We start from the raw sequence: 144,179 nt of genomic DNA, 5'->3' as shown, positions 1-144,179 counted from the left end.
TTTATTTCCAATTACATGCCGGTTGTGAAAGCGAAGCAAAAATTGGACTAATAGCCATGAGAAAATGCTGACGTTCTGTTTGGGAAGTAAACCATTCACATAACAAGGTCGTCTGTTTCAGAAAACAGAAAGTGCACATTAGATGTTTGAAATCACCCTTTTTCGTCCCAAAAAAGTTTAAACACGATTTACGTAACAGGCCCCATAAGGGCTTTGCTCTATAATCCCCATGCTGCTCGAGCCAATGTGTTGTGTCGGTGCCCAGCTGGTTTCATGTAATCATGTAATCATCTTTGCTTTTTACATAATTTTTACTCTTGACCATTTTATGCACTAACCTGCTACAAGTCCATAGCAAACATATACAAATATTATTTTGGATTGTCTGGGTAGCCTTGCTCAATTCTCCATAGCCACACGCGAAGACATAGGCCTATACATTAAACAAGAATTCAGAAAAAATAGTTACATTATAGCCTATAGTGTGTTGAAGAAGTTGGCTTCGATTTAATTGATACCTAGGCAGACAAGGCAAGTTTGAATGTAGGCCTATATCAGGTAGTCCAGGCCTATACAGTGATAGCTTATTCCGCCATATGGGGGAGTCATATGGAATGTGTAATCATGGTATAGCCTAAGGCCTATAATATCTGTTTTCGTTTAGCTATTAGATCACCATATGGCGCAAACACTGCATAGACCACACAATAAGAAGGCATTGGCGAGAGGAACTCGTGGTATCACGGTATTTTGTGAGTTCTGCAATGGTCGTTTATAGATTTTCCCACAAAGCCTCAATCAAGTCTGCAAAAATCAGACACGAAAAGCATGCGAGTATAAATAAGTACTTCTCATCATCTCCCAAAATGAAGTGAGCCTATGTAGGCTATACCAGCCATACATTCGCAGACCACACCAGCAAAACGTCCAAGTGGAAAGCCAGCGTGACCTTCCAACTCCGTACCCAAGGCAAACTTACCCTGAATCGCATCGTTCAACATAGCCTAATGAATCATGCGCACTCGCTCACATAGGCTACTCTCTGCATCTCCATGATAACAATAGGCTACAAAAGGCTTACATGTGTTGGGATACTTATTGTGTTAGTCACATTCAACCTTCCCACGAGAGAAGAGACTATCTGTTTTGTGAATATTAGAAATGTACAAGTGTTATTTAACTATCGATTTAATCCACAAATCGTTGTGTCCCTTTCAATTACATAGTTCCCTATTGACTGCGACTATCCCTCTTGCCAGACACCGAACCTATAATGCATTACTCATACACAGAATGAAGAACAAACAGTTACCATATGCATAAAGCCATTGCGCTGGCAACATCGGTCACAAATAGGCCTGTATGTTATTTCATTCCATAACGTTCGACTCTTACCCTCAGAAGAAAAGGGTGGATCTAGTGGGGTTGTCACGCACCTCTCACAACTGCCGACTTGTCTGCATGAGCAGAGCGATGTAAACGAAATGAGCACCTACAGAATAATATCAGCAGATTCTCGAGCTTCGTGGCGACGGTTGATGGTGACGTCGCCTGGGACCATCCATTGGTTTTAAATCAACCGGGTCCCACTGTTTCTTCACAGCTATCGTAGTAGCAATATTTCCCACACAGACAGCCCTGTCCTCCCCCTTGTAAAAGGCAGAGTTGGGGCTGTCCGTTTTCCTAGCCTTCCAACCTGACAATACGACCGTTTCCAAACTGGTTATGGTCTGGATCTCGTATGTCAGAAATCATATACCATTGCCAAGGCCCACCCCTTTGTGACTCAATGCGGTAACATCGTTGTCCCCACCCTCTGATATTAACCAGACAAATCCGTGGAGTGACAATGTGGACCTGTCGCAACATTCCAACTCCCTCCGCACTCCCGTATCGCATCGCATACATACACACGCACACATTTTCTCCCTCCTTTTCTCCCTCTCTCTCTCTCTCTCTCTCTCTCTCTCTCTCTCTCTCTCTCTCTCTCTCTCTCTCTCTCTCTCTCTCTCTCTCTCTCTCTCTCTCTCTCTCTCTCTCTCTCTCTCTCTCTCTCACACACACACACACACACACTTGTCCCTGGCCTATACATATCAATCATCACAAACAAACGTGTAATAGCTTATAGGACTACATACTGAGGTCTATATTTGACCAAAAGTAACCAAAATAGCTTAGAACTACATTCAACTGGGGTATATTCATGTGAACGTTGTGAATTATAACTAAGATATAGGCTTGGATAAATAAATACAACTATTGATGGAGAATAACAAAGGGAAATATATTTTTATGTATGAATTAATATATTTCATAATGGTCCACCAGAAACCATTCACGCATAGCAAACTAGAGCGCGTCCGTTAGGTCATAGGGGTTGGACAGTGCGTTTAAACTGTCAGCCAAGTTCAGACTTCCAAGAATGCGAGTTTGTGGGAGGCAGTCTGGGCTGGCTGCATGATTATCATGATAATCACACATGGGGTTGGGGCTAAGAAACCCCTTGAATAGGCTATTTGTTCAATAAGGGGCGAATCCACCAAACAGTCATTGTAGCTACTGGCTCACCCCTTATTGTTGATTTGAATAAATGAAAAAAAAGATGTCCCTGTCTTCTCAATTTTTGGATGTTTTCCTGGAAACCACCTTATAAATACAGCCACTGTTTCATGTTTTGCCTAAACCGCTCTCGGCCACGGGGCTCCTTTTAAAAGTTCGGGTAATGGGCTATGGATAATACAACACAATGGCCCCGTTTTCTCCCAGCAATGCATGGGAACCCGGATCCATCGCAGTTGACAAGAGACTTTCAGAATCGTGATGAGATGACTCAAGTTCATTATCAAACCGACCCGACCCGCCCCCCGCCCCCTCCCTCCAGTCACACACACACACACACACACACACACACACACACACACACACACACACACACACACACACACACACACACACACACACACACACACACACACACACACACACACACACACACACGCAGGCGCGCGACACACGTTGCCAAGATACCGGCGTGAGAAGCAGACACTTGGCAGGTCGTATGTCACAATCTCAGAGCCTTGCAGACAGCAGCAAACCACATGCAATGTCACACTATTCTTTTATTCCGCGCTACCAGACTAGACCAGTACGTTTAGCGGTACACTGTGAGAAATACATGCAAAAGTATACAACAAAAGACTACTACGCATGCGCTATGAAATAAAGAACAGTTTTAACAAAGTCGACTGAGAAAACTAACGTGGATAGAATCATAAGAAGCACGAGCGACATTAATTATTTTGAAGCAGAGGGCGAGTGTAGACCGCTTATGTTGCGTTTGGATGTTTCATTTGTGCATCTTCAATAATATTTTCAGCGTATATAGTGATTTTAAATATTTCCCACAAGATTTCGTTCAATTTCTAAGATGGATTTTCAAAACCTTTAAAGCCAGTAATGCAATGGCCACCCGTCATTCAGGGCCGAGCCCCACCTGTTTTGAGCCAGAAATGTTTGCCTGTTTTGCATGATATTTTGGCATTAATATGTGTCACATATCCGTTTGCAAACAATGTAAATTATTAGTTAAAAAAAGAAATAATTGCATTAATAAATCTGCATACAAACATGGACTCTTTTTTGCTTTCTTGAGTAAGGCGCCTCCAAAATGCAGGTGTTTAAGCCTCTGTGGTGGTGGGGCAGCCAGTGGAAAATATGGAGTGTAGGGGTTGGTAATGTTCTCTAGTTGCGCAGTGATCGGCTCATTGTTCTGTCACTCATGGGGACACCATGTCACCACCAAATCTAAGGATAGAGCTCGAAAATTCAAGCCCCTTGGGTGCTGCCATAGAGTTACATTAGAAGTGCCCATCCAAGAAGGCTCAAGGTCATTGACCATAGATGAAATGACATCAAATCACATTATATCAACAGTAGCTTTGATTGGACTGATCTTAGCTAGCAGTCATCATCATGAATCAAGTCAACAATCTACTGGCAAATCCTTTTTAATCCTTGTCATATGAAGAGAAATAATGAAGATACATTTGTATCTATAATTTATCTGTGCAAATTGGCCATTGGACATAAACATTACACAACAAGTTGGAAATCACAAATTCAACAATGAGTGGTTTGAAAGGAATCAGTGGCTAACTGCAAGCATTGCAAATAAATCACTATCCTGCTATTCAGTGGAGTGGATGTGTGGTCCAAGTCTGGGTTTAAGGGTCTCTTTTCCAAGTTTAAAATTATAAACATTCAACATTGGCCATGCTGTCAATCCAACAGGATTTCTGCCACTCTCAAAACAACGGTGAACTTGGAACTGGGAAATCTTACTTTAGTGAGTTCAAGACAACTGGTAACACTGGGTAAAAGATCTCCGACAGGGAAAATACGTTTTGAAAGGTCATCCAACTCGGAATTGTAAGTCGGGAACTCGGCCTCTTTCTAGAGCTACGACCTGAAAATCACTGACGTCATCATGATTCAACCTTGTTTTTTGTCAGAGTTACCAGTTGTCTTGAAAGCGCCATACATCCAGAGAATGGCAGACTTTGGTGACAAAGTTTGATGACAAAATTTGCCCATGAAGGACCACCGCGCCGCGCCACCTTCCTGTTCAAGTAAGCACAGCACAACAAGGTGAGTCCAAAAATGTCTTGTATGCTGCTGCATAAATGATGCAATATGCCAGGGAGATATGTAGGTAACAAAGTAATACTGATTGTATGTTGTGTAGTAAGACGTTAGTAGCCCATATGCCTCATGCACCAAATTATTAGGGTCTTTCCCTTTTAAATGTTGTCTACTGTTCTGATTTGGTGGTGCACATGTAGCCTATAACCTGTTTCAGAGAAATGTAATCATTGAATATTGTAAGAGCTTTCATTGTCTGCTTATATGCCCTCTTCATTTATTATATGGTTCTCACTTAGTGTACAGGGAGATCACTGTAAGAATGGCCCATGTTCTGAATTCTGTCGCTGTGAATTTCAAAAGTGCTGAACAAATAGCTGTATTGACTACGTCTGTCCCAGCTCACTCATTAATGTCTCAAACAAAATTATTGATTGTCTCTTATCCACTTGTCGTCCCTTTATGCCATAGTTTGTAGATCTCAAATGTCAATAAAAAACACATTTGTTTAAGCAAGTAATACATATCAGCTATGCTTTTTTTAAAGGCAGTAAATGAGGCTGAGTGAACTGTTTCGCTGCCAGACAAGGTTCTGCTGATAGCCACTGATAGCCAGGTGTAGCAGTGTTAAGGTGTTGAGACCTCTGTTGGGACTCTGCTGTTGGGACAGCTTTATGTAGGCCCTAACAGTTTGTGTGCACCATTTGTCACTGTTAAAGTGCAATTAATGTATTGTTTAGTGTTGTGTTGTGTAGTGTAGTGGCTTTGCTGGCATATATCCCCAATTTTTATTTTTGCCCCACCAAGATTTACATGCTAAAATCGCCACTGCATTGATGTTGCCCATGTTCGCAGTTCATCAACAGAATTTCTATAAATCTAATTGAATTTTGAGGGTAAAAAACACTCTCATAAGGAAAAGGGCCAGGCAGGATGCTATATATACACACATTGCCAAAAGTTGGAAGCACAGAATCATCTAGAATGTCATTGTATGCTGAAGCATTAAGATTTCCCTTCACTGGAACTAAGGAGCCGAGCCTGAACCATGAAAAACAGCCCCAGACAATTATTCTCCATCCACCAAACTTGACAGTGGACACTATGCATTTGGGCAGGTGGCACTCTCCCGGCATCCTCCAAACCCAGATTCGTCCATCTGACTGCCAGATGGCAAAGTGTGATTCATCACTCCAGAGAATGCATTTCGACTGCTCCAGAGTCCAATGACAGCGAGCTGTACACCACTCAAGCAGATGCTAGGCATTGCACATGGTGATTTTAAGCTTGTGTGCGGCAGCTTGGCCATGGAAACTAATTTCATGAAGCTCCCAATGAACAGTTTATGTGCTGAAGTAGTGAGTGTCGGTAGTGAGTGTTGCAACTGAGGACAAACGATTTTTACACGCTAAGTGCTTCAGCACTCGGTGGTCCCGTTCTGTGAGCTTGTGTGGTCTACCACTTCCCTTGTGTGGCCTACCACTTCCCGGCTGAGCCGTTGTTGCTCCTAGACATTTCCACTTCACAATAACAGCACTTACTGTTAATCGGGGCAGCTCTAGCAGGGCAGAAATTTGACGAACCGACTTCTTGGAAAGGTGGCATCCTATGACGGTGCCACGTTGAAAGTCACTGAGCTCTTCAGTTATATATATATATATATATACCAGTTTGACTGGTATACATAGTACCAGTCAGAAGTTTGGGCACACCTACTCATTCATGGGTTTTTCTTTATTAGTACTATTTTCTACATTGTAGAATAATAGTGAAGACATCAGAACTATGAAATAACACATATGGAATCATGTAGTAAGCAAAAAAGTTTTGAGAGAATGCCAAGAGTGTGCAAAGCTGTCATCAAGGCAAAGGGTGGCTACTTTGAAGAATCTCAAATATAAAACATATTTTGATTTGTTTAACACTTTTTTGGTTACTACATGATTCCATACTTGTTATTTCATCTTTTTGATGTCTTCACTATTTTACAATTTAGGCAATATTAAAAATAAAGAAAAACCCTTGAATGAGTAGGTGTGTTCAAACTTTTGACTGGTACTGTATGTGTATATATATATATATATATATATATATATATATATATATAAAATAATCTATATGCAGTTATTTTGTGGGTCCCTGTTCTAAAAATAATTAAACTTGCTGGCATCCTCTTACGCTCCCCCACTCCTGTCTCTATTCTGAGATAGATAGGGTAAAAAAATCAAATAAAAGAACACACACAAAAAACTGTCATGCCAATATTCAAATTTAGGGGCTGTGATTTGAAGGAGAAGGAGAATGAAGGAGAAAGACATTTCAGGACGGTTTTCTACAATTATGCTTTAGCCTTCTGCTGCCCCAGTATCTCTGCTTTAGATATGTCGACTATGAGGATGTGTGTCTTCTCTAACACCCAGGAAGCTCCGATTCCAACTCCAATAGATAGATCTGCAAGCGTTATAATGTCAAAATACGTTCCTTAACACATTGGAGGTACCGAATAGGTGTGTTTTTTTGTAGCTTTATTTTGAATTTTTTTGGAAGTACATACCGGCTGTAATGTGATTAAATGAAGATAGTTACTTGGCGATACTCCATATTTGGTGACTAATGAATGTATTTTGACATTATAATGCTTGCAGAGCTGTCTAATGTGAGTTTGAAATGGAGCTTCCTGGGCCTTAGAGAAGAGATTCGTCATACTCATCAGAGAAGCGACACGTCATAATCATTGTCGACATCTCTAACGCACAGATACTGGAGAAGCCTTCTGCATGGATAGCAGTCAATATCCAAATATGCTGTATATCTTTAGCATGCAGAGGGCTTTAAAAAAATAGTTTGGGGTGTGGATCTGCTGTCCAGGGATGTGTGTTGTTTAGGGTACAGCTCCTAGGTGAGGATCTGCTGTCCAGGGATGTGTGTTGTTTAGGGTACAGCTCCAAGGTGTGGATCTGCTGTCCAGTGATGTATGGTGCTGAAGGAACAGCTCCTATGTGTGGATCTGCTGTCCAGTGATGTGTGGTGCTGAAGGTACAGCTCCTAGGTGTGGATCTGCTGTCCAGGGACCTGTGTTGCTGAGGGTACAGCTCCTAGGTGTGGATCTGCTGTCCAGTGATGTATGGTGCTGAAGGGACAGCTCCAAGGTGTGGTTCTGCTGTCCAGTGATGTGTGGTGCTGAAGGGACAGCTCCTAGGTGTGGATCTGCCGTCCTATGATGTATGGTGCTGAAGGGACAGCTCCTAGGTGTGGATCTGCTGTCCAGGGACCTGTGTTGTTGAGGGTACAGTTCCTAGGTGTGGATCTGCTGTCCAATGATGTATGGTGCTGAAGGGACAGCTCCCAGGTGTGGATCTGCTGTCCAGTGATGTGTGGTGCTGAAGGGACAGCTCCTAGGTGTGGATCTGCTGTCCAGTGATGTATGGTGCTGAAGGGACAGCTCCTATGTGTGGATCTGCTGTCCAGTGATGTATAGTGCTGAAGGGACAGCTCCTAGGTGTGGATCTGCCAGCACCACACATTGGAAAGGGAAAGGAGGATACCTAGTCAGTTGTACAACTGAATGCCTTCAACTGAAATGTGTCTTCCACATTTAACCCAACCCCTTTGGAATTGAATAGTGTGTTGCACTATAATGGTTAGCTGTCTTGACTAAAAGTAGTGCTTAAATCTATGGTTCATTCTGGGGGCTTTAGTTTACAAGTGGGTCGTTCTTGAATTGCAGAAGCATTTGTGTCCCTTGCCTTTGCAACCATGAAAAACACTTTAAAATGACAAATAGTTATGCATTGTACATGTATTCTTTTTTTATATTGAACTGTTTATCAACGATTAAACATAATGCAAGTTATTTATACTGCAACATTTTATGTTTATGCATTGTTTAAAGTAGCTTACTTAGGGTGAACAAATAGGTTTTTTCCCAGTAGTTACCCAGTAGAATTTATTATTTTGAATGCTAGAAAGTAAACTCAATTATTTAATAAATTGTACAGATCAATTATAAAACAAAGAAGGCTATTAAAATATGTTTAAACATATATATATAATACGTGTCCCTCCGTTTTAAGTCATTGGTATTACCGCCTTGAAAATCCCTCATTATGAATATATACAAGGACCTTGAGCATTCCGTCCAGTGGCAAACTGTTATCGGGGAAGGGTCTATATTACATGTATTGGATAGTAACACCCTTTTAGCATGACATAAATTTGAGGATTCTGTTGATAATTTGGTTTGTCTAAATCCAAAGTGTCACATGATGTTACTCAAATTAAATGAAGGGAAAATATATTGTGAGCAAAAATATGAATCATATCACTTCAGTAAATTATTTCTAACAGGTTAATGACCTTAGATTTGAGAATATGTGGCCTCCGTTTTAGAAACTCCTAATTTACCTGAATCATATAATTGGTGTTAGTACTCCTACTGGTGGCACAATGTTATCATAATGGTAAAAATATACATTTAAATGTATTAAAGCTACCATAGTAGTTGATTTAGAATGGGAAGATGTACCCAAACACATTTAAATAAATAAAACATTTATAAAAAGGTCGTTTTTTCTAAAAAAGTGCCATGCCGAAATGCCACCTCAATTCAAGAATGACCCAGGTGTATAGCTTCAAACAGTTTTTCTATCAAGGATTTTGTAAGGGCATTATAAGGATTTATACATGTTTATAACAAGTATTTTTTTTAAAGTAATAATGCACCTGTTGGTTTTGAGTTAGTTTTACAATTGTGAGTTGTTGCACCCCTGTCATATCATTCATAATGAAAACTAAACGACACAGTGGTGTGCATACAGCCATTTCATTACAAGGTAAACTTTAAAAAATAAATAGGTTAGAATGATAGTATAAGATTGATTAATGCTTATGTAACAAACTGAAGTTTCTATTTGCTGAGGCATAGCCAGCATGATAGAAAACCTTTTTACATGTTTTTTTTCTTGTCATCATCATCTTATTCTTGACAAATTCCACAAGATAGTGATGGGAAGGAATGAAGCTATTGATATTGTATACAACTGGACAATTCTCCATTGATTGAGACTCAACTATCACTTGCTCTTGAGTGGTGGTGTGGTCTAAGGCACTGCATCTCAGTCACTACAATCCCGGGTTCCCATAGAGCGGTGCACAATTGGCCTAGTGTCGTCCAGGTTTGGCCTGGGTAGGCCCATCATTGTAAATAAGAATTTGTTCTTAACTGACTTGCCTAGTTAAATAAAAGGTTAAATTAAAAACTAATGTTAATATGTAGGGGGCATCCTAGCTTGACTGAATAACTAGGCCTGTTCTGTTTCTTTCTTCCTCTCTCTCTCTCTCTCTCTCTCTCTCTCTCACACACACACACACACACACACACACACACACACACACACACACACACACACACACACACTCGGAGACACCTGCAGAGTAGCTCTGTTCTATCCATTATGTCATAGACAATTATCCATCCAGATAATAAGGACACGGAATAAATTCCTGTTCAGCATTAAGGCAAGATCCCCATAGCAATTTAAAGAATAGCAGTATAAGAAGGCTGAATTACAGGGTATAGGGCAGGCTATACAGGTCAAAGAAACCGGTCTGAAGGCATCTGATTGAGTTGCCAGCATGAGGCCTTCTTTATTCGAACCGTTTGAACAGGGGAAGAACGGTGTGCATGGAAGGTCGAACTAATAAACTCAGACTAGAGCGCAAGGACAAAGCACTCCTGACTGAGGTTAAAGGTTCCCAACCTTTGGCACGTTCAACTAGCGTTCGGACAAATTTGAGAATCTGTTGCTTTGTTCTCCTGCCCAAATGGCGTCCCGTACTAGGAGATTTGAATTGCCGTCGCTCACTAAGAGACATGATTGAAAGGTGTAAACAGGTGCGGGGTGTCGGCATTACGATTTGAATCCGCTAACTTGAATGGTTATATTTTTTAATGATAACTATAGATATTCGAATGCCTAAATTATTATTATGAAATTGCCTAATAAATGATTTTTTATTTTACTTTATGGCAATTTGAATACATTACATTGAAATCATAATTGAACAGAATCAGCATGTTTTCATGTTTATTAGCACATTTATTTCGAATTAGGTTGCACAGTGCCTTGCATGGTGTTCCCAAGCCCGTGATATTACGCGATGGAAAAGTTTAAAATCTGTAGTTGTAACAGAGTCCGTAACATAGAATACAGCTAGGCTACACAATAACCCAATAAGTTAACGCTGGTTTATTCAATATAGTCCATTTATAATTAATTCCGTTTCAAGTATTTCTTTTGTCAATGGTATTTTACAACCTCATAAGTTACCTATTTGTATCCAGGCTAATAGACTACTAACATTTTTCTGTCAATGTTTCAAAACACAAATACCTTACCCATGTTGAAACCCTTATAAGCCTTTGTATCACTGTAAACCTGACATTACCAACTGTAAGCCTGACATTGCTTAACTTTCTGTCCCTGTCCCAAGTTTCTCGGTACGCTTCTTTATTCGATCTGTTAGATGTTAGTTCAATGCATTTGACTTGTGAACCCCCCCCCCCTAAAAAAAAAATTAAAAAAAATAAAAAATGTAATTGATAGGAACCAAAGGGCTGTTATTGGTATTTAAATATCTACGGTAGCCTTTTTGACCGTCCACCCCCTTGAGAATTGACTTATTGTGAAAATTACGAAATTCCATTCATTCCATTTGAAAACGTAGAAACGGACTAGGTCTATAGCCTATATTCTCCCCAAGAGACCTAGACTGGGTACCAGTCTTTTTAGAAAACATTCCACTCATTGTAGCCTACTCTGTCTCACATACAGTACCAGTCAAAAATTTGGACACACCTACTCATTCCAGGGTTTTTCATTATTTTCTACATTGTAGACTAATAGTGAAGACATCAAAACTATGAAATAACACATATGGAATCATGTAGTAACCAAAATGTGTTGAACAAATCTAAATATATTTTATATTTGAGATTATTCAAAGAAGCCACCCTTTGTCTTTTTGACAGCTTTGCCACACCATTTGCTGGTGTATAAAATTGAGCGCACCGCCATGCAATCTCCATAGACAAACATTGGCAGTAGAATGGCCTTACAGAAGAGCTCAGTGGCTTTAAAAGTGGCGCCTTCATAAGCATTAATCAGTCTTTTGATATCATTCTAACTAATGTTACATTGATTAAGCTACCATATTAGTTTATTTTGAATGGGAAGATGTACCCAAATACATTTAAATAAATAAAACATTTTAAAAAATAAAAAATTCTAAAGTGCCATGCCCAAATGTCACCTCAATTCAAGAATGACCCAGGAATATAGCTTCAAATAGTTTTTCTATCAAGGATTTTGTAAGGCATTATAAAGGTTTATACATGCTTATAACAAGTTTAAAAAAGTCATAATGCACCTGTTGGTTTTGCGTAAAGGGTCCCCCCTACACACAAACGATTTTTAACGTTGTGAGTTGTTGCACCCCTGTCATATCATTCATCATGAAAACTAAATGACACAGTGGGGTTCACACAGTCATTATTTATAAAGGTACGCTTTAAAAACTACAATATGTATTTAATGAATATCAAATGAGATCGGCTAAATGAAGTGTATTACATTTGGTAAAAGATTAGGTCAATTCCTCTGTGACTGTTACACAACTGGTAGGCCACTACAACTGTCACTTCTAATTTTCTTGCACTAATGACTATTTGATGAAGGAACAATTGTGAAACGCCCCGATTGTATACAATTATTACCTGTGGAAAGTGGCGACAGAATAGAGCTAATCGCCATTCTAAATACGATACTGCCATCATGTGGTGTTTTTTGTGTACTTCATGTCCCCATGCTTACCTGATGCTGGGAGTTGACAACGTATAGGATTCTGCTTCCCCTTGCTGTCTCCTAAATTGCACTACACATATTTAGAGTTGAGTTGTTCTCTCTTTCAAAATCAAGAGTCAATGTTTATCTGTTGGTTGTGAAATTGCAATGTGTTGATCTGTAAAGGTATAATCTGAAATATTTACAGCATGTTCAATGGTAATGGCTTAAAAAATGAATTGTGACTGCTGAGGCCAAATACAGTAAAATGACAATATACTGTATGTCATGGTAAAAAAAGGAGTGCAGCAGGGCTTTAATAACAGAGTTGTCAGTGGTTAGTACAGTCCACATCACTAAGGATCGATCATGGTCCACACACACCAACACAGTCGTGAAGAGGACACAACACCTCTTCCTCCCCAGGAGGCTGAAAAGATTGGGCCCTCGGACCCTCAAAAAGTTGCACCATTGAGAGTATCTTGACTGGCTGCATCACTGCTTGGTATGGCAACTGCTTGGCATCCATCCACAAGACGCTACAGAGAGTAGTGCATAGGGCCCAGTACATCACTGGGACCGAGCTCCATCCAGGACCTCTATTCCAGGCGGTGGCAGAGAAAGGCTCTAAACATTGTCAAAGACTCCAGCCACTCAAGTCCTAGACTGTTCTCCCTGCTACCGCACGGCAAGTGGTACCGAAGTCCGGAACCAACAGGACCCTGAACAGTTTCTACCCCCAAGCCATAGTTAGTTAAATCGTTTAACCAAATAGCTACCCAGACTATCTGCATTGACCCTTTTTGCACTAACTTTGTCTCATCACATACGCTGCTGCTACTGTGTGTTATCTGTCACTTTATTCCTAGTTACATGTACATACAGTATCTACCTCAATTACATCGTGAACCCTGCACATCGACTCGGTACTTGTACCCTTTGTATATAGCCAAGTTATCATTACTTATTATGCATCTATTATTACGTGTTTTACTTTTCTTTACTGCTCTATTTTCTTTCTCTCTGCATTGTTGGGAAGGGCCCGTAAGTAAGCATTTCACTGTTAGTCCACACCTGTTGTTTACGAAACATGTGACGGATAAAAAGGGATTGGAGTATTATCCCAATACCTACAGTCTACATCCTATAGTATCTTAACTACTGTATTACAATATTCTGTCATGTCATCTATGTCGTTAGCAGTGAAGCTGGTGGAAGGAGCTATAGGATGGGCTGGAATGGAATATATTCATGTGATTTCCATATGTTTGTGTTTGATACCGTTACATTTATCCCATTCCAGCCATTACAATGAGCCAGTCCTCCTACAGCTCTTCCCACCCGCTTCCACTGGTAGTTAGTAGTACTATCGAAAATTACGTTGAGCCCTGTAATTTTTAAGCCCCCATTACTGTTGCTCTCTTTTCCTCTGTCTGCCTGCCTGTCTGATTTGTCTATATGCCTGTCACTCACTCACACACATACACACACACATCCCCATGTTAGTTAGAGATTGAGCAGGTGTGCGGGTGGCCGCTTTGGTTGGTTTTGTCGCCATGGTGACGGCGTGTTGCCAGGCAGCAAGCGATGGCCCTCGGGAGCAGCGGGTCACTGCACACTAAGGGCTCTCCGCCCACATACACACCTCTCAGCTGTACCACACACACACACACACACACACACACACACACACACACACACACACACACACACACACACACACACACACACACACACACACACACACACACACACACACACACACACACACACACACACACACACACACACACACACACACACACCTCAGAGGAGAGAGGGAAAGAGGGGACAAGGCAGGAATGTTTTAAGAATAAACACTGGACTATTTTGGAGTGAACAGCGATGAGTCCAGATCTGAATCCCGTCAAAAACCTGTTGAGACCTGAAAACAGCAGTTGGTGGAAGGCACCATTCAAACATTGAAGAATTGGAGTAGTTTGCAGGTGAAGCTACTGGGTGCCAATAATTTGGGCCATGCCATTTTATTTAATGTTCTTAATTAACATTAGAAATGTAATTTTTCATAAACAAAATTGGTTCTGCAATGTTGACAATCCAATACCAAGTGTGGAGACCAATTAGTTATTTCAATTTTAACGTATTTTTAAAGAACTAGGGAATTATTTCAGAAGTTCAAGGGTGCAATATCTGTCTGCAGCTGTATGTTCGGTAGAAACAAATGGTGACTTGATGTGAAATGTAAAAGGTAAAGAGCCAGTCGATGCTTTTCAGCACATTGAGACATTTATTCTCTAGCTTTTTCACAGATCAAATCACAGATTGTGTTTACATGGTGATATGATGTTCCCAGTCATAAAACCAATAGATATTACAGGGAATTTGAAACAAATAATCGATTCTACATGTTACATAATGTTTATAAAAGCATTTAAGAAGGGCAATCCACCACCCCACTCTGCATTATCTGGAATTGAGCTAATATTCCTGAACTCCATTACGCTAAAACAAAATAAGATATAATCACTATTAAATCCATTGATTCATCAATTCAGTTATGGAGTTGAATTTTCTGGTCACCCAATACAGTCATGATATCATTTTCCTGTAATAAGTGTACCAAATGTCCATGTTTATTATAAATGTGTAAAGACCTCTGTCCAATCTGGGGGTTACATGTTGACTGATGGGGACCAATCTGTTTGCAATGTATTTCCCCTGTAGCCTACCTAAGCTTCTTACATAAAACATAAAACACATACTAAAATATTCTCCCCTCACCCCAGACTTTTTTTCTCTCTCTCTCCCCCTCACTCACTCACACACATGGTTCCATTGTATTTTCATGACATGTTTTGCTAGGTTATTGTTGATGACTAACAAAAGGCTACGGTCATAAACCAATTTATGGTTCGTAAAGATGGCAATTTGTCCAAGATCATCCATCCTGACAGAAGTTGATTTTCAAATGCTTCATAAAACCTCAAAATACACACACTGTCATGTGTTCTTAAAAACCTGCTTAAACACCAACAAACAATTTGGTCTATAAAAGTTACCTAAATTGTGCAGTAGTTTTTTTGTGTGGATGGGTCCATTTTCACTCTGAATTCACGACTTTTCCATCATACAACAAAAATTGTTTTCTTCTACTGAATTATTTATGACCTTCCTAAGCTGTAGTCTGATTTAGAAGTATGGAAATTCTTGTGGCGTCTTTGAGTCAGACATTCAAGGTGCTTCTTCTCTTGACATCAATGGAAGTGTCGCAGATGGGGATCTGTGAAATCCACGGCTAAAAGCCTGACATGTTGCCCCTTGCGCAGGATTCTTCAGACAGCTACAGACACTTCAGAAGGGTGGTCACGTGTATCCGAGGCGTGGGGCTAATTTGAGTGGTAAGGCTAACCTAAAACATGATCCCAGTTTGATATGCTGCTTGTGTATTCATTCTCATATCAGCTAAAAATAGAAAAACATATTTTGGTCACGGAGACAAATGCACATGGCAGGCTGGCTGCAGCAGGTTCTACCATTTCCCAATAGCCTGGAATCACCAGTTATTACGTTTAAACAAAATACCTTTTTGCGTATATTGTTGTTGTTTGGTTTACTGTTTGAACAGTCACTAATATTATATTTGGTTATCAATGCAAAATAGGCTACTTTGATGAATAGCCTATAGATAAGATCAAGGAACCAAGCCACAACACTATCCCCAAGGCTACCACAATTTTCAGCTAGTACAAAAGTATTTCTTCGATGAGGTTTAACGGCGGTTGGCATCCAATAAAAGTTGCATTACCTCCACCTACTAGGCTGAAGTATAACTCCTTTATACTTTGCTTAAATAAAAAATAAATAAAAAATACCCTACCATCTAACCCTACACTTACTAGAAACTCACCACGCTATTCCACTATTAAATCCATCTAGTCCTTCCTCATCTTCATTGTAAAGGATTTAAACACTGTTTCCCATGCTTGTTCAATTAACCATAAACAATTAATAAACATGCACCTGTGGAACGGTCGTTAGTTAAGATGACAATACCATCAGCCATACTGCTCATTCTATAAGACAGGAATGTCAGTGTTCCGCCATGGCCAGCGAAGAGCCCAGGTCTCAATCCCATTGAGCACGTCTGAGACCTGTTGGATCGGAGGGTGAAGGCTAGGTCTAGGGCCATTCCCCCCAGAAATGTCTGGGAATTTGCTGATGCCTTGGTGGAAGAGTGGGGTAACATCTCACAGCAAGAACCAGCAAATCTGGTGCAGTCCATGAGGAAGAGATGCACTGCGGTACTTAATTCAGCTGGTGGCCACACCAGATACTGACTGCTACTTTTGATTTTGACCCCCCATTGTTCAGGGACACATTATTCCATTTCTGTTAGTCACATGTCTGTGGAACGTGTTCAGTTTGTCTCATTTGTTGTTCATACAAATATTTACACATGTTAAGTTTGCTGAAAATGAACGCAGTTAACAGTGAGAGGACATTTCTTTTTTGCTGAGTTTACTACTCACACCACTCCTCTCTGGAACCTGCCCCCCTCACCCATCTTCCTCTACTTTCTTCACTGCCTCAGCATATGACAACTTCTGCACTACTCTAACCCTGGAAACCTCAACATGCCTCTCTCACATGGGACATTTCTGATCCCAAGCCCCATGGGCACCCCTACAATTAACATGTACTGCTTCTTTCCCCAAGGCTACACATTCCTTTGTCTCATGCCCTTCTGCACACTTCTCACACCTAGGAACCTCCCTCCTACGCACTGCTACCACATGCCCATAAGCTTGACACCTGTAACAAGGTAATATATTCAGCACAAAAGCTTGTATGGGATAACTTATATATCCCAACATCACTTTGTCGGGGAAATACTCAACATCAAAACTCAAAAGAACAGAGAAAGAATCTTCTGTTTCACCACTGATGCCACCCTGTCTACTTCGTAGCAAACGACGAGCATCACAAACCCTGGGAATCTTCCCCTTCAGTTGGTCAACTTTCACATTTATCGCTACCCCAGTAATCACTCCTGTCAATGGTGCCCTTTTCTTGAGAGCAAAACAATTCAAATCTCGTCTCCATTCATTTAACACTGAGCGCCTGCTCCCTCTGATCAGCAGAAACACAAACAATTATCACAAGACCACTGCTGGTTACCCTCACCGATTCCACAGCACCCATCTGTTTTCACCCACCCTGAAACCACCTATCGATCAGCCAAAAGGCAAGGGTCCACTTTAAAAAAAATGTCACTCCTACTGTCACAGACTCATCTTTATCCTGACCATCGGTGCAAGCCTCGGGCTCAGAGAACTTCACCACAACTGCCCCCTCTGATAGTTCGCCCTCACACACTTCCATTTCTCCTCCTGTCTTCAGCTCATTCTGCTTACACTTTTTACCATTCTCCTTTAACAAACCGTCTCCGTTTGTTTAACCGATTCAAGGTCACCCGCTTCCTCCAGCTCTCTCTTCAACCCCCTCTGCCTCTCATTTTCCCTGCATTCCTCCTCCGTTTTCCTAGTATACATCTACTTATGATAACACTGCAATTCTCCTGACATGCATCTTGTTCTTGCCCTCTCAAGGGACGCCATTTTCCCCAGCTATGGATCTTCGGTACGGGAGATGCTGACACTTCGACCACTCAAGCTCACCCAGTACAAAAGTACTTTGAATGCTGGAGCGTATAACAAGGAGATCCCCCTTTTGTGATGAAAAATGACAGTGCAACATTGTGCTACACTCTGAATCTTGTATCTCTCTCGAGAGCTTGTAGTAATGTCAGAGAGGAAGAGAGAGACCCAACTCAGTGGAAAATCTGTCTCCTTCCAGCAGGTGGTGCTCCCCCCCCCCCCTGCTGTTTCGCCCACCAAGCAAGGAGTTTGTATGGAGATCAATGAGTGAAGAATTTGGATTACAAAAAAATGAATGGCTTATTTGCTACATGAGAGTTAATTTAATCGAATAGAAGATTAGTAATGCTTTGCTAAGTAGTTACAAGTGTACTGATAATTAGGACACGTGACATCCAGACAACTTTGAGAAAAAACACTTTATATCAGAGTTGTCTCGAGATGGCTATGCATATTCATAGATTGAGGCTAGTAGCATAGCATCTCTCTCTATTGAATACATGCGGTTGACATCAACAACCGTCATCGAATATTAAAAATAGGATTACAATTATGAGATGCATCCACAAATCCAATGAAAGCATAGGCGGGAGCGAGATAGCCTGTCGTATCGCATTGTGGACAATGACTACAATTGTTAGGGCGGAGAGACATGTATCTTGTCAGTATATCCATAATCTTTGTTGTAACACAAGTTGGACGAAAGCCTGACTGTGGTCCAAACTAGAGGTTGACCTATTAATCGGACTGGCCGATTAATTAGGGCCGATTTCAAGTTTTCATAACAATCGGAAATCGAGCAGCGATTTTTTTTTTTTATACCTTCATTTAACTGCCTAAAGTCAGTTAAGAACACATTCTTATTTTCAATGACGGCCTAGGAACGAATGGTGGGTTAACTGCCTTGTTCAGGGGCAGAACGACAGATTTTCACCTTGTCCACTCCGGGGACCCAATTTTGCAACCTTACAGTTAACAAGTCCAACGCTTTAACCACCTGCCTCTCATTGTACTCCACGAGGAGCCTGCCTGTTACGCGAATGCAGTAGAAGCCACGGTAAGTTGCTAGCTAGCATTAAATTTATCTTATAAAAAACAATCAATCAATCATAATCACTAGTTATAACTACACATGGTTGATGATATTACTAGTTTATCTTGCGTGTCCTGCATTGCATAATCGATGCAACGCTGGGGGATGATTTAACAAAAGCGCATTTGCGAAAAAAGCGCATTTGCGAAAAAAGCACAATCGTTGGACGACTGTACCTAATCATGAACACCAATGCCTTTCTTAAAATCATTACACGGAAGTATATATTTGTAAACCTGCATATTTAGCTAAAAGAAATCCAGGTAAACAGGCAAAATTAACCAGGTGAAATTGTATCATTTCTCTTGCGTTCATTGCACGCAGAGTCAGGGTATACGCAACATTTTGGGTAGCCTGGCTCATTGCGAACTAATTTGCCAGAATTTTACGTAATTATGACATAACATTGAAGGTTGTGCAATGTAACATGAATATTTAGACTTAGGGATGCCACCCGTTAGATTAAATACCGAACGGTTCCGTATTTTACTGAAATAATAAACGTTTTGCTTCCGAAATGAAAGTTTACGGAGTCGACCCTATTAATGACCAAAGGGTCGTTTTTCTGTGTGTTATTATGTTATAATTAAGTCTATGATTAGATAGAGCAGTCTGACTGAGCGATGGTAGGCAGTGGCATGCTTATAAGCATTCATTCAAACAGCACTTTCATGAGTTTTGCCAGCAGTTCTTTGCAAGCACAGCACTGTTTATGACTTCAAGCCTATCAGCCTAATGGCTGGTGTAACCGGTGTGAAATGGCTAGCTAGTTAGCTGGGTGTGCGCTAATAGCGTTTCAAACATCACTCGCTCTGAGACTTGGAGTAGTTATTTCCCTTGCTCTGCAAGGGCCATGGCTTTTGTGAAGCGATGGGTAACGCTGCTTCGAGTGTGGCTGTTGTCAATGTGTTCCTGGTTCGAGCCCAGGTAGGGGTGAGGAGAGGGACGGAATCTATACTGTTACACTGGCAATACCTTAGTGCCTATAAGAACATCCAATAGTCAAAGGTATATGAAATACAAATGGTAGAGAAATAGTCCTATAAATACGATATTAACTACAACCTAAAACCTCTTACCTTTTAATATTAAGTCTCATGTTAAAAGGAACCACCAACTTTCATATGTTCTCAAGTTCTAAGCAAGGAATTCAAACGTTAGCTTTTTTACATGGCACATATTGCACTTTTACTTCTCCAACACTTTGTTTTTACATTATTTAAACCAAATTGAACATGTTTCATTATTTATGAGGCTAAATGGATTTTTATTTATGTATTAAGTTAAAATAAGTGTTCATTCAGTATTGTTGTAATCTGTAATTGTCATTATTACAAATATATAAATAGAAAATTGTCCGATTAATCGGTTTCAGCTTTTTTTTGGTCATCCAATAATCGGTATCGGCATGGAAAAATCATAATCGGTTGACCTCTAGTCCAAACACTTAAAAGACACACCCTCATCCACTTACCCATGCCTTATGCCCTTGGAGAAATCCCTGACGCCATCTTGGAGGGTGGTCCAAATAATTAACCAAGCAAGGGAAGTTTGCAACTTAAGCCCCTCAGCCCTCGTTTTCAGTCGGCTTTTTCGAGTGTACAATTATCTTCACTCCGGGGCCTGAAACACCCCTTAATTCAATTTGCGATGATTGCAGACTTTTCGTAACGGATGTACAAAAACTTAAAAACAACATCAATGGAGAAGTCAACATACAAGTGTAAGTAAAAACGAATGCAAATAAGTTAGATATTTTGCTACTATGTAAAAAGTAAATATGTTATTGTTTGGTTATCTTTTGGAAATTGTAGAAATAAAACATTTCCCTTCTTCAGAATTTCCAGCTAGGCAGGCTAACGTTAGTTAGCTAATTAATTTGCTAGCTATCATACAGTAGAAATATATTAATAATGATGTATTTAATACAAATAGACATGCACTTATAATTGAATGTAGGGCACCATATAAAGCACCCACAAGCTACCGGTGGCTGAAAACACAATCACCATGGGATGAACGAGTGACACATTTCCGGTGAAAGGTGTTATTTTTTATTTTTTTGAAAGGTGGTTAATTTAAAAATAATTTCTTCCTCCCTCGCCCCTTGCCCTGCAAGTGTATACTCGTCAGACGTCATGATATGCCATCAGAAGTGTCCACTTAATTTGAGGGCTGAGGGTGTCACGAATCCCGCCGAAGATGGTGCCTCTTCCTGTTCGGGCGGCGCTCGGCGGTCGTCATCGCCGGCCTAATAGCTGCCATCGATTCCCTTTTTTGTTTGTTAGTTTGGTCTGATTGGGTACACCTGTTTTGAGTTTAGTTTTGTTTGTGGGCTATTTAAGGGCACTAGGCCCGCCGGCTATTGTGTGGGCTTGTTTTCTGTTCATGGTGTTGGATTATTTGTGGATTCGATTTTTCCGGACAGTTTAGTCCTGTTTGTTTGGACTGGTTATTTCATGCGCCCTTGTGTTGGCATGTCCGTTTTCACTGTCTTTGGAATAAAGATCCACGTTCGGAACTAAACCTGCTCTCTGCGCCTGACTCCTCCACCCACTGCTCCTCGTAGCCTTAACAGAGGGGTTGTGTCTTAAATTTTTGGACCATTGCCCCTGTCTCTCATCAGAGATGTTATTTATTTTGGAAGATTGCAAAATATGACCTTTTCATTCAAGACAGGATAAATATATTGTTTCAGCTGATAATAAAACATGTTTTGTTTAGTTACTTTTTCCTCAACTTGTTTCTAACTTTATAGGAAGTCAAGCTAGCTTGTACTGCAGAGCAGAGAGCAGGCTAGCTCAACCTAGTCTCAGAGCATTTTGTATTATTCTGTATGTAAATCTGAGAGACTCCTTTTCGTATGCTATGATACAAATTACCATTTGTACAATTCAGGATGAGATTCGAACTCGCAAATTTGTTTGTGTTTTTGCCTTAAGTAACCAACCATCTTATGTAACATATTGTAATTGAGTGCCCTGTTATATCTAGTCTATGAGACCAGGCTGGCGAGCTAGCTAAAGCTTGGCTAGGTTTAAATTGCCATTTTGGCTAGTCACCTCCACCTAATAATTAGCATAAAAAACATCATTACCATCACAATAAACTTAAACGGGAGGCAGCAGTCATATATAATTAGCTTAACAGGCAATGTGTATTGTTAACATTACTATTGAAATTTCTCACTTATAGGAATGGGTAATTAATTTAAAAAACATTTTAAATAAATGTATTTTATTCATAATACAAAAATCAACTTACATTGCTACATCAAACATGTCTAGCAAACCAAATACAGGTATTAACAATGCTCAAACATACAACATTTTTAAATAAAAATAAAATCCAAAAAAGAAACAATTTAAGTGCAATTTTATTCACTCTGAAAATATCTTATAATGATTCATGAAGTTATTATTTTTGTTATTCACTAGGGTTCGTGTTTTAATAAGAAAATTAAATTCAATCAGAAAAATTGGTAATTTTGGTATTGAATTTTTGTTTGTGTATAAAGTATTTGGCAACAAAAATAAAAAAAATAATTTCAGTGGTTTTGTTATCATTGCAATAGTAACATATTATATATTTTATGTTCAAATTATAGGCAGTGTTCATAATGGTAAATAAGTACTTTGCAAGGTTTTCCCAAAATTCGGACACAAATGTACATTCAAAGCACAAGAGAGACAGATTCTTCCCTTTTTCACAGAAAACGCAGATATCATCAATAGCCACAAATGTGGAAATCATAGAATTAAATGGATATATCTTATGCAAAATGTTGAAGTGCACTTCCTTAACTTTGTTTGGTATACAGTATTTGTAAGGTCTTAACCATGCATTTTTCCAGACAATGTCAGGAATAAGCATGTTCCAGAAAAACTTTCCTCTCGGTGTAAGTTGGTTTTGTGAATGAAGAATTTGTCTAAAATATTTATTACAACAAGATTTCTCAAGTAAGCCCACACCTTCCAATCTGAGTTCTGGATAAACTTTGTGATCATTCCCAAAATTAAGATGACTTTTCATAAGTGTGGAATGGGTAATTTTTTACAAGTTGCTAGCTATCCCATAATGACATCACTGAAAACCATACATTTTCAACTTCTTCTGTGGTTTGTTAACTTCCTGTTCTTAGATGGACTCTGGCTGGACTGAAGACGATGCAAAGTTTGAAAAATGTCAAAGTATGCAGTGTCGGTCTCACAACAGAGTCTTCCACTGCAAGGGGGTGCTGCGTTTCCATTCTGTTATGGACGTCCCCATTGAAATGCACGACATCCGGTGCAACATAACGGAGTGATTATGGTAATGGAAATGAATAAACAACGTGAACGAGATTGATGCTTAAAGGGCAATTCCGCAAATTTTCAACCCCTTATTCATCATCTCCAGCACCAAACCAGTGTCTACCAGAGGAGGCTGGTGGGAGGGGTATAGGAGGACGGGCTCATTGTAATGGCTGGAACAGCGTCAATGTGGTTTCCATATGTTTGACACCATTCCATATATTCCATTCCAGCCATCACAATGAGCCCATCCTCCTATAGCTCTTCCCACCAGCCACCCCTGGTGTCTACATATGTTAAAACAGAGTGTTTCTATGATCTGTGGTTAAAAATATAAGAAGAAAGCTCATGTGGCATCACAGGGTAGGATTAAAAAACAGTGATTTTCAAAACCTGCAACACGTTTCTAGCCCAAGGGAGGGTATTTCCTTGCTCCCCACCTCACTGTGAAGCTCATATTGTTTGAAAATCACTGTTTTTAAAATGTTTTAACTTTTGATGTCGTCGGCTATAACTTTTTTACCGTAATTTAAAAAAATTCTACTAAACTTAGAAATGTGCCGTTTTCAGATATGTTGACACATATTGAAAATTAGGTTGAAAAGTGGGGGTGTTGGCCTTTAAGGTTACTACAAGCGTCACTCCGTTGATCTATGTTCATGTGTGTGTGAAGTGGGATTTTTGGAGCAGGGAACACCTTTTGGTAATATGATACACTCACTGGGGGGCAATAGCAAAGTTTTTCATTTAATTTCGCCTTCTCTTGCTAGTATTAGCTAGCTGGCAGCCTAATTTGGATGCTGGCTTTAACCTGGCTAAAAACATAGCTAGCCCTTTTAGCTTCCCACATCTCCATGTGAAATAATAATTTCTATATCAGCTAAAAATATAATAACATCATGTTTTGGTCATGGAGAAAAAAAGCACATAGCTAGTTGTCTACAGAAGGTTCTACCATTTCACAATAACCTGGAATCACCAATTATTACTTTGAAAAAAAATACATTTTTTTGGTATATCCTTGTTGTTTGGTTTACTGTTTGAAAAGTCACAAATAATATTTGGTTGTTTATCAATGCAAAATAGGTTACTTTGATGAATAGCCAATAGATTAGATCAGGGAACCAAGCAACAACGTTACCTGTATTGCGCGTCTCAATGTTCAGGTTTTTCAAAAGTATGTCGAATATTACAAGGAGCCGCCCCTTTTGTGACGGAAAACAACATTGCAACACTGCGCTATGCTCGGTACGGTCAGTCTCCATAGTGTGTGAATTTAACTTTTAAAGGAACCGACTGTAGTAGATGAAAGTCCACGAGTGAAGTCTGGGGAGGTGCATCTGCGACAGGCTGAAAGTCGGACACAAATGTGTTTTTTTTCAACAGCAAGGCTCAAATCAACATGGTACATGTTGCCATGTTTGTAAAACTGTTTCTTTATAATGCCGAAATAAACATCTACAACACTCATATCATACACTCACAATCCCTGAAATCATGTGTGTACATTGGAGCCTACAATCAATTGACAGTGAGAGAGCCACAAATATCACACTTATTTGTAGGCTATATGTATATCCACGGTACACATAAATCCAGGCAAATTAGTTCCTGTTTCAGTCATGTCTTTGGCCAGTTTGCATGGGTCAAACAAAAACACCCTAATGCAGACATTATACAACCGGTGGGTCTAATCCTGAATGCTGATTGGTTAAAAGCACATTCCAGCCTGTGTCTTTTCCACAAATTACCACCAGCGAAATGTATTATGTTAAAATGCCCATTTACTTACTGCAGCTATCACCTACATTGTGAGAGGCTCTATATAAGTGATAATGCCCGAGAAGCCAGTGTTTGGAGGATATATTGGCATGGGTGTTGTTAGGACTAAGACACATTTGAGACTGAGAAATACTGCAGATTAAGGTTGTGAAGAGCAACTGCAGAAATGTTGGGAGATTCCCAATTGCATACTCCTCATGACCTCACTCCTCTCCTCCTTCTTAAAACCCATTGGAGGAGAAGTTCAGAGGGGCGGGACCTCTGGCTTTCTCATCCAATGTGTTTTAAGAAGGAAGTAAGAAGAGAGGACGCAAGGATTATGCAACTGAGAATCTTCATGACCTTTGATCACATGGTTGTTGTAAAGTTCATGCAGTTGACATGTACGCACAAGTCGGACAATTTTTATCCCCAGAATGCAACACATTTTGAAAGGTGGTGATGACTTGACAAAAGTGACCCGCTTGAACACACCCATACTGTAGGTCCTGAGTTCAATAAGGGGGAAGGTAGGCTACTCACTAAGCAATCAACCATTTTGACATCCTTTACACAAGGTCTTTGGAAATTATGTTCTGTGCAATAACAATCGATTTAGGAGGTGAAAGCAATTGGTTAATCAAGATAATTAGAACACACTACCTGCTGCCTAAATAATAGGCCTACACATGCCTATACTGTTGAAGTGGCACCCTCTTCTGATCATGGAGGAGACTTCACAGAGCTTTTTGTTTTTTACAGTGTCCACATATCCACTTTCTTTTGCTGTCAACTCAAAGACTAGGGGAAGATCTCAATTGCATACTCATTGAGTCCTCTCTCCTGCCTCCTTTTCAAAATTCATTGGAGGAGAAGGTCAGAGGGGAGGGACCTCTGGCTTTCTCATCCAATGGGTTTTGAGAAGGAGAGAGGACATGTTGAGTATACAATTGAGATTCTCCCAACATTCTGTTTGTATACAAATGTCCTAACTGTAAACCACATATTTGTAAAACAGCTAACGGGTCTTCTACATGAACACGAGGAGGTAGGCCATTCGACTATACACACAGTGACATTTTACCTACATGCAAAATCATGCAAAAGGTAAATATCGAAGCGGAGGGATACAAAAACCCTTGTAGAACATGGCCGTCATCACGTCTCCTTCATGCCCTTCCTATTTACAGTAATTTATACTGTGATTGGCTTTGATGCTGGAGTGTCAGCTTTCTATTGGCTTCTTTACAAGTCACTCATGAACGGTGTCAATGACGTAGGTTGTGCACTAGGTACATTGTATCGTTTGGCTGAACGGAATAGTTACATTTTACGGAGAAGGGGAGAGTGGATTTATTTAAATTGAGACCTCGATCATGATTATAGCGCATCGTCTTTTCATTATACCTCTATTTTAAACCAATCCTCTAGCTTTTCACACGATTGTGGATGTAATATTTCAGGGTAAGTGGAATTATACATTTGCTTCCTGCGTTTTCGTTTTTTCCCCTCGTAAGAACAAGAGTGCTTGTATTGTTTTAATCAAACCGTTCTAGACAAGAGGGTAGCCTAATAGGCAGATTTGTGTTGACAACATTATTCACCCCTAAATTGTTAAAAAAAATGTATTAATATAATTGGTGAGCTCAGTAGTCGCAGTCATGGCACTTGGTTGGGTTGTATTTTTTCGTAAGAGTTGAGGCTGGCAAGCAAGGTAGACTAATGGCTGTCGATCGGCTTCGCCAGAGATTGTGAAATGGCCTAAAAGAGCACCTTCGCTTGACGACATATGAACCCTCCATTATGGTGTGAGCCGTGAAAACTCTCGGTTTATAACCGTGGAGGTGCGCGCATGTTGACAACAGGGCCACAACAAAAACAATAGAGCTAGAGCGAGCTGTCACAGCGGATTTGTTGTCTGACTGTCAGTCTCTTGCCATGTTCAAAATAACTTGGAACTCGGGTTCTCCGACTTCAGTGCTTTTATGAAAACGGGGAAAAACGAGCTCCGACTGGGAAAATCGTTTTGAACGGTGCTCCAACTTGGAATTCCAAGTTGACAACTCGGGCATCTTTCTAGAACATTAACTTTCCGACCTGAAGATCACTGACGTCATGATTTGACCTCGCCCCCCGGTGTTCCCAGTTGGCTTGAAAGCGGCATCAGAATGTCTGTCCGTCTTTGACCTGTCTGTCAGTCTGTGCCTACAGTAGTCTGGCTTGCTATTACAATTTTTTTAGACAATTACTTTTAAATAAAAATAATAGGCGGCACACAGTAGACGATATATATCCCCTGGATTTTCATCTTCAATGTAGCTGTTAGTGAGGAAATACTCAGGTAGGCTAGCTATCAAAGGCAAAAACACAGATGTCAGAGCACGCTGATAAAACTTTCAAACCTTTTTTGCGTTTTATAATCACTATACTTCAAATCTTTCTCTGCATTTTAAAATCATTATACCTCTCAAATCTCTCTCTCTCATGTAATTATTGCACCTTGATGTACTGGCTTTGCATGTGATTATTAAAACAAATCACTAATCTGTGATGCTGGGGTTTGGAGATCATGCTGCACTGCACATAGGGGCCTACGTATTTGGATTTGTATACATTCACACATCATACCTTTTTAATAAATCCTATTACATTTTGAATGGGAAACCTATTGTATGAAGCTTCTTATGCAGAGATGGTATTTTGAAGGCCTTGACCACTGTTCAAATATAACAGCTGTTATCTCATGTGGACAATTTGCTCAGATCTCTGTAGCCAAGTGAGCAGTGCCATAGAACAGAGGGTATGGATTCCCTAGCTGTTCGTCCAGCTAAATACTGTACTTATCCTTTAGCTTATGTATAACCTCTTGATGCATCAGCAGACATTAATATTAGATTCCGGGCCTTGAATTAGATTCGTAGTGGAACGTTAATCATTTTAATGTCATGTGACCGGGAAATTGGCAGCTATGTTGTGTGGAGGGTCCCAAGGGATCCGGTTCTTTAGTCTGATTCTAATGCTGCTGCTCGGGTAGAAGTAGGCCAGACACAGCCTTGTGCTTTGGGGCCAGTCTGAAGGACATAATCATGTAGACTCCGATAGTCATTTTATCAATGTTTGAAAATGTACTCGTATAACCCAAGTGATTGTAAGCCTTACTTACAGTATGGCACAGTTTGTTACACAAAACATCACCCAGACTTAAACCAACTTTTGATTTTGTTGAATTCATGGGAAATATATATATAACAATGGAGTACACATTCAAGCTGTTATCAGAAGCCAATGAACTTCCAACCTTCTGAACACATCGTCACAAGCCATTCTAAGAGACAATGTATGCTTGATCAAAAAAATATGGTCAGAGGCGTGGGAAGGATGGTGTGATACAATTGTGGAACCTCCGGGGGGTTGCAGTGGCCAATTGGCTCTCCTTGCTGCACGCCTCTCAAATTTTGTAACAATTCTGAGGGCTCCATATAGCTCTGCATTGACATGATTGGTTGACGGTAGGTGAGGGTGGGAGGTCCTGTATAAACACAAACTTACTTACTTGACAATTCCCTTCACAACAGTTCTGCACTGCTCGGCGATGCACAAGAATTATGAATGCCCTGGCACCCCTTCTGTACTTCTCTCACCCCAGTATTTACGGTATTACCGGATGAGTACACAAAGAGGTTGCCAAATAACTCGCAAAAAAGCCTATTGGGTGTACCAGAATGCCCCCCCCCAAAATATTGCACAAGTAATAGAGAATTTCCATGTCGTTTGCTAGCTAAATATGCTAACGAGCCCAAAGGAAAATAAACAAATTGCAAAGACGGGCAATCCAGCTCATGAAGTTAAACAGGTAGGAACTATCGAATGTCATTTTTGGTGAATTTGGACATTTACAAGCAAATGTGAATGAGAGACATTGTGCAAATGAACAAAACACGACAAAAAGCTCACACAATATGATGCGTTGTCACCTTTATAATTCAGCCACTTAGCAAATTAAGTTAGGGGTCTTCTTAACTAGGCTTGGGTGGTATCCAGACTGGCATACCGAGATATTCAGTAATACTATCACTGCACACAAGGGGCGCGGTTTTCAAACCCAACTGATCCTGCTTAGCTGTCGAGATCAGAAGAGACTGCAGAGCATTTAGCACATTTTATACAATTAACTTAGGAGTTATAAGATATCTAGCTGGCAAACATTTAGTTGTGAATTCCATACTGTAATTAGATCACCTGGCGCATGCTTCACAACAGTGGGTGACTCACAAGGCTCCAGTCTCTCGTCGTTGTGTGCTTGTAAACGAACACTGCGTGACTGGGGACTACTGGTAAGCTTGATAATGAAAAATTGTGACAGGGTGAAATGAAGAACGCAGTGTTCTTTATCTGCTAACATATTGCACAAGTTGACTGCAGGTATTTACTTATACAATTTTTCTTTTGGTAGTTACTTTTGAAAAAAATCTACAAAGAAATAGTTCAACGGTATTGAGAATCCATCCCAGCATTTTCCAAATACCCCAGTATATGGTATATACAGTGCATTCAGAATGTATTCAGAACCCTGGACTTTTTCCACATTTTGTTACGTTACAGGATTATTCTAAAATTAATAAATTGTCCCCCCCCCCCTGCCAATTTTGTAAAAGCAAATCACATTTACGTAATTATTCAGACCTTTTCCTCAGTTCTATGTTTAAGCACCTTTGGCAGCAATTACAGTCTTGAGTCTTCTTGGGTATGACACTACAAGCTTGTCACATCTGTATTTGGTTAGTTTCTTACATTCTTCTATGCAGATCCTCAAGCTCTGCCAGGTTGGATGGGAAGCATTGCTGTACAGTTATTTTCAGGTTTTCCAGAGATGTTCGATCAGGTTTAAGTCTGAGCTCTAGCTGGGCCACTCGAGGACATTGAGATTTGTCCCGAAGCCTCTCCTGCGTTGGTTGTGTGCTTAGGGTCATTGTCCTGTTGGAAGGTGAACCTTCACCCTAGTCTGAGGTCCTGAGCGCTCTGGAGCAGGTTTTCATCAAGGATCTCTCTGTTCTTTTCTCCATTCATCCTTCCCTCGATCCTGACTAGTCTCCCAGTCCCTGACACTGAAAAGGATCCCCACAGCGTGATGCTGTCACCACCATGCTTCATCGTAGGGATGGTGCCAGGTTTCTTCCAGACTTGGCATTCAGGCCAAAGAGTTCAATCTTAGTTTTATCAGACCAGAGAATATTTTTTTTCTCATGGTCTGAGAGTCCTTTAGGTTTCTTTTGGCAAACTCCAAGCTGGCTGTTGTGCCTTTTACTGAGGAGTGGCTTCCATCTGGCCACTCTACCATAAAGGCCTGATCATTGGAGTGCTGCAGAAATGGTTGTCCTTCTGGAAGGTTCTCCCATCTCCACAGAGGAACTCTGGAGCTCTGTCAGTGACCATCGGGTTCTTGGTCACCTCCCTGACCAAGGCCCTTCTCCCCCGATTGCTTAGTTTGGACGGGTGGCCAGCTTTAGGAAGAGTCTTGTTGGTTTCAAATAGATTTATTTTAAGAATGATGGAGGCCACTGTGTTTCTGGAGGCCTTCAATGATGCAGAAATGTTTTTGTACCCTTCCCCAGATATGTGCCTCGACACAATCCTGTCTTGGCGCTCTACGGACAATTCTTTTGACCTCGTGGCTTGGTTTTTGCCCCGACAACCACTGTCAACTGTGCGACCTTTATATAGACAGGTGTGTGCCTCTCCAAATCATGTCCAATCAATTGAATTTACCACAGGTGGACTCCAATCAAGTTGTAGAACCATATCAAGGATGATCAATGGAAACAGGATGCACCTGAGCTCAATTTTGAGTATCATAGCAAAGGGTCTGAATACTTATGTAAATAAGGTATTTCTGTTTTTATTTTTAATACATTTACAAAAATGTATAACTTGTTTTCACTTTGTCATTATAGGGTTGTGTGTGTAAACTGAATCTGTATATTTAATGCCTTTTTAGAATAAGACTAACAATGTAGAATAAGTCAAGGGGTCTGAATACTTTCCGAATGCGATGTATGGTATATCGCCCATGCCCAGTTTTAATGCATTATGCTACATTTTTCACGCATGAAAATTATTCTTGCTGTTTTTTTGTAAAGGCAGATGTAAAATGCTTCTTATTGACATATCTGCCTGGCATAAGATTAAGTGTGTGCTTCAGTTGCTCTTCTAAACTCTGAGAATTCACGAACGGGTGTTCAGCAAACACTACTCTGACGGATGGGTGTCTATTGGTAAAAATTCAAGATGAACTTAAAGCAAAACATTAGGAAATGTAGCTGGCTACGTTCTTTCTATGATGGGCCTAAACATTAGAAATATGTTGGCCATGCATCGTTTTTGCAAAAAAATACCTTTCTTTTTCATTGTAAGCTCCCTTGTGTGGCTGCCAGCCAAATAGCGTTGGACTTCTGTCATTTGATGAATACAAGCTATTTTCTGCCAAATGTGTTGCACTCCATGTATTTTCTGTGTAGGAAAATTAGAGTTGCACGTCCCTTATCACTCTATTGAAGCAAAAAATCACTGACTTTCAATATACAACGCAACCCCTGTCAATGCACAGCTGGAATCACCTTCCGGTTTCTCCTGTTGTGCCATTTACAAACAAACACTTGACTGGCTCAACTGTTTTGGGGAACTGAGTAAACTTCATAATGTAAAATAAGAACGCAATCTGCTTTATCTCCTAATGCATTGAACAAGTTGACTGGGATTTATGCTTACCTAAAAAGTAGCTGCAAATATTAAAATGTATAGAAAAACATGTAAAGTAGTATTTATGGTATTGTAAATCCATCCTGTGGCTATTTCCAAATACCCTGATGTAAGGTATACCGCCCAAGCCTATTAGAGAACATGCTGTCACAGACGGCCATTTCACTAGTCAAGTATACTAAACAAAAATATAAACGCAACATGTAAAGTGTTGGTCCCATGTTTCATGAGCTGAAAAAAAGAAGCTTATTTCTCTGAAATTTGTTTATATCCCTGTTCGTGAGCATTTCTCCTTTGCCAAGATAATCAATCCACTTGACAGATGTGGCATATCAAGAAGCTGATTAATGATCATGCTGTTTACAAAGGTGCACCTTGTACTGGGGATAATTAAAGGCCACTCTAAAATGTGCAGTATTGTTACACAGCACAATGCCACTGATGTCTCAAGTTTTGAGGGAGTGTGCATGCTGACTGCAGGAATATCTACCAGAGCTTTTGCCAGAGAATTTAATTTTCATTTCTCTACCATAAGCTGCCTCCAACGTCGTTTTAGAGAAATTGGCAATACGTTCAACCAGCCTCACAACTGCAGACCACGTGTAACCATGCCAGCCCATGACCTCCAAATATGGCTTCTTCACCTGCAGGATCGTCTGAGATGAGCCACCTGGACAGCTGATGAAACTGTGGGTTTGCACAATCGAAGAATTTCTGCACAAACGGTCAGAAACCATCTCAGGGAAGCTCATCTGAGTGCTCGTCGTCCTCAACAGGGTCTTGACCTGACTGCAGTTTGGTGTTGTAACTGACTTCAGTGGTCAAAGGCTCACCACTGACATGCTGGAGAAGTGTGCTCTTCATGGATGAATCCCAGTTTCAACTGTACTGGGCAGATGGCAGGCAGCGCGTATGGTGTTGTGTGGGCGAGCAGTTTGCTGACGTCAACGTTGTGAAGAGTGCCCCATGGTGGGGTTATGGTATGGGCAACCATAAGCTATGGACAACACACATGCATTTTATCAATGGCAATTTGAATGCACCAAGATATTGTGACGAGATCCTGAGGCCCATTATTGTGCCATTTAATCACCGCATGTTTCAGCATGATAATGCATGGCTCGATGTCGCAAGGATCTGTAGACAATTCCTGGAACCTGAAAATGTTCCAGTTCATTCATGGCCTGCATACTCTCCAGACATGTTACCCATTGAGCATGTTTAGGATGCTCTGGATCAACGAGTATGATGCCGTGTTCCAGTTTCCGCTAATATCCAGCAACTTCGCACAGACATTGAAGAGGAGTGGGACAACATGCCACAATCAACAGCCTGATCAACTCTATGCAAAGGAGCTGTCACGCTGCATGAGGAAAATGGTGGTCACACCAGATACTGACAGGTTTTCTGATCCACGCCCCTACCTTAAAAAAAAAAGTATCTGTGACCAATTTTTTTTTTTGTCTTTATTCCCAGGCATGTGAAATCCATAGATGAGAGCTGAATGAATTCATTTCAATCGCCCGATTTACCTTGTGTAAACTACTCTGCAACAATTTCAAAAATGTTGCATTTATATTTTTGTTCATTGTGTTTTTACGTCTGTTAAACACCTCCCCACCAACCTTTAATCATGTTGGTCAAAATGTTGATTTCCTCTGGACACATTTGTATTTCTGTTCACCACATATACAACAGGAGCAGGAACAGTAGCTCCCACAAGTTACACTACTGATTTGAGATAAAGGCTGGCTGGCCTGGCTTGTTTGCATTTTAAAGTTGGCCACAGTAGTAAAACAGTTCCTCTTCTTTAATTTGTCTGGTTGAACTGGAGGTACAGGGGCTTTGAGGATATTTGTCTTTATGCAACAGGAAGAAGATTAGTATTTTGGGGAAAGCTGCTGGGAACAACGGATGCTACACCTCTCAACTTTGTTGGTTCTTGTATCGTTAAGAAGGTAGATTCTACACATGTTGCCGTTTTTAAAGCACTTCCTGTGATTCTACGTATTCTACCATGGAGCTGAGAGGACATTTTGCAGGATAAAATATTTTGCTGCATTTCTATGCATTTTGCCATGGCTGATTTGTGTTCTGTTCTGTTTGTTTGAACAAAAGAACACTGTTAAATACATTAAACATTTTCCATGACTGTAGCTTTTATTTGGGTGATTTGCTAGTTTGTTATATTTTTTATATATAGGGTCATTATCTTTTCTACTTACTTTATATCTGGTTTAGTCGTTTACACAAGGTTTTTCCATCCCGAAAAGTTATAAAATGTGCACTGTTTGGACCCGCCCATGGATTTCAATGTTAGACAAATCCCTGTGTAACACTGTTCACCATGCACTCTTCTCGTCACTCGTTGACACACCAGGAACTCACACCTGTCACGGTTTGCCATGTTCAGCTTGTGTTCGACCTGACTGCTCTTAGTAGCAGTAAACCTGGCTGCAACGTGTCAGTTTGACAGGACCTGTGAACGCTCTTTCCTCAGCAAGAGTTTGCCTTTACATTGCAATGTGACCGGACTCAAATGGTGATTCATTGTAAAGAGACTCCATGTAGCCCTGGAGTGTGATTTCTGCCGCATGAGGAGATCATCTCCATCAATAGAAAAGGTCAAAGGAGCGGGAGGTGACAAGGAAAATGCCCGAGATTTCAAGAGGGTCATCATGAAATGAATATGAGGAGAGGTTACAGAGGAAAAACCAACAGGCCGAGGTGGGATAAGTCTGAGTGATCAAGAAGGGGTTAACTGTGTCTAAGAATAGCAACCATCAGGCCTCTACCTCTGTGCAGCTCTCTGCATGGAACCCAGCAAATTCTTTGCAAACCACTGAACCGAGACTCAAGACAAAAAGGACAGAACTGAGATCTACTCAACCTATCCTCCGTTGCAAAACATTGAGGAATCCCTCCTCCATTAGCTGGAGTCAGATAACCGATGAGTATTATAAGCCCCCCCCCTCCCCATCTTCCTCCTTTTCACGGCATGATGGCCCTGGCCTTCAGTCTAAGACTTTGCCCACATTTCATTGACCAATGTGTAATCTGCTAAAAGGTCACTGCCACTAATTACTGTACACCACTCCAAAGCCGACAGATGCCTAGCCTGGCTTGATTGCGCACTCTCTCTTAATCAGAGGACATTTTCACAGGGTGCGAAAGCACCCAGTTGACGTTTCAAGGAGACATCCAGGCAGGTCGATTGAACCAAGGTGACGGTAGGTCTGCCCTAGACAGATAATGAGGCGGTCTCTGTAAGGTCTCAGCAACTCGGTTCAGTCTATTTCAGACCAGCCAGCCTGCCTGAGCCTGTCCAAAGTGTCTGAGTCTGGGCTTTAGTTGAAAGCTACGTCTCTCCTTTAGCTCTTTGGGGTTCCTATAATGTCACTGACAGAGTGAGCTGGTTCTGCTCTGGCTCGGTGTGAGTCGAGCGACAGCCTCATTATCTTGGCATCTAATCAGTCCTCCAGCCAGCTCCTAATTGAGCCATCAGCGCCTTCGGGGGGAGGAAGAGGGAGGATGGACATGTCAATTACAGTAATGAGAGAGGGTAGCCATGCCGAGTGCCGCACGGGGAGAACAGGGCTGGCCACAATCCTTATTGTAGTTCATTCTATGGCTAATCAAATGTGTCAGCAATGTCAAGAAATTGTTAGGTTGCCGTTCACTGCGGGAGAGTCTGGGTGCTGACGGTGCTGCAAAAAGTGGTTGGGGGAAGAAAAAAAAATCCCCCACAATTTACACTGGAACTAACTAGTTCTGTATTAGTGGACCAATTAAAAATAATAATAATAAATACAGAAAAAAAGCAGTCCTATAGCTAGGGTTGAAAAGTTTCCGGTAAATTTCTGGGAATTATTTTGGTTAAACTATCCCCAACCCTCTGCATGCACAGTGCATTCTTCCATCACATGTACAGCTGATTCTCAAGATCTTGCACAGTAATGAGATCCTATTGAGCCCACACTACTACACTGTCTGAGCCAAGGACTACATACTTTCTGGTAAGTTTTGATAACAATACTGGGTGGGGTGAATATATTTCATTACGACAATTTTTTTTTGTTAACTAGTAAATAGTAGCCTACAGCAAAGTGTGTTAAAATCATTTCTAACTTGTAAACATTTCTGCTAGTTTTTGCTACCATGTGGGTTTTTAGCTTGCTTGATCCTAAGTGAGGAGTGTTAATTCACCTGTCTGCATACATGTTTCATTTTAAAACATGTATCTTACTAAGGAGTGGTTTAATCTAACTGCTATTTATCTGTACATGGAATTGTATTCGGTTTTTATTTAACCATTTTTGTCCCCCTAATCTTTTAAAAGAAAATGCCATGGGCAAAATCTTATGTGCGGAGACATTTCACTGCAGCTAATGTAGAAGGAAAAGCTGTGTACTTTTGGAAATACTGTGCCAAATCATATGTGAAGAATGCAACAAAGATGCAGAATAATCTGGCCAAGTGCATAAAGTTCCCTCAGCGCTCACAACAAGCAACTCCTGACAAAAGTCCCTCAACTTCTATTCGAGGTCAGATGTTTTTTTGACTCAATGGAGGAAGGTAGTCAAAGAAATGCTGATTAATGTCTTGCACGAGCTGTGTATGCAACTGGTTCACCTCTGATGCTCACATGCAATGTGTATTGGAAGAGATTTCTGAATGTTCTTTGCCCAGCATACACCCCACCATCCAGATATGCTTTATCTACTAATTTGCTAGATACAGAGTTCAAGTGAAGGTCAAGCAAATTATAGAGAAAGCAGACTGTATTGCAATCATCTCTGATGCGTGGTCGAATGTTTGTGGGCAAGGAATAATTAATTACATCATCTCCACCCCTCAACCAGTATTCTACAAGAGCATAGACACACCGGTCTCTACATTGCAGATGAGCTGAAGGCAGTCATCAATGACCTTGGACCACAGACTTTATTTGCACTGCTGACAGAATGCTGCGACCATGAAGGCTGCTTGGTCTAAAGTGGAGGAGTCCTACCCTCACATCACACCCATTGGCTGTGCTGCTCATGCATTGAATCTGCTCCTGAAGGACGTTGTGGCACTGAAAACAATGGATACACTCTACAAGAGCCAAGGAAATGTTTAGGTATGTGAAGGGTCATCAAGTTATAGCTGCAATCTACCTCACCAAGCAAAGCGAGAAGAAATGGAGCACCACATTGAAGCTGTCCAGCAACACCCATTGGGGTAGTGTTGTCAAAATGTATGACAGTCTCCTGGAAGGGAAGGAGTCTCTCCAAGAAATGGCTATATCAGTCTGCTGATATGGACAGCCCCATCAAGAGGATCCTCCTGGATGATGTATTTTGGGAGAGAGTGGTAAGCAGCCTGAAACTCCTGAAACCTATAGCAATAGCCATTGCACGGATTGAGGGAGACTGCCATTCTGTCTGATGTTCACTATGCTTGCAGATTTAAGAGAAGACATCTATACTGCCCTGCCCACTTCACTGTTGCTCCAAGCAGAGGAAACTGCAGTTCTGAAATACATCAAAAAGCTTGAAGACAGCTGCCTAAAGCCCATACACGCATCAGAGTACATGTTGTACCCTGGTATGCTTGCAAGCGCATCCTGTCTGGTGCAGAGATCAACAAGGCCTATGGTGTCATCACTACCATGTCTCACCACCTTGGCTTGGATGAAGGCAAGGTTCTTGGCAGTTTGGCGAAGTACACTTCCAAGCAAGGGCTTTGGGATGGAGATGCAGTATGGCAGTCTTGCCAACATAGCTCATCAGCCACCTGGTGGAAGGGACTTTGTGGAGGCATATCATTTATTTTCTCTCAACCAGCTACAATTTGTCACTGTCTTGATTTTGGACAATTGGATAGAGAATTTTTCTGTGTGGGGGAATTTGGGTTCCAAACTTTTTGTAGATAATCCAAATAATATTTTTTTATTTTAAAGAGTTTTCTCCTATGGTAGACTTGTGGTTTGGCACATCCACAATGTAATCACTGACCTCTCCAGCTGCTGTTTACAATTGTTCTGTAGAGAAAGGGGCAAGTTCAAAGAGGCTCAATTCATTCATTTCTTTCCTGGAAGAAAATATTACAAATCTGGAATAGTGAGTGAAAAGACATTGGAATCAAGGACTGATCTCATTTTCAGGAGGGGGTAGAAAGCAAGTCGTAATGTCCTGGATTACCATGAATATGGTGATTTAGCTTTTTATGTACTATTTTCTTGCCAAATATAGACAGTCACTTGCATGCAGTTTCATTGTGCCATAGGGTTCTATCCAGATTAAGCACTCTTGACGCATATATAATGTTGTTTGATAATGGAAATGATCACAGGGAATGAACCCTTGGGTGGTCTTGGAGTTCAAGTTCCTGTCATGGCCAGTGACGTCAGTCTACATAGGCAAAGCCCTGCTCTAACCCAGTCTTAAGTGGTACTTGCCATCATATAAACATACGATTTACGTTTGTTTTCAGTCGTGCTATTGGAATGGAGAGCTTTGGTGGCTTTGTCATTTCTGATATGCGGTTTGGGCGAATTAGGTCATGTTTAATTCACCGTTAATTTGTTGTGTTCACATGAATGTATTTTGCCCTGCATTTACAACTTAAGGCTATTTGCCTGTATTGCTTACTCATGGAACTTTTGCATGAACTCTTGAAATGGCAATCGTTTGCGAGCCGGATTGTGCGATTCCAAGCTCAAATATTTTTAGGTATCTCAAGATTGTTCTGGCAATTCTAACATGGAAACTTCATTAGGAGGAAGAATGTTTGACATGCTTTTTACATTTGTATCACACATTTTTATTTATCATGATGAAAGTGGCCATTTTAGGCCCTTTTTAGACCTATACATTGTTCCTGTAAGACCCTGATCTAAAATCCAGACAACATCTTGGTGTCATTATACTCCTTTAGTGTGCTCTGAAATATGGAGTATGTCTTGATTCTGAAATAAACATGTTCACATTCATTTATTCAACATAATCCTTCTCACCCCCCTCCCCCCCCCCCTTAATGATTTAGATGCACTATTGTAAAGTGGCTGTTCCACTGGATGTCAGAAGGTGAATTCACCAATTTGTAAGTCGCTCTGGATAAGAGCGTCTGCTAAATGACTTAAATGTAAATGTAAATATTCATACCTTCAAACTACCATTTTTGATGTAGTTAATTTTTAAGACGTTGTTTGGAACAAATACATTTCCAGAGTGGGCTCTCTGCTAATGTAGGGCTGGGAATTGCCAGGGACCTCACAATACGATATTATCACGATCATTTGGTGCCGAAATGCGATTTGATCTTCCAAACATATTTTGCTTACCATATGTCTGCTACAGAGGGACCAGAGCGAGCAATGAGAAACCAAGTTTTGGAAATAAAAGTGCTGAAAACAAATTAGCTCCATATTTAAAAGGAAGATGGCAAATACCGATTCAACCACAAAGCCAGAGAGGTTTTCCAATGCCTTGCAAAGAAGGGCACCTATTGGTAGATGGGTAAAACATTTTAAAAAGCAGACATCGAATAACCTTTTTTGAGCATGGTGAAGTTATTGAATTACTCTTTGGATGGTGTATCAATACAGGGATTTCACCATGAGGCCACATTAAATCAGTGATAGGAAAAAACTGAGGATGCTTCAACATTGAAGTTACTCCACAATACTAACCTAAATTACCTTGAAAAGAAGAAACATATTCCAAAACATGCTTCCTGTTTGTAACAAGGCACAAAAGTAAAACTGCAACGAAATTAACTTGATGTCCTGACTAGAAAGCGTTATGTTTAGGGCAAACACGTCTGAGTACCACTCTTCATATATTCAAGCATGGCGGTGGCTGCATCATGTTATGGGCATGCTTGTCATCGGCATGGACTACTGATTTTTTTTAAAAAATATTTTAAATATTTTTTTTAGGATAAAACAGGACAGGCAAAATCCTAGACAAAAACCTGGTTTAGTCTGAACAGAAAGTGTGCTAACAACTGCTCCAGCATGTGAACTTGTGAATATGAAGGTGGGCGGCACAGACACATATGTACTAAAGGACACAGGTGGGTTCTGACTGAGGCAGGGGTTACTATGGTCTGCACGAATTTACCTGGTTTCCTTTTTGTCATTTTGTTATAGTGCAATTTACCTCCACATTGATCCTGGTGACCCCTTGTGTATGCAGGATTTCCCTCCAGCTGGTATTAATTTTAATCAATGCACTTAGCATCTAGTGAAGCTGCAATACTGTACAATGCATGGAATGAGATTGGAATAGAGATGCTTTCCCTTATGCTTCTGATCCCAACGTAGGGAGGGCAGTAGGCTATAGCCTGAGTTTGTTTCAAAACCACTCATGAATTCATAGAAGCCAAAACTCTGAAAATGTGTGGTTGGTACAAACAAGTGCTAAATAACAAGAGGTTCTTGTTAATTGAACACAGTTTTACAAAGCGCTTATAAGGCTCTCTTGAGATGTGGGACTACTTACACCATTGTCTCATTTCCAGGAGAGTCATATGAGAGGAATATGAGGATATAATTCATTTTTGTGGCCTCTTCATGAAAATGTATGCTGAACGGAAGTGAAACCCTGCTGAGTTAGACAGCATATTGTGTGGACTATGGTTTAAAAAATAGGACCAATGACTTTGTCAGGAAGTGGCTGATGTTCGAGGGTATGGCTAATTCCGGGCACGTGTAAATTCACTAGGCGAATAAAGGCGCTTCTGATATCTATTAGTCATTCAGTCCCATGTACAGTATCCAACTCTGAAATCACTTCAGAATGTTCTGGAACTGTGAATGTGTCCACTACCGCTGTGATATTGCTTAACGCCCCAAGGAATAAGGTTTGAGTTGACTCCAAATAACAAAATTGCCCATGTTGCTTCTTATCTTGTCATCTAACTTCAGCTTATGAAACATCGTGCTACATGCTAATATGCTACATGCTAGCCCTAGCCACATACTTCTCCTCTAACACGCTCACCTTGAAGTACAAACAACCCCCCCCCCCAGGGGAGAAATGTGTCTTGTGTGAACACCGGTATTTTTAGATGCCTGTCGTAATCCTTCCGTCTCTCCCTCTGATGTCCTTGTGCATGGGAATTCCCCCTCCTGGGCAGCTAGCTCTTAGCACGACACCCTGTTGTTGTCATAGACTAGCCTCTATGAATAGGTGAGGGCTTTCGCTAATCGGTTGGAAGCGCCAGCGGCGGTTAGCATGCCTTTCCTCAGTGTGGGGTTGTGGGATCACATCTGACCAGGGAGGAATGACAATAGCAGGGTGACGTCGGAGCCTTTCTGTCGTTGAGCTGCGGGGTGTGTGTGTGTGTTTACACTGTCTGATGAAGAAGCATAATAGCTGTTGGCTCGGTGTGAAGGGGTGTGTGTACTCAGACAGGTCAGACAGTGTTACCTGGGCTATTGTCCTTGAGCCACACGTTTTGAACAAAAACATGTTTTTCCCTCGCATAACTCTGTCCACAGTACTGACGGATATGTTCACAGTAAAGTTGCAGTATTCAGAGCAAATCTTCTTTGCTGAATAAATCCAATTAATACATTAATAGCTTGGTTAGCTTTTTCCCCCTCACAGTGTAGCGTAGACAACAGATTCTGCTGCGTTCTGGTCACATAGTCAACAACAGTCTCTTCTATGAAAACACATTATAATGGCTGTGTGTACATGAGGAATGTAGACATAACTCTCTCTCTCTCTCTCCCTTCAAGGAGTGACATCGTCCTCACCACAGCAACGGTCGAGAAACTGGTGACCTTTGACCTGAGCGAACAATGAACTCAAGGCAACTCTCAACCAGCTCTACCAACGGCAGACCCTCTGCCCTGTCACCCTAGACCTGGGCAGAGGAGTGTGTGTGTGCGCGACTGTACGTGGTGTTTATGAGTCTGCCCGTACTCTAGAAAGAGCTAATAGGCTACACTCCCTCTCTCCTCGTCTGAGAGGAGGCACCTCTGACCCTTGACCCTGATTGACTGACCCCAACCAACCACCAGGAAGCATGGGGAGGAAAAAGATTCAGATCCAACGGATCACCGACGAGAGGAACAGACAGGTGAGACAGATGAGTGGCCGTGTCTTCATAGTCTGGACCAGGGTGTTATTCAAGGGCCTTGAATATAGTCGACTCCTTATAAGATGGGCGAGAAAGATGTGTGGCCTTACCTTTTTTCAGTATTCAAAGAGACATCCTTCCTCCCAATCCAGTCATATCCAGGCGGGCCGATGTACAGTTGAAGTCGGAAGTTTGCGTACACTTAGGTGCATACACTTAGTCATTAAAACTTGTTTTTCAACCACTCCACAAATTTCTTGTTAACAAACTAGAGTTTTGGCAAGTCGGTTAGGACAACTACTTTGCGCAAGATACAAGTAATTTTTCCAACAATTGTTTAGACTGATTATTTCACTTATAATTCACTATCACAATTCCAGTGGGTCAGAAGTTTACATACACTAAGTTCATTGTGCCTTTTTTAAACAGCTTGGAAAATTCCAGAAAATGATTTCATGCCTTTAGAAGCTTCTGATAGTCTAATTGACATCATTTGAGTCAATTCGAGGTGTACCTCTGGATGTATTTCAAGGCCTACCTTCAAATTCAGTGCCTCTTTGCATGACATCATGGGAAAATCAAAAGAAATCAGCCAAGACCTCAGAAAAAAATTGTAGACCTCCACAAGTCTGGTTCATCCTTGGGAGCAATTTCCAAACGCCTGAAGGTACCACGTTCATCTGTACAAACAATAGTACACAAACACCATGGGACCATGCAGCCGTCACACCGCTCAGGAGGAGACGCGTTCTGTCTCCTAGAGATGAACGTACTTTGGTGGGAGAAGTGCAACTCAATCCCAGAACAACATCAAAGGACCATGTGAAGATGCTGGAGGAAACCGATACAAAAATATCTATATCCACAGTAAAACGAGTCTATATCGACATAACCTGAAAGGCCGCTCATCAAGGAAGAAGCCACTGCTCCAAAACCGCCAGACTACGGTTTGCAACTGCACATGGGGACAAAGATCATACTTTTTGGAGAAATGTCTGATGAAACAAAAATGGAACTGTTTGGCCATAATGACCTTCATAATGTTTGGCGAAAAAGGGGGAGGCTTGCAAGTCGAAGAACACCATCCCAACTGTGAATCACTGGGGTGGCAGGATCATGTTGTGGGGATGCTTTGCTGCAAGAGGGACTGGTGTACTTCACAAAATGGATAGCATCATGAGGGGGGGAATTTGTGGATATATTGAAGCAACATCAAGATATCAGTCAGGCAGATCAAGCTTGGTTGCAAATTGGTCTTCCAAATGAACAATGACCCCAAGCATACTTCCAAAGTTGTGGCAATATGGCTTAAGAACCACAAAGTCAAGGTATTGGCGTGGCCATCACAAAGCCCTGACCTCAATCCTATAGAAAATTTGTGTGCAGAACTGGAAAAAGCGTGTGTGACCAAGGAGGCCTACAAACCTGACTCAGTTACACCAGGTCTGTCAGGAGGAATGGGCCAACATTCTTATAGTGGGAAGCTTGTGGAAGGCTACCCAAGGCGTTTGACCCAAGTTAAACAATTTAAAGGCAATGCTACCAAATACTAATTAGGAGTATGTAATCATCTGATCCACTGGGAATGTGATGAAAGAAATAAAAGCTGAAATGAATCATTCTCTTATTATTCTGACATTTCACATTATTAAAATAAAGTGGTGATCCTAAAGGACCTAAGACAGGGAATTTTTACTAGGAATAAATGTCAGGAATTGTGAAACTGAGTTTAAATGTATTTGGCTAAGGTGTATGTAAACTTCTAACTTCAACTGTATGTGTTAGACCTCCAAGGCCAATTTGACACCATGGGCCAGATTCACTGAATGTTTGTACTGGTGCAAACTATACACCTGTTGAAATAAATGTACCAAATAAGGTCAAACATAACTAAGCTTTTCTTCCTTCTCTTCATCTAATGGTTTACAGTTTGAGCTTTTTATCCTCCTAAAAATAACAGGTGCAAATGTATATATTTCCCTGTATTAATGTACTAGTGTTCGTGTCACTGCCCATTACTGAACATCGTATCAGTGTTGTAGTGTAATGTTACTGTTTTCTGGGTTTGTACAGTATAGTGTGTGCAGAGTGTATCCTTTAGTTTGTTTGAGGGTGTGCGTTTGACTTGAATGGAGCTCTCACGCACCCGTGGCCCTTTCTGAGAGTGCATAGTGTTTCAGGCCGAGCAGGCACAGAGTTCAAACCGACATGGAGTCAATCAGATCACACACAGCCCTGCAGACAGCTGCTCCAGATAAATCAGAATGTCCACAGCAGCTGCAGACCAGTGGACACAGTCATATCAGGGACAGAAGTTACTGATCTGTGCGCGTGTGTGTGTTTTCAAAGGGTGAATGTGTGTGTGGGGGGGTAGGTGTGTGTTGAGAAAGGTGAGTGTTTGCATACGTGTATGTTTGAAAGGGTAAAAGTGTGGGATTGTGACTGGGTGTGTCTGTGCTACGGTCTTGGGAAATCTGTTTCTGCCCGCTTCTTGTTCGCTCACCACCCTCCTATTTGTCTGTTGCGATATTTGATTAGATTAATTTATTAGTCCATGAATGGTTAAATATTAAAATAATCTTCCTGGTTGTACATTGCAAAATGCAGAAAATACACAGAGTACATACAAAACATATTAGCATTGCACTTAAGGTACAATGCTATGGTCGGTTTACGATGTTGACTATTCGGTGACAATGTACCTCATTCACTATTCCTACTACAATAACAACTGTGATTGCCTCGGGTCATTCAGAAATGTACACACAACATACAGGATACATTGAAATCAAATCCATAATTGCTGACCAAAGGTTACGTATCACTACAGTAGCATTTCGTAACAGCATATTACAAAACCATAACCCCAGTAGATGTTACACCCTTCCTTGTCCTCTATTGCTCTTCCGTGTGCGCACTTGCATGTGTGTTTTTGACGTAAAAGTGGGAAGATTCTCTATATCTAGGGGGGGGGGGGGGTATTCTGAAGGAAGGATATTGAAGTCCCTTATCAGTTTTCTCATCAAAGCATCTCATTTGCATGTTCAGGGCTCTGAGCAACATGGGGAAGGAGAGTTGGGGAAAGAGAGAAGGGTAAAGAGATGGAAGCTGAAGAGAATGGGGTTAGTTGCATGTGGGTCATGTTCATGAGGCGCAAAACTGAAGAAAACACTGAAATGGAAGGAGATGTTTTTCGTGGCACAATGTTTTGAAGCATTTTGCTACAGTTGTGCCCTAATGAAAATGTCACTGAAGAACCAGAGTGGCACTAATTCACTCCATTGCAGATAAAGGAAGCCCACTCTGCCGGTTCACTCAGATTTTTAACACTGTCGGCACTTGTTAATTACTTAAATTGACACTTTCTACAGACACAACAACTCAAACTCATTTTCACTTTCCTCAACCTCTGCAATCTCTTCCCACCTCCCTCCATTATGTTATGTAAATCCCTTTGTGACAATGCTGATGGGGGGGAAAAAAGTGCTTGTATAAATAAATCGAATTGATTTATTCTATATCCCCTCCCAATGCAGGTGACGTTCACCAAGAGAAAGTTTGGCCTGATGAAGAAGGCGTACGAGCTGAGTGTGCTGTGTGACTGTGAGATCGCCCTCATCATCTTCAACCACTCCAACAAACTGTTCCAGTACGCCAGCACCGACATGGACAAGGTGCTGCTCAAGTACACAGAGTACAACGAACCCCACGAGAGCCGGACCAACGCCGACATCATTGAGGTAAAGCAAACAGAAAGGGCTATCATCCTCTGACCATACCACTTTAGCTTGAGACTGCCTGGAATGCCAAGTGGGCAGGGTTTGCACTTTTTGTGACACTTCGATTGGTTCCACTGCGCCAGCCAAGCTCAATCTGCTCAGAACAATGAACCTTATTGCAACCAAAGTGTCGTCGCTTCTTTGTGGAATGAGAATGTTGTCTCAGAACTGATCTGATCAGTGTGTCTTCTTGCCAAGTCCGGAGGTCTGAAACTCTCTCCATTTTTGAGGAAGTGCATCGGATGCTTAGCATTGTCACAGATCATTTTGTACTGTATCCCCAACTACTGTTGTCATTTAGCAATGACAATGATCATATAAATTTGGCTATACAGCACAACCGATCTGGAACCAGGCTATCGCACAAATGTACCTTGAAATTGTCCTCCCTCAGACGCATAATTCAACAATACAGCTCGACTGTACTTGTTCCAATTCAGCCAGATGGACCTTCAGCTCCCATCCTTAGTTCTCATAACCCACCACTCTTTTTTTCCATCCTGTCTTCACAGACGTTGCGAAAGAAAGGCTTCAATGGTTGCGAAAGTCCCGAGCCGGACGGAGAGGACTCCATAGACCAGAGCCCCCTGAACGACGACAAATACCGCAAGACCACTGAAGACCTAGACATCCTCTTCAAGCGCTACGGTGTTAGTGTAAGCATCTCCCCTTTTCCTCACCATCTCCCCCAATCTAAAACATCTTGCCCTTAGCTAGCCACTATCCCTTAGTCTGGGTGAAGGCACTGGGATAGGTCAAATAAGTGCAATGAATGGTGGTACTCAGAGGTTTGCGAAACACTGAACTATATGGTGGAAGCTCCACTTCACCTACAGCAGTTTGATGCTGCTATTCTTCCATTGTCTTCCACTGAGCCAATGTTGAAAAGTGCTAACTATCAAATTTCTTTCAGTCTGCGGTCCCGCCCCCCACATTTTCCATGCCCGTCACCGTCCAGGCTTCGAATCAGAACACATTGCAATTCAGTAACCCTGGCAACGCCATGGTGACCACCTCCTACGTGACGTCGCCGTCTGACAACCACCACCTGTCGCCCCAGCAACCGGCGCTCCAGAGGAACACAGTGTCTCCTGGGTTGCCACAGCGACCAGCCAGTGCAGGTGAGTGAAAGAGCGGGACGGCCTTCTACTGTGGCATCTGTGGGAAATGAGGTCATCTTTCCTCTCCACACAAACTCTGTGCTCTGCCATAGCCAGTGTCCTGTTCATTAGGACATGCAACGGAAAACGCTAAAAAGAATGTTTTGCAACAGAAAATGAATGAGCGTTTCTTAAGTCCAGGTAGTCCCTCCCTGTTTCAGTCCATTTGCTGCCAAATGAACAAGACCCTGGTTCCAATCAATGAGTTGTTACAATTCAATGAATTGGAAACCTGTTTCAAATCCATGTTGTTCTGAAGCGATGAATCTAGACGACCTGGGATCAAACACGCGTGTATTTGATTATTTAAATATTTACCTTCTATGTAATTGAGTATTTTCTCATAATGTGGCCAAAATCATCTATTTCTATTGGAATCATTTGAAAGTATTTTGCAATTTTATAAATAGCCTAGTATTTGAAAATATTTGAAAATACTTTTTTTCCAAATATATTATTTCAAACACTCTGAGGACCTGGGTTCAAATGCATGGGAATATGTATTTGTATTTGAGTATTTCCAAATACATTCCAATATTCTACTACTTGTATTTTCAAACAATATACATCTGAATACTTGTGTGTGAAAGTAATAGAAAAACATTTTAATTCAGTCTCCGCTAGGAGTGTTCATATTGTTCTTGCTAAGCCAGTGTTTATCATTTCAACAGGTGCTATGCTCGGTGGCGACCTGAACAATTCAAATGGAGGATGCCCAAGTCCAGTCCGTGAGTAACCTTATGACAGACTACTCTACAATAGCACTTCTACTGACAGAACAAACTGACTGTCAATGAGCGTAGTAAAGAAATGGATGTACTCATTGAAAAAGGGCTAATTTAATCCAATATTTTAGGTGCTAGACAGAAAAATGTCTGCACTATGATTTGCTCCCACAGAGACTTATTGAGATGCTCAAATGACAACTTTTCCAAATATCTCAATAAATATCAGCATATTAGAGATGTGGATGTTGCTTTTTTTTCAAGAAAAGGGCCTGCTAAAAGAATGTGAAAAAGTAAGGGAAAGTGAAAAACATATTTTATGCTTGTCACATTGCCAAGAGCAATCATATACACCATCCAGGGTCCAGTCCTTAGTAGTTCCTCTCCATCTCTTCCTCTATCTTCTCTGCCATTACTGTCCCAGTATTACTGAGACTGCCCCGGATCATCTTGGAATGTCTCCATTGACGTCAGCTGGTGTCCCGAGCACTTGCCTGGATAGACCCCAGAGCAATGTGGGAGCCAGGCGGAGAGGGAGACCCAGAAGTTTCAGGTGTCAACCCTCCCTTGGGGAAAAATCAAATCTAGCCCCGGGCTTTTGGCAAGAGGGGAGGCCTGGTGTTAAGGTTTGAAGCAAGCAATTCAGGGATAGCTGAGATTATGGTGTAAAGACAACTTGTTATGTGTCATTGTATGGCATGACGACATGTTTTTCTGTGTACTTTCTGCCGTGGAATGTACACATTTTCTCACAGCTCATCAGCAATGCAAGCTGACTATGGGCACTTTTTTTTTCATTCAAAACATTGTTTGTCATTGAGTTGCGAGTTGGGAGCACATCAGGGGTGTCTGTTGTCCCCCAATCAGTGGTGTAGTGTTATTTTTATTTTTTAGGTGTGGGAGCGAAAAGTATGATGGCATAATTTCTCAAAGTTTGTACTGACAGATGGAGCCTATTGAATATCATTATAGAACATTCTATCATTATAGAATATGCAGAAAATGCATCCTCAATGTCTGCCTAAGCTTATTGTCTGAAGATTTGTTTGTGTTTTACCCCATCTTTCTCTCCCCAATTTCAATCTTGTCTAATCGCTGCAACTCCCAACAGACTCGGGAGGCGAAGGTTGAGTCATGGGTACTCTGAAACATGACCCGCCAAACCACTCTTCTTAACACCCAGCCGCATGAGCCAAGTAATGCGCAATGTGCCAAGTAAAGCCCCCCCCCCCCGCAGCCAAACCTCCCCTAAGCCGGACGACGCTGGGCCAATTGCGCGCTGCCCTGTGGGACTCCCGATCACGGCCGGTTGTGATACAGCCTGGTTCGAAATGTTCTATTTTTAATACAAATAGGAAATCATCACTGGCAATCATAAACGATAATTCTTCACGTTTTTACCAGTGAAATGTCTAAACTGCATCTGCATGCCAATCATTTGATTTTAATCAGTTTCATGGGAATATGCATTTGATCTTCTTGAATGACTGTTTCGTGAGCAAATTGGAGTAGATGGTGTTAACAGACCACAAGCTTTTCTACCTAGTGGCGCGTGCTGTTCAGTTTTGGGCGCATTACAATTTTTTGGGGGACTATTCAGCTTCAGTGAGCTAACCATCCTAAAAGCTCATAAAATATGATTAAGACGGTGTTTTTGGTGTAATATAGGCTTACTATGCTATTATATTTGGTTTTACTATGTAAAATACTAATTAATCATTAGGCGTATGTGATCTTGCAAGACATACTCTTGGACAGTAGGGCGAGTTCGTTAATTGCGTCGTAGGCAACCTGAGCCCCAGGTCCACAAACCGTTTTGAGGACAGACATTTTAGCAATCCCTTGGAGAGTTTTCTGTCTGGTCTGGCAGCACTACAACCCTGCCCCATTAACATTTCCCCTGTCATAGTGGAGGCGTTTCTTATCATTGTGGAAGAAATACATTTTCCCCTGGCGTTTTCTTGGTGTATTCCAACACAAAATCTTTTAAAATCCTGCATCGTTCCGATTATCGCATTGCACAAAAAAAAGACCTGTCCCAAGAAGGCAGCCTCCCTCCCTCATATAATTTCCTCTGTGACCATGGATAGTTGAAGGATAGATTAAAACATGGCTCTGTGCTGTATGTCATATAAGCTCCTTTGAGATCAGTGATGATGAAATAAAGGACTTTTAGCCTGAGGTTTCATCTTCTAAATACACTAAGCAAATCCTGCTGTGCCTAGGTGTTGATTTACCTGCATGGGTTTGTCATTTATCTCGCTTCCTTCCTTTTCCCCTTCCAGCTAACGGATACATCAGTGCCAGGGCCTCCCCGGGCCTCCTCTCTGTCTCCAATGGCAACAGCCTGGGGAAAGTAGTTCCGGCCAAGTCCCCGCCCCCGCCTCAGAGCCCACAGATGGTCAACAGCCGCAAGCCAGACCTCCGGGTAATCACCTCTCAGGGTGGGAAGAGCCTAATGCAGATGGTGAGCTCAACCAAGCTGAACCACTAACCAAGTTCAATCAGAACCAGGCCATACCAGGTCTAACTGGGGTCAACCAGGCTTTACCAGACTAAATGGGACATGTCTGTGTTTTGTTGACTTTAATTGCATGAAAATAGTCATTGATGCGGGTTGTGACTATTCCCCTTCCACAAACTCTTTGACACTTATTATGCACATGGTCATCTGTTTCGTAGCAAGAGTGAAATCTAGTATGGACTTTGGAGTTGTTTTTTTTTCTAGTTAAAGATTTTTATTTTAGATTTGTGCCTCCACCAGATTGCCGAAACACAACCTGTGCAATCTAGAGTAAGCAAAGGTTATAAAAAAATATATCATACACTATAATATCAGTAAAATACACTGATTGTACAAAACATTAGGGACACCTTCCTAATATTGAGTTGCACCACCTTCTGCCCTCAGAACAGCCTCAATTTACCGGGGCAAGGACTCTACAAGGTGTCGAAAGCGTTCCACAGGGATGCTGGCCCATGTTGACTTCAATGATTCCCACTGTTGAGTCAAGTTGGCTGGAGGTCCTTTGGGAGGTGGACCATTCTTGATACACACGGGAAACTGTTAAGTGTGAAATCCCCAGCAGCGTTGCAGCTCTTGACACACTCAAACCGGTGCGCCTGCCACACACTACCATACCCCGGCACTTAAATCTTTTGTCTTGCCCATTCACCCCCTGAATGACAAACATAACACGATCCATGTCTCAATTGTTTTAAAGCTTAAACATCCTTCTTTAACCTGTCTCCTCCCCTTCATCTACACTGATTTTGAAATGGATTTAACAAGTGACATTGATAAGGGGTCATAACTTTCACCTGGTCAGTCTGTCATGGAAAGAGCAGGTGTTCCTAATGTTTTGTGCACTCAGTGTAGTCTCGTTGACAAACCGGACCTTCTCCTCTCTGTTCACGGTCTTCTGTCCAGCATGACCCTTAGTCAACAGTCGGTCGAGACTAGAGATTCATGTGTTTGGGTTCAGAGAAAGGTCAGTGGCGTAATTATTTCCGCTCCCGCCCCTTTGCAGACAGATGATGAGCTGGAGATGGTGAGCGAGGTGAATTTGTTTTTTGTTTTCCTCCTGTCACTCGCATGTGTCGATGACTGTTGACCTTCCCCCTACATTCACAAGTGTGCAATGCAACGCTCATGAGTGTGTCATTTTAAAGGCCAAAGTATAGTCTCTTTGGCTATGGCTCAATGGCATGTGGTGGTATGGTCATGAGTTTTATAGTCGCCACCGGACTGCATGTGGTTTTAGGGGTCGTAGTTGTGTGACTCCAAGCATGACTGCATATAGTCCTACAACTATGATCAGTTGCTGTATTTAAGGTGAAAAATAAAGATTCCCTCAAGCTACGCTAGCATCTCAGTGGGAATGTTAGCAACTTTGGGCCAACGTTTGCCACACACTTCGCTTGGATCATCTTCATCGTTTTGTCAGCCCATTTTCTTCCATCAACGCTGGCACTGTTGGGCGGCATGATGGGTGTCATTTCACTTGACAGTTTGTTGCCACCACCAACTTGCAGCACGTTCCCTGTCCAGCTGGAAACTGCATGGGGTTACCCAAACAATGAATGGCATGCATTTTTAAAGGGATAATTCACTTTTTGAAGTAAGCTTATTTTAAAATGTGAACTATTCCTTTAAGGCTCGCTCGCGTTCACCTGGCAATGCCACCACCACTATTGTGTGTGTGATGCATGACGTCAAGTCTCCCGACAACACCTCCACCTAATACGAGATACATTTTGAAAGGCTTAGCTTGTCATGAATCCAACCATATCAACATTCGATCATGTCAGAAGTTCAATTCATTGAATACACAGGTTTAAATTCTTTGTTTATTTGGTCTAACATTTTCCCTCATTTCCTTTCTTCCCAGAATGCCCAGCGTTTGGCCGGCGCACAAGTTGCCCAGGCGCTCACCACGCCAGTGGTCTCCGTGACAACGCCCAGCCTCCTGGCGCAGGGGTTGCCCTTCTCCGCCATGCCGACAGCTTACAACACAGGTTACCTGAAGCATGAGCAGATTGCTACAAAGGCTTATACACTGAACAAAAATATAAACGCAACATGTAAAGTGTTAGTCCCATGTTTTATGAGCTGAAATAAAAGATCCCAGAAATGTTTCATACGCACAAAAAGCTTATTTCTCTAAAATGTTTTTTACATCCCTGTTAGTGAGCATTTCTCCTTTGCCAAGATAATCCATCCACCTGACAGGTGTGGCATATCAAGAAGCTGATTAAACATGATCATTACACAGGTGCACCTTGTGCTGGAGATAATAAAAGGCCACTCTAAAATGTGCAGTTTTGTCACACCGCACAATGCCACAGATGTCTCAAGTTTTGAGGGAGTGTGCATTTGGCATGCTGACTGCAGGAATGTTCACCAGTGCTGTTGCCAGATAATTCAATGTTAATTTCTCTACCATAAGCTGCCTCAAGTTGTTTTAGAGAATTTGGCAGAATGTTCAACCGGCATACCACGCCATATGGCGTCGTGTGGGTGAGCAGTTTGCTGATGTCATCGTTGTGAACAGGTTGCCTCGGTGGGGTTATGGTACGGGCAGGCATCTGGACAACGAACACAATAGCATTTTATCGATGGCAATATGAATGTACAGAGATACCATGACGAGAACCTCTATACACAATTCCTGGAAGCTGAAAATGTCCCAGTACTTCCATGGCCTGCATACTTACCAGACATGCCACCCGTTTAGAAGGTTTGGGATGCTCTGGATCAAAGTGTGTTCCAGTTTCCGCTAATGTCCAGCAACTTCGGCACAGCCATTAAAGGGTGGGACAACGTTCCACAGGCCACAATCTATAGCCTGATCAACTTTATGCAAAGGAGCTGTGTCGCGCTGCATGAGGCAAATGGTGGTCACACCAAATACTGACTGGTTTTCTGATCCACGCCCCTACCTTTTTTTAAAGGGTATCTGTGACCAAGTGATGCATATCTGTATTCCCAGTCATGTAAAATCCATATAGTAGGGCCTAATAATTTATTTATATTGACTGATCCTCTGAAATGGTTGTATGTTGCGTTTCATATTCTTGTCCAATAGACATGCTTGCATTGTGTATATATTGCACAGACACTAGTTCAGGATTGCACAACTCTGGCCTCCGAGTTCTGCAGTCCTTCTGGTTTTCATTTCTCCCCGACACCAAAATCAGTAGTTTCAGAGTGGCGGAGTAACAGTGAGTAACAAACCGCTGCAAAAAGCACCATAGCTGCACTAGTGTGTACAGAGTTCCTATATAGATTTGATTAATTTCTACATTACATATGAAAGGAAGTGAACGTGGCTGAACCATTTTTCCCTCTTGTCTTTCGCCTCCCTCAGAATACCAGCTGACGAGCGCTGACATCACCGCTCTCCACGCCCTGGCGTCACCAGGCGGCCTGCTGCAAGGCAACGTGTCGTGGCAACAGCAACCGTCTTTGTCCCAGCAGCAACAGCAGCAGCAACAGCAACAACTTAGTCTGGCGTCGCTTAGCAACTTGGTGTAAGTCCATCCTTGCATTGCCACGTCACAAAGCAACCATGAAGCCCTCCTCCATTCTCTACAAACCAATTGATGACTGTCGAGCTGTCCATCAAAACACTATGCGACTGGCCATTCCTGTCATGTAGCATAGTGTCCCCATGTCATTTGTAGCTGCAAACAATTCACATCCTTTAGATGGGGTCTGTGAATTGGTGTCACCGACATATGCCACCCCAGATCCTTTTCTTCTTGAAGCACCATCGTTTTTTTAGGGATGTGACTTAATACAGGATTTGTTTTAAAGTTTATATACTGATAAAATACTTAATTATCTTAGGTCAGATGCCAGGTATTTTCCTCACACAGGGCACAAATAAGGAAGGTCGTATTATGCTGTGTTGTGGCTCCACACTCGGCTTTACGATGGCAGCACACAGGATAGCGTAGTTGCTTAGAACCTCCAAAGCTACAAGAGAAAAGTCACCGTTTTTTCCCAAACAGCAAAGGTCAATGGTCAAAATGGATCCCACTGCTAGCACCAATACCTCCCCCCAGCCAAGCCAAATCCTCCAGTGGTCAATTGACCCACATAGAGGCAAAATGGCCACCATGCACACACACACACTCAGCCTCAGTAGCCTGTGTGACTGAGTGAGTGTGTTCTCTCCTTTTGTCCACAGCATGTGGGGCATGGACAAACAGAGCGGGGACCTGTCTAGCCAGATCTCCAGTCTGGCGGCCAATCTGAGGTGAATGTCTTTGCCGAGGTGTCCCTTCGGGTGGATGGGGACGCTATTCCATGTTTTCCTTCCTTAAGAACACAGACCCCTTTTTCAGAACAATTTGATTTTGGACAATGCCAAATACATTTACAAACGCTAGCAAAGTATTTTATTATAAAGGGAGAGTTGTCTTTTCCAGATGGTGACACATATTAGCATTAACCACAGGGGGGGCACAAAGACTTGCATTAACATTGAATCAGGCAACGGTCTGTCTAGAGACCACTTATGAAAACCATTAAATATTATTTACCGCTCCTGAAAATGTGGTCACAGCTCTTATTTTTTTGAATGCTTCTTCTATATTGGACGAAATGGGATTGGGCACAACTTTAATCTATTTATGATCTATCTATCCCTAACATATACATATTTCCATTCATGTATTATTATGTCCATCTATTTTTGTTTGCAATTGCTGTATCGATGGATCGGTAGATTGATGAATACTAATATACCCCTTCACGTACACCTTTCACATGCATAGCTACATACTCTGTCATTTTTCTTTTGCAAGTGTCTCCAATGTTTCTTTCTCCCCACAGCGCCTCGCAGTCCAACCTCCTCTTGGGTAGAGATGAGTGGTTGGGCCGGTACTGTATTCCTCCGTACTGTCATGTCTGTGCGCTTTTGGCTGCCCCGGCATGTCAATTCTGTGGTGGTGATTTACACTTGACCAAAGTTCCCAGGTTTTTCAGAAAATTCCGGAACCGGGAATCCTCCAACTGGGATTTTTGAAAAATCCCGTTTCTGGATTGTTTTTCCTGAGCCGCCATGATCTCTTGTCAAATCACCTCTTCATACACAGACAATTTCATGCTTTTCTAATGCTGTTGGCCTGTTTTTGTATGGATTTTGGGAGCTTGAGGGTTCCTTTTACTTGTCAATTGCTTGGAATGGATTTGATCATCAATTCAAATGGTGTTGCTGCTACTACTATGCCTTGTTGGTGCTCTGTCTTGTGATTAGGGGTTCCCCCCGAAACGTCACATGAGAAACCTGTCACTGTTTGTATTGCAATATATTGTAATTGTCAAGTGAAACTCACCCATCCTGTTTTCTTTCTCATAATTTCCATCTCTGTGCTTAATCTTTGTCCATCTTTCCCCTCCCCTCTCCTGCACTTCTCTCCCTCTGACGCTCAGGCCGGTGGGGCACATACCTCAGGGCACCATGCTGACTGTCAACACCAACTCCAACATGAGGATCAAGTCTGAGCCCATCTCGCCTGGCCGAGACCGCCGCTCCCCGTGCCCCCCGCCGTCTTCATCCGGGGGGGGCGTCCAGGCGGCCGCGCCCCCGCCACAATACCCTGGTTCCCTGCTGTGCTTGGAGCCCCCAACCGGCCGTTCCCCCGCCGACAGCCTCAGCAGCAACGGCAGCTCCTACGAGGGCAATGACCACGACGACCCTGCGGCAGGTGGCGGAGGAGGAGGCATCGGCGGAAGTGCAGCGGGCAACATGGGCAACCCTGGCCGCTCCCTGCCCCCCGAATTCAGCCCCTCGGTGGAGCTCCTGCGGGCCCAGAATGAGGCGGAGCAGGAGGGAGCCAACATAAAACGCATGAGACTCGATGCGTGGGTCACATAGAGGCCATGGCGCCAACATCATCGACCCCTGAAGCACCACAAACACAGAACCCCACCACCCCCCCCCCACCACCACCACCACCTCCCGCCATTTTCCACCCCCACTTCGCTGCCTCCATCCAAAGAATTTGCCTCCACCTACCCAGCTCCCCAGGACTCAAAGCAGAGACAGATATGTATGGGCTTGTGCTCCACCTGAGGGGAGGATGGTATAGTGTGCTGTTGGATTTTGTATTGGGCAGCGCATTGAATATGGGGGCTCAAAAAATCTCGATGCTGTCCCGCTCAAATTGAGTTTGTGTGTTTTGTGGGAATTGACACTTGCCCTATCAGGATGATAAGAAGATAATGGATGGATTTAAAATAGAACATATTCTCCTAAATGTTTTGACTGCTCATTGCTGTTTATACCAGGCGTAAAAGTGAATCTAGAGACGTTAGTCGTCACATATTTTAATTTGAGCACGACTGTATCGTTAACAGTACGATGGAAGGCTTTTGCTGTGTTTGCTTGACACAAGTGCTACTTTTCACCGTGGGACTTTCTGTCCCGTTGACTCTTCAGTTCTGTTGTTCGATATAATTAGCACTGTCTGCTTCAGAAAGCACCCCTTCAAAATGCACTTTGGGAATGACTGTTTTGACGAGCGCTGCTTGCAAAGATTGCTGGCTCAGCTTCATCAGTGGCACTGAGCGACGAGACCCCAGACGGGCAAACAGGATGTCCGGTCGGTCCGGGATACACAGGAATGGATCCCACCGCTGCCACCAATTTCCAACACCCCAGCCAAAGCCTCAGGTGGCACTCTGTGGTCAACTGGCACTGTCAGCCAAGGCCAAATCGAGCATCTTGCCAGAGTGCCGATATCAACCTCTTTTTCCTAAATGCCAAATGCCTCGGACGCAGTACAGGGACACTGAAGAATATTGTTCAGTTATTATGACTGACCACCTCCACGAAACAGTAAAAAAAAACACTCAGACTTTGATTCTGCTCTCAATATCTCTATGCTCAGATGTACTTTGTGTCGTCACCTGTGTTTCCTTTCTGATTTTGAAGGAATTGTTGCGATCTTTGTTGCACCGGAATTTCGGCTAGATGCTGAGATGCGTGTCACAGGACTTCTAAAGGCTCGTTCTACTAGTAGAAGACCCCGATGCAATGCATATTTAAAGTTTGTTTTGGACTTCTGGTTGCTCTCTTTAAGGAAGTATTTGGTCTTGGCATTTTGGACACATTCATAAAGGTTAGAACTGTTGAACTGTAGTTTTGGGGAATTAAGAGTAAGACTTTGTATACAATTATTATACAAAAGCGTTTTGATGTTCCCTTAGCTTTCTGCAGCTCTTTGCAATGTTTCAAAAGAGCTGTTTCAGCAGAATGGACAAATACATATTCTATATTTCTATAGCTTCAGTTGGCAGCAAAGCAGTAGGCTTTTCAATACAGATGTGTGTTCATATGAATATATTTGCATAGACTTCGCTAGGTATCCCTAAAACAAGCAATGTGTTCATTCTCAGTGGATCTGTTTGCATATGAGTGTGATTGTGATATGTTTCGAGCTACGATGCAGGAGTCCTGCCGCAGTAGCCGAGAAGTTTGTTTCAGTAACCTATATAATGCTCGTGTTGATGGTGTGCACTTTCTGTCTCTCTTGAGGCCTGCTTGGCTGCGGCGTCAACATGCCCTTTGGCCTCACGCTCTGAACCCAATCCCCAATAATCAAAGTCAAGCGATAGACCACTAACAAATTATAGAAATAAAATGGATTGTACAATTAAACTAGTACAATTGCATTGAATCATGGTATTTTGTCTTTAAAGGATCAGACTTCGTAAACTACAGTATACGCTGTCAGGCTGAGCGAAAACGAATGCTACTTTATTTGAAGTAATTTGCCGATTTTTGAAGCCACATTTTAATCATTCATATGAAATCACGTTTCCATAAGCTTCACCCTCTGCCGTGAGCTACGTCCTAATGGAGTTGTCCTATTTAACACAATGTAAGAAGGCGGTGTTGATTTCTATAAATGTATCTACTGTACATTATGCAACACAGATTTAGTTTCATTGCCTGCTCAGTGTATCCCAGGGTTCAGTGCGTATGGCTGGCACCAGTGACCTTTCTTGTGGGGAGCAACATTGCAGATAGAAATGTAATGTCTAGAACGGACATCCATGCCCAATTCAAAGTTTTTTTTTTTTTCTTCTACACTCTACATTTCTATCTGAACTTTTGTGTAGTCGCACACCTCCGTCTGAGGGAGCGGTCCCTCTGGTTTGAGACATTTTGACACCACACTGATTTGGTTTTAACACCCTGACACTTGCAGGCCACTCATGTACAAAAGGTTCTCTGTCCAATCTAGCAATGTAGTCTGAAGACAATCTATAATGTTAAATGAAAAACCTGCACCCTTTTTTTTTTCTTGTGTGAAACGTTTTCTAGATCTTACTATTTTTCAAGTGTTTATTTGTGCTGGTGACGGCTCCATTGTCTTTTATTAATATTCTATTATTATGGAGCTTATATTTTTCTGGTATTTTGTGTAGGATATTCAACCTTTTATTTAATCGACCTTATATACATGATATGTGAAACTGGCTTCCTTTCTTGAAACTTGCTAGAATTGCACGATCAGTTATTGTGACATAGCAAATGCAATGAAGGAAAATACCAGTTAAATGCTGCAATATTGATTAAGATATGAACATTTATTTATGTGGGGGGGTGAAACTGAAATGAGCAATTAACCGAATTCGAAAATGTAAATGCGTGGGATTATACAAAACATATGTTACATACATTAAAAAAGAAATCACAATGCATCACAAATTAGTAAGAGAACCTCATAAATTGTAGCATAAGAAAAACAAATGATAGCTAATATATTGTGCTCGGTTAGTCTGCTTTGGGTTTTTGTTGTAAAGGTTATTTTTGTTTTTGAGAACGATATACATTTTGTGTATATTTTCATATACAATGTATGCACTGATGTTATTAAAATTCTATACCGCTTTTACAAAAGTGTTTGTTGTACCAAAGTATCCAAGTCCCTTAACCTTATCCTTTTTGCGTATGTTTTACCGTATTTTATATATTAAATAGACAAATTGAGTGAAAAAGTGATCTTGTCTTCTTTTGAACTGACTGTCAATCCCCATCTCATCCCTTGGCTTCATGATGTCATGATACAACTCGGGAATACTAGGTGCTTTATAAGAAACATAATTTCATTAAGACAGTGCCAACCATATTGAACGACAATGTCCAAAAGGAATACAACAATATCAGCTGGCTGCCATTTTACAAACAATGTACTGATTTGTTCATTGCTTTTATGGTATTGTACAGACATAAAGCACATATTGCGTGTAGGCATTAAATTACACTTCAGTCCCATCCATTGGGAGTATTAAATGCTGTAACAAATTTGGAAATGAAATGTAATCATTGCAGTTGAAACAATTATAGCTGCTGTGACAACCCTCCCACTGTCTGCTGTATTCTTTCTAGTTTTCCTTATTAGGATGTCGGGAGACACGGAGGTTCGTCAGCGAAATGGGACACACCTGGGCCCGGGATAAATACCTCTTCCCCATTCATTGAGACTCTCTCCATGCAGACACACTGATTTTGGTTGTAGCATTTTTGTGGCCATTTTGTTTGCTTTGGCACCATTCAACACCCCTCATTATCATATCTATGCGTGCAACCACTCACACTATTGTATTTTGTTATTCCTTGTCTCCCTTGTTATGGGCTTCCAGCCTGTTTGACACCGCATTTTTTTTTAAATGTCTTTAAAAAAAGTCAAATCTGCACTACGTTTATACTTCAGCAAAGTTGCACTCAAGTCTTCATAAATTTCAATAACTTGAAGACCCCGTGATTGGGATTCCCAGCCTCAAGTCATTGTATTTCACCATCAACCACTGCAAATGCTATCCAATGTTTCAGATGAAATCCAAGCTGATGAACATGATTGATTCTTCCCCCCTTACTCCTTCCAAATCAACACCATGACAGTTGTGTAGAGCTGAATGGGTATCAACAACATTTCAAACAAACCTCAGTAGGGCAAAACATTGGGGAATGTGTGTTATATTGTGAACACACTTGCATCTCTGATATCTAGAGTAAGGAATACATTTCTATCTGCAAGGTTGCACAATGTTTGCCTACTGAGCATGGCCCTGGTCTATCAGAAAGCAAAGTGGACATATTCCCATGTCATTTATCCTTATATCTTTCAGATCTACACAAGTGTCTAGGGACTGGGGGTCCATCTAGGCTTCAGGATATCTACTCCTCTTCCTCCTTAGCCCCACCAACTCTGCCGGGGGGGTGGGGCAGTGGTGGGCGGGGCCACATCAAAGACAGCCCCTTCACTGAGTGACGAGCACACAAAGTAGAGGTTGGCACCCAGCATGACCAGTATGGGCAGGAAGGAGAGGCCGAAGCCCAACCCCCTCACACTGCTGCCTAGGGGGACACACACCCAGTAGATCAGCCAATTGGGTCACACGAACCCAGTAGTTCAGCCTATAGAAGAAGAGACATGGGGCAAGTTAATTTTGCATGGCCCAGGTGGGTGGAGATTTCACTTAAGGACCAATGGAATGGTCTAAAACTCTGCCCAACCAGGGCACCGGCCATGTTAAACGAACTCGCCCATATTCAGTGAATATTAGTAACCGCTGTCATATTGCCCCAGTCTAAACTAAAGGTAGACTATGTAGTAATTTGAAGATACTTCCTGCTAACAGAAAACATCAAAATTCCAGTCTGACAAAATTAATTCAAATCTCCAAAAGGTGATGCAGAACAATAAACGAATACCAGATAACTCTATGGGTCAGAGAACATGGAGATAATATACAGAGAACGTATCAAGTGTTTACAAACATGATATAAAAAAAGGTCAGAAAATATAAGGATAACAATGTTGACTGAAAGTATGGATCAGCGATAAGGGAATGCTACTACCCATCTGCACAACACAACCCATTCTGCACCCACAAAGCAGTATTACCTATCCCTCCACAAAAGCCATGGCCCCTGTTGAGAAAGGGGAACAATGGCCACGTTTTAGGCTGACTACACTAGAGACGTATGCCCAATCTCAAGACAGCTGATTATCTAGTGATGCCACGTCGGCTACATCTCTGCTACCTGCAGAGTGAATGCACATAATCACACACACAAATAAACATACAGTGTAGAATGCACTGTCACCACTGAGGCAGAGTAGTGAACATACATGTCACACACCTGCCGAAGGCAAAGACGATGGTGAGCAGGGGCACAATCTTGAGCAGGTCCTGGCTGATGTAGGTGGCCATAATGGCCAGTTGCAGGACGTAGAGCAGGAAGATGGAGAGCGAGTCAACCACATAGTGCCGGTGCACCGCCATCTCCCGGCTCTCCTCCCCCACCATGCCCTCGTAGAGGGGCGTTAAGGTGCCGTAGTGCAGCTGCGCCACCCCCTGCACCAGCACACCTGGGAGAGGAGAGGAGGGAAGGGGGACAGTGCAAGGGATGGGGATAGAGGTAGGGGGAGAGGACGATTGTTTCCCCTCCCAGAGGATGAATAAGACAAAAAAAAAGTGAGGAACAGCAAAGCAATGCATACATGAGAGTTCAATTTTCTTTATTAAAACATTAGCATTGCAAGAGCAAGAAGTAACACACATTATGAGTCTATTAAATGGCTAATAGGCAACAACGTCATATCGCAGCCCAACCCTAATAGTCCACAGTCTTACCTAGAATGATGGGTATGACAGCAAAGAAGGAGCAGCGTAGTGTGTACACCAGCCTGAGAGGGGCGCTGTCCAGTGGCAGGGCATCAAAGGGCAAGAGGGCATAGCCACCCCACATGAGTAGAGGGAATAGAACAGATGCAGCACCAATGCCCAGGCCAAGTTTCAGAACATCCCAGCAACACATATCTAAATAAGAGGAATCTGGGTTCAATTAATTACAGCCAAATATGGGGAAAATTGCTTTAAAAAAAAAGTAGTATTATAATAAAAACTAATTAAGACTTAAAAGGAAAAAAAAGGGGTGTGCTGTGGGATTATTTTAAATACTCTGATGAGGTAGGGTTTCAGATGTTTTCAGAAGATGGGCAGGGAACAGGGAATCTGCGGTCCTAGCTTCAGGGGGAACGGGTCAGATAAAAAAAAATGTATGTAAAAATAAAAGAGAGCCGTCATACAAAGAACAGCATACAAACAAATGGATAGCATACGATCATAGATTAATTTGACTATACAAGTTTACACACAATTACAATGGCAAAGTCACAATAATCACAAGAATGGCTTCAGATCAAAGTCTGAAAATGTATGTACCATAAATGATTAGTTTTTTTAAATCAACATAATGACAAATATTTGTTTCATAGTAATGCACTTCAAGCCCTGAACTGATTGACATAAATGGTTTTGATCCGGCACTGGTACATACGTGTGAAGTTGTCCCGCTCCTCTGTCCATTGTGGGTAGTAGTATACTGGTGGGACTGTATGTGTCAGGGGCTCTAAGAAAGAACTCTTCTCAGTGTCCATTTCCTCATAGTAGTTATTTTCGGGTGGGAACTCCTCCCATTTGCTAGATGGACGCACTATCACTGTCGGAGTGAAGACCTGCATAGCCTTTTCTGGCATCCAATTCACTGGGCTTTCCTCCTCATCTTCAAGCGAACCATCCCTTTCCTCATCTTGGCCTCCCTCCACCTCCTCATCCATCCATCTCTCTCCCTCCGGCATGCTTTCTCTCCATGTTGCCTTTCGCTCACTCTCTGGCTGTCTCCTGTCCCTCCAGAAGCTCTTGGCTCCCTATCTCCCTCTCCTCCCCTTCAGTTCCCTCGCTCTCAGACGGTACACTTCCTTTCTCTCCCTCTCGCACCATCTCTTGGTCTCCCGGCCATGGCAAAGTGCTAGGCTGAAAGGCAGCTGAGCTGGTTGCCTCCTTCTCCTCCTTTTCTTCTTCCATCCTCCTGTGCTCTAGGCCCTGTTGTTTCAATCCAGGTGTTTTGAGGTCCTGCAGCAGTAGACCCACTGGTTGTAGAAGGCCCTCCACCTCAGTCTTCATCTGGCTCTGGGTTTAAAGTCAGCTCTGACATCACTGTTTCTCTGCCGGTCTCGGTCTGTATGATATTCATGTCGAGGGGCTATGTGTTGTGAGTGCAATTATTGGCCCGTCTGTCTGTCTGCAAAGTGACTATTTACAATTGTGTTTCAACATTTTAAATGATATTCCATAAAACAAGTTGGTACAAAACATTCTCATAAGGGCAAGTCCCACTGATTCACCTGAAAGGCAAGAGCAATAAAACTATGTATTACCATGTGATTACAAATCAATCTATTTGATAAGCTAATGAGCTGTCAGTGAGCATTGAACTTTAATCTTTTAAATGGAAGGAGAAAGTTAACTTTTCCTGTGGAAAGTGGGAATGATCAACATTCTTATATACAGTTGGTAAAGGTAAAGAAAGAAGTATTCGCCTACTTTATATCAATTTGTAATACACTGCAGAAACAGAGAGCTTACAGAGAAGGAATGTTGTGGTAAAAATTTGCTTTGCGAGTCTGGTCTAACGATACTGGACCAAATCCATAGTGAAAACACCAAGACATAAGGAACTTTGAACCCTGTAGCCTAATTGTAGTTAGACTGACTTACCTGATGTCTAAGCTCCTGCTGTTCCATGAGATTCAAATATGATGTTTTAATCGTGTAGATAAGTTAACTTGTCCTTGTGTTTGTCAAACTCGGTCGTAAAGTGAAACTTAAGTAGCGGTGGGTTGTTTCACAGTTGTGTCAAGGTAAAGCACTGCGGGACATTTGTGTAGTTGCAAAGGCAGTATCATGTGACAACTGTCCACGATTACGTTTTCTACAATGCCATAGAGAAAAATAGTATTTATTTTTGTAGGCACTAACTCCGCCATGGTTTATCCCAAAACCCAATTGTTTTCCCATATGTATGGCTGAACCAACCATAAGTAATTTATTTCCGGGTTTTTGGACTACAATCTGGCTGGCTCAAAACCACAGATATAACTTTGCGATAGAGAGGGTTTGTTAAACAAACGTTTGTCTATATATCATGTTGGTAATCTTTAGAAATTATTTTATTCATTTTAATCGGTAAAGATGCACCCTCTCGTCGTAAATATTGGCTACCCATAATATTTTATTTTCATAAATCGCAGGTAGGCCAACATTAGACAGTCTACTGTACCGGGTCTTTGTCTACAATCAACAGGCCAATAAAGAGGCTGCTTTCTCACCTTGCTCCTATCAGAGCGCTGTGCGCTGCACGTGTGCCTCCTTGGCGCAGTGAAACCGAACCCTATCACTTTTTGAAAAACGTTTTAAAGAGCCAATCATATTTGTTCGTGTATTTCTTATTAACCAATAGTAGACGCCAAGGCCTCCATCCAGGGTGGGCTCCCTCTGAACGATGCACACACGGTTAGAGTGATCCATTACTCTGTTGTCATGTTCCTGCCATGATGGAGTGTCATATTTCTTATTCCAAAAGAATATTCTGAAATTAACAGATTTATGCATATGTGATATTTTTTGTAATAATTTATAGACGTCACGATGGGTAGCCTGTGTAGAGAAATCGTCACTCTTCAACTCGGGCACTATTCAAACTTCGTTGGCACACATTGGTGGAATTTACAGGTTGATACGCGCTAAAGTTAGCGGTTTCTGCATATAACATATGCATGTGTTCTAAAAGTTGTAGTGGGCAAGCTAGCTATCTAGCTACTAGTTTAGTTAAGAACTGGTGCAGTACGTGGCTAAGTTAGTTGGTTAGCTAGCCACTACTATTCTGACATAACTAGCTAATGTTACTGTAGTTAGCTAGCATGACCCTAGTTATCGTACATTCAAACTGAAATAGCCAGGCTAACAATGCGGAGAAGAGTGGTGTTTTGGTGCACAGAGGGTGAGAGGTGCAGCAAAAGGGAGTGAGGCTAGGGTATGGCCCTCATTTTACTGCAACAACCATCGACAAAAATTGCACAGCCAGCTAACGTTATACCGCTAGGGCAAAAGTAACTAGATAAAATAATCCATGTATTGCAGCTAGCTAGGTAACAACGAGGAAGAAACACAGGAGTCAATTATGAAACTCAGAAAAAATACATGCTTTAAAGTTAGAGATAGCTAGCCTGCTAACTATGTCTTTGCTGTGAGGGTGTAGGCAGAGATGGTTTATTTATGGTGTAGGGACCTTTTGTTTTAGTGTGGTCTGTTTGTCTGTCTTCATTACATTGTCAATTGGTGCTCAGTGCACCTCCCTTTGCAGCATGGAAGGTGACACATTGAATTACCATTTGTCTTTGTATGAGTTGACACAGTATACATAACATATGATTTGCCTTAAAATATTTGCTATGTATGTTGTAAATCTTGTGGTGACAGTGCATCTTATGCCACTATTAAGATACATTTTCTTCTCTCTCCCTCCCTGTCCTTCTGTTTGTATTGCATCAGGATGCCTCGCTGACCTATGACCCAGATGCACCCCCAGGCGAGCTCCAGAATGATGTTCTCTTCAGAGAGGGGCAAACCTTTGGGGGTCATATTACCTACACCCCCCGCCTGATCGCCATGGACCTCAAAGGTAACCAACCCTTGGTAACCTGCAGTGCGTCATTCATAAGGGCACCATGTTGCTGAAATGTTCTGAAGCACTTAACCGCTTCCTTGAAATTTCACACAGATGTTTTGCTGAATGTCACTTAGAGGTCACAGATTGAGTAAACATGACATGTTGAAGGTTTTACAGAGTTTACCACAATTACAGTGTACATCTTTAGGTTTGACGGTGACAAATGGACAATGCATGTCATTGGAGTAAGGATAGCTGCTGTGGCTACAGGGGTAGATATAGATTGAACAACCAGGTTGGCTATATTTAAATACTGAATCACCATCCTCTTGTGTCCATTGCCATTATATAGGTAGCCTTCAGACACTGAGACAGGAGGGGAGCCTCTATGAGACTGGGAAGGATCCCACTGCTATCACATGGTAAGTGTGTGTGCGTGCATTTGTTTGTCTGTGTGTTTCCCCCAAACCTTGTTCATGTTTATGACGTAAATTACTTCTCTTTGCAGGGAGGGCAATGTAATAGTGCACAAAGAGAGCCTGCCAACAAAGAACTCCTTCCTTCTAGACCTGGACAAGCTAGACGTGAGTATGACACAAACACCAAGTATATTACTTCTCCCTTTAAACCCAAAGAATGAAGGCTTTTTAAATAGTCCAAAAACAACTTCTAGCCTTTAACCCTTTAAGCCGGGTGTACACTAATCGATTTTTGGCCCCCGATTTGGCTGTCCCATACAAGTTTTTGAGATCGGAGACAAAATCCCCATGTTGCCTATTTGGAGTGCACAGCAATCACCGACGCTCATTTAACGTGAGCGTGTCAGAGATGCTACCAATCCCATCTGTGAGCAGTCCCAGACGTTGTGATATTTTCAAAAGTTAGATTTTTATCAGCACAAAATCTGAAATGCTCTTGTAATGTAAGATGTGCAACGTCAAGTTTTGAGAAGGGTGAGCAGCAATAGCCAATGAGAGCTCGCTAGTGAGATGGCAACGTTATTTTGCATCACCCAGAATGTGTAGACTCGCGCAGGAGCAATGAGTACTACTAGTATGCCTTTGTACTTGGCTTTAACCAAAGCAAATGTGCCAAATCGTTACAGCTCTGAAGTTCACAAGCAATGTTTTTCAATTCAACATGTTGTCTAGAAATGTCAACTCTGTATGGCAAGCGTGAATATCTGACTGAAAACGTTTGAGGCTGCTTTGAGCCACAGCTCGTTCTAGCTACACAATCTAATCACATCATTGTTTTTTCGCAAGACAGTATGGTGGTATGGAGAATCTTCATGACCAAGTGAAGAATCTTGTAGTGTGTGACAACCCATCTGTGCCAGATCGTTGAGTGTGTGCACCACTACGCTGGCAAGACAAAAACATACAGGAAATACAGTAATTTAATGTGAGAGGCTCAACGACATTAGGATTTTGAAAGTTGTGTAGTGTACACCCGGCATTAGCCCGATTACATGTCTGAAGGAACCAGATAAGTGTAAGCAATATTGCCAAAACTCGCTGAAGCCTGTTGAAAGGCTAGGTAGAGCCGTCACCATATTACTTACACCTGCCCAATACTTGCAGTTATTCATTCACCAAAGGTTTTGGGTCCAGGGCAAGGAAATTGGAGTTGTTCTTGGACCAGGCATAACTCGTGTTCGAAAAGGCTCTCATTCAAGTGTCTTGTTATGACAGTTGTTTTTATGTCCAGAAGGGGGAGATATTGGCTGAGGTTGATTTTGACCCAACTCCAGTGCCTCACTGTTCAGGTAAGGTCTTCTTTTTAACTTCGTAGGGCTGAAATCCCGTTACCGGGATCGATATGACAACAGCCAGTGAAAGTGCATGGCGCCAAATTCAAAACAACAGAAATCTCATAATTAAAATTCCTCAAACATACAAGTATCTTATACCATTTTAAAGATAATCTTGTTGTAAATCCCACCACAGTGTCCAATTTCAAATAGGCTTTACAGCGAAAGCACCACAAACGATTATGTTAGGTCAGAGCCAAGTCACAAAAACACACACAGCCATTTTTCCAGCCAAAGAGTGTAGTCACAAAAATCAGAAATGGAGAGAGAATTAATCACTAACCTTTGATCTTCATCAGATGACACTCATAGGACTTCATGTTACACAATACATGTATGTTTTGTTCGATAAAGTTCATATTTAGATAAAGAAATCTCAGTATACATTGGCACGTTATGTTCAGTAGTTCCAAAAACATCCAGTGATTTTGCAGAGAGCCACATCAATTTACAGAAATACTCATTATAAATGTTGATGAAAATACAAGTGTTATGCATGGAGTTAAAAATATACTTCTCCTTTATACAACCGCTGTGTCAGATTTCAAAAAAGCTTTGCGGAAAAAGCAAACCATGCAATAATCTGAGTACAGAGCTCAGATAACAAATGCATATATCTGCCATGTTGGAGTCAACAGAAGTCAGAAATAACATTAGAAATATTCACTTACCTTTGATCTTCATCAGAATGCACTCCCAGGAATCCCAGTTCCACAATAAATGTTTGATTTGTTCGATAATGTCCAAATAGCTACTTTTTACTTTTGTTCGCGCGTTTGGTAAACAAATTCAAATTCACGAAGCGTGTTCACTAGTTGCAGACGAAATGTCAAAAAGTTCCGTTACAGTCCATAGAAACATGTCAAACGATGTATAGAATAAATCTATAGCATGTTTTTAACATAAAACTTCAATAATGTTCCAACCGGAGAATTCTTTTGTCTTCAGAAAAGCAAAGGAACGGTCGCTACCTCTCATGTGAATGCGTGTGACTGAGCTCGTGGCTGCTGGCAGACATCTGACTCATTCCCCTCTCATTCGGCCCCACTTCACAGTAGAAGCCTCAAACAAGTTTCTAAAGATGGTTGACAGCTAGTGGAAGCGTTAGGAAGTGCAACATGACCAATATCCCACTGTGTCTTCGATAAGGGCTGAGTTGAAAATGGACCAACCTCAGATTTACCACTTCCTGGTGGACTCACATACATCATTCAAACAGTTTTAGAAACTTCAGTGTTTTCTATCCAATACTACTAATAGTATGCATATATTAGCAACTGGGACTGAGGAGCAAGCAGTTTACTCTGGGCACCTTATTCATCCAAGCTACTCAATACTGCCCCCAGCCATAAGAAGTTTTAAAGTATATTTTCCAAGATGAAATTTAATCAATATTTAACATGATTTATAAGTTAGCAAACTTTTGTGTGTGTGAACCTGTATGACCAGAAATGGGCTAAAAGAGGATTAGACCGAGAAACAAGAAGCTCTCGGTCACTCACACACTTCCTTTTCATCGATCCGTGTTTCCCGAGTAGGGACTTTAGCCATGGAGACGGTGAACAGCCGCTTGGAGCGCGCTCAGAAGGGCTATCGACTGGAGGGCAGTGTGAGGGTATGGTCGGACTTCTTGAGGATCCACCTGCACCCCCGCACAATCTCTGTCATCCACGAGTACAACCATGATGGGTGAGAGCATCACCATAGGCACATGCAGTCAAATAGTAACAGCCAAAGATGCAGTTCTCCGTATCTCATTCCCAACCCAAAAAATGAAATCTTTACCCCGGGTTCGTATCCTATATCCAACCCCACCCCCCTCTTTATTTTACTGTCTTTTGTATTCTTTACATATTTTAAACCAAATAGTTTGTTTTAATAAAAGTCAAGTTGAAGATGACAAGAACTGGTTAACTATGATGGACCCTTGACCAACCAAAAACCTCAACTGGAAACTGAAAAGTGGGATAAAAGAGGGCATGAAGCCCTGAGCTGTCCCTACCAGTTCCAAAGTTTGGTTGTTGAACAGATATGAACCTGAAAAATGATTAAGGTTACACACTGCAGTACATTACAGTCCTATTATGTGGCTAGGTCGACTCCCAATTATTTCACACGGAGCGCGTTTCCCACACGCTACAGCAGAACTATCTTGGATTTCTCAGGAACATGACTTTGTTTTGGCATTGTGTTCAACAGGGAGGCCCACCGCCTGGAAACGTTTGGCCAGGGGGAGGCTCTGCTTCAGGGCTCAGTGCTGGAGGATCTGGAGGACAGACTACACTTCTTCATAGAGGAATGTGACTACCTGCAGGTAACTAACTGACTGGTGATCCTCTACTGTGACTCTCCAATAGGGGTTATCACAAACCCTGGTCCTGGAAAACTACATGTCTCGAATATAAAACAAATATCCATATATCCATCCAAACATACTTTGTTCATTCTAAAGGCCCCATTCTGTACAATCACTCCTCGAATGGCTGAGTTAATCTGTTTGTCATCTCTCCTTTCTCTTTCTCCTGCTCTTCATTCTGCCATCCCTCTCCCTCCCTCCCAGGGGTTCCAGGTGCTCTGTGACCTGGCTGATGGCTTCTCTGGCCTGGGTTCAAAGGTCACCGAGATGCTGCAGGACTCCTATGGGGGACGGGGCATCCTTACCTGGGGGCTCGCACCTGTTAGTCACCCAGACACAGTGAGTGACAAGAGGGAGGTTTTTGGCAGTGTGTTTTCAGGCAGTTCATCAGTAAGCACTGTTTTATTCAACAGTGTCATGTTCATTAGGGCATTCAATGGACAATTAGCATTTCTTATTGGCCAAGTCCAGATAGTCCCTCCCTGTTTGTCAGTTTTCTTCCGTTTGGTGCCTAATGAGCATGACCCAGGTGTTCTTGCCATGTAATTCTTTGCCATGGGTTTTATTCGCTGTAAAATTGCAGATATAAATGTATTTCATTCAGCTGAGATCAGTGATTTTGTTTTTATTTCACAATTTGCTACTGATTTAACGACTAATCTGGTTTTGTCCGAATCTCATAGTAATTGTGTTTCATGCACAGCTACTGTGTTGTGAATAAAGTCCTATGACATTGTTCTTCTGTTGCTTTCCTCAGACCCCGATGAAGGAGCTCTACCACCTGTTGAACTACTCCTTAGGCATGGTCCACATGGCCAATAACAGCTCGTTCTTCTGCCCTTTGACCCTGAAGGGCGGGCTGGGCAGACGGCCCGCCCAACCCCCCTCCTTCCCCCACCTCAACTACGACGTGAGTCAGACAGACGCCACCCTCTTTTTCCATCTATCATCTGTCTATTCCCACATTTTGGTAGTCATTTATTAATTATTTCGCTGAAAATATATAGACTAGATTGAGCTGTAGTGTAAATGATTGAAATTGCTCTCCCCCACCGTTGCTTGAGAGGATGCTAAACAGTTGTTTTTAGCAAGCCAACCCTAAGATGTCCTACAACCCCAGAAATGAATGTGTGTGTGTGTTTCTCTGTCTATTCCAATCACTCTGTCTTTTCGGTCTCCTCCAGCCCTCACTGTGGTACCACTCCAGCTCTGTGCTGGCTCTGGCCCTGGACTCCCTTACTGTCCCTTACAGGCTGAGGCACAACAGCACCCCCATGTGGGAGTTTGCAGACGCACTGGCAGTGTCCGGGAGAAAGGTGAGAGCTGGGTGCTTTCTTTGAATCCTTTACCGCTGAGTTTAAAATCAAGCTATTTACATTGCTAACCCTACTGCTATCTCTTATGTCAGATTTTTCTTTCCTTCCCAATGAGACTAACCTGGTTAAATAAATAACCTGTGAAAGGTCTGAAAGGTTTAGACAGGTATGACTAAAATAACAGCTCAAGCTAGACTGCAGCTCTGGTTGGCTTCAGTTATCACCCTCAAATAACATTTAGAAGGGCATGTCCAGGGCACAAGATAAACATTATGTCTTCCCCACAGCCTACTATACATTTATCAGATTTACAGTGTGTGTGAGACCAGGGTCATATTGATTAGTGGTCACACAACAAACAAAAAAAACATTTGAAAACATTTCTTGTTGGCCAAGTCTGTGTAGTTCCTCCCTGTTTCAGTCTGTTTTCTTCTGTTTGGTGCCTGATGACGGCCCGCCCAATTTTTTTAAATTTTTTACTTTAGTCTATTTGGTAAGTATTTTCTTAACTCTTCTTGAACTGCACTGTTGGTTAAGGGCTTGTAAGTAAGCATTTCACGGTAAGGTCTACACTTGCTGTATTCGGCGCATGTGACAAATAAAGTTTGATTTGATTTTTGATTTGATTTAATGAACATGGCCAAGATGTGTTTTTCTTCAGGTGGTGGCTGCGTACGGCGCCCTCCCCTTTCCAATGATGCAGGGGTGCTCTCTCCCCGACGCCCTAGGTGACTGCACGGATGTGTTGCCGTGGAAACCCCTATCGGCTTGCCCTGAGCTGGGCGATGGCCACTGCTTCGGCCAATCAGTGACCCTCAAGGGTTTAGAGGGGCAGAGTCTGGTCAGGTGAGACAAAACATGGCTGTTATGTTTAGAGGTCGACCGATTAATCGGAATTGCCGATTTCAAGTTTTCATAACAATCGGAAATCTGTATTTTTGGACGCCAATTTGGCCGATTTTAAACGTTGCTCTGGTAGTATTAATGTGCATTGCTGTAACGTTGTGGTCCCATCTGCAGCCAGCTGAGACCAGGGATGCAGCCGCCCACCCAGCTGCATAGCCTTGACTGTGGGGAAGAGGTGCTAGCCTCCTACATCAATGCTCACTACCCCGCTACGCCTTTGTGAGTGTCATTCTTGCATACACAATAGCACCCTTTTTCTCTCACACACACTTACACTCATGCACTGACAATGTCACACACTCACATAGGCAGGCTTCGAGACATGGCCACATACACATGGACGGATTCAACACACACACACGACTGTAGTAGTTTGATAGACCACACCAAACCAATCCTGCTGTTTAAATAATGAAAATCACAATTGACCATTTCCTCATTCTCCCTGTGCAGTTCGGTCCAGCTTGTATCCAGCCCCAGTAAGCTGACCCCGCCCTTCCCACAGATATTCAGCCAATCCTTGGGTCCACAGGGCTTTCTGCAGAGTCAAGCCCCTCCCCCCAAAAGTGAGTAAATCTAATCCTAATGTTTCTCTGACATTTCTGGTCCAGTTATCTAACTGCGCTTTCTTTCTCACTTTCAAGTTATTTTCAAAGTTTGTCTGTTTGTCTCTCTCTGACTCAGTCTGTTTCTGTTATCAGGTTTTATTAGTCTAATGATCAGGATACACATGGTTATACACCATCCAATGAAATGCTTGCTTGCAGGTTCCTTCTCGGCAATGCAACAACAATAATAAAATATAAGAATACGAACATAAAGTAAATGGCTCAGTAGAATATATCATTTTTGAAGAAGTATAATATAGGACGGCATGATTTTTGTTTTGTATCTGGGAAGGGGGCAAGTGTTTTTAAATTGTGCAGTATTAATAAATATTAATAGTAAAAGCCATTTCATGTGGCTACACAAGTGATTGTATATGCATATTCTACCCTTCCTCGCTCACTCCCTGTCACTTCACTTCAGAACCCTGCCTCACAATCCCTAAATAAGTCTCTTCTATTTTCATGCCTCCCTATGCTTGTATCCAACAGTCTCTCTCATTATTGTCAGTTCTATACCTCTCACCTTATCTCCCTCTTCCACAGAGCGGTCCTGTGCGGTCTCCTCCCTCCCCGTGCTCACCTCCCTGCAGTCTTCTCCGGCCCTGGGCCCGTGGCTGTCGGAGCTTCACCGCGGTGCCAGCACCCTGGACCCCCGCCGCATCGCCCCCAGCTTCCTCTCCCAGGGGCCTGAGCTGACCGACTTCCAGGAGTCCCTGGAGCAACTCCACCTCCTGGCCCGCTGTTACCGCAACGATAGTGGAGGCATGATGTGCTCCTCCTCGGAAGAGGACGACAATGATTGATTGACTGACAACTGCTGAACCGCAAGAGTCATTTTCTCTTTTCTGTTTCCCGCATTGTTAGCCCAGAATGATTTTTGCGCACTCCATACCATCTGAATAGATGGGTCTCAATTGACATTGACTAGTATTGACAAACCCACCCATCCACATTGTATATTCTTGTCTGTGGATCTGATCGCATTCATAAAGACACAGTGATACTTGATAAGGATTGTGAATTCTGGTTGGAAAGAATGCTGTTTATTTTTTATTTTTTTACCATTTATTTAACCAGGTGGGCCAGTTGAGAACAAGTTCTCATTTACAACTGATGGCGACAGAGAACGGTTATGGTAAAAGATTGAGGTTTTAACTGACAAAAGATATTTGGACTGTGAAACTCAGTCATTAAATCAAGGAGAGACTAAATAAGAGGATAGAAGGAAAGGTCCATGAAGGAAGAATGTTGGTTGGTGATATGTTGGAACTGCTAGTGAAGTTAATTTGCCACATGCACAGGATACAAAAGGTGTAAAACCGTACTGTCTAATTCTAACCTTGCGAGCTATTTGACAACAATGCAGTGATGATAATAATATAGAATACATTTTTTTTAAACACAAGAGCTACGATGTGAGTTAAAGAAACGAGAGAACGCAAGTACTGTATATATGTGTATCTGCAAATAAATGTGCTTTATACAACTGTCCAGTTACTGTCAATAGTTTCCCAAATGAAGATAACATACGTCATGGTAGATTTCTGCTAGAATCTGTGGCAGGGAGGAAATTAAAGGTGCAGTAATCTTTTATATCGTTTTTCTGTCCTTGCCACTGGATGGCAACATTGAAGCTATGGCCAAAAAATTAGTGGAACGCTAAGAAAAAGCTGTTATCTTTATCAAGCCCTTGCAACAAGGAGATGGATTACATTACGCATCCATTTCTATCAAATGTTCAAATTATTTAAACTTTTTACACAAGTTAAAATCACTGAAAAATGATAAAATATACAAAAATTGCATGGCTGGCCCCTAGGCACAAATATGGTAGATGTTTTGCCTACAGCTTGAAATGATCTTCTCAGTGTGTCTATTTGTGAGAATCAGGTTGGCTGTAGCCTTTGACAAATACAGAATTATGCCAACACACCCACAGCTTATTAAGCGGAAGCTGACCAGAGGCTGTTAACCCACAATTTCCCCTATCATTCTATGACAAGAAGTCAAAAGAACATAACAAACTTGAGGTTTTCAGAAACAGAGAATTAGATGTCTGAAGTCTGTGTCTTCCAGATAGCTCTTGGATATCTTATTCTTTCGCGGCTGGACTCTGGGCCGTGCTGCATGCAAGCTAGGCACCTTCCTGCTCTACCTCAGCCTATATGCTAACGTGCTAACGGTTACTCTATTCGGTGTCCATCGCCTCCTCCAGGTCCTCTACCCGCAGATGTGGAACAGGCTGGGGCGCAAGGGGGAGGCGGTGCTGCTCCTGGCCTTGTGGGGGCTCGCCTGTGCCCTGACTGCCCCCGCAGTTGCCACCCTTTTAGGGTTTGTGATTCCGTTCTCTGTGCTGGTCACGTCCTACTGCCGCCACCACCGGCGGGTGAACCAGACGGCGCTGTTCAGCAGTGCCAAGATGACGCGGCTGGTCACCAGTGTGGTGGTCACCTTCTTCATCCTCTGGATCCCTGTGCACATTGTCAATGTGGTGGACATCGCCGGCATTGTGCTGCAGACTTCCTGGCCAGAGGCATCGGCAGCGCTGCTGAGACACAGAAGCACGGCAGCGCGTGTCGTCCGGAGCTTTACGTTTTTAACAGCTGCCTGGACCCCTTCCTGTACGCCTTCGCCTTGCGGAGGATTCGTGAGCAGCCCAAGTCGTCGTCGAGGAGCGAAAGCAGGATGCAGGTCACAAATATCTAATGTATGAAGCTCTGCTTTGCTGGTGTGACTAAAGGCATGTGACTGGAATGCCAACCCCTAATTCTAACCCTCAGCCTACACATAATCAAACCCCTCACCCTAAACTTAACAAGTCAGGGTACTCTCAAAAATAAATAGATTTTTTTAGGGGTTCTTGACTTTTGATTTTAGAGCAGCCAAATAAGATGCCCATTGCCCCTGCTATTTTGTCCTCAACAAAACCTACATCTTCTACTTTCTAGGTATCCATAGGTTAGCCTAGATTTGTTATTTCGGGGATCTAACGCCCTTCAAGCTTGACCTCCATTGGTCAAAGCCTAAATTGTATTGCTTCTGTCAGCTTTCCCATGAATAAATTGGTTAGACTTAGTTAGAATTGTCTATGGACACTGTTACTGTACTTATCTCTCAATGTATTCTGCAAAAATTGAACTTTGTGAACATACTGGGACCACTAAGGAAACAGCTGTAAGAAATGCTTGATTTTGCAGGAAATGTTGAACAACATTCAGAAAGGTGTAGACTTTTTGGGAAAATCACCCTTTTCAGAACACAAATGCATGAATGTTGACCCTGTCCAAACCCAATTACCCAACTATTCATCACCGACTCAACAACTTTACCCCATACCCCACCTCATATTGATTCCATTCAAGTGTAACGGTTGTCGTCGTGAGAAAGAGACCAAGGTGCAGCGTGGTAAGTATTCATTGTAATTTAATAAAGAATGAATACAGAAACAAAACACGACAAACAGACAGTGCTGAACGGTGCAACAAAACACAACAGAAAATAAACACCCACAAGTCAAAAGTTAAACCAGGCTACCTAAGTATGATTCTCTATCAGGGACAACGATTGACAGCTGCCTCTGATTGAGAACCATACCAGGCCGAACACAGAAATCCCAAAACATAGAAAAAGGAACATAGACAACCCACCCAATTCACGCCCTGACCATACTAAACCAAAGACATAATAAAAGAACTAAGGTCAGAACGTGACGTCAAGAAGTACGACACATACAGTTGACGTTGGAAGTTTAAATACACCTTAAGACAAATACATTTCAACTCAGTTTCCACAATTCCTGACATTTAATCCTAGTAAAAATTCCCTGTTTTAGGTCAGTTAGGATCACCACTTTATTTTAAGAATGTGAAATGTGAAAATAATAGTAGAGAGTGATTTATTTCAGCTTTAATTTATTTAATCACAATCCTAGTGTGTCAGAAGTTTACATACACTCAGTTAGCATTGCCTTTTAATTGTTTAACTTGGTTCAAACGTTTTGGGTTGCCTTCCACAAGCTTCCCACAATAAATTGGGTGAATTTTGGCCCATTCCTCCTGACAGAGCTGGTGTAAATGAGTCAGGTTTGTAGGCCTCCTTGCTCGCACACACATTTTTCAGTTCTGCCCATAAATGTTCTATAGGAATGAGGTCAGGGCTTCGTGATGGCCACTCCAATACATTGACTTTGTTGTACTTAAGCCATTTTGCCACAACTTTGGAAGTATGCTTGGGGTCATTGTCCATTTGGAAGACCCATTTGCGACCAAGCTTTTACTTCCTGACTGATGTCTTGGGATGTTGCTGTTGGTGTTCTTTGGCTCTCACCCTTTTTCCTCCAAACATAACAATGGTCATTAGGGCCAAACAATTATGTTTGTGTTTCATCAGACCATTGGACATTTCTACAAAAAGTATGATCTTTGTCCCCATGTGTAGTTGCAAACCGTACTCTGGATTTTTAATGGCGGTTTTGGAGCAGTGGCTTCTTCCTTGCTGAGCGGCCTTTCAGGTTATGTCGATACAGGACTCGTTTTACTGTGGATATAGATACTTTTTTTTACCTGTTTCCTCCAGCATCTTCGCAAGGTCCTTTACTTTTGTTTTGGGATTGATTTGCACTTTTCGCACCAAAGTACGTTCATCTCTTGGAGACAGAACGTGTCTCCTTCCTGAGCGGTACGACGTCTGCGTGGTCCCATGGTGTTTATACTTGCGTACTATTGTTTGTACAGATGAACATGGTACCTTCAGGGGTTTGGAAATTGCTCCCAAGGAGGAACCAGACTTGTGGAGGTCTACAATTTGTGGAGGTCTTGGCTGATATCTTTTGATTTTCCCATGATGTCAAGAAAAGAAGCACTGAGTTTGAAGGTAGGCCTTGAAATGCATCCACAGGTACACCTCCAACACTGCCTTTCAGAAGCTTCTAATGCCATGACATCATTTTCTGGAATTGTCCAAGCTGTTTAAAGGCACAGTCACCTAAGTGTTTGGAAACATATCACCCACTGGAATTGTGATACAGTGAATTATAAGTGAAATAATCTGTCTGTGAACAGTTGTTGGAAAAAATACCTGTGTCATGCACAAAGTAGTTGTCTTAACTGACTATAACAACTATAGTTTGTAAACAAGAAATTTGTAGAGTGGTTGAAAAGTAAAGTTTATTAACTCCAACCTAAGTGTACGTAAACCTCCGACTTCAACCCTATATATATTTATATATATACATAATAATATATGTCATTTAGCAGACACTTCTATGTTAAGCGACTTAAGAGTCATGTGTGTGTCAAAGGTCCTTTTTGGATTTGTGTTGAGCAGGTAGAGTAAGGTACATACCAAACACAAACCCTATAGGAGGGACCTGACTGAGGGGAGGAGGGACCCTATAGCGTCTGCCTGAGGGGAGGAGGGACCCTTTAGAGTCTGTCTGAGGGGAGGAGGTACCCTATAGTGTCTGTCTGAGGGGAGGAGGGACCATTTAGCGTCTGTCTGAGGGGAGGAGGGACCAGCCAGAGGGGAGGGAGGACCCTATTGTGTCTGTCTGAGGAGGGACCCTATAGTGTCTGTCTGAGGGGAGGAAGGACCCTATAGTGTCTGTCTGAGGGGAGGAGGGACCCTATAGTGTCTGTCTCAGGGGAGGTGGGACCCTATAGTGTCTGTCTGAGGGGAGGAGGGACCCTATAGTGCCTGTCTGAGGGGAGGAGGGACCCTATAGTGTCTGTCTCAGGGGAGGTGGGACCCTATAGTGTCTGTCTGAGGGGAGGAGGGACCCTATAGTGCCTGTCTGAGGGGAGGAGGGACCATATAGTGTCTGTGTGAGGGGAGGAGGGACCCTACAGTGCCTGTCTGAGGGGAGGAGGGACCTGCCAGTGGGGAGGAGGGACCCAATAGTGTCTGTCTGAGGGGAGAAGGGACCCTATAGAGTCTGTCTGAGGTGAGGAGGGCCCTTATAGTGTCTGTCTGAGGGGAGGAGGGACTCTATAGAGTCTGTCTGAGGGGAGGAGGGACCTGCCAGTGGGGAGGAGGGACCCTATAGTGTCTGTCTGAGGGGAGGAAGGACCCTATAGTGTCTGTCTGAGGGGAGGAGGGACCCTATAGTGTCTGTCTCAGGGGAGGTGGGACCCTATAGTGTCTGTCTGAGGGGAGGAGGGACCCTATAGTGCCTGTCTGAGGGGAGGAGGGACCATATAGTGTCTGTGTGAGGGGAGGAGGGACCCTACAGTGCCTGTCTGAGGGGAGGAGGGACCTGCCAGTGGGGAGGAGGGACCCAATAGTGTCTGTCTGAGGGGAGAAGGGACCCTATAGAGTCTGTCTGAGGTGAGGAGGGCCCTTATAGTGTCTGTCTGAGGGGAGGAGGGACTCTATAGAGTCTGTCTGAGGGGAGGAGGGACCTGCCAGTGGGGAGGAGGGACCCTATAGAGTCTGTTTGAGGGGAGGAGGGACCCTTTAGTGTCTGTTTGAGGGGAGAAGGGACCGAATAGTGACTGTCTGAGGGGAGGAGGGACCTTATAGTTTTTGTCTGAGTGGGGGAGGGACCCATTAGAGTATGTCTGAGGGTAGGAGGAACCCTATAGAGAGTGTCTGAGGGGAGGAGGGACCCTAGAAAAGGCAATGGGAGGGGTCTGAAATTATTTTCTGATCTTGTCTGATAATTGTCTATTCAAAAACAGTCTTCAGTGAGTGATGTTGCCTCACACCCAAGACCTTCAGGGCAATTTGATCATTTGCAAACCAGACTGTGATGCCGTATCACAGGATTCTCTCTGTGACCTCATGGAAGAACAAGAGCATTTTTTCTGGTCAACTCCAAATTCCCTTAGTCTACTAAGGAAATAGAGGCGTTGTTGGACTCTGAAGCAGACCCTGTTTACTTTGACCTTCCAGCTCGGCACCCAGGTACTTATATGATCTAACCTGTGCTATGTTGGCATTGTGGACAACCATAGACACGTGGTCACCGACTGATTTGGGGTCAAACACCATTTCCTCAATCTTAGAAGAATTGTAGTTTTTCTAGCCTTATTTTGCCACTAAATGGAAGCATTAAACTAAGGCAATTACAGTCAAAGAGAGCCAACAACCCAAAGATGGATTAAATGCATTACACATCCATTTACAGTGGGGCAAAAAAGTATTTAGTCAGCCACCAATTGTGCAAGTTCTCCCACTCGAAAAGATGAGAGAGGCCTGTAATTTTCATCATAGGTACACTTCAACTATGACAGACAAAATGAGGGAAAAAAATCCAGAAAATCACATTATAGAATTTTTAATTAATTTATTTGCAAATTATGGTGGAAAATAAGTATTTGGTCACCTACAAACAAGCAAGATTTCTGGCTCTCACAGACCTGTAACTTCTTCTTTAAGAGGCCTCTCTGTCCTCCATTCGTTAGCTGTATTAATGGCACCTGTTTGAACTTGTTATCAGTATTAAAAGACACCTGTCCACAACCTCAAACAGTCACACTCCAAACTCCACTATGGCCAAGACCAAAGAGCTGTCAAAGGACACCAGAAACAAAATTGTAGACCTGCAGCAGGCTGGGAATACTGAATCTGCAGTAGGTAAGCAACCAAATCAACTGTGGGAGCAATTATTAGGAAATGGAAGACATACAAGACCACTGATAATCTCCCTCGATCTGGGGCTCCATGCAAGATCTCACCCCGTGGGGTCAAAATGATCACAAGAACGGTGAGCAAAAATCCCAGAACCACACGGGGGGACCTAGTGAATGACCTGCAGAGAGCTGGGACCAAAGTAACAAAGCCTACCATCAGTAACACACTACGCCGCCAGGGACTCAAATCCTGCAGTGCCAGACGTGTCCCCCTGCTTAAGCCAGTACATGTCCAGACCCGTCTGAAGTTTGCTAGAGAGCATTTGGATGATCCAGAAGAAGATTGGGAGAATGTCATATGGTCAGATGAAACCAAAATATAACTTTTTAAAAACTCAACTCGTCGTGTTTGGAGGACAAAGAATGCTGCGTTGCATCCAAAGAACACCATACCTACTGTGAAGCACGGGGGTGGAAACATCATGCTTTGGGGCTGTTTTTCTGCAAAGGGACCAGGACGACTGATCCGTGTAAAGGAAAGAATGAATGGGGCCATGTATCGTGAGATTTTGAGTGAAAACCTCCTTCCATCAGCAAGGGCATTGAAGATGAAACGTGGCTGGGTCTTTCAGCATGACAATGATCCCAAACACACCGCCCGGACAATGAAGGAGTGGCTTTGTTAGAAGCATTTCAAGGTCCTGGAGTAGCCTAGCCAGTCTCCAGATCTCAACCACATAGAAAATCTTTGGAGGGAGTTGAAAGTCCGTGTTGCCCAGCAACAGCCCCAAAACATCACTGCTCTAGAGGAGATCTGCATGGAGGAATGGGCCAAAATACCAGCAAGTGTGTGAAACCCTTGTGAAGACTTACAGAAAACATTTGACCTCTGTCATTGTCCAACAAAGGGTATATAACAAAGTATTGAGATAAACTTTTGTTATTGACTAAATACTTATTTTCCACCATAATTTGCAAATAAATTCATTAAAAATCCTACAATGTGATTTTCTGGATTTTTTTTTCTCCCAATTTTGTCTGTCATAGTTGAAATGTACCTATGATGAAAATTACAGGCCTCTCTCATCTTTTTAAGTGGGAGAACTTGCACAATTGGTGGCTGACTAAATAGTTTTTTGCCCCACTCTGTGTCTGTCAAAAGTTCAAATCATTAAAACTTTTTGCACAAGATAGAACCACATAAAAAAATATGAATTATTAAATGTGGAAAAAACATATAAAAACCTTGTGGCTTCCCCCTAGACACACCTACAATCTACTTTATATGTTTTGCCTAGGGCTTAAACTATCTTCTCAGTGTCATGTGTCTATTGATGAGAATCAGGTTGAGTGTAGCCTTAATGACAAAATTGGAAGTTTCTAAATGTTAACCTCAAACACAAATATCTCTCCCTCTGACTCATACTCACACACACACACACACACACACACACACACACACACACACACACACACACACACACACACACACACACACACACACACACACACACACACACACACACACACACACACACACACACACAGAGAGAGAGAGAGAGCTTTGTCAGGAGGAAGCTGACCAGAGGCAGTTAACCCACATCAGTTTCCTTATTATCACTCTATGACAAGAGGTCAAGAGAAGAAAACAAACTTGTGAGGATTTGAAGAAGGAGAAACTAAAGAATTAGATGTCTAAAGTCTACTGTCTTCCAGATAGCTCTTAGATCTCTTATTCTTTCACGGACCACGGTGAACATGAACTCCTCCAGCAACTCCAGCTTGGACTCCACCTCCCGGGATTCGGGCCGCCTGATTGCGAGCACCGTCCTGGGGCTGTGCTGTGCGCTGGGCCTCCCTGGTAACATAGCTGTCCTGGTGGTCATCCTGCGCCGCACGTCCCGACGCCCAAACTTCACCCTGTGCCTCATGCTGAACCTGGCTTCCTCCGACATCCTGTGCCTTGCCACGGTGCCCGTGTGGATCTATACTCTCCAGCAAGGCTGGACTCTGGGCCGTGTTGCATGCAAGTTAGCCACCTTCCTGCTCTACCTCAGCCTGTATGCTAACGTGCTAACGGTTACTCTACTCGGTGTCCAGCGCTACCTCCAGGTCCTCTACCCGCAGATGTGGAACAGGCTGGGGCACAAGGGGGAGGTAGTGCTGCTCCTGGCCCTGTGGGGGCTCGCCTCTGCCCTGACTGCCCCCGCAGTTGCCACTCGCGATGTGCGCGATGGCGAGCTCAAGTGCCAGCGACACACGGGCTCCGCTGCTGAAAGAGTTGCTGTCCTCGTCTTGGAGATCCTTTTAGGGTTTGTGATTCCGTTCTCTGTGCTGGTCACGTCCTACTGCCGCCTCCACCGGCGGGTGAACCAGACGGCGCTGTTCAGCAGTGCAAAGATGACGCGGCTGGTGACCAGTGTGGTGGTCGCCTTCTTCATCCTCTGGATCCCTGTGCACATTGTCAATGTGGTGGACATCGCCGGCATTGTGCTGCAGACTTCCTGGCCAGAGGCATCGGCAGCGCTGCTGAGACACAGAAGCACGGCAGCGCGTGTCGTCCGGAGCTTTACGTTTTTTAACAGCTGCCTGGACCCCTTCCTGTACGCCTTCGCCTCGCGGAGGATTCGTGAGCAGCCCAAGTTGTCGTCGAGGAGCGAAAGCAGGATGCAGGTCACAAATATCTGATGTATGAAGCTGTGCTTTGCTGGTGTGACTAAAGGCATATGACTGGCATGCCAACCCCTAATTCTAACCCTCAGCCTAACATTAACAAGTCAGGGTACTCTCAAAAATAAATTGCTTTTTTAAGGGGTTCTTGACTTTGATTTTAGAGCAGCCAAATAAGAGTCCCATTGCCCCTGCAATTTTGCCCTCAACAAAACCTACATTTTGGTTTGCTGACTGTATAGGCTGTACTTTCTAGGTATCCATAGGTTAGCCTAGATTTGTTATTTCGGAGATCTAACGCCCTTCAAGCTTGACCTCCATTGGTCAAAGCCTAAATTGTATTGCTTCTGTCAGCTTTCCCATGAATAAATACATATATATGGTTACCATGAGTAAGTTTCTCTTATAGTGCATGTACTTCTGCTTTGGTTCAGAGGAGCTTCAACTTACCATAGTGTTTTGGAATATTTCGTCATACTTGTGAAGTTTCCTCAATGTATGTCAAAATCAGGTATTTGAGCAGTGAGCACAATGGAAAAACACACTAGATCCATGCAACAACATTTCTGCCTAAATAGATCAATAAAAGCATGCAATACCCCACTCTGATGCCCAATATGGGTTTAACCATTTTAGTTTCAGTCTGACCCGCAACGAGAAGTGAGCCTACTTGCCAAACACTGCCCCCAAAAATAATTCTGAACCAAATGAAGGTAGAACTTGCCATATGTCAGATGTATCAACACATTGGTAAACAGACAAACAACTTTATCTGCACCCAAAGGAACATGCCTTTAGGTTCAAAATGAGAAATAAAGCTTGAGATTGACATACTGTAGTTTAAAACATTTTATGAAACTATAAACAGTTTTTGGGGGGTTATGATGAGGTGGTAAAAATCATGAGCTGACGCACCCCCAGCATTTATTGTAGAGGTGCTGACTAACTGTATAAAAAGAAAGAGAGAAAGTAGAACACTCTACATAGATATGAGTCACACACCCTGCATATGCTCCCAACAATTTAATGGATATATATAGTGTAACTTTCTCTTTATGCAGTTCTGGTGAACTTGCATATTTTCAGATGTAAGTGGTATATTTATAAGTACAAAACTCAAAATTCCTAACACATGTAATGCCCTCTATCTCATGTTCAGAACTTTTGATTGTGAATTCATTGGTGTTTCACAGAACTTTCACAGTTGAGTCATTCAAGCAAAATCAAATCTAACTTGCTTTTCTTTTTGAAGTGGTGAATAGAAAGAATAGCAGATGGTAAATATCATTTTCAAATTATAGTTGAGGGTAAATCTCATTTTCAAATTATAGTGTGCAGAGGGTCCCTGGTTCGAGCCCATGTTGGGGCGAGGAGAGGGACGGAAGCTATACTGTTACACATGTTCAGAGATACAGTGCCTTCGGAAAGTATTCACACCCGTTGACTTTTTACACTGTTTTTATCCAGCCTGAATTTAAAATAGATTAAATTAAGATTTTGTGTCACTGGCCTACACACAAACTCCTGTGATATGTCAAAGTCAAATAATGTTAGAAGAAATTTTTACAAATTAATAAAACGTGAAAGCTGAATTGTCTTGATTCAATAAGTATTCAACCCTTTTGTTAAGGCAATCCTAAATAAGTTCAGGATAAATCATGTAGTTATTGAAGTTATTAATTACACATTGGATGGTGCATCAATACACCGAGTCGTTACAAAGATACAAGCGTCCTTCCAAACTCAGTTGCCGGAGAGGAAGGAATTTCACCATGAGGCCAATGGTGACTTTAAAACAGTTACAGAGTTTAATGGCTGTGATAGGAGAAATCAGGAGGATGGATCAACAATAGTGTAGTTACTCCACAATACTAATCTAATTGACAGAGTGAAAAGAAGGAAGCCTGTACAGAATACAAATATTTCATAACATGCATCCTGTTTGCCACAAGGCACAAAAATAATACCGCAAGAAATGTGGCAATTAATTCTTTGTCCTGAATACGAAGCAAACCTAATACAACACATTACTGAGTACCACTCTCCACATTTTCAAACATAGTGGTAACTGCTTCATGTTATGGGTATGCTTGTAATCGTTATGAACTACGGAGTTTTTCAGGATAAAAAAAAGGGAATGGAGCCAAGCACAGGCAAAATCCTATAGGAAAACCTGGTTCAGTCTGCTTTCCACCAGACATTGGGTAACAAATTCACCTTTCAGCAGGACTATAACCTAAAATGAGGCAAATCTACACTGGACTTGCTTACCAAGTACGCAGTAAATGTTCCGGAGTGGCCGAGTTACAGTTTTGACTTAAAAAATCTATGGCAAAACCTAAACATTTTTATCTATCAATGATCTGCAACCAATTTGACAGAGCTTGAATAATTTTCAAAAGAGTAATGGGGAAATGGTGCACAATCCAAGTGTGGAAAGCTCTTAGAGACTTACCCAGAAAGGCTCACAGCTGTAATCACTGCCGAAGGTGGTTCTACAAAGTATTGACTCAGGGGTGTGAGCTGTTTCTATTTTTCGTTTTCAATACATTTGCAAAAGTTTTTCAAAACATGTTTTCACTTGGTCATTATGGAGTATTGTGTGTAGATGGGTGAGGAAACAATGTTTTTAATGCATTTTGAATTCAGGCTGTAACATGTGGCAATGTGGCATTATTCAAGGGGTATGAATACTTTCTGAAGGCACTGTATGCCAGTCTTATAGTTGCATTATCCTTATACAGTACATACTGTACGTAGGACAAATCATCACAAACAGGGGTATTGTAAAGCAGTTGGCTACTGGAAATCTGTAGCACGTTGTTGTGTACCATTTATTATATGTTGGTGATCAAATGATTGTATCTTTTTAATAAGGTACAAAACAGGTTCCCATGGACAGAAAAGAAGAAGACCGAAGAAGACAAACAGTTCCCATTCCACCCCCGAATCACAGGACTTCCCCAACCCAAAGTTAGTTTGGTGGTTCACAATAGTGGCGCAGTAGAGTCATGTTGTACGCCTTTTTTGCCCCATGCAACATTGTGCAAAATTGTTGTGGTATATGGCCAATATACCACGGCTCAGGGCTGTTCGTAAGCACAACACAACTCGGAGTGCCTGGATACAGCCCTTAGCCGTGGTATATTGGCCCTATACCACAACCCCCGAGGTTACTATTATAATGTCACACCCTGACCATAGTTTACTTTGTATGTTTCTATGTTTTGGTTGGTCAGGGTGTGATCTGAGTGGGCATTCTATGTTGGATGTCTTGTTTGTCTATTTCTATGTCTGGCCTGATATGGTTCTCAATCAGAGGCAGGTGTTAGTCATTGTCTCTGATTGGGAACCATATTTAGGTAGCCTGGGTTTCACTGTGTGTTTGTGGGTGATTGTTCCGGTCTCTGTGTTTTGCACCAGATAGGGCTGCTTTCGGTTTTCGTACGTTTGTTATTTTGTTAGTTTATCGTGTATAGTTTCTTTATTAAAATAAAATGAATAACAACCACGCTGCATTTTGGTCCGCTCCTCCTTACCACAACGAAAGTCGTGACAGAATGTTGGAGGAAATTATAGTTGAAATGATTAATTATGTATACATTTCTTTTAGAACCATTAAGTTTTAATACTATTATGTTATGGTATGAAATGTGTGGGTTCTTGGTTAAACTAGGACCAAAAATGTAGGTAAAACAAATTAGTTGTCTGTACCTTGCGGGAAAGGGAGAAGGAGGGCAGATATCCTTTCAGACAGATAAGAATGTTTGTTTTATGTTCCATTAGTGGAGAATAAATGATATCGTTTAGACAGATTGGAATGTTTGTTTTATGAGGGGAGTAGAAGATGGTCTCCAGACCTGAAAACACTGCGCTATTGTGTGGATCGGAGAGAGTGTGAGAAACTGATGAAGTCATTTTATGTTCTCTCCTTAAAATGTAATGTTCTTTGTATTTTGGGTCAGTACTCATCAAGAATAAATGCTGAACCTGTTTTTAAGACTGGTCTCGATCTATTTCATGCAATAATAGTAAACTTACAACTTATTATGAAATAGAGTGTGATTTTGGTTTTGGCTACAAACACAGAATCACCCACTACAATAGGACCAAGCGGCGTGGTAACAGGCAGGAGCAACTAAGGGAGGAATGGACATGGGAGGACGAATTGTTTGGAGAAGGACCCTGGGATCAGCCTGGAGAATATCGCCGCCCCAAAGAAGAACTGGAGGCGGCGAGAGCTGAGAGGCGCTGGTATGAGGAGAAGCAACAGCGGCAGCAGGAGCAACAATATCGGGACTACACTACTTGAGAGGAAATAGACAGGTGGGCGGTCGACCCAGGGAGAGTGCCGGAGCCCGCCTGGGATTCACTGGAGCAGTGCGAAGAGGGTTATAGGAGAATGGAGATGGCGAAGCAAGCACGGCGGCGCGGAAGGAAGCCCGAGAGTCAGCCCCAAAAATTTCTTGGGGGGGTGGCTCACAGGGAGTAGGGCTATGCCAGGTAGGAGACCTGCGCAAACTTCCTGTGCTTACCGGGGGGCTAAAGAGACCGGGCAGGCACCGTGTTATGCTGTGGAGCGCACGGTGTCTCCAGTGCGGGTGCATAGCCCGGTGCGGTACATACCAGCTCCTCGTATTGGCCGGGCTAGAGTGGGCATCGAGCCAAGTAAGGTTGGGCAGGCTCGGTGCTCAAGAGCTCCAGTGCGCCTGCACAGTCCGGTCTATCCAGTGCCACCTCCACACATCAGTCCTGCAGCTCTCTGCACCAGGCTTCCTGTGCCTGTCCTCGGCCCAGTACCACCAGTGCCAGCACCACACATCGGGCCTCCAGTGCGCCTCACCTCTCCAGCGCTACCGGAGCCTTTCTCCTCTCCTGCGCTGTCGGAGTCTCCCGCCTGTTCAGCGCTGCCCAAGCCTTCCTCCTCTCCTGCGCTGCCGGAGCCTCTCGCCTCTCCAGTGCTGCCGGAGTCTTTCTCCTCTCCTGCGCTGCCGGAGTCTCCCGCCTGTTCAGCGCAGCCAGAGCCTTCCTCCTCTACAGCGCTGCTGGAGTCTCACGCCTGTTTAACGCAGCCAGAGCTGCCAGCCAGCAAGGGGCTGCCAGTCTGCAAGGAGCAGCCAGTCTGCAAGGAGCTGCCAGTCTGCAAGGAGCTGCCAGAGCTGCCAGTCTGCATGGAGCAGCCAGAGCTGCCAGTCTGCAAGAAGCCACCAGAGCTGTCAGTCTGCAAGAAGCCGCCAGAGCTGCCAGTCTGTATGGAGCAGCCAGAGCCGCCAGTCAGCATGGAGCAGCCAGAGCCGCCAGTAAGCATGGAGCAGCCAGAGCTGCCAGTCAGCATGGAGCAGCCAGAGCCGTCAGTCTGCCAGGATCTGCCAGTCAGCCAGACTCTTCCAGATCTGCCAGTCAGCCAGACTCTTCCAGATCCGCCAGTCAGCCAGACTCTTCCAGATCCGCCAGTCAGCCAGACTCTTCCAGATCAGCCAGTCAGCCAGACTCTTCCAGATCTGCCAGTCAACCAGACTCTTCTAGATCTGCCAGTCAACCAGACTCTTCCAGATCCGCCAGTCAGCCAGACTCTTCCAGATCCGCCAGTCAACCAGACTCTTCCAGATCTGCCAGTCAACCAGACTCTTCCAGATCTGCCAGTCAACCAGACTCTTCCAGATCTGCCAGTCAGCCAGACTCTTCCAGATCCGCCAGTCAGCCAGGATCTGCCGGAACCGTCAGTCAGCCAGACTCTTCCAGATCCGCCAGTCAGCCAGACTCTTCTAGATCCGCCAGTCTGCCAGACTCTTCCAGATCCGCCAGTCAGCCAGACTCTTCCAGATCCGCCAGTCAGCCAGGATCTGCCAGAGCCTTCCTCCTCTCCTGTGCTGCCGGAGTCTCCCGCCTGTCTGGCGCTTCTGCCGGAGTCTCCCGCCTGTCCGGCGCTGCTGCCGGAGTCTCCCGCCTGTCCGGCGCTGCTGCCGGAGTCTCCCGCCTGTCCGGCGCTGCTGCCGGAGTCTCCCGCCTGTCCGGCGCTGCTGCCGGAGTCTCCCGCCTGTCCGGCGCTGCTGCCGGAGTCTCCCGCCTGTCCGGCGTTGCTGCCGGAGTCTCCCGCCTGTCCGGCGCTGCTGCCGGAGTCTGAAGAGCACCTCTGTCCCAAGCTGCCCCCCTGTCCCAAGCTTCCCCATGTCCCGTGTTATTAAGTAGGGTTGCCGTGGCTAGGAGGTCACGGAAGCGGACAAGGTGGGGGAAGACTACGGTGAAGTGGGGGCCACGTCCAGCACCAGAGCCGCCACCGCGGACAAATGCCCACCCAGACCCTCCCAGATAGGTTCAGGTTTTGCGGCCGGTGTCCGCACCTTGGGGGGGGGGGGTACTGTCACACCCTGACCATAGTTTACTTTGTATGTTTCTATGTTTTGGTTGGTCAGGGTGTGATCTGAGTGGGCATTCTATGTTGGATGTCTTGTTTGTCTATTTCTATGTCTGGCCTGATATAGTTCTCAATCAGAGGCCGGTGTTAGTCATTGTCTCTGATTGGGAACCATATTTAGGTAGCCTGGGTTTCACTGTGTGTTTGTGGGTGATTGTTCCTGTCTCTGTGTTTTGCACCAGATAGGGCTGTTTTCGGGTTTTCACGCGTTTGTTATTTTGTTAGTTTATCGTGTATAGTTTCTTTATTAAAATAAAATGAATAACAACCACGCTGCATTTTGGTCCGCTCCTCCTTCCCACAACGAAAGTCGTGACAGAATGTTGGAGGAAATTATAGTTGAAACGATTAATTATGTATACATTTCTATATATATATGACATATAAACTATATGACATATAAACTGGTAAACAACGTAATGAGAGCAAATTGATGTAGTATTTACAGCCACATTGATATACAGTTTGGTTTTACCTTCCAACAAAATTTGATGTAAAATTTCTCCATTTATGAGGTGAAAATATAGAAATATACAGTGTTTAGCAGTTATATTATTTTTTTTATATTATTTTGGTTCGATATTTATAATTTTTGAGCAGTTGGATTAATTAAGTGATAGTTAATTGCATTGTTAACAAATTACAAGGAAATCATATCAGAAGTAAGTGAATATTTCATTTTGAACAGCAGATACAAATCAGCTGGGCTAGACAATCTGGACCCTCTCTTTCTAAAATTATCCACCGCAATTGTTGCAACCCCTATTACCAGTTTGTTCAACCTCTGTTTTGTATCGTCCAAAATCATTATAGATTGGAAAGCTGCCGCGGTCATTCCCCTCTTCAAAGGGGGTGACACTCTAGACCCAAACTGTTATAGACCTATATCCATCCTACCCTGCCTTTCTAAAGTCTTCAAAAGCCAAGTTAACAAACAGATCACCGACCATTTCGAATCCCACCTTACCTTCTCCGCTGTGCAATCTGGTTTCCGAGCTGGTCATGGGTGCACCTCAGCCACGCTCAAAGGTTCTAAACGATATCATAACCGCCATCGATAAAAGACAATACTGTGCAGCCGCCTTCATTGACCTGGCCAAGGCTTTAGACTCTGTCAATCATTGTATTCTTATCGGCAGACTCAATAGCCTTGGTTTCTTGAATGACTGCCTCGCCTGGTTAACCAACCGGTTCGCAGACAGACTTCGGTGCGTCAAATCGGAGGGTCTGTTGTCCGGACCTCTGGCAGTCTCTATGGGGGTACCACAGGGTTCAATTCTCGGACCGACACTTTTCTCTGTATATATCAACGATGTCGCTCTTGCTGCGGGTGATTCCCTGATCCACTTCTATGCAGACGACACCATTCTGTGTACATATGGCCCTTCTTTGGACACTGTGTTAACTAACCTCCAAATGAGCTTCAATGCCATACAAAACTCCTTCCATGGCCTCCAACTGCTCTTCAACGCTAGTAAAACCAAATGCATGCTTTTCAACCATTCGCTGCCCGCACCTGCCGACTAGCATCACTACTCTGGACGGTTCTTTCCTAGAATACATGGACAACTACAAATACCTAGGTGTCTGGCTAGACTGTAAACTCTCCTTCCAGACTCACATCAAACATCTCCAATTCAAAATCAAATCTAGAATCGGCTTTCTATTTCTCAACAAAGCCTCCATTCACGCCACCAAACTTACCCTAGTAAAACTGACTATCCTACCGATCCTCAACTTCGGCGATGTCATCTACAAAATAGCTTCCAATACTCTACTCAGCAAACTGGATGCAGTCTATCACAGTGCCACCCGTTTTGTTACCAAAGCCCCTTATACCACCCACCACTGCTACCTGTATTCTCTAGTCGGCTGACCCTCGCTACATATTCGTCGCCAAACCCACTGGCTCCAGGTCATCTATATGTCTATGCTAGGTAAAGCTCCTCCTTATCTCAGCTCACTAGTCACGATAACAACACCCACACGTAGCACGCGCTCCATCAGGTACTGTATATCTCACTGGTCATCCCCAAAGCCAACACCTCCTTTGGCCGCCTATCCTTCCAGTTCTCTGCTGCCAGTGACTGGAACAAATTGCAAAAATCGCTGAAGCTGGAGACTTACATTTCCCTCATTAACTTTAAACATCAGCTATCTGAGCAGCAAACTGATCGCTGCAGCTGTACATAGTCCATCTGTAAATAGCCACCCAATATACCTTCCTCATCCCCATATTGTTTTTATTTACTTTTCTGCTCTTTTGCACCAGTTTCACTACTTGCACATTATCATCTGCTCTTCATGGTCTGCTCATCTATCACTCCAGTGTTAATCTGCTAAATGGTAATTACTTTGTTTCTATGGCCTACATATTGCCTTACCTCCTCACACTATTTGCACACACTGTAAAAATACTTAATTTTTTTTATATTATGTTATTGACTGTATGCTTGTTTATTCCATGTTTAACCCCTTGTTGTTGTTTGTGTCGCACTGCTTTGCTTTATCTTTGCCAGGTCGCAGTTGTAAATGAGAACTTGTTCTTAACTAGCTTACCTGGTTAAATAAAGGTGAAAAAAAGATAATTTGATTAGATATGCATCCAAATTGAAAGAGTGATTTGTAATTTTGATTGTTGTACTCAGTCAGTTGGAAATGTGCTTAGAGTTTTGAAACATGAGCCATTTTGATTATCTGTTTTGGTTTTTATGGCGGCTTTGGAGCAGTGGCTTATTCCTTGCTGAGCGGCCTTTCAGGTTATGTCGATATAGGACTCGTTTTACCGTGGCTATAGATACTTTTGTACGTGTTTCCTCCAGCATCTTCACAAGGTTCTTTGCTTTTGTTCTGGATTTGATTTGCACTTTTCGCACCAAAGTACATTAATCTCTAGGAGACAGAATGCATCTCCTTCCTGAGCGGTATGACGGCTGCGTGGTCCCATGGTGTTTATACTTGCGTACTATTGTTTGTACAGATGAACGTGGTCCCTTCAGGCGTTTGGAAATTGCTCCCAAGGATGAACCAGACTTGTGGAGGTCTACCATTTTTTCTGAGGTCTTGGTTGATTTCTTTTGAGTTTCCCATGTTGTCAAGCAAAGAAGCACTGAGTTTGATGGTAGGCCTTGAAATACATCCACAGGTACACCTCCAATTGACTCAAATGATGTCAATTAGCCTATCAGAAGCTTCTAAAGCCATGACATCATTATCTGGAATTTTCCAAGCTGTTTAAAGGTACAGTCAACTTAGTGGTATGTAAACTTCTGACCCACTGAAATTGTGATACAGTGAGTTATACGTAAGTGAAATAATCTGTCTGTAAACAATTGATGAACAAATTTCTTGTGTCATGCAAAAAGGATGTCTTAACCGACTTGCCAAAACTTGTTTGTTAACAAGAACTTTGTTGGGTGGTTGAAAAACTAATTTTAATGATTCCAACCTAAGTGTATGTAAACTTCCGACTTCAACTGTATCTGTCACAAATACATTTGTTTTACATATAGAAAACCATGAAGACCTGAGTGAAGTCCCCTATTTGAACATTATGTAAAGTCCAGTGTAATTATCTGCTTCCCCAGCCAGTTCAGTTCTCTGGTCAAACACACAGCTGCCCCAGTCCCAGAAGATTGAGGCTGAGAGATTGTGAGCTGTGGTGGGGTTGAAACTCAGATTTGCATGGGCAGGGAACTGCCACACTCCCAGAATAGAGCAGCACCATAGCCAGATGTTCAGCTGTCCCCAGAGAGTTTCAGTGAGTTTTTAGCACATGGCTTCAGTATTGGAAATATCATGAATACTTGTGGCTTTATAACCAATGGCTTCAGTATTAGAAATATCTTGAAGACTAGTGAGGTTATAGCACATGGCTTCAGTATTAGACATATCATGAAGACTAGTGGCTTTATAACCAATGGCTTCAGTATTAGAAATATCATGGAGACTAGTGAGGTTATAGCACATGGCTTCAGTATTAGAAATATCATGAAGACTAGTGGCTTTATAACCAATGGCTTCGGTTTTAGAAATATCATGAAGACTCGTGAGGTTATAGCACATGGCTTCAGTATTAGAAATATCATGAAGACTAGAGGCTTTATAACCAATGGGTTCAGTATTAGAAATATCATGAAGACCAGTGAGTGTATAGCACATGGGTTCAGTATTAGTAATATCATGAAGATCAGTGATTTTATAGATAATGGATTCAGTATTAGAAATATCATGAAGACCAGTGAGTTTATAGCACATGGGTTCAGTATTAGAAATATCATGAAGACCAGTGAGTTTATAGCACATGGGTTCAGTATTAGTAATATCATGAAGATCAGTGATTTTATAGATAATGGATTCAGTATTAGTAATATCATGAAGACCAGATATTTTATAGATAATGGCTTCAGTATTAGAAATATCATGAAGACCAGTGAATTTATAGCTAATGGATTCAGTATTAGGAATATCATGAAGATCAGTGAGTTTATAGCACATGGCTTCAGTATTAGTAATATCATGAAGATCAGTGATTTTATAGATAATGGCTTCAGTATTAGAAATATCATGAAGACCAGTGAATTTATAGCTAATGGATTCAGTATTAGGAATATCATGAAGATCAGTGAGTTTATAGCACATGGCTTCAGTATTAGTAATATCATGAAGATCAGTGAGTTTATAGCACATGGCTTCAGTATTAGTAATATCATGAAGACCAGTGAGTTTATAGCTAATTGTCACTACCGTCATATAAATAATTGGACCAAGGAGCCGCGTGAGAAGAGTTCCACATTTTATTAATAGTGAAACTTATCAAAACAAAGTGTCACACTCTGACCATGATTTGCAATGTTTGTTTCTATGTTTTGTTTGGTCAGGGTGTGATATGAGTGGGCATTCTATGTTGTATGTCTAGTTGGTCTATTTCTATGTGTTTTGGCCTGATATGGTTCTCAATCAGTGGCAGGTGTTTGTCGTTGTCTCTGATTGGGAACCATATTTAGGTAGCCTGTTTTGTATTGTGGTTCGTGGGTTATTGTCTATGTTATGTTGCACGTTAGCACAGTGTTTTGGTAGCAGTCACGGTCGTCTTGTTAGTTAGTTAGTTTGTTTGTTAGTATACTTCGTGTTTTTTTCGTCTTTCATTAAAATCATGCATTCACACCACGCTGCGCTTTGGTCTACTGAATACGACGATCGTGACACAAAGATATAATGATGTGAAGTACGTAGAGCACATAGGCACTACTACAAAACAATATCTATCCCACATCGCAGGTGGGAAAAGGAACACACTAAGCATGATCCCCAATTAGAGGCAACGATTATCTCCTGCCTCCAATTGGGAACCATACACATACACCAACATAGTATATTTCTATCTAGAAACCCCCCTTGTCATGACCTGACCTAAAACACCATGTAGGTCAGAGTTCACCAGGTCAGAGTCCACCGTCCTCCCCTGCTACTGCTCCCATCCACCTTCCAGCTCAGCTTCCAGTCTGAGGGGAAGACCTTGTTTGCCAGGCACATGAGAGTGGCCTTTCCCTGCTGCAGCTCCACACTGGAGGGGGGCAGGACTATCATGGTGGGACAAACGTCACCTAGCAGGCAGGTGGGAAGTTAGAGAGAGGGGAGCTGTCAGTCAATCACCAGACTGATAATAATGATGCAGCAGTTTTACATCTTAGCTTTTAACTAAGATGTTTTGTTTTCAATAGGTTTCTGTCCCTCAAACACACAGCTTCTCAGTCTTTCTGTCACTCTTTCACTTATCTTTGAGTAGCTACTGAAGCATCTTATAACTGTATGAGATTACTGAAATACCATTCGACTATCTTCAAAACTTTTACTATTTAAAATGAAAATATTTCAGCACTCCTCTCCCTTTTTGTAATGGGATAAAATCCTAGGAATCAAACTGCATTTCATTATTCATTATTATTGATATTTTAAAGAAAATTCCACAGAATATATGACCTATTCCTAAATGATGATCTGTTTAAAATAATGCTGAGGAAGTCAATTCCAGTTGACTGTAACCATGTCAAAAAATAATACTACATTTAAAGTTTATGCAGAAATCACTCCTCCATTTCCTGGTTGCTAAAATTCTAATAGTTCACCTAACTTCAGTTTATGTGACAAAACAAGCAAGTATAGTGGAAGAGCATGGCTCTCCAACCCTGTTCCTGTTGAACTACTGTCCTGTACGTTTTCACTCCAACCCTGTTCCTGTAGAGTTACTGTCCTGTAGGTTCACTCAAACCCTGTTCTTGTAGAGCTACTGTCCTGTTGGTTTTCACTCCAACCCTGTTCCTGTTGAACTACTGTCCTGTAGGTTTTCACTCCAACCCAACAGGGTTGGAGTGAAAACCTACAGGACAGTAGCTCTACAAGAACAGGGTTGGAGTGAAAACCTACAGGAGGGCAGCTCTACAGGAACAGGGTTAGTGAGCCCTGGTGTAACCAAAAGTATATTATTATGAACAGCAGAATTAGTAAGATAGCAGCACTTTGCAAAAGAAAGCAAATATAAAATAAAAGTGCAAAAATAGATAGGTAGTATAACTATTTGTTATATTTCTAAAGATTTAAGAAAATAAGAAATTAGATGTAGATTAACTTCAAATCAAATCAAATGTTATTTGTCACATACACATGGTTAGCAGATGTTAATGCGAGTGTAGCGAAATGCTTGTGCTTCTAGTTCCGAAAATGCAGTAATAACCAACAAGTAAGCTAGCTAACAATTCCAAAACTACTAACTTATAGACACAAGTGTAAAGGGATAAAGAATATGTACATAAAGATATATGAATGAGTGATGGTACAGAGCGGCATAGGCAAGATACAGTAGATGGTATTGAGTACAGTATATACATGTGAGATGAGTATGTAAACAAAGTGGCATAGTTAAAGTGGCTAGTGATACATGTATTACATAAAGATGATAGATGATATACTTCCAACATCCAGTCTAGTCTAGTGCCTCCAACAAAAGTGTACCACGGTGATACAAACTCATGCAACGGCCATGCAAAAACCTTTGAAACTATAAAGACACGGCTCTCGCTCTTTGTAAACCTACATTTATCCAAACCACTCTCAAATTTCAACAATACCACCATTATTCGAAATTAATACACACTTTATAAGCACCTTGTTTGATATACCATTTTGAATAGGCATTTTAATTTAACTCAATTAACTTCTAAGGTTAATGAATGCAACACAAATTATTTTAAAAATAAATACACATTTCTACTTTCTATTTAAGGTAGTTGTAATAGTGTTAAGAAATTGAATTGGTATTTTGATAACAGAAGTCAAGATCGAGAATTGAATACTACTTACACTCAGTTTGGTCCCTCCACCGAAAGACCACCACAGTGACAGTCTGATTGACTCGCAGTACAAAAATCTCCAGACACGCACATAGGGGAATGTTATTAACACAACATGGAACTGATCAATGAATCTTATTTTGTCACTGATGCCCCCTACTGGTATACTCTTGAACTCCAGGAGATTGGACACATTCATGTTCCCTGTTCACCATTAAACATTCAACAGTATGAAAACTGCCGTGCGCTATTTTGATAATATCTAATCATATTTTAACAAGTAATCATGAAAAGAGCTTGATACAGCAATAAAGGAATGTGTCAGTATAAATACGTTGGTGTAATGACTTTCAGACAACACATGGAGGAGGATTTTAGAACATTTCTATAGAAAGACACTTTGCATTGGCATCACATGCTTCAGTGCTCTGGGAGTGTTTATAGCCCTGTGAGTTGAACACTTCATGTGAGAGCTGTATTTCATTTAAACAGAACCCAAGGCAACCATGGCTTTCATCACCATCTTCATCTGGACTCTTGTCTGTCACGCACAAGGTGAGAGACATTTTGAACATTTTCAGAATGCAAGCCTCGCGTTGTACAGTGGGGCAAAAAAGTATTTAGTCAGCCACCAATTGTGCAAGTTCACCCACTTAAAAAGATGAGAGAGGCCTGTAATTTTCACCATAGGTACACTTCAACTATGACAGACAAAACGAGGAAAAAAATCCAGAAAATCACATTGTAGGATTTTTAAATAATTTATTTGCAAATGATGGTGTAAAATAGGTATTTGGTCAAAAACAAAAGTTTCTCAATACTTTGTTATAAACTCTTTGTTGGCAATGACAGAGGTCAAACGTTTTCTGTAAGTCTTCAACAGGTTTTCACACACTGTTGCTGGTATTTTGACCCATTCCTCCATGCAGATCTCCTCTAGAGCAGTGATGTTTTGGGGCTGTTGCTGGGCAACACAGACTTTCAACTCCCTCCAAAGATTTTCTATGGGGTTGAGATCTGGAGACTGGCTAGGCTACTCCAGGACCTTGAAATGCTTCTTACGAAACAACACTTTCGTTGCCCGGGCGGTGTGTTTGGGATCATTGTCATACTGAAAGACCCAGCCACGTTTCATCTTCAATGCCCTTGCTGATGGAAGGAGGTTTTCACTCAAAATCTCACAATACATGGCCCCATTCATTCTTTCCTTTACACGGATCAGTCGTCCTGGTCCCTTTGCAGAAAAACAGCCCCAAAGCATGATGTTTCCACCCCCATGCTTCACAGTAGGTATGGTGTTCTTTGGATGCAACTCAGCATTCTTTGTCCTCCAAACACGACGAGTTGAGTTTTTACCAAAAAGTTATATTTTGGTTTCATCTGACCATATGACATTCTCCCAATCTTCTTCTGGATCATCCAAATGCTCTCTAACAAACTTCAGACGGGCCTGGAAATGTACTGGCTTAAGCAGGGGGACACATCTGGCACTGCAGGATTTGAGTCCCTGGCGGCGTAGTGTGTTACTGATGGTAGGCTTTGTTACTTTGGTCCCAGCTCTCTGCAGGTCATTCACTAGGTCCCCCCGTGTGGTTCTGGGATTTTTGCTCACCGTTCTTGTGATCATTTTGACCCCACAGGTGTGAGAACTTGCATGGAGCCCCAGATCGAGGGAGATTATCAATGGTCTTGTATGTCTTCCATTTCCTAATAATTGCTCCCACAGTTGATTTCTTCAAACCAAGCTGCTTACCTATTGCAGATTCAGTATTCCCAGCCTGCTGCAGGTCTACAATTTTGTTTCTGGTGTCCTTTGACAGCTCTTTGGTCTTGGCCATAGTTTGAGGTTGTGGACAGGTGTCTTTTATACTGATAACAAGTTCAAACAGGTGCCATTAATACAGGTAACGAGTGGAGGACAGAGGAGCCTCTTAAAGAAGAAGTTACAGGTCTGTGAGAGCCAGAAATCTTGCTTGTTTGTATCTTCCACCATAATTTGCAAATAAATTCATTAAAAATCCTACAATGTGATTTTCTGGATTTTTTCCCTCATTTTGTCTGTCATAGTTGAAGTGTACCTATGATGAAAATTACAGGCCTCTCTCATCTTTTTAAGTGGGAGAACTTGCCCAATTGGTGGCTGACAAAATACTTTTTCTCCCCACTGTAAATGTGGAATTACGAATATAATCTTCCAAATATTTTACCTTCCTATATGTGATATTTTCCTTCTTTCTCTCTGCAGGGTCTTGGGGCCAGTGTGTACTGACTCAGTCTGCAGCTCAATCAGTCCAGCTGGGTCAAATTGTCTCTATTGACTGTAGCACCAGTAGTAAAGTTACTCAGTACTCTGGCTCACAGTATTACCTCTCCTGGTACCATCAGACGTCTGGAGAAGCTCCTAAACTCCTGATCTATTACACATCAGACAGGTTCACAGGAGTTTCCACCAGGTTCAGTGGAAGTGGGAGAGGAAATGGTTTTGACTTCACTCTGACCATCAGTGATGTCCAGGCTGAGCATACAGGAGTTTACTACTGTCAGAGTTACCACAGGTGTCAGGAGGAATGGGCCAAAATTGACCCAAGTTATTGTGGAAAGCTTGTGGTAGGGTACCAGAGAGAATACAGTAGACGGCACACGTCAAATGTGTGATTTATGACCCTATGTCATGGGTCACGTGTGTATGCCCATATGCCCATATATGGGTATCCTGTCAGGACATGCTGGTGGGAAGTTATCACGTGCTCTAGGGAGTATTCTCTCTGGTAGCCTACCAAAAGCTTCCCACAATAAGTTGGGTGAATTTTGTTCCATTCCTCCTGACAGAGCTGGTGTAATTAAGTCAGGTTTTTAGTCCTCCTTGCTCGCATACACTTTTTCCGTTCTGCCCATATATCTTCTATGGGATTGAGGTCAGTGCTTTGTGATGGCCACTGCAATACCTTGACCTAGTTGGCCTGAAGCCATTTTGACACAAATTTGGAAGTATGCTTGGGGTCATTGTCCATTTGGAAGTCCCACTTGCGACCAAGCTTTAACTTTCTGACTGATGTCTTAAGATGTTGCTGTTATATGGGCACACCCTAGAACACGTAATAACTTCTCGCCAGGATGTCCTGCCAGGATGCCCATATATGGGCATACACACGGGACCCATGACATGGGGTCATAAATAGCACGTTTGACGTGTGCCGTCTACTGTACTCTCCCTGCTACCCAACACGTTTGACCCAAGTTAAATAATTTAAAGGCAATGCTACCAAATACTAATTGAGTGTATGTAAACTTCTGACCCACTGGGAATGTGATGAAAGTAATAAAAGCTGAAATAAATGATTCTCTCTACTATTATTCTGACATTTCCCATTCTTAAAATAAAGTGGTGATCCTAACTGACCTAAGATAGGGCATTTTTACAAGGATTAAATGTCAGGAATTGTGAAAAACTGAGTTTAAATGTATTTGGCTAGGTTTATGTAAACTTCAACTGTATGTATTGCTGTTCCAGTAGCAGCTGGAGGAGAGCAGCAGCAGCAGCACAGACTGAAGAGAGACATGTTAATGATGTGTTATTGCTAGTGTTTCCCAGTATCACCAGAGCGGGCCCTCCTCCACAGAGGAACCACCAAGAGATGATGTCATTCTCTATGGACTTAACATCATCTCTGACTCTACATTCTCAGGTTCATCATTTGAATGAGAGATAACATTTATAGTGAAGCTAAATGTTAGTTGTATTTAGTGGAAGGGGTTTCTTGCAGGTTGGCTTCAGATCTATAGATATGATGTAATACTGACTACTAATGGCCCATAGTGTTAACATGACTGTGTGTGAGGAGGTTTGTGTTTATAATGGAAGCACTAGTTGCACTGTCTGTCTATAGGCTTTTCATTGTATATTTACTGTACAAGATAGAGACCATAGTGGTGCTGTATTATACTATAGTGGGGCAATATCTGATACAATACTCCTGTGGTCGCAGTGTATAATGAATGGTAGGTTCACAGACAACAGTTCTATGTCTCGTTTTGATTTACATTTGTGGCACCTTAATTGGGGAGGACTGGCTCATAGTGACGACTGGAACGGAATGAATGGAATTGTACTGAACTCATCAAACATATGGTTTCTATGTGTTTGATACCCTTCCATTCAATCCATTTCAGCCATTAATCTGAGCCGTAATCCCCTCAGCAGCCTCCTGTGACCTACAGTGATATTAATACTGAAGACTTGTGCTATAAACTTAATGGTCTTCATGATATTACTAGTACTGAATCCATTAACTATAATCTCACTGGTCTTCATGATATTACTAGTACTGAATCCATTAACTATAATCTCACTGGTCTTCATGATATTACTAGTACTGAATCCATTAACTATAATCTCACTGGTCTTCATGATATTACTAGTACTGAATCCATTAACTATAATCTCACTGGTCTTCATGATATTACTAGTACTGAATCCATTAACTATAAACTTAATGGTCTTCATGATATTACTAATACTGAATCCATTAACTATAATCTCACTGGTCTTCATGATATTACTAGTACTGAATCCATTAACTATAAACTTAATGGTCTTCATGATATTACTAGTACTGAATCCATTAACTATAATCTCACTGGTCTTCATGATATTACTAGTACTGAATCCATTAACTATAATCTCACTGGTCTTCATGATATTACTAATACTGAATCCATTAACTATAATCTCACTGGTCTTCATGATATTACTAATACTGAATCCATGATCTATATAATCACTGGTCTTCATGATATTACTAATACTGAATCCATGATCTATACAATCACTGGTCTTCATGATATTACTAATACTGAATCCATTATCTATAATCTCACTGGTCTTCATGATATTACTAGTACTGAATCCATTAACTATAATCTCACTGGTCTTCATGATATTACTAATACTGAATCCATTATCTATAAAATCACTGGTCTTCATGATAATACTAATACTGAATCCATGATCTATAAACCCACTGGTCTTCGTGATATTACAAATATTGAATCCATTATCTATAAAATCACCAGTCTTCATGATATTACTAGTACTGAATCCATTATCTATAAACCCACTGGTCTTCATGATATTACTAATACTGAATCCATTATCTTTAAAATCACTGGTCTTCATGATATTACTAATACTGAATCCATTATCTATAAAATCACTGGTCTTCATGATATTACTAATACTGAATCCATTATCTATAAAATCACTGGTCTTCATGATATTACTAATACTGAATCCATTACCTATAAAATCACTGGTCTTCATGATATTACTAATACTGAATCCATTATCTATAATCTCACTGGCCTTCATGATATTACTAATACTGAATCCATGATCTATACAATCACTGGTCTTCATGATATTACTAATACTGAATCCATTATCTATAAAATCACCGGTCTTCATGATAATACTAATACTGAATCCATTATCTATAAAATCACTGGTCTTCATGAGCTGTGTTTTTGACTTAGAGAACTGAACATGGACTGGGGAAGCAGCTATTACACTGGACTTTGCATAATGTTCAAATAGGGGACTTCAATCTAAGATCTTTTTAATTTCTATATGTAAACTAAATGTATTTGTGACAGATATGTACAGTATAATCGCAATATCAAAATAGTACTTCTTGAATGGAATCAATATGACTGTATTCACTCTTTAGGGTTGGAGGGGTATAGAAGTTGAGTAGGTGATGAATAGTTGGGTTTGGACAGGGTAAACAATCATATTTGTGTACTGAAATGGGTGCTTTTCATAATATGAAGTTCAATAAAACGTTTAAAAAAAAATCTAAACCTTTTCTGAATGTTGTTCAACATTTCCTGCAAATCAAGCATTTCTTACCGTTCTGTTTCCTTAGTGGTCCCAGTGTCTTTACACAAATGTCAATTTTTGCAGAATACATTGAGAGATATGTACAGTAACATTGTCCATAGACAAGTCTAACCAACTCCATTATTGTATTGTATTGTCATATTTTGATGAAATGGTGTTTAGGATACTTTAGAATACAGGAGATTCCGTTGCTCTGCTGCTGTTGAGTCAGAGCAGTTCCTCTATAGCTGAGGGAGGATTTTGTACGACGCTCTTACACAGTAAAACCCGTTGTACCTCTGACAGTAGTAATCTCCAGCATCTTCAGCCTGGACTCCACTGACTGTCAGAGTGTAATGAGAACCAGATACACTCCCACTGAAACTCTGTCGCCCTCCTCTGACCACAGTGTGTCATGGCAGTTTGGGTGATAAAGTGGGTGTTTTATTTTATGGTGTTTTTAAATCAACTATTTGGTACAGTTTCACAACTGTAAGCATAAAAACCCGAAACAGATCATCAAAATGGCTCATGTTTCAAAACTCTAAGCACATTTCCAACTGATTGTGTCACGGCTTTCGTTGTGGGAAGGAGGAGCGGACCAAAATGCAGCGTAGTTGTGATTCATTTTATTTAATAAGGAAACTATACACGATTAAACTAACAAAATAACAAACGTACGAAAACCGAAAAGAGCCCTATCTGGTGCAAAACACAGAGACAGGAACAATTACCCACAAACACACAGTGAAACCCAGGCTACCTAAATATGGTTCCCAATCAGAGACAATGACTAACACCTGCCTCTGATTGAGAACCATATCAGGCCAGACATAGAAATAGACAAACAAGACTTCCAACATAGAATGCCCACTCAGATCACACCCTGACCAACCAAAACATAGAAACATTCAAATAAACTATGGTGTGACAGTACCCCCCCCCTCCCTAAGGTGCGGATTCCGGCCGCAAAACCTGAACCTATCGGGGAGGGTCTGGGTGGGCATCTGTCCGCGGTGGCGGCTCCGGTGCTGGACGTGGCCCCCACTTCACCGTAGTCCACCCCCCCCCCCCCCCTTGTCCGCTTCTGTGACCTCCTGGCCACGGCAACCCCACTAAATAACACGGGACAGAGGGGCAGCTTGGGACAGAGGGGCAGCTCGGGACAGAGGGGCAGCTCGGGACAGAGGGGCTCCTCAGACTCCGGCAACAGCGCCGGACAGGCGGGAGACTCCGGCAGCAGAGGAGAGGAGGAAGGCTCTGGCAGATCCTGGCTGACTGGCGGATCTGGAAGAGTCTGGCTGACTGGCAGATCTGGAAGAGTCTGGCGGATCTGGAAGAGTCTGGTTGACTGGCAGACCTGGAAGAGTCTGGTTGACTGGCAGACCTGGAAGAGTCTGGTTGACTGGCAGACCTGGAAGAGTCTGGTTGACTGGCAGACCTGGAAGAGTCTGGTTGACTGGCAGACCTGGAAGAGTCTGGTTGACTGGCAGACCTGGAAGAGTCTGGTTGATCCATGCAGACTGACAGCTCTGGCTGCTCCATGCAGACTGGCAGCTCTGGCTGCGCTAAATGGGCAGGAGACTCCGGCAACGCTGTAGAGGCGGAAGGCTCTGGCTGCGCTGAACAGGCGGGAGACTCCGGCAGCGCAGGAGAGGAGGAAGGCTCCGGCAGCGCTGGAGAGGCGAGGCGCACTGTAGGCCTGATGCGTGGTGCTGGCACTGGTGGTACTGGGCCGAGGACACGCACAGGAAGCCTGGTGCGGGGAGCTGCCACCGGAGGGCTGGGGTGTGGAGGTGGTACTGGGTAGACCGGACCGTGCAGGCGCACTGGAGCTCTTGAACACCGAGCCTGCCCAACCTTACCTGGTTGAATACTCCCGGTCGCTCTGCCAGTGCGGCAAGGTGGAATAGCCCGCACTGGGCTATGCAGGCGAACCGGGGACACCGAGCGTAAGGCTGGTGCCATGTAAGCCGGCCCAAGGAGACGCACTGGGGACCAGATGCGTAGAGCCGGCTTCATGGCATTTGGCTCGACGCTCAATCTAGCCCGGCCGATACGTGGAGCTGGAATAGAACGCACCGGGCTATGCACCCGCACTGGAGACACCGTGCGCACCACAGCATAACACGGTGCCTGTCCGGTCTCTCTAGCCCCCCGGTAACCACAGGAAGTTGGCGCAGGTCTCCTACCTAGCATCGCCATATTCCCTGTGAGCCCACCCCCAAGAAATTTTTGGGGCTGACGCTCAGGCTTCCATCCGCGTTGCCGCGCTGCCTCCTCATACTAGCGCCTCTCAGCTCTCACCGGCTCCAGTTCTTCCTTGGGGCGGCGATATTCTCCAGGCTGATCCTAGGGTCCTTCTCCGAATAATTCCTCCTCCCATGTCAATTCCTCCTTTAGTTGCTCCTTGGGGCGGCTACACTCCCCTGGTTTAGCCCAGGGTCCTCTCCCGTCGAGCATTTCCTCCCAAGTCCAAAAGTCCTTTTTTCGCTGCTCCTGCTGCTGCCTTTGCTGTTTCCCGTTACCACGCCGCTTGGTCCTGTTGTGGTGGGTGATTCTGTCACGGCTTTCGTTGTGGGAAGGAGGAGCGGACCAAAATGCAGCATAGTTGTGATTCATTTTATTTAATAAGGAAACTATACACGATTACACTAACAAAATAACAAACGTACGAAAACGAGCCCTATCTGGTGCAAAACACAGAGACAGGAACAATCACCCACAAACACACAGTGAAACCCAGGCTACCTAAATATGGTTCCCAATCAGAGACAATGACTAACACCTGCCTCTGATTGAGAACCATATCAGGCCAGACATAGAAATAGACAAACAAGACATCCAACATAGAATGCCCACTCAGATCACACCCTGACCATCCAAAACATAGAAACATACAAATAAACTATGGTCAGGGTGTGACAGTTTGAGTACAACAAACAAAGTCACAAATCACTCTCAATTTAGGTGCATATCCAATCAAAGTATCTGCTGTTCAAAATGAAATATTCACTTACTTCTTTTATTATTTCCTTGTATTTGGCTAACAATGCAATCAACTATCATGTAATTAATCAAACTACTCAAAAATGATAACTACCGAACCAAAATAATGTATTGCCTGGTTAACATATAACTGTTAACCACTGTACATTTCTGAATTTTTATCTCATAAATGTAACAATTTGACATCAATTTAAGTTTGAAGGGAAAACCAAACTATAGATGTGGCTGTAAATACTACATCATCATTCTCCATCAACCATTTTAATTGAACTAATTACATTGGTAACCAGTTTATAATAGCAACCTCGGGGGTTTGTGGTATATGGCCAATATACCACGGCTAAGGCCTGTATCCAGGCACTCAGAGTTGAGTTGTACATAAGAACAGCATTTACTGCTTAAGTATAGTGTACAATGTACTGTTGAAACACCTGGGTTGTATAGAACAATATATTCCTGTCATTATCTGAATTTCATTGATACACTGCAAGCTGATGAATTTCAAGCAGAGAGACAGGCGATACTGTATCAGTAGAGAAGCTGATTTTGAACATTGTTGCATGGGGCAGAAATGGCGTACAACATGACTCTGTAAAAAGACCGCTATTGTGAACCACTAATCTAACTTTGGGTTGGGGAAGTCCTGTGGTTCGGGGGTGGAATGGGAACCGTTTGTCTTGTTCGGTCTCATCACTTGTTTTTCTGTCCATGGGAACCTGTTTTGTACCTTATTAAAAAGATACAATCATTTGATCACCAACAGATAATAAATGGTACACAACAACGTGCTACAGTTTTACAGTAGCCAACTGCTTTACAATACCCCTGTTTGTGATGATTTGTCCTATGTACAGTATGTACTGTATAAGGATAATACAACTATAAGACTGACATACAGTGCCTTCAGAAAGTATTCATACCCCTTGAATTATGCCACATTTTGTTGTGTTACAGGCTGAATTCAAAATGCATTAAAAATACTGTATCCTCACCCATCTACACACAATATTCATAATGACCAAGTGAAAACATGTTTTTGGAAAACTTTTGCAAATGTATTGAAAAAGAAATATAGAAATAGCTCATTTACGTAAGTATTCTCACCCCTGAGTCAATACTTTGTAGAACCACTTTTGCAGTGATTACAACTGTGAGTCTTTCTGGGTAAGTCTCTAAGAGCTTTCCACACTTGGACTGTGCAACATTTCCCCATTTATCTTATGAAAATTCTTCAATCTCTGTCAAATTGGTTGTTGATCATTGATAAATAATCAAATGTATTTTTTGCCGTAGATTTTTACAGTCAAAACTGTAACTCGGCCAATCCGGAACATTCACTGTCTTCCTGGTAAGCAACTCCAGTTTCCTGATTTTAGGTTAAAGTCCTGCTGAAAGGTGAATTTGTTTCCTAATGTCGGGTGGAAAGCAGACTGAACCAGGTTTTTTCATTCATTCATTTATTATTTATCCTGAAAAACTCCCTAGTCCATAATGATTACAAGCATACCCATTACATGAAGCAGTTACCACTATATTTGAAAATATGGAGAGTTGTACTCAGTAATGTGTTGTATTAGATTTGCCCCAAACATAACACTTCGTATTAAGGACAGAAATTCATTGCCTCATTTTTCGCAGTATTATTTTGGTGCCTTGTTGCAAACAGAATGCATGTTTTGAAATATTTGTATTCTGTACAGACTTCCTTCTTTTCACTCTGTCAATTAGATTAGTATTGTGGAGTAACTACAATGTTGTTGATCCATCCTCCGATTTATCCTATCACAGCAATTAAACTCTGTAACTGTTTTAAAATCATCTTTGGCCTCACGGTGAAATCGCTGAGCGGTTTCCTTTCTCTCCGGCATCTGAGTTCGGAAGGACACTTGTATCTTTGTAGTGACTGGGTGTACTGATACAACATCCAATGTGTAATTAATACATTCAATAACTTCATTTTTTATCCTGAACTTATTGACTCAAGACAATTCAGCTTTCACTTTTTCTTAATTGTATTTCTTAGAACATTTCTTAGAACATTATTCGACTTTGACATTATGGGAGATTGTGTGTAGGCATGAGACACAAAATCTTAATATAATCTATTTTAAAATCAGGCTGGAATTTTTGGGGGAAAAGTCAAGGGATGTGAATACTTTCTGAAGGCACTGTATTTCTGAACATGCTCACAACCTGCCGTTGGATTCAAATTATTTAAAACATTGTGCACGTCAAGTTATGGTCAAATACTGTGTGGAAAATGATATTTACCCTCTACTATAATTTGAAAATGATATTTACCATCTACTATTCTTTCTATTCAGCACTTTAAAATAATAGCAAGTTAGATTTGATGTAGCTTGCATGACTCAACAGTGAAAGACCTGTGAAACCCCAATGAATTCACAATCAAAGTTCTGAACATAAGATAGAGGGCATTACAAGTGTTAGGAATTTCAAGTTTTGTATTAAGAGTTTTGAAAATATACCACTTACATCTGATAATCTGCAAGTTCACCAGAACCGTATAAAGAGAAAGTTACACTCTATATATCCATAAAATTGTTGGGAGCATATGCAGGATGTGTGACGCATATCTATGTAGAGTGTACTACTTTCTCTCTGTCTATTTATACAGCTACAGAAAATGCTGGGTGTGCGTCAGCTCATGATTGTTACCACCTGATCATAACCCCTAAAAAACTGTTTATAGTTTCAAAATATGTTTTAAACTACAGTATGTCAATCTCAAGCTTTTTTTTCCTCATTTTGAACCTAAAGGCATGTTCCTTTGGGTGCAGATAAAGTTGTTTGTCTGTTTACCAAATGTGTTGATAGATCTGACATATGGCAAGTTCTACCTTCATTTGGTTCAGAATTATTTTTTGGGGCAGTGTTGGCAAGTAGGCTCACTTCTCGTTGCGGGTCAGACTGAAACTAAAATGGTTAAACCCCATATTGGGCATCAGAGTTGGGTAAGGTTTGAAATGCATGCTTTTATTGATCTATTTAGGCATAAATGTTGTTGCATAGATCTAGTGTGTTTTTCCATTGTGCTCACTGCTCAAATACCTGATTTTGACATACATTGAGGAAACTTCACAAGTATGACGAAATATTTCAAAACACTATGGTAAGTTGAAGCTCCTCTGAACCAAAGCAGAAGTACATGCACTATAAGAGAAACTTACACATGGTAACCAAATATATGTATTTATTCATGGGAAAGCTGACAGAAGCAATACAATTTAGGCTTTGACCAATGGAGGTCAAGCTTGAAGGGCGTTAGATCCCCGAAATAACAAATAAAGGCTAACCTATGGATACCTAGAAAGTCCAGCCTATACAGTCAGCAAACCAAAATGTAGGTTTTATTGGGGACAAAACAGCAGGAGCAATGGGCTCTCTTAATCGGCTGCTCTAAAAACACCTAAAAAAGCTATTTATTTTTGAGAGTACCCTGACTTGTTAAGGTTTGGGTGAGGGGTTTGATTATAGGTAGGCCGAGGGTTAGAATTAGGGGTTGGCATGCCAGTCATATGCCTTTAGTCACACCAGCAGAGCAGAGCTTTAAACATCAGACATGTGTGACCTGCATCCTGATTTCGCTCCTCGACGACGACTTGGGCTGCTCACGGATCCTCCGCGAGGCGAAGGCGTACAGGAAGGGGTCCAGGCAGCAGTTAAAAAACAAAAAGCACCGGGCGACACGCGCTGCCGCGTTTCTTTGGCACTGCAGAGCAATTGACGACTCCTGAAGAGAAGCCCGCAGCACAATGCAGGCGATATCTACCACATTGACAATGTGCACAGGGATCCAGAGGATGAAGAAGGCGACCACCACACTGGTGACCAGCCACGTCATCTTGGCACTGCTGAACAGCGCCGTCTGGTTCACCCGCCGGTGGAGGCGGCAGTAGGAGGTGACCAGCACAGAGAACGGGACCACAAACCCTAAAAGGGTCTGCAGGAGAAGCATAGTAACTCTTTCAGCATCGGAGCCCTTGTGTTGCTGGCAATGGAGCCCGCCATCAACCACATCGCGAGTGACAACAGTGGGGGCAGTCAGAGCACAGGCGAGCCCCCACAGGGCCAGGAGCAGCACCGCCTCCCCCTTGCGCCCCAGCCTGTTCCACATCTGCGGGTAGAGGACCTGGAGGAGGCGATGGACACCGAGTAGAGTAACCGTTAGCACGTTAGAACACAGGCTGAGGTAGAGCAGGAAGGTGGCTAACTTGCATACGGCATGGTCCAGAGTCCAGTCGTACAGGATATTGTAGATCCACACAGGAACCATGGCCAGGCACAGGATGTCAGAGGAAGCCAGGTTGAGCATGAGACACAGGGTGAAGTTGAGGCGTCGGGACGAGCGGCGCAGGATGACCACCAGGACACCTATGTTACCAGGGAGGCCTAGAACACAGCACAGCCCCAGGATGATGCTCGATATCAGGCGGCCCGAATTCCAGCTAGCCGGAATCAAAGTGGAGTCCAAGCTGGAGTTGTTGGAGGAGGTCATGTTCACAATGGTCCTGAAAAATATGAGATCTAAGAGCTATCTGGAAGACAGTAGACTTTAGACATTTAATTATTTGTTTATCGTTCTTCAAATCCTCACAAGTTTGTTATCTTCTCTTGAACTCTTGTAACAGAGTGATAATAAGGAAACTGATGTGGGTTAACTGCCTCTGGTCAGCTTCCTCCTGACAAAGCTGTGTGTTTGTAAGTGTGAGCTTGTGTCTGAGCCTTGGTGTGAGTGTGAGTGAGTGAGAGAGAGAGAGGGGGAGAGAGATTTGTGTTTGAGGGTAACAGTTCGACACTCCCAATTTTGTCATTAAGGCTACACTCAACCTGATTCTCATCAATAGACACATGCCACTGAGAAGATAGTTTGAAGCTAAAGACAAAACATATAAAGTAGATTGTAGCTGTTGTCCAGGGTCAAGCCACACAGTTTTTATATATTTTTCCCACATTTAATAATTCATATTTTTTATGTGATTTTATCTTGTGCAAAAAGTTTTAATGATTTGAACTTTTGACAGATAAATGGATGTGTAATGCATTTAATCCATATCTGTGTTGTTGGCTCTCTTTGAATGTATGGCCTTAGTTTAATGCTTCCATTTTGTGGCAAAATAAGGCTAGAAAAACTACAATTCTTCCCTGCAACAGATTCTAGCATAAATCTACCATGACTGCTATCTTATATCTTAATTTGGGAAGCTATTGACAAAAACTGCACATTTGTATAAAGCACATACATATATATATATATATATGTATATATATATATATATATATATATATACATATATATATATATACATATATATATATAGATTTATCGATATACTTGCATTATCGTGTTTCTTTAACACACATCTTCGACATTGTGCATTTTTTTTGTTTATTATATTTTAATTATTATTATATATATATATATATATATATATATATATATATATATATACTATATATATATATATATATATATATATATTAGTAGTAGTATTAGCATCATTGTTGGGAAACGGCTCTCAAGGTAAGAATTTCACTGTACTATTTAACACGTGTTGTATCCTGTGCACGTGGTGAAATAACTTTAAACCCTGAAGGAAAGTGCAGCAGTGGACTCTGACTGAGGGAGGTTTTTGTGCTGCTCTAAGTCACTGTGTGAACACAGGACCACTGTGGTGACTCTGACAGTAGTAAACTCCTGTATACTCAGCCTGGACATCACTGATGGTCAGAGTGAAGTCAACACCATTTCCTCTCCCACTGCCACTGAACCAGGTGGAAACTCCTGTGAACCTGTCTGATGTGTAATAGATCAGGAGTTTAGGAGCTTCTCCAGACGTCTGATGGTACCAGGCCAGGTAATACTGTGAGCCAGAGTACTGAGTGATTTGACCAGGCTGGACTGATTGAGCTGCAGACTGAGTCGATACATACTGGCCCCAAGACCCTGCAGAGAGATAAAAGGGAACATCACATATAGGAAGGTAACATAGTCGGAAGATTATAACCGTAATTCCACATTTACAACATGATGCTTGCATACTGAAAATGTTCAAAATGTCTCTCACCTTGTGCGTAACAGACCAGAGTCCAGATGAAGATGGGGATGAAAGTCATGGTTGCCCTGTGTTGTGTTTAAATGAAATACAGCTCTCACATGAAGTGTTCAACTCACAGGGCTATAAACACTTCCAGAGCACTGAAGCATGTGATGCCAATGCAAAGTGTCTCTGTATGGAAATGTTCCTCCTGGTCAAATCACTTCACTGTCATTAAGAAAAGTTCTGAAATCCTGCTCCATGTGTTGTCTGAAAGTCATTACAAAAACGTATTTATACTGACACATTCTTTCATTGCTGTATCAAGCTCTTTTCATGATTACTTGTTACAATATGATTAGATATTATCAACATAGTGCACAGCAGTTCCATACTGTTGAAAGTTTATTGCGGAACGGGGAACGTGAATGTGACCAATCTCCTGGAGTTCCAGAGTATACCAGTAGGGGGCATCAGTGACAACGCAAGATTCATTGATCAGTTCCATGTTGTGTTATTAACGTTCACCTCTGTGTCTGGAGGTTTTTGTACTGCGAGTCAATCAGACTCTATCACTGTGGTGGACTTTTGGTGAAGGGACTAAACTGAGTGTTTAGTAGTATTCAATTCTCGATCTTGACCTCTGTTATCAAAATCCCAATTCATTTTCTTAACACTATTACAAATCTCTCAAAAAGAAAGTAGAAATGTGTTTTTATTTTTGGAGAATTTGTTTTACATTTTGAAGTAAAGTGAGTTAAATTTGAATGCCTATTCAAGATGTAATATATCAAACAAGGTGCTTTTACAGTGTGTATATTTTCAAACAATAGGGTTATTGTTGAAATCTGAGAGTGGTTTGACTAAATTTATCTTGACAAAGAGATAGAGCCTTGTCTCTACAGTTTCAAGGGTTGTTGTATGGCCGTTGCATGAGTTTGTATCACTGTGGTACACTTTTTGTGGAGGCACTAGACTGGATGTTGGAAGTAAGTTTATATACGTGTAATTTCTCATTTAAATAAATGCTCAGTTTTGCTGTCTATTTGCTATATTGCGATCTTATTTATTTATTTTTGTAATATTTGCTACTTTTTCTAAGTGAGCTATCATACACAGTCTTGCTGTTCATGTAAATGTACTTTTTGGTTTCAACTTGTGATAGAATGTCTTGTAAATTACATTATGACTTTATTGTTTTTGTTATAATAATCTTGAAAACATAAAAAAAAGGTTATGTGTCTTTTAAATTAACCTGCAATAGGCTATGTAACTTGTTTGGATGACCAAATTCACATAGAAATATGAGTTCTAGATGTTTCATTATCATTGAAAGCATGTCTATGAAGCGTAGATTATTCAATGTGTAATTTCTATGCTTCCCATTCTTACATTTTGTTTTTGCTTTACTTTAGGTTTTGCACACCTGATCAAACAGGTGAAAATATAATATTTCCTGTTATGGAAAATATATTTCACAGCGAAAACCTACAGGACAGTAGCTCTACAGGAACAGGGTTGAAGTGGAAACCTACAGGACAGTAGCTCTGCAGGAACAGGGTTGAAGTGGAAACCTACAGGACAGTAGCTCTACAGGAAAAGGGTCGGAGTGAAAACCTACAGGACAGTAGTTCAACAGGAACAGGGTTGGTGTGGAAACCTACAGGACAGTAGCTCTACAGGAACAGGGTCGGAGTGAAAACCTACAGGACAGTAGCTCAACAGGAACAGGGTTGGTGTGGAAACCTACAGGGCAGTAGCTCTATAGGAACAGGGTTGGAGTGGAAACCTACAGGACAGTAGCTCTACAGGAACATGGTTGGAGTGAGAACCTACAGGACAGTAGCTCAACAAGAACAGGGTTGGAGTGAAAACCTACAGGACAGTAGCTCTACAGGAACAGGGTTGGAGTGAGAACCTACAGGACAGTAGCGCAACAGGAACAGGGTTGAAGCCATGCTCTTACACTATACTTCTTTGTTTTATCACATAAACAGAAGTTTGGTGAACTATTAGAATTTTAGCAACCAGGAAATGGTGTAGTGATTTCTGCATAATGCATCTTTAAATGTAATATTATATTGACATGGTTACAGTCAACTGGAATTTAATCACTCAGCATTATTTTAAACAGATTGTCATTTAAGAATTGGTCCTACATTCTGTGGAATTTTCTTTAAAATAATACAAATAATGAATTATGAAATGCAGTTTGATTCCTAGGATTTTATCCCATTACAAAAAGGGAGAGGTATGCTGAAATATTTTAATTTTACATAGTTGTAAGGGATGCGTAACTGGTGGCAGTGAAGTCAGACACTGGAGAGCAAAACTATGTAATAGCCAGAGCAGTTAAATGTCAAAACCAACGGCCGGCATCAAGAAATAACCAACTTGGCTACAAAACCCGACGTGCACCAATAACGATGCGCACAAGCACTTACAGAAACAATTCCACACAAAGACATGGGGGGAACAGAGGGTTAAATACACAAGACTTACTGAGGGAAATGAAAACCAAGTGTGTCGAAAAAAACAAGACAAAACAAATGAAAAATGAAAAGTGGAACGACGATGGCTAGAAGACAGGTGACACCGAACACCGAACGCCGCCCGACCAAGGAGAGGAACCAACTTCTGTGGAAGTCGTGACAGTAACCCCCCCCACCCTTGATGCACGGTTCGAAGACGACCCGGAGGGCAAGGTGCAGGGCGATCCGGACGGAGACGGTGGAACTCCCGCAACATTGAAGGGTCCAACACGTCCTCCACCGGAACCCAGCATATCTCCTCCAGACCGTACCCCTCCCAGTCCCAGAGGTACTGAAGGCCCCTCGCCCAACGCCTCGAATCCAAAATGGAACAAACGGAGTACACAGAGGGCGGAGGAACGTCCCGCACCTGAGATTCCTGAAACGGTCCAACCACCACCGGCTTCTCATGAGGGATGTTTATTGTACTATATTTGCTCAATTTATGTGACTGTTTCGTGCATAGTGAAGTTATTAATTACACTTTGGATGGTGTGTCAGCAAACCCAGTGACTACAAAGATACAATAATTCTTCCTAACTCAGTTACCGGAGAGAAAGGAAACCGGTCAGGGATTTCACCATGAGGCCAATGGTGACTTTAAAACAGTTACAGAGTTTAATGGCTGTGATAGGAGAAATCAGAGGTTGGATAAACAACATTGTAGTTACTCCACAATACTAATCTAATTAACAGAGTGAAAAGAAGGAAGCATGTACAGAATAAAACTATTTAAAAACATGCAACCTGTTTGCAACAAGGCACCAAAATAATACTGCAACAAATGAGGCAAGGGATTTTTTTGTCCTTAATATGAAGTGTGATGTTTGGGGAAAATCCAGTACAACACGTTCCTAGGAACCTTTCCAAATTTTCAAGTATAGCGGTAACTGATTCATGTAATGGGTATGGTTGTAATCGTTAAGGACTGGAGAGATGTCAGGATAAATAATAAATGGAATGGAGCCAAGCACATGCAGGATCCTATAGAAAAACCTCTTTCAGTCTGCTTTCCATCAGACATTGGGAAACAAATTCACTATTCATTATGAATATTGTTTGACCTCTGTCATTGCCAACAAAGGGTATATAACAAAGTATTGAGATAAACTTTTGTTATTTACCAAATACTTATTTTCCACCATAATTTGCAAATAAATTCATTAAAAATCCCACAATGTGATTTTCTGGATTTTTTTTCTCTCATTTTGTCTGTCATAGTTGAAGTGTACCTATGATGAAAATTACAGGCCTCTCTCATCTTTTTAAGTGGGAGGACTTGCACAATTGGTGGCTGACTAAATACCTTTTTGCCTCACTGTATGTCAGTCTTATAGTTGTATTATCCTTATACAGTACATACTGTACGTAGGACAAATCATCACAAACAGGGGTATTGTAAAGCAGTTGGCTACTGTAAAACTGTAGCACGTTGTTGTATACCGTTTATTATATGTTGGTGATCAAATGATTGTATCTTTTTAATAAGGTACAAAACAGGTTCCTATGGACAGAAAAACAAGTGATGAGACCGAACAAGACAAACAGTTCCCATTCCACCCCCGAACCACGGGACTTCCCCAACCCAAAGTTAGATTAGTGGTTCACAATAGCGGTCTTTTTACAGAGTCATGTTGTACGCCATTTCTGCGGGAAGCCTGCAGCACAATGCCGACAATGTCCATCACATTGACAAAAAAGTTCTGAACATAAGATAGAGGCCATTACAAGTGTTATCAAATGTTGAAAATATACCACTTACATCTGAAAATGTGCAAGTTCCCCAGAACCGTATAAAAAGAAAGTTACACTATATATACCCATTAAATTGTTGGGAGCATATGTAGGGTGTGTGACTCATATCTATGTAGAGTGTACTACTTTCTCTCTTTCTTTTTATACAGTTAGTCAGCACCTCTACAATAAATGCTGGGTGTGCGTCAGCTCATGATTTTTACCACCTGATCATAACCCCCCAAAAACTGTTTATAGTTTCAAAATATGTTTTAAACTACAGTATGTCAATCTTATGGACTTGGATCTACACTGGGGATTGAAGATAGCTGGCAGAGGGAGGCCTGACAGTCATATAATTCAGCATCAGACATTTGTGACCTGAATCCTGTTTTCGCCCCTCTACGACGACTTGGGCTGCTCACGGATCCTCCGCGAGGCGAAGGCGTACAAGAAGGGATCCAGGCAGCTGGAACGTAAAGCTCCGGAAGACACGCGCTGCGGACGCCTCTGGCCGGAAAGCCCGCAGCACAATTGGCGGCAATGTCATTCACATTGACAAAAAAGTTCTGAACATAAGATAGAGGGCATTACAAGTGTTATCAAATGTTGAAAATATACCACTTACATCTGAAAATCTGCAAGTTCCCCAGAACTGTATAAAAATAAAGTTACAGTCTATATACCCATTAAATTGTTGGGAGCATATGCAGGATGTGTGACGCATATCTATGTAGAGTGTACTACTTTCTCTCTCTTTTAATTGTGCATTCATTGGGGGTTCACAAGTCTTTCACTCCTGAGTTATTGAGGCAAAATTTACGTTTTCCGTGACATACAATGAAAACATTTCGTTTCGTCACCAATACATCAGATAGCGATACTCACCATTTCGTCATTTGAACTACTATTAATCAAATAGCAAAAAAACCTAAATGCTTTTCTTTTTGAAGTGCTGAATAGAAATTATAGTAGAGGGTAAATATAATTTTCAAATTATAGTAGAGGGTAAATATAATTTTCAAATTATAGTAGAGGGTAAATATCATTTTCAAATTGTAGTAGAGGGTAAATATTATTTTCAAATTATAGTAGATGGTAAATATCATTTTCAAATTGTAGTAGAGGGTAAATATCATTTTCAAATTGTAGTAGAGGGTAAATATCATTTTCCACAGAGTATTTGACCATGACTTGACATGTACAATGTTTTACATAATATGTATTCAATGGCAGGTTGTGACATGTTGAGAAATACAGAGCCTTCAGAAAGTATTCACACCGCCCTTGCTGTCTCTGCCTGGCCGGCTCCCCTCTTTCCACTGGGATTCTCTGCCTCTAACCCTATTACAGGGACTGAGTCACTGGCTTGCTGGGGCTCTCTCATGCCGTCCCTGGAAGGCGTGCGTCACCTGAGTGGGTTGATTCACTGATGTGGTCATCCTGTCTGGGTTGGCGCCCCCCCCCCCTTGGGTTGTGCCATGGCGGAGATCTTTGTGGGCTATACTCAGCCTTGTCTCAGGATGGTAAGTTGGTGGTTGAAGATATCCCTCTAGTGGTGTGGGGGCTGTGCTTTGGCAAAGTGGGTGGGGTTATATCCTTCCTGTTTGGCCCTGTCCGGGGGTGTCCTCGGATGGGGCCACAGTGTCTCCTGACCCCTCCTGTCTCAGCCTCCAGTATTTATGCTGCAGTAGTTTATGTGTTGGGGGGCTGGGGTCAGTTTGTTATCTGGAGTACTTCTCCTGTCCAATTCAGTGTCCTGTGTGAATCTAAGTGTGCATTCTCTAATTCTCTCCTTCTCTCTCTCTTTCTCTCTCTCGGAGGACCTGAGCCCTCGGACCATGCCCCAGGACTACCTGACATGATGACTCCTTGCTGTCCCCAGTCCACCTGGCCGTGCTGCTGCTCCAGTTTCAACTGTTCTGCCTTATTATTATTCGACCATGCTGGTCATTTATGAACATTTGAACATCTTGGCCATGTTCTGTTATAATCTCCACCCGGCACAGCCGGAAGAGGACTGGCCACCCCACATATGCTCTCTCTAATTCTCTTTCTTTCTCTCTCTCGGAGGACCTGAGCCCTAGGACCATGCTCCAGGACTACCTGACATGATGACTCCTTGCTGTCCCCAGTCCCCCTGGCCATGCTGCTGCTCCAGTTTAAACTGTTCTGACTTATTATTATTCGACCATGCTGGTCATTTATGAACATTTGAGCATCTTGGCCATGTTCTGTTATAATCTCCACCCGGCACAGCCAGAAGAGGACTGGCCACCCCACATAGCCTGGTTCCTCTCTAGGTTTCTTCCTAGGTTTCAACACATTACTGAGAAGCTCTCTCCATGTTTTCAAACATAGTGGTAACTGCTTCATGTTATGGGTATCCTTGTAATCATTAAGGATTTGGTAGTTTTTCAGGATAAAAAATAAATGGAATAGAGCCAAGCACAGGCAAAATCCTATAGGAAAACCTGGTTCAGTCTGCTTTCCACCAGACATTGGGAAACAAATTCACCTTTCAGCAGGACTTTAACCTAAAATTAGGCAAATCTACACGGGAGTTGCTTATCAAGAAGACAGTGAATGTTCTGGAGAGGCCGAGTTACAGTTTTGACTTAAAAAAACTGTAACTTTGACAAAACGTTTTTATTTATCAATGATCAACAACAAATTTGACAGAGCTTGAAGAATTTTCAAAAAAGTAATGGGAAATGTTGCACAATCCAAGTCTGGAAAGCTCTTAGAGATTTACCCAGAAAGACTCACAGCTGTAATCACTGCCAAAGGTGGTTCTACAAAGTATTGACTCAGGGGTGGGAATACTTATGTAAATGAGCTATTTCTATATTTCATTTTCAAAACATTTGCAAAAGTTTTCCAAAACATATTTTCACTTGGTCATAATGGGGTATTGTGTGTAGATGGGTGAGGATACAATATTTTTAATGCATTTTGAATTCAGGCTGTAACACAACAAAATGTGGCATAATTCAAGGGGTATGAATACTTTCTGAAGGCACTGTATGTCAGTCTTATCGTTGTATTATCCTTATATTGTACATACTGTACGTAGGACAAATCATCACAAACAGGGGTATTGTAAAGCAGTTGGCTACTGTAAAACTGTAGCAAGTTGTTGTATACCATTTATTATATGTTGGTGATCAAATTATTGTATCTTTTTTATAAGGTACAAAACAGGTTCCCATGGACAGAAAAACAAGTGATGAGACCGAACAAGACAAACGGTTCCCATTCCACCCCCGAACCACAGGACTTTCCCAACCCAAAGTTAGATTAGTGGTTCACAATAGCAGTCTTTTTACAGAGTCATGTTGTACGCCATTTCTGCCCCATGCAACAATGTTCAAAATCAGCTTCTCTACTGATACAGTATCGCCTGTCTCTCTGCTGGAAATTCATCAGCTTGCAGTGTATCAATGAAATTCAGATAATGACTGGAATATATTGTTATATACAACCCAGGCATTTCAACAGTACATTGTACACTATAATTAAGCAATAAGGCACGAGGGTGTGTGGTATATGCCCAATATTACACGGCTAAGGGCTGTTCTTACGTACAACGCAGGTTGCAAGTTCAAACCCCCGAGCCGACAAGGTACAAATAGTGGAGTTTGGAGTGTGACTGTTTGAGGTTGTGGACAGGTGTCTTTTATACTGATAACAAGTTCAATCAGGTGCCATTAATACAGGTAACGAGTGGAGGACAGACGAGCCTCTTAAAGAAGAAGTTACAGGTCTGTGAGAGCCAGAAATCTTGCTTGTTTGTAGGTGACCAAATACTTATTTTCCACCATAATTTGCAAATAAATTCATAAAAAATCCTACAATGTGATTTTCTGGATTTTTTTTTCTCATTTTGTCTGTCATAGTTGAAGTGTACCTATGATGAAATGTACAGGCCTCTCTCATCTTTTTAAGTGGGAGAACTAGCACAATTGGTGGCTGACTAAATACTTTTTTGCCCCACTGTATATATATAATAATATATAACATTTAATAAACTAAAAAACACACAATGTCGAAGATGTGTGTTAAAGAAACATGATTATGCAAGTATGTATATATCTTTGTGTATCTCCAAATAAATGTGCTTTTTACAAATGTGTAGTTTTTGTCAATAGCTTCCCAAATGAAGAAAACAGAAGATAGCAGTCATGGTAGATTTATGCTAGAATCTGTTGCAGGGAAGAATTGTAGTTTTTCTAGCCTTATTTTGCCACTAAATGGAAGCATTAAACTAAGGCCATACATTCAAAGAGAGCCAACAACACAGATATGGATTAAATGCATTACACATCCATTTATCTGTCAATAGTTCAAATCATTTTACACAAGATAAAATCACATAAAAAACATGAATTATTAAATGTGGGGATAATATATAAAAACTGTGTGGCTTGACCCTGGACAACAGCTACAATCTACTTTATATGTTTTGTCTATAGTTTAAAACTATCTTCTAGGAGTCATGTGTCGATTGATGAGAATCAGGTTGAGTGAAGCCTTAATGACAAAATTGGAAGAATCTAATTGTTAACCTCAAACACAAATCTCTCTTTCACTCACTCACTCACTCACTCACTCACTCACTCACTCACTCACTCACTCACTCACTCACTCACTCACTCACTCACTCACTCAGACTCAGTCTCACATGCACACACACACACACACAGCTTTGTCAGGAGGAAGCTGACCAGAGGCAGTTAACCCACATCAGTTTCCTTATTATCACTCTATGACAAGAGGTCAAGAGAAGAAAACAAACTTGTGAGGATTTGAAGAACGATAAACTAAAGAATTAGATGTCTAAAGTCTACTGTCTTCCAGACAGCTCTTAGATCTCATATTCTTTCACGGACCACGGTGAACATGAACTCCTCCAGCAACTCCAGCTTCAACTCCACTTGGATTCCGGGTGGCGTGGTTTCGGGCCACCTGATATTGAGCATCATCATGGGGCTGTGCTGTGTTCTAGGCCTCCCTGGTAACATAGCTGTCCTGGTGGTCATCCTGCGCCGCTCGTCCCGACGCCTCAACTTCACCCTGTGCCTCATGCTCAACTTGGCTTCCTCTGACATCCTGTGCATGGCCATGGTTCCTGTGTTGATCTACAATATCCTGTACAACTGGACTCTGGGCCGTGCTGCATGCAAATTAGCCACCTTCCTGCTCTACTTCAGCCAGTGTTGTAACGTGCTAACGGTTACACTACTCGGTGTCCATCGCTACCTCCAGGTGCTCTACCCGCAGATGTGGAACAGGCTTGGGCGCAAGGGGGAGGCGGTGCTGTTCCTGGCACTTTGGGGGCTCGCCGGTGCTCTGACTGCCCCCGCCGTTGCCACTCGCGATGTGGTTGATGGCTGGCCCCATTGCCAGCGACACACTGGCTCCGATGCTGAAAGATTTGCTGTCCTCGTCTTGGAGACAGTTTTATGTTTCGTGGTCCCGTTCTCTGTGCTTGTCACGACCTACTGCCGCCTCCACTGGCGGGTTAACCAGACGGTGCTGTTCAGCAGTGCCAAAATGACGTGGCTGGTCATCAGTGTGGTGGTCGCCTTCTTCATCCTCTGGATCCCTGTGAACATTGTCAAAGTGTTAGCTATCGCCTGCATTGTGCTGCAGACATCCCATCCAGAGGTGTCAGATGCGCTGTGGAGCCACGGAAACAAGCTAGTGCATGTCGCCCTGTGCTTTATGGTTATTAACTGCTGCCTGGACCCCTTCTTGTACGCCTTTGCCTCGCGGAGGATCCGTGAGCAGCCCAAGTCGTCGTCGAGGGGCAAAAACAGGATGCAGGTCACAAATATCTGATGTTTGAAGCTGTGCTCTGCTGGTGTGACTAAAGTCATATGACTGGCATGCCAACCCCTAATTCTAACCCTCGGCCTACCCATAATCAAACCCCCCACCCTAACCTTAACAAATCAGGGTACTCTCAAAAAGGAATATATTTTTTAGGTGTTTTTAGAGCAGCCAAATATGAGTCCCATTGCCCCTGCTATTTTGTCCCCAATAAAACCTACATTTTGGGTTGCTGACTGTATAGGCTGTACTTTCTAGGTATCCATAGGTTAGCCTAGATTTGTTATATTGTTGGTCTCTCGCCCTTCAAGCTTGACCTCCATTGGTCAAAGCCTAAATTGTATTGCTTCTGTCAGCTTTCCCATGAATAAATACATATATTTGGTTACCATGAGTAAGTTTCTCTTATAGTGCATGTACTTCTGCTTTGGTTCAGAGGAGCTTCAACTTACCAGTGTGTTGGAATATTGTCTATTTGTGAAGTTGCCTCAATGCATGTCAAAATCAGGTATTTTAGCAGTGAGCACAATGGAAAAACACACTAGATCCATGCAACAACATTTCTGCCTAAGTAGATCAATAAAAGCATGCATTTCAAACCTTACCCCACTCTGATGCCCAATATGGGTTTAACCATTTTAGTTTCAGTCTAAACCCGCAACAAGAAGTGAGCCTACTTGCCAACACTGCCAATTTTCTTTATTCTGAACCAAATGAAGGTAGAACTTGCCATATGTCAGATGTATCAACACATTTGGTAAACAGACAAACAACTTTATCTGCACCCAAAGGAACATGCCTTTAGGTTCAAAATGAGGAAAATAAAGCTTGAGATTGACATACTGTAGTTTAAAACATATTTTGAAACTATAAACATTTTTTGGGGGGGTTATGATCAGGTGGTAAAAATCATGAGCTGACGCACACCCAGCATTTATTGTAGAGGTGCTGACTAACTGTATAAATAGACAGAGAGAAAGTAGAACACTCTACATAGATATGCGTCACACATCCTACATATGCTCCCAACAATTTAATGAGTGTATAGAGTGTAACTTTCTCTTTATGCGGTTCTGGGGAACTTGCAGATTATCAGATGTAAGTGGTATATTTTCAAAACTCTAAGTACAAAACTTGACATTCTTAATACTTGTAATGCCCTCTATCTTATGTTCAGAACTTTGATTGTGAATTCTTTGGGGTTTCACAGGTCTTTCACTGTTGAGTCATTCAAATCTAACTTGCTTTTCGTTTTGAAGTGCTGAATAAAAAGAATAGTAGATGGTAAATATAATATTCAAATTAGAGTAGAGGGTTAATATCATTTTCCACACAGTATTTGACCATAACTTGACATACACAATGTTTTAAATAATTTGAATCCAACGGCAGGTTGTGAGCATGTTCAGAAATACAGTGCCTTCAGAAAGTATTCACACCCCTTGACTTTTCCCTAAAAAAATCCAGTCTGAATATAAAATAGATTCAATTAAAGATTTTGTGTCACGAACCTACACACAATCTCCCGTAATGTCGAAGTTGTCACGACTTCCACCGAAGTCGGCTCCTCTCCTTGTTCGGGCGGCGTTTGGCGAATGACGTCACCGGCTTCCAGCCATCGCCGCTCCATTTTTCATAATTCCATTTGTCTTGTCTGGGTTTCATACCCACCTGGTTGTTCATTTATCTAATTGTATTTAACCCTCTGTTTCCCATCATGTTTTGTGTGTAATTGTTTTCATGTCATACGATGACCTTCAGCGCTTTACTTTATTGTTCCGTGTTTTTGAGCGCGTTTGTTTTGTTGTGCTCCCGGTTTGGAACTTTAAGAAAGTGCGCTTTATTTATCATACTCTGCTCTCCTGCACCTGACTTCACCTTTATACACACCATGACAAAAGACAAATAATGTTCTAAGAAACGTTTACAAATTAATAAAAAGTGAAAGCTGGGGAGTTTTTCCTAGCCACCGTGCTTCTACACCTGCATTACTTGCTGTTTGGGGTTTTAGGCTGGGTTTCTGTACAGCACTTTGGGATATCGGCTGATGTAAGAAGGGCTATATAAATAAATGTGATTTGATTTGAAAGCTGAATTGTCTTGAGTTCATAAGTATTCCTCCCTTTTGTTACGGCAATCCTAAATAAGTTCAGGATAAAAATGTAGTTATTAAAGTTATTTATTACACTTTGGATGGTGTATCAGTACACCCACTCACTACAAAGACACAAGTGTCCTTCCCAACTCAGATGCCGGAGAGGAAGGAATTTCACCCTGAGGCCAATGGTGACTTTAAAACAGTTACAGAGTTTAATGGCTGTGATAGGAGAAATCGGAGGATGGATCAACAATATTGTAGATACTCCACAATACTAATCTAATTGACAGAGTGAAAAGAAGGAAGTCTGTACAGAATACAAATATTTCAAAACATTCATCCTGTTTGCAACAAGGCACCAAAATAATACTGCAAAAAAATAGGCAATTAATTTTTTGTCCTGAAAACAAAGTGTTGTGTTTGGGGAAAATCCAATACAACTCATTACTGAGTACCACTCTCCATATTTTCAAACATAGTGGTAACTGCTTTAGGTTATGGGTATGCTTGTAATCGTTAAGGACTGGGGAGTTTTTCAGGATAAAAAATAAATGGAATGGAGCCAAGAACAGGCAAAATCCTGTAGGAAGACCTGGTTCAGTCTGATTTCCACCAGACATTGGGATACAAATTCACCTTTCAACAGAGGATTATAACCTAAAATGAGGAAAACCTACAATGGAGTGGCTTACCAGGAGGACAGTGAATGTTCCAGAGTGGACGAGTTACAGTTTTGACTGAAATAATCGATGGCAAAACCTATTTTTTTAATTTATCAATGATGAATAACCAATTTGACAGAGCTTGAAGAATTCTCAAAAGAGAAATGGGGAAATGTTGCACAATCCAAGTGTAGAAAGGTCTTAGAAACTTACCCATAAAGACTCACAGCTGTAATCACTGCAAAGGTGGTTCTACAAAGTATTGACTCAGGGGTGGGAATACTTATGTAAATGAGCTATTTCTATATTTCATTTTCAATACATTTGCAAAGGTTTTCCAAAACATATTTTCACTTGGTAATTATGGGGTATTGTGTGTAGATGGGTGAGGATACAGTCTGTTTAATCAATTTTGAATTCAGGCTGTAACACAACACAATGTGGCATAATTCAAGGGGTATGAATACTTTCTGAAGGCACTGTATGTCAGTCTTATAGTTGTATTATCCTTATACAGTACATACTGTACGTAGGACAAATCATCACAAACAGGGGTATTGTAAAGCAGTTGGCTACTGTAAAACTGTAGCAAGTTGTTGTATACCATTTATTATCTGTTGGTGATCAAATGATTGTATCTTTTTAATAAGGTACAAAACAGGTTCCCATGGACAGAAAAACAAGTGATGAGACCGAACAAGACAAACGGTTCCCATTCCACCCCCGAACCACAGGACTTCCCCAACCCAAAGTTAGATTAGTGGTTCACAATAGCGGTCTTTTTACAGAGTCATGTTGTACGCAATTTCTGCCCCATGCAACAATGTTCAAAATCAGCTTCTCTACTGATACAGTATCGCCTGTCTCTCTGCTTGAAATCCATCAGCTTGAAGTGTATCAATGAAATTCAGATAACGACTGTAAAATATTGTTCTATACAACCCAGGTGTTTCAACAGTACATTGTACACTATAATTAAGCAATAAGGCACGAGGGTGTGTGGTATATGGCCAATATTCCATGGCTAAGGGCTGTTCTTATGTACAACGCAACTCTGAGTGCCTGGATACAGGCCTTAGCCGTGGTATATTGGCCATATACCACAACCCCCCCGAGGTTGCTATTATAAACTGGTTACCAACGTAATTAGAGCAAATTTAAATGGTTGATGGAGAATGATAATGTGGTTTTAACAACTGGTTTTTCCTTCCAACTTAAATTGATGTCATATTGTTACACTTATGAGGTAAAAATTCAGAAATGTACAGTGGTTAACAGTTATATGTTAACCAGGCACTACATTATTTTGGTTCGGTAGTTATCATTTTTGAGCAGTTTGATTAATTAAGTGATAGTTGATTGCATTGTTAGCAAAAGACAAAGAATTCATACAAGAAGTAAGTGAATATTTCATTTTGAACAGCAGACACTTCAATTAGATATGCAGCCAAATTGAGAGTGATTTGTGACTTTGCTTGTTGTACTCAATCAGTTGGAAATGTGCTTAGAGTTTTGAAACATGAGCCATTTTGATGATCTGTTTCGGATTTTAAGCTTAGTGTTGTGAAACTGTACCAAATAGTTGATTTAAAAACACCATAAAATAAAACACCCACTTTATCACCCAAACTGCCATGACACACTGTGGTCAGAGGAGGGCGACAGAGTTTCAGTGGGAGTGTATCTGGTTCTCATTACACTCTGACAGTCAGTGGAGTCCAGGCTGAAGATGCTGGAGATTACTACTGTCAGCAGAGGTACAATGGGTTTTACTGTGTAAGAGTGTCGTACAAAATCCTCCCTCAGCTATAGAGGAACTGCTGACTCAACAGCAGCAGAGCAACGGAATCTCCTGTATTCTAAAGTATCCTAAACACCATTTCATCAAAATATGACACTACAATACAATAATGGAGTTGGTTAGACTTGTCTATGGACAATGTTACTGTACATATCTCTCAATGTATTCTGCAAAAATTGACATTTGTGTAAAGACACGTGGACCACTAAGGAAACCGAGCTGTAAGAAATGCTTGATTTTGCAGGAAATGTTGAACAACATTCAGAAAAGGTTTAGATTTTTTGGGAAAGTTTTGATTGCACTTCATATTATGAAAAGCACCCATTTCAGTACACAAATGCATGAATGTTGACCCTGTCCAAACCCAACTATTCATCACCTACTCAACTTCTAAACCCCTCCAACCCTGAAAGAGTGAATACAGTCATAATGGTTCCATTCAATAAGTACTACTTTGATGTCACGATTATATATATCTGTCAATACGACATTTTGTTTTATTTATACAAATTCATAAAAAGATCTTAGATTGAAGTCCCCTATTTGAACATTATGCAAAGTCCAGTGTAATATCTGCTTCCCCAGTCCATGTTCAGTTCTCTAGTCAAACACCCAGCTGCCCCAGTCCCAGAAGATTAAGGCTGTGAGATTGTGAGCTTTGGTTGGGTTGAAACTCAGATTGTTGTGGTCACGGAACCACCACGCTACTAGAATAGAGCATCAACGTAGTTTAGAGCACATGGCTTCAGTATTAGTAATATCATGAAGACCAGTGATTTTATAGATAATGGATTCAGTACTAGTAATGTCATGAAGACCAGTGATTTTTTAAATACAGTGCCTCGCGAAAGTATTCGGCCCCCTGGAACTTTGCGACCTTTTGCCACATTTCAGGCTTGAAACATAAAGATATAAAACTGTATTTTTTTGTGAAGAATCATCAACAAGTGGGACACAATCATGAAGTGGAACGACATTTATTGGATATTTCAAACTTTTTTAACAAATAAAAAACTGAAAAATTGGGCGTGCAAAATTATTCAGCCCCTTTTCTTTCAGTGCAGCAAACTCTCTCCAGAAGTTCAGTGAGGATCTCTGAATGATCCAATGTTGACCTAAATGACTAATGATGATAAATACAATCCACCTGTGTGTAATCAAGTCTCCGTATAAATGCACCTGCACTGTGATAGTCTCAGAGGTCCGTTAAAAGCGCAGAGAGCATCATGAAGAACAAGGAACACACCAGGCAGGTCCGAGATACTGTTGTGAAGAAGTTTAAAGCCAGATTTGGATACAAAAAGATTTCCCAAGCTTTAAACATCCCAAGGAGCACTGTGTAAGTGATAATATTGAAATGGAAGGAGTATCAGACCACTGCAAATCTACCAAGACCTGGCCATCCCTCTAAACTTTCAGCTCATACAAGGAGAAGACTGATCAGAGATGCAGCCAAGAGGCCCATGATCACTCTGGATGAACTGCAGAGATCTACAGCTGAGGTGGGAGACTCTGTCCATAGGACAACAATCAGTCGTATATTGCACAAATCTGGCCTTTATGGAAGAGTGGCAAGAAGAAAGACATTTCTTAAAGATATCCATAAAAAGTGTAGTTTAAAGTTTGCCACAAACCACCTGGGAGACACACCAAACATGTGGAAGAAGGTGCTCTGGTCAGATGAAACCAAAATTGAACTTTTTGGCAACAATGCAAAACGTTATGTTTGGCGTAAAAGCAACACAGCTCATCACCCTGAACACACCATACCCACTGTCAAACATGGTGGTGGCAGCATCATGGTTTGGGCCTGCTTTTCTTCAGCAGGGACAGGGAAGATGGTTAAAATTGATGGGAAGATGGATGGAGCCAAATACAGGACCATTCTGGAAGAAAACCTGATGGAGTCTGCAAAAGACCTGAGACTGGGACGGAGATTTGTCTTCCAACAAGACAATGATCCAAAACATAAAGCAAAATCTACAATGGAATGGTTCAACAATAAACATATCCAGGTGTTAGAATGGCCAAGTCAAAGTCCAGACCTGAATCCAATCGAGAATCTGTGGAAAGAACTGAAAACTGCTGTTCACAAATGCTCTCCATCCAACCTCACTGAGCTCGAGCAGTTTTGCAAGGAGGAATGGGAAAAAATTTCAGTCTCTCGATGTGCAAAACTGATAGCGACATACCCCAAGCGACTTACAGCTGTAATCGCAGCAAAAGGTAGCGCTACAAAGTATTAACTTAAGGGGGCTGAATAATTTTGCACGCCCAATTTTTCAGTTTTTGATTTGTTAAAAAAGTTTGAAATATCCAATAAATGTCGTTCCACTTCATGATTGTGTCCCACTTGTTGTTGATTCTTCACAAAAAAATACAAATCTTTATGTTTCAAGCCTGAAATGTGGCAAAAGGTCGCAAAGTTCACGGGGACCAAATACTTTCTCAAGGCACTATATATATATATATATATTATTTTTAATTTTACCCATTTTTCTCCCCAATTTTGTGGTATCCAATTGTTTAGTAGCTACTATCTTGTCTCAGGTTGAAAGTCATGCGTCCTCCGATACACAACCCATCCAAGCCGCACTGCTTCTTAACACAGCGTGCATCCAACCCGGAAGCCAGCCACACCAATGTGTCGGAGGAAACACCGTGCACCTGGCAACCTTGGTTTGTGCGCACTGCGCCCGGCCCGCCACAGGATTCGCAGCTGCGCGATGAGTTAAGGATATCCCTACCGGTCAAGCCCTCCCTAACCCGGATGACGCTGGGCCAATTGTGCGTCGCCCCAAGGACCCCCCGGTCAGTACAGCGCCCTTAACCAATGCGCCACCCAAAAATATGGTTTCTATGTGTTTGATACCCTTCCATTCACTCCATTTCAGCCATTATTATGAGCCATCCTCCCCTCAGCAGCCTCCTGTGACCTACAGTGATACTAATACTGAGGCCATGCTATAAACTCACTGGTCTTCATGATATTACTAATACTGAATCCATTTTCTATAAAATCACTGGTCTTAGCCTCCCGGGAGTGAAAACCTACAGGACAGTAGCTCTACAAGAACATGGTTGGAGTGAAAACCTACTGGACAGTAGCTCTACAAGAACAGGGTTGGACTGAAAACCTACAGGACAGTAGTGCTCCAGGAACAGGGTTGGTGGGCCCTGGTGTCACGACCGTTAAAAGAACTGGACCAATGTGCAGCGTGGTGGGTGTAAATTTTCACTTTTATTCGAAATGACGCCGACAAAACAATAAACAATACAAAACCAACCGTGAAGCCTGTGTGCCATCAAACAAAGTTAACTTCCCACAAACACAGGTGGGAAAAAGGGTACCTAAGTATGGTTCCCAATGAGAGACAACGATAGAAAGCTGTCCCTGATTGAGAACCATACCCGGCCAAAACCTAGAAATAGAAAATCATAGAAACACAAAACATAGAATGCCCACCCCAACTCACACCCTGACCAAACCAAAATAGAGACATAAAAAGGATCTCTCAGGTCAGGGTGTGACACCTGGTGTAGTAGAGAATCATTGTATCATCTAAACCACTGTGAAATATATTTTCCATAACCAGAAATATTGTATTTTCAGCTGTTTGATCAGGTGTGCAAAACCTAAAGTAAAACAAAAACAACATTTAAGAATGGGAACCATGGAAATAGCACACATCGAACAATCTACTCTTCATAGACGATGAGAATGAAACATATAGAACTCCTATTTCTATGTGAATTTGGTAATCAAGAAAAAGTTTCATAGCCTATTGCAGGTTAATTTAAAAGACACAACCTTTTTTTATGTTTTCAAGATTATCAGAACAACATTAAAAGTTATAATGTAATTTACAAGACATTTTATCACAAGTTGAAACCAAAAAGTATATTCACATGAACAGCAGGACTTTTTAAGATAGCAAGCACACTTAGCAAAAGTAGTAAATATTGCAACAAAAAAATAACAAAATTAGATAGCAAAACTGAACATTTATTTAAATGAGAAATTACACGTGTATAAACTTACTTCTAAAATCCAGTCTAGTGCCTCCATCAAAAGTGTACCAGTGATACAAACTCATGCAATGGCCATACAAAAACCTTTGAAACTTTAGAGACATGTGTCTTGCTCTTTGTCAAGCTAAATTTAGTCAAACCAATCTCAGATTTCAACAATAACCCTATTGTTTAAAAATATACACACTGTATAAGCACCTTTTTTGATATATTACATCTGAATAGGCATTTTAATTTAACTCACTTTACTTCAAAATGTTAATAACACAACATGGAACTGATCAATTTATCTTACTTTGCCACTGATGCCCCCTACTGGTATACTCTGGAACTCCAGGAGATTGGTCACATTCACGTTCCCCGTTCCGCAATAAACTTTCAACAGTATGGAACTGCTGTGCACTATGTTGATAATATCTAATCATATTGTAACAAGTAATCATGAAAAGAGCTTGATACAGCAATGAAAGAATGTGTCAGTATAAATACGTTGGTGTAATGACTTTCAGACAATACATGGAGCAGGATTTCAGAACTTTTCTTAATGACAGTGCAGTGATTTGCCCAGGAGGAACATTTCCATAGAGAGACACTTTGCATTGGCATCACATGCTTCAGTGCTCTGGAAGTGTTTATAGCTCTGTGAGTTGAACACTTCATGTGAGAGCTGTATTTCATTTAAACACAACACAGGGCAACCATGACTTTCATCCCCATCTTCATCTGGACTCTGGTCTGTTACGCACAAGGTGAGAGACATTTTAACATTTTCAGTATGCAAGCAGCATGTTGTAAATGTGGAATTACGGTTATAATCTTCCAACTATGTTACCTTCCTATATGTGATGTTCCCTTTTATCTCTCTGCAGGGTCTTGGGGCCAGTATGTATCAACTCAGTCTGCAGCTCAATCAGTCCAGCCTGGTCAAATCACTCAGTACACTGGCTCACAGTATTACCTGGCCTGGTACCATCAGACGTCTGGAGAAGCTCCTAAACTCCTGATCTATTACACATCAGACAGGTTCACAGGAGATTCCACCTGGTTCAGTGGCAGTGGGAGAGGAAATGGTGTTGACTTCACTCTGACCATCAGTGATGTCCAGGCTGAGGATACAGGAGTTTACTACTGTCAGAGTCACCACAGTGGTCCTGTGTTCACACAGTGACTTAGAGCAGCACAAAAACCTCCCTCAGTCAGAGTCCACTGCTTCACTTTCCTTCAGGGTTTAAAGTTATTTCACCACGTGCACAGGATACAACACGTATTAAATAGTACAGTGAAATTCTTACCTTGAGAGCCGTTTCCCAACAATGCAGTGATGATAATACTACTACTACCAATAATATATATAATAATATAGAACATAGAATAATACCAAAAAAAACGCACAATGTCGAAGATGTGTGTTAAAGAAACACAATAATGCAAGTATATATATATCTTTGTGTATCTCCAAATAAATGTGCTTTATACAAATGTCCAGTTGTTGTCAATAGCTTCCCAAATTAAGATAACAGAAGATAGATCTCTACTAGAATCTGTTGCAGGGAAGAATTGTCAGACATATGTGTATAGGTGGCAGGGAAGTCAGGCGCAGGAGAGTCAAACGGAGTGTAAAATGGAGTCTTTTAATAATGTCCTAGTAACATGCTCCATAACACTAAACAGAAAAAGGAACATAAACAAATATGGGTACGAAGACCCGTCGCGCACCTATACAACAAAAATACTACACTGACAATAAACAATCTCTGACAAAGACATGAGGGGAAACAGAGGGTTAAATACACAACAGGTAATGAATGGGATTGAAAACAGGTGTGTGGGAAGACAAGACAAAACCAATGGAAAATGAAAAATGGATCAATGATTGCTAGAAGACCGGTGATGTCGAACGCCGAGCACTGCCCGAACAAGGAGAGGCAACGACTTCGGAGAAGTCGTGACAAGAATTGTAGTTTTTCTAGCCTTATTTTGCTAACTAAGGCCATATATTCAAAGAGAGCCAACAACACAGATATGGATTAAATGCATTACACATCCATTTATCTGTCAAAATATCAAATCATTAAAACTTTTCACACAAGATAAAATCACATAAAAAATATGGATTATTAAATGTGGGAAAAATATATAACTGTGTGGATTGCCCCTAGACACACCTACTATCTGGGGTGGCAGGGTAGCCTAGTGGTTAGAGCATTGGACTAGTAACTGAAAGTTTTTTTTGCAAGTTCAAATCCCTGCAAGTTTGCAAGTTCAAATCCCTGAGCTGACAAGGTACAAAATCTGGCGTTCTGCCCCTGAACAGGCAGTTAACCCACTGTGAAAATAAGAATTTGTTCTTAACTGACTTGCCTAGTAAAATAAAGGTAAAATATATATTTTTTTAAAATCCACTTTATATGTTTTGTCTATAGCTTCAAACTATCTTCTCAGTGTCATGTGTCTATTGATGAGAATTAGGTTGAGTGTAGCCTTATTGACACAATTGGAAGTATCTAATTGTTAACCACAAACACAAATCCCTCTCTCTCTCTCTCTCTCTCACTCACTCACTCACACTCACACCAAGGCTCAGACTCAAGCTCACACACACACACACACACACACACACACACACACACACACACACACACACACACACACACACACACACACACACACACACACACACACACACACACACACACACACACACACACACACACACACACACACACACACACACACACACACACACACACACACACACACACACACAGAGAGCTTTGTCAGGAGGAAGCTGACCAGAGGCAGTTAACCCACATCAGTTTCCATATTATCACTCTGTTACAAGACTTCAAGAGAAGATAACAAACTTGTGAGGATTTCAAGAACGAGAAACTAAAGAATTAGATGTCTAAAGTCTACTGTCTTCCAGACAGCTCTTAGATCTCATATTCTTTCACGGACCACGGTGAATATGAACTCCTCCAGCAACTCCAGCTTGAACTCCACTTGGATTCCGGATGGCGTGGTTTCGGGCCGCCTGATATGGAGCATCATCATGGGGCTGTGCTGTGTTCTAGGCCTCCCTGGTAACATAGGTGTCCTGGTGGTCATCCTGCGCCGCTCGTCCCGACTCCTCAACTTCACCCTGTGCCTCATGCTCAACCTGGCTTCCTCCAACATCCTGTGCCTGGCCATGGTTCCTGTGTTGATCTACCATATCCTGCATGCCTGGATTCTGGGCTGTGCAGCATGCAAGTTAGCCACCTTCCTGCTCTAATTCAGCCTGTGCTGTAACGTGCTAACGGTTACTCTATTCGGTGTCCATCGCCTCCTCCAGGTCCTCTACCCTCAGATGTGGAACAGGCTGGGGCGCAAGGGGGAGGTAGTGCTGCTCCTGGCCCTGTGGGGGCTCGCCTGTGCTCTGACTGCCCCCACTGTTGTCACTCGTGATGTGGTTGATGGCGAGCTCAAGTGCCAGCGACACACGGGCTCTGATGCTGAAAGAGTTGCTGTCCTCGTCTCGGAGACAGTTTTATGGTTTGTGGTCCCGTTCTCTGTGCTTGTCACGTCCTACTGCCGCCTCCACCGGCGGGTGAACCAGACGGCGCTGTTCAGCAGTGCAAAGATGACGTGGCTGGTCACCAGTGTGGTGGTCGCCTTCTTCATCCTCTTGATCCCTGTGCACATTGTCAATATGGTAGACATCACCTGCATTGTGCAACATACTCCCCTGACAGAGTTGTCAGTTGCGCTTCGGTGCCACAGAAACGCGGTAGCGAGTGTCGCCCGGTGCTTTATGGTTATTAACAGCTGCCTGGACCACTTCCTGTACGCCTTCGCCTTGCGGAGGATCCGTGAGCAGCCCAAGTCATCGTAGAGGGGCGACAGCAGGATGCAGGTCACACATGTCTGATGTTTGAAGCTGTGCTCTGCTGGTGTGAGCAAAAGCATGTGACTGGAATGCCAACCCCTAATTCTAACCCTCGGCCTACCCATAATCAAGCCCCCTAACCCTAACCTTAACAAATCAGGGTACTCTCAAAAATAAATATACTTTTTAGGTGTTTTTAGAGCAGCCAAATGAGAGTCCCATTGGCCCTGCTATTTTGTCCCCAACAAAACCTACATTTTGGGTTGCTGACTGTATAGGCTGTACTTTCTAGGTATCCATAGGTTAGCCTAGATTTGTTATATTGTTGGTCTCTCGCCCTTCAACCTTGACCTCCATTGGTTAAAGCCTAAATTGTATTGCTTCTGTCAGCTTTCCCATGAATAAATAAATATATTTGGTTATCATGAATACGTTTCTCTTACAGTACATGTACAACTGCTTTGGTTCAGAGGAGCTCCAACTTACCATAGTGGGTTGGAAAATTTCTCTACTTTTGAAGTCGCCTCATTGTATGTCAAAATCAGGGTACTTGAGCAGTGAGCACAATGGAAAAACTCACTAGATCTTTGCAACAACATTTCTGCCTAAATAGATCAATAAAAGCATGCATTTCAAATCTTACCCCACTCTGATGCCCAATATGGGTTCAACTATTTTAGTTTCAGTCTAACCCGCAACAAGAATTGAGCCAAATTGCCAACACTGCCAATAAAAATCATTCTGAACCAAATGAAGATAGAACTTGCCATATGTCAGATGTAACAACACATTTGGTACACGGACAAACAGCCCAAAGGAACATGCCTTTAGGTTCAAAATGAGGAAAAATGCAAAAGACTTTAGCGTATATTGACACTGTATAACATGTTTTCAACACTATAGGCTACATAGTGCTATACAGTACTATACAGTACTTACATGTGACTGAAAAGCCCTTGACACCTCTGATTTTAGGGTATGAATGATATAGCTGTCAGGCCTCCCTCTGCCAGCTATCTTCAATCCCCAGTGTAGATCCAAGTTCATGAGATTGACATACTGTAGTTGAAAACATATTTTGAAACAATAAATCGTTTTTGGGGGGTTATGATCAGGTGGTAAAAATCATGAGCTGACGCACACCCAGCATTTATTGTAGAGGTGCTGACTAACTGTATAAAAAGAAAGAGAGAAAGTAGTACACTCTACATAGATATGAGTCACACACCCTGCATATGCTCCCAACAATTTAATGAGTATATAGAGTGTAACTTTCTCTTTATGCGGTTCTGGGGAACTTGCACATTTTCAGATGTAGGTGGTATATTTTCAAAACTCTAAGTACAAACTCGAAATTCATAACTCTTGTAATGCCCTCTATCTTATGTTCAGAACATTTGATTGTGCATTCATTGGGGTTTCACAGATCTTACACTCTTGAGTTATTCAAGCAAAATCAAGTCTAATTTGCTATTTTGCTATTGAATAGAAAGAATTTTAGGTGGTAAATATCATTTTCAAATTATAGTAGAGTAGGTAAATATCATTTTGAAATTATAGTAGAGAAGGTAAAAAATAATTTTCAAATTATAGTAGAGAAGGTAAATATCATTTTCCACACAGTATTTGACCATATCTTGACATGCACAATGTTTTAAATCTTCAAATAAATGGCAGGTTGTGATTATGTTCAGAAATACAGTGCCTTCAGAAAGTATTCACACCCCTTGACTTGTTCCACATAATTTTTACAGCCTGAATATAAAATAGATGAAAGTCACTGGCCTGCACACAATATCCAGTAATGTGAAAGCCAACTAATGCTCTAAGAAATGTTTAAAAAATAATATAATATAATATTTTTGAGTCACAATGTATTCCATCCTTTTGGTATGGAAAGCCTAAATAAGTTCAGGATAAAAAATGTAGTTATTGAATTGATTAAATACACTTTGGATGGTGTATCAGAAAGACTCACAGCTGTAATCACTGCTAAAGGTGGTTCTACAAAAGTATTGACTCAGGGGTGGGAATACTTATGTAAATTAGCTATTTCTATATTTAATTTTCAATACATTTATAAAAGTTTTCCAAAGCATATTTTCACTTGCTCATTTTTGGGTATTGTGTGTAAATGGGTGAGAATGCAATCATTTTAATGCATTTTCAATTCAGGCTCTAACACAACAAAATGTGGCATAATTCAAGGTTTATGAATACTTTCTGAAGGCACTGTATGTCAGTCTTATAGTTGTATTATCCTTATACAGTACATACTGTACGTAGGACAAATCATCACAAATAGGGGTATTGTAAAGCAGTTGGCTACTGGAAATCTGTAGCACGTTGTTGTATACCATTTATTATCTGTTGGTGATCAAATTATTGTATCTTTTTAATAAGGTACAAAACAGGTTCCCATGGACAGAAAAACAAGTGATGAGACCGAACAAGACAAACGGTTCCCATTCCTCCCCCGAACCACAGGACTTCCCCAACCCAAAGTTAGATTAGTGGTTCACAATAGCTGTCTTTTTACAGAGTCATGTTGTACGCAATTTCTGCCCCATTCAACATTGTGCAAAATCAGCTTCTCTACTGATACAGTATCGCCTGTCTCTCTGCTTGAAATTCATCAGCTGCTTGGGTATTTTCTGTATACCAGGGAGCTAGTTTCTTATGACAAATGTTTTTGGTTTTTAGGGGTCCGACTGCATCTAGGGTATTGCGCAGGCTTAAATTGAGTTCCTCGGTTAGATGGTTAACTGATTTTTGTACTCTGACGTTGTCACGCCCTGGCCATAGAGAGGCTTTCATTCTTTATTTTGGTTAGGCCAGGGTGTGACTAGGGTGGGCATTCTATGTTCATTTTCTATGTTTTGGATTTCTGTGGTGTTTGGCCGAGTGTGGTTCTCAATCAGAGGCAGCTGATTGAGAACCATACTTAGGTTGCCTTTTCCCACCTGTGTGGTATGGGTAGTTATTTTCTGTTTAGTGTGTTTTGCATTTGACGGAGCTGTTTCGGTTGTCTCTTTGTTGTTTTGCATTTTAGTGTTCAGTTTCGAATAAACAATATGAACACGTATCACGCTGCACCTTGGTCCTCACCTTCTTCCACCAACGGCCGTTACAGACGTCCTTGGGTAGGCGGAGGGAGTCTGGAAGAGCATCTAGGAATCTTTGGGTTGTCTGAGAATTTATAGCACAACTTTTGATGATCCTTGGTTGGGGTCTGAACAGATTATTTGTTGCGATTGCAAACGTAATAAAATGGTGGTCCGATAGTCCAGGATTATGAGGAAAAACATTAAGATCCAGAACATTTAGGTCCAGAGTATGACTGTGGCAGTGAGTAGATGGGGGAGACATATTGGACAAAACCCACTGAGGCGATGATGGCTCCGAAAGCCTTTTGGAGTGGGTCTGTGGACTTTTACTTCTGAAGTTGCCTCATCGATGCGGTGCCTGTTAATTTATCATTGAATCACAGCCTACTTCGCCAAACGGGTGATTTAACAAGCACATTTGCAAAAAAACACTATCGTTGCACCAATGTGTACCTAACCATAAACATCAACGCCTTTCTTAAAATCAATACACAGAAGTATATTTTTTTAAACCTGCATATTTATTTAAAAGAAATTCATGTTAGCGAGCAATATTAAACTAGAGAAATTGTGTCACTTCTCTTGCATTCTGCGCAACAGAGTCAGGGTATATGCAGCAGTTTTGGCTGCCTGGCTCGTTGCGAACTAATTTGCCAGAAATGTACATAATTATGACATCACATTGAAGGTTGTGCATTGTAACAGCAATATTTAGACTTATGGATGCCACCCGTTAGATAAAATACGGAACGGTTCCGTATTTCACTGAAAGAATAAACATTTTGTTTTCGAAATGATAGAATCCGGATTTGACCATATTAATGACCTAAGGCTTGTATTTCTGTGTGTTATTATATTATAATTAAGTCTATGATTTGATAGAGCAGTCTGACTGAGCGGTGGTAGGCAGCAGCAGGCTCGTAAGCATTCATTCAAACAGCACGTTTGCCAGCAACTCTTCGCAATGCTTCATGCATTGCGCTGTTTATGACTTCAAGCCTATCAACTCACGAGATTAGACTGGCAATATTATAGTGCCTATAAGAACATCCAATAGTCAAAGGTATATGAAATATAAATGGTATAGAGAGAAATAGTCCTGTAATAACTACAACCTAAAACTTCTTACCTGGGAATATTGAAGACTCATATTAAAAGGAACCACCAGCTTTCATATCTTCTGAGCAAGGAACTTAAATGTTAGCTTTTTTACATGGCACATATTGCACTTTTACTTTCTTCTCCAACACTTTGTTTTTGCATTATTTAAACCAAATTGAACATGTTTCATTATTTATTTGAGACTAAATTGATTTTATTGATGTATTAAAAGTGTTGTTCATTCAGAATTGTTGTAATTGTCATTATTACAAATATATATATAAAAATCGTCCGATTAATCGGTATCATCTTTTTTTGGTCCTCCAATAATCAGTATCGGTGTTGAAAAATCATAATCGGTCGACCTCTGTTGATACTGTATATCTCATTGTATTGTATCATCTAATCATACTATTTCATTACGAGGACCATATCACATCAATTAATATAAATTCAAACTCACTCAGGTAGATCAAATCATCAAAAGTATCTTAAATATGATACAGCAATGAGGTAATGTGTCAGTATATGTATATATATATATATGTTTTTGTAATGACTTTCAGACTACACTTGGAAGTGGGTTTCAGAAAGTTTTCTTAATTACAAGGCAATGCTTTGCCCAGAAGGGACATTTCCAGCTTTGCATTGGCAGTGAATGCTTCAGCCCTTCTCTCTCTGCAGGGTCTTGGGGCCAGTATGTATTGACTCAGTCTGCAGCTCAATCAGTCCAGCCTGGTCAAACTGTCTCTATTGACTGTAGCACCAGTGGTAAAGTTACTCAGTACTCTGGCTCACAGTATTACCTGGCCTGGTACCATCAGACATCTGGAGAAGCTCCTAAACTCCTGATAAAATATATTATGTTATAACGGACTAAGCTGTTAAAAATGTTTGCTTTAATCATTGACAACAGTACAGAAGAATGAACACAAGAGCGAATTCAGTCAGTTTAATAGAAATGAATGTTGGCAAAGATGCTAATAGTCAATGAGCCAAAAACATTAGTATTGATTCTCAATAGTGGAAAAGTGAAACGGTCCATTCCATCGAAAACATTATTTCTCTATAATAATGAGATTGATTACCTGTAGTGAACTTGATCACTGATTTAGACGGATGCAGTACCATCTAACTCTGCTAAACCACTGTTACAGAGACCTTCAGTGGTAAGATCTTTAGAGAGTGGAGTTCACAGTAATTACCAACAAATGGAGAGACTCTCTCTGTGAAATGTTGTGTGAACGCGTGTAGACGTGTGTTATTATCAGGGTCCGAGAATGACAGCTTTCCTCTGTCACAGTCCAGATGCACTCTGATCTGCTTAGGTTTCTGTCTCAATGTGATATCAGTGGGTGGAACAGGTGGGCATAATGCCCAGTATTTACCTTCATAATATCCAACACTCCAGTATCCACTCTTTATCAATCCAGACCTCTGGACAGAGTCTGTGATCACACCTATGGTCCAGTTTTCACTCTCCCCAACCTCAACAAGCCAGCTGTGTGTCCCTGAGTTAAAGCCCTCAGAGGCCAGGACAAACTGGAGGTGATCAAACCTCTCTGGGTTGACAGGAAGCCACTGTATATCATCACTGTCTCTCACACTGGTCAGATCTTCAGACAGGCGGAGACGCGGATGGGCAGTATTGGGGTCCAGAGTCACAGGAGCTGAACGTAGAGATTAGATTTCAACTACAGATTAAAATTGACAAGGGCTGGGTTTCTCACTTTCAATGTTTAAAAAAAACATTTGAAATAACACCACAGCTCCATCTAGCTTGTAAAATAACTGGAAACGTTGCCCCATACAAATATAGTAATGCAACAGGATTCACAGAGAGAGAGATTTTGTTTATTTGTTATTGTCTTTGATTTGAATCCTGGCCAAAGTCTTATTGAAGTTGTGTTCATTGGGCCAACATTTTATTGTTTAATTACTTACTATATTGAACAATCTCCTGCATCTTCTCCCAGACTTTGAACTGCAGGTTGCCCAGGTGCTTTGCCACATTGATAAGTGGACCTGAAACCCTCTCTAGATCCGGCATTGTGTACTGGGTTCTGGAAAACATTCAAGAGTAATTGATACTGTGGGATTGGGTTCAGAACCACAGGGAAGATAGAGAAAGGACACAACTAACTTGCCTTTTCATTGTGACCTTGTAGTTCTGTAGAAGAAGAAACAATGTGCAAATTACCAATCAATGTAATCACTACAATCAATGAGATCGATTTAGTTAATCAAGTATCACAAGTAATGTACACATGGATATTAGTACTTACTTGCAAGAATGAGATGTCTTCAGCTCTCAGCTCCTCTTCTATGGCTCTGATTGTTTCAGACAGTGATGATATCTCTCTGCACATCTCTTCAATCTTCTCCTTCACCGTCTTATTCCTCTGCTCCTCTTCCTCCCGCAGTGCAGCTATACTATCTGCCTCTTCATCTCTTAGAAACTGATGAAGCTTTTCAAACTCCTTCTTAATCTGCTTCTCTGTGTGCTGAGCCTGGCTCTGGAGACAGTAAGAGGGATATCTGATAGACCACAGCGTTTATGTGAAGGGGTAAGCTACTGTAGTTTCACATTGTTATATTACTCAGAATTCTTACCGTAATATTTTCTACTGCTTGATCACAGGATCGTATAACTTTGTTAAAGGCCTTCAGGTTTCCCTGTAAGGATTTTAGTGCAGTCTGGAGTTTCTCCTAAAATTGGTAGTAGTTGTAGTGAGCTATTATTGAAATAGCCACATGAAACACAGACAACTTGTTTTACACATTTTCATGAAATGGACCATTGAACCTTCTGACCTCAAATATAAAATATAAAATTGTACACCTAAAATAAAAAAAATTCTATCAATGCAATTTCTCACAAAACACAATTAACCGCCAGTGACCAGCTTAAACCATCCAAGTTTTCATACCTTATAATTCTTAGCAGCTTTATCGATCTGACAAAGGCCGTCGTTGGTGTTTTTCTTTAAGGCCCTACACTTTAAACACAGTAGCTGCTTATCCTCCAGACAGAAGAGCTCAAGCTTCTCATTATGCAGGTTGCAGAGAACCTCAGACTCAGTCGTATCTTCCCGACTCCTCTCCTGTAAGACAGCCTCACACTGCCTCTTCAGATTCAGATCAAGTGGAAGCTCCAGCGATGATCTTCTTCTACAAAGAGGGCATTCCAGCACGTCGTTATGTTTCCACAGTTCCAACAAGCAGACTTTACAGATGCCGTGTCTACATGACAGGATGACCGGGTCCTTGAAGATGTCACAGCACACAGAACAGGAGAGATTCCCCTCTGGGAGAGATACTATGGAAGCCATTTTAAGGAAATCACATCGCACAAGGCCTGTTTAATTACCAGTTTAGAATATCAGTGTTAATGTAAAATCCTTCTGCCGAGTCCTGCACTGAACTTTGCACCCTAACAATACAGGTTGAGGTGTGTGTGTGTTCTTAATTGTCATGGCTTGTCTCCAAGTTCCACCACTGTGTCTTAACCACTTCATGGCTTGATTCACAGTCACTTTATGCCCCAGTGCTATCAAAAAATGTATTTCCTGTCCTTATTCCTGGTGTTACCTGTCCCGCATCATTCTCCTGTCAACTGAGCTATCTAAACTAGGGGACAGCAATAGGAAACTAGCTAACAGGGAAGGCTGAAATGTCACCAGATTGCAAAAGAAAAGACACAACAAGGAAACCATTTGAGTAGCTTTCATTGAGGACAGGTAACCCTTTCATGACCAGGTACCTTTGGTGTGTTTATAGTGTGTTTATAGCCATGATTCTATATACGTGGCTCAGGATGTGTATTTATTGCAGAGATCTAGAACACTGCGGCATCACAGGGGGAAGGTTTGAGCGACATTGTGGCCGGCCCCTTTTAGAACTCCTAAAGTTGACCATGCCAAACAGAATAATGTTCTAGTGAGGGCCATTCTGTGTGGCTGCATCAAATCATTTTGATGATTTTCTGCAGTGATACGCCATCCCATCTGGTTTGCGTTTCATGGGACTATCATTTTTTCCAACAGGACAATGACCCAACACACCTCCAAGCGGTGTAAGGGCTATTTGACCAAGAAGGAGAGTGATGAAGTGCTTCATCAGATGACCTGGCCTCCACAATCACCTGACCTCAATCCATTTGAGATGGTTTGGGATGAGTTGGACCACAGAGTGAAGGAAAAGCAGCCAACTAGTGCTCAGCATATGTGGGAACTACTTCAAGTCTGTTGGAAAAGCATTCCAGGTGAAGCTGGTTGAGAGAATGCCAAGCGTTATTTTTTTGAGCAGTGTATTTTTGATATAACACTTTTTTGGTTACTCCATGATTCCATATGTGTTATTTCATAGTTTTGATGTCATCACTATTAATGTACCATGTCGAAAATAGTAAAAAATAAAGAAAACCCTTGAATGAGTAGGTGTGTCCAAACTTTTGATTGTTACTGTATAAACATAATTCACAACAGTTTTCATACTGGGTAACATGAACGTGTCCAATATGCTGAAGTTCTATAATATACCAGCAGGGTGCATCAGTTCCAAAGCAGTATTTAGACTGCTGGGTCCTTCCTACCATGCGTGGACTCAGTATTTAGACTGCTGGGTCCTTCCTACCATGCGTGGACTTTTTTTGTTTTTGTGGGGGGGGGGGGGGGGTTATTCTATCAGAAAAATAACATATTTGACTTTTAGAAAAACATGTTGGTCAAGCTCAGGCACTTAAATCCTAATAATAATAGGTGGATTGCTCACAGATGGACCATGACACATTTACACCCTGTCTGGGACTATTGCTGATTGATTAGTGCTTTTTGAGGTTGGTTGGGTTTCATTTTGATTATGAAAAAAGAATCACTGTTTTATTTTTCGGTTTAGATTCTTTGGGTTGAATGCTGTAACACAGAATCAAACAACTAATAGAAGTCCCATGATGATAGTGACTGCCCATTACTGCTTATCACTTAGTAACCATCATTTATTCACATTATTTTACTTGACTAAAATATTTCAGTTGTAGAGTATAATCTTTTTTATTTTATTTGATGACTTTATTATTTCATTCCAAGTCATCATCTCATCTCGATAGAGTTGCTGCCTATGCTGTCTGACAAAATAATCTAGTTCTTCAAAGTAAACAAGGCATCATTTTATGACTGCTTAATTCCAACTATCAGTCATTTAGATCATGTATGTTCAGGTAGAGATCTATAGAGTACCATAATACCCATTAAATGTAGCCTTCAAACAATAAAATGTTTCCAATTGTTTTTCCACCATTAATTTTTCCCAAATGTGATTTTAGAAACACTTCAAATAAGGGCTGTGTTTTGTGTAGGCTTACCCTGGCGTGATATTTTGATAACCGTTTAAATCTCTCTAGGACAAGTTTCACACCCTGATCTGTTTCACCTGTCTTTGTGCTTGTCTCCACACCCTCCAGGTGTCGCCCATCTTCCCCACTTATCCTCTGGGTATTTATACCTGTGTTTTCTGTCTGTCTGTGCCAGTTTGTCAAGTCAACCAGTTGTTTGTCTCAGCTCCTGCTTTTCCACAGTCTCACTTTTTCCTCACTTTCCTGGTTTTGACCTTTGCCTGTCCTGACTCTGAGCCCACCTG

The 144,179-nt window shown here is 41.8% G+C and overlaps 7 protein-coding genes, 1 long non-coding RNA gene, 1 pseudogene and 2 gene segments (V, D, J or C); 7 read left to right on the top strand and 4 right to left on the bottom strand.

The window, feature by feature from the left end:
- Positions 1-26,579: 26,579 nt before the first annotated feature.
- LOC135549884 (myocyte-specific enhancer factor 2D homolog) lies at positions 26,580-59,303 on the top strand. Of its 5 annotated transcripts, XM_064980256.1 has the most exons (13): positions 26,580-26,752; positions 41,778-42,121; positions 45,658-45,861; positions 46,413-46,556; positions 46,814-47,021; positions 47,732-47,788; positions 50,071-50,252; positions 51,316-51,345; positions 52,177-52,303; positions 53,656-53,818; positions 54,481-54,549; positions 55,128-55,175; positions 55,728-59,303. In XM_064980256.1, the coding sequence occupies exons 2-13, from the start codon at positions 42,068-42,070 to the stop codon at positions 56,170-56,172; spliced, it is 1,731 nt and encodes a 576-aa protein (XP_064836328.1). In that variant the 5' UTR covers positions 26,580-26,752; positions 41,778-42,067; the 3' UTR covers positions 56,173-59,303. The 5 variants fall into 5 exon arrangements, with proteins under 5 accessions (XP_064836328.1, XP_064836329.1, XP_064836330.1 ...); XM_064980257.1 differs by lacking the exon at positions 51,316-51,345; XM_064980258.1 differs by lacking the exon at positions 55,128-55,175.
- A 111-nt stretch (positions 59,304-59,414) lies between these two features.
- On the bottom strand, positions 59,415-64,421 carry LOC135549886 (transmembrane protein 79-like; annotated as a pseudogene).
- A 251-nt stretch (positions 64,422-64,672) lies between these two features.
- msto1 (misato mitochondrial distribution and morphology regulator 1) lies at positions 64,673-74,310 on the top strand. Its single transcript, XM_064980255.1, has 14 exons — positions 64,673-64,886; positions 65,706-65,835; positions 66,176-66,245; positions 66,332-66,407; positions 67,534-67,591; positions 69,175-69,325; positions 69,836-69,950; positions 70,197-70,331; positions 70,750-70,902; positions 71,177-71,308; positions 71,970-72,154; positions 72,329-72,433; positions 72,668-72,780; positions 73,366-74,310. The coding sequence occupies exons 1-14, from the start codon at positions 64,803-64,805 to the stop codon at positions 73,623-73,625; spliced, it is 1,767 nt and encodes a 588-aa protein (XP_064836327.1). The 5' UTR covers positions 64,673-64,802; the 3' UTR covers positions 73,626-74,310.
- Positions 74,311-81,930: 7,620 nt separating this feature from the next.
- On the top strand, positions 81,931-87,058 carry LOC135549881 (leukotriene B4 receptor 1-like). The gene has a single exon (XM_064980254.1). It carries the CDS (start codon positions 82,152-82,154, stop codon positions 83,079-83,081), a length of 930 nt encoding a protein of 309 aa, XP_064836326.1. The 5' UTR covers positions 81,931-82,151; the 3' UTR covers positions 83,082-87,058.
- A 7,202-nt stretch (positions 87,059-94,260) lies between these two features.
- Positions 94,261-111,852, bottom strand: LOC135549882 (Ig kappa chain V-II region 26-10-like). The segment is given in 4 exon segments: positions 94,261-95,084; positions 96,831-96,880; positions 111,397-111,682; positions 111,804-111,852. Coding segments are annotated over 4 exon segments (555 nt in total).
- Positions 108,912-110,465, bottom strand: LOC135549072 (atypical chemokine receptor 2-like). The gene has a single exon (XM_064979137.1). It carries the CDS (start codon positions 110,231-110,233, stop codon positions 109,292-109,294), a length of 942 nt encoding a protein of 313 aa, XP_064835209.1. The 5' UTR covers positions 110,234-110,465; the 3' UTR covers positions 108,912-109,291.
- Positions 111,853-120,940: 9,088 nt separating the features above from the next.
- LOC135549295 (C5a anaphylatoxin chemotactic receptor 1-like) lies at positions 120,941-121,882 on the top strand. The gene has a single exon (XM_064979309.1). It carries the CDS (start codon positions 120,941-120,943, stop codon positions 121,880-121,882), a length of 942 nt encoding a protein of 313 aa, XP_064835381.1.
- A 9,284-nt stretch (positions 121,883-131,166) lies between these two features.
- Positions 131,167-131,634, top strand: LOC135549294 (immunoglobulin kappa variable 4-1-like). The segment is given in 2 exon segments: positions 131,167-131,215; positions 131,336-131,634. Coding segments are annotated over 2 exon segments (348 nt in total).
- Positions 131,635-133,434: 1,800 nt separating this feature from the next.
- LOC135549293 (apelin receptor A-like) lies at positions 133,435-134,340 on the top strand. Its single transcript, XM_064979308.1, has 2 exons — positions 133,435-133,659; positions 133,801-134,340. Exons 1-2 carry the CDS (start codon positions 133,435-133,437, stop codon positions 134,338-134,340), a joined length of 765 nt encoding a protein of 254 aa, XP_064835380.1.
- Positions 134,341-139,479: 5,139 nt separating this feature from the next.
- Positions 139,480-141,998, bottom strand: LOC135549879 (zinc-binding protein A33-like). The gene is made up of 6 exons (XM_064980253.1): positions 141,473-141,998; positions 141,156-141,251; positions 140,828-141,058; positions 140,690-140,712; positions 140,487-140,605; positions 139,480-140,212 (listed from the first exon to the last, which is right to left on the bottom strand). Exons 1-6 carry the CDS (start codon positions 141,872-141,874, stop codon positions 139,683-139,685), a joined length of 1,401 nt encoding a protein of 466 aa, XP_064836325.1. The 5' UTR covers positions 141,875-141,998; the 3' UTR covers positions 139,480-139,682.
- On the top strand, positions 141,053-142,980 carry LOC135549880 (uncharacterized). The gene is made up of 2 exons (XR_010457034.1): positions 141,053-141,109; positions 142,589-142,980. It is a non-coding gene; the product is annotated as an uncharacterized LOC135549880 (long non-coding RNA).
- Positions 142,981-144,179: the final 1,199 nt, after the last annotated feature.

This window comes from Oncorhynchus masou, chromosome 12, assembly GCF_036934945.1.
Source record: "Oncorhynchus masou masou isolate Uvic2021 chromosome 12, UVic_Omas_1.1, whole genome shotgun sequence".
Taxonomy (NCBI): domain Eukaryota; kingdom Metazoa; phylum Chordata; class Actinopteri; order Salmoniformes; family Salmonidae; genus Oncorhynchus; species Oncorhynchus masou.
Note: the sequence above shows the minus strand (reverse complement) of the source record. Positions and strands in the feature narration are given on the sequence as shown.

Excerpts from the sequence above, each read along its gene's own strand:
- LOC135549293 (XM_064979308.1), top strand. The coding sequence starts at position 133,435 with ATGAACTCCTCCAGCAACTCCAGCTTGAACTCCACTTGGATTCCGGAT. Across the intron at positions 133,660-133,800 it reads ACATCCTGTGCCTGGCCATG|GTCCTCTACCCTCAGATGTG; the intron begins GTTCCTGTGTTG and ends CGCCTCCTCCAG.
- LOC135549879 (XM_064980253.1), bottom strand. The coding sequence starts at position 141,874 with ATGGCTTCCATAGTATCTCTCCCAGAGGGGAATCTCTCCTGTTCTGTG. Across the intron at positions 141,059-141,155 it reads AAGCAGTAGAAAATATTACG|AGCCAGGCTCAGCACACAGA; the intron begins GTAAGAATTCTG and ends TACTGTCTCCAG. Across the intron at positions 140,213-140,486 it reads GCAGGAGATTGTTCAATATA|CTCCTGTGACTCTGGACCCC; the intron begins GTAAGTAATTAA and ends CTCTACGTTCAG.
- LOC135549295 (XM_064979309.1), top strand. The coding sequence starts at position 120,941 with ATGAACTCCTCCAGCAACTCCAGCTTCAACTCCACTTGGATTCCGGGT.
- LOC135549884 (XM_064980256.1), top strand. The coding sequence starts at position 42,068 with ATGGGGAGGAAAAAGATTCAGATCCAACGGATCACCGACGAGAGGAAC. Across the intron at positions 45,862-46,412 it reads CCAACGCCGACATCATTGAG|ACGTTGCGAAAGAAAGGCTT; the intron begins GTAAAGCAAACA and ends CTGTCTTCACAG. Across the intron at positions 55,176-55,727 it reads AGAGATGAGTGGTTGGGCCG|GCCGGTGGGGCACATACCTC; the intron begins GTACTGTATTCC and ends TCTGACGCTCAG.
- LOC135549881 (XM_064980254.1), top strand. The coding sequence starts at position 82,152 with ATGAACTCCTCCAGCAACTCCAGCTTGGACTCCACCTCCCGGGATTCG.
- msto1 (XM_064980255.1), top strand. The coding sequence starts at position 64,803 with ATGGGTAGCCTGTGTAGAGAAATCGTCACTCTTCAACTCGGGCACTAT. Across the intron at positions 67,592-69,174 it reads TCCAGTGCCTCACTGTTCAG|GGACTTTAGCCATGGAGACG; the intron begins GTAAGGTCTTCT and ends TTTCCCGAGTAG. Across the intron at positions 69,326-69,835 it reads CACGAGTACAACCATGATGG|GGAGGCCCACCGCCTGGAAA; the intron begins GTGAGAGCATCA and ends TGTGTTCAACAG.
- LOC135549072 (XM_064979137.1), bottom strand. The coding sequence starts at position 110,233 with ATGACCTCCTCCAACAACTCCAGCTTGGACTCCACTTTGATTCCGGCT.